This window comes from Eschscholzia californica, unplaced genomic scaffold, assembly GCF_041429995.1.
Source record: "Eschscholzia californica isolate CP2 unplaced genomic scaffold, dmEscCali1.0.p SCAF_6, whole genome shotgun sequence".
In the NCBI taxonomy this organism is placed as follows: Eukaryota; Viridiplantae; Streptophyta; class Magnoliopsida; order Ranunculales; family Papaveraceae; genus Eschscholzia; species Eschscholzia californica.
This window is the reverse complement of record NW_028238483.1, coordinates 16709612-16853790: the sequence shown is the minus strand read 5'-3', so window position 1 is coordinate 16853790 and position 144179 is coordinate 16709612. Positions and strand designations below refer to the sequence as shown.

Below are 144179 nucleotides of genomic sequence, written 5' to 3'. Positions count from 1 at the left end.
TTTTATAGCATCTTCTAAAATTAGAAGCCCCTTAGCAATAAAAAAGAAACATAAAAGTCAATCTTATTTGACTAGTTTTAAGAAAAGTCTTTATTCCCCGGAGAATTTTCTTTATTCCCCAAAGCCGCGGCCTTTATGTATGATCAACTAGGCATCTTGACTAATATTGGCCTTCAGAAAAATCCAGGGTCTCACATAATGTTCTAGATCATTTGTTGAAAACTAGTTGAACAAACTTTGCAACTTCTATCGGCCTCGCTTATGTTGACCTTCTTATCCTTCTCGCAAGTCCTAGGGCGTATCTGGTCGTATTTGAGTCAGGGCATGACTTAAGGCGCATAGGACGATGGTGTCAACTCCCCAGTTCTGGGCTTGAGTTCCAAACCTCCTTCTGATTCAAGCTCCCTGTTGAGTAGACGTTGGTTGACTCACTGGCTTTCAGTCCTTCTTTGACTCATTGACCTTAGTCAACTAATGACCATTTTTTGGATCATAAAATACGAATTATTGTTCCTCTCTTAATAAGTCGAAGATTGATTAAATTGATGGAAATCAATCTTCGATTCTCGAAAAAAAATACAATTAAGAACCATGATAATAAACAAAATTCCTAACCCACTTCACTTAAAATATCATGTGATTTGAATCCAAAGTTGTTATTAGTTTCTTTGGCTAACCGAATTACGATGAATTTAATACATCAAAGCATAATAAAAGAAATAATAAAACAAATGTGATATTAAGATTAAATATTCATGTTAGGGTTTCATCCTTTCCCTCAATAGAAGAGCTGGAAACCCTTCGGAGTTAAATGCATGGTTCAATTACTGATTAACATGTAACAAAAAAGAGAAGAGCGAAACGACAAAATTGGTTGTTTGTGTAAACTCTCTCTTGCTTTTCTCCGTATCTTATCTTCGATGTAGATCTTGAATCTCTCAAACTTGCACTGGAAAGAAGCTAGCTAATTGATCTATATATTGTTCCTTTAAAGTTGATCTCCAAATTAGAATATGGACTCTCCTCTAAGATCTAGAGATCGTTCTCCTTTTATAATGTCCGATTTAAAAGCAACTAAAAGTTGGAAACTATTAGGTTTCGGAAGGCCATGGATTTGGGGCATAAAATATGATCTTCGGGAAACCAGTTCTCTAGGGAATCCATGTTTTTTTGTACATTTTTGGGGCATATTGTTTTAGCCCAAAAATTAACTTCATCAATCATTGCCCCTAATCTTTATCTTCTCTATCACTTTCAACACCACAACTTCCCAACACTACCATTCCGACCACCATTTCCACATCTTCTTTCTCCTCTCTTCTCTCCCCTCTCACTCACTGTTACCCTCTATCTCTCTCTCTTTCTGTCTCTCTCGTTTTTCTCTCTCTATTGTTATTTCTCTCTCTCTCTCTCTCTATCTCTCTCTCTTCTAATCTCTTTTTTCCTTCTTCATCTCCCTCTCTTTCACTGTTTTCCTCTATGTCGCTTTCTCTCTCTCACTCGACATCTCTCTATCTCACAATTTCTCCCTCTGTCACATAGCTCTGGCAAAGGGAAGCGTCCCCTTCGCTGTAACCCCCTTTGAGACGAAAGGGTCTCTCAAGGTTTGATTCTAGCAAAGGGAATACTTCCTTCGCCAGAACTATGTTTGTGTGAGAGAGGGAGTGATATAGAGATCGAGAGAGAAACATTAAGAGATGGAGAAAAAATAATGAAAGATAGAGAGAGAGATTGAGGGAACGGGAGAGAAATTGTGAAAGTGAGAGATAGAGAGAGTAAGAGATAGAGAGAGTAAGAGAACGAGAGAGAAATTGTGAAAGTGAGAGATAGAGAGAGTAAGAGAACGAAAGAGGGAGAGTGAGAGATAGTAAGTAAGAGAGAGGGAAAGAGAGATAGTAAGTAAGAGAGAGGGAGAGAGAGAGGAAAGGGAGGGAGGGAGAGACAGAGCAACATGAGAGGGAAAGAAGGAGATAGAAGATGAAGACTGGGGGCAATGTTTAATCAAGTCAATTTTTAGGAAACCACTCGAGGATGTGCACAGGAAACTACCAACCAATGCACAGGAAAAACGCAACGATGCAATTATCTAATGCCGTGGAGATATTCTTTATTCCCTATAATCGTCGCCTTTGGAAACCACCAGCCGATGCGCACAAGAAAAAAACGGTTCTTCCACAAATACAAACCCGTTTTGCTGAAGGCAGCCTAAAACTTTGCTCTAGGCGCCCCCTCGGTGTGCGAAGAGTGATTTTATTGGTACCTATAGAGTAACAAAAGTTCCTTTCACATGGGCAGCAACGCCAAATTATTTTTTATTTAGCATTTCAATCCATAAGTCTTCGTTAATCATGTTTAGCCCCTAAAAGTGTCTTCTTCCAAAACGCACCAATACAACCTTTAATTGCAACGAGTAAATTTTTATGGATACAAACGTACACATCATTTTTCCATGATCCATTGGCCTCTTCAACTTTTAGGTTATTCCTATAAAACACATTAGCTCATCAGTTTTATCAAATTTATAACCGAAATAATTTTGACAACAAATAATTGAGTTCTCGCGAACGCATCAGAAACACCCGATTTGTGAAAATGTCATCAACAACGAGGAGATACCACAAACGGGGAAGACCATACAAGATCGCAAATGTAGTATTTCCTAAAATAGTTTGTCTAGAAGATACGAGAGGGTATATCTTACCTCACGCGTAGAATGCAAAGCATTTAAGAAAAGCTTCACCAAGAGACCAATAAGACTCTTTTATCTACATCTACCTCTCAAAAACATCCCTGTAAAGTGAGCTATTTACCGAAAAAAAGGATTTCTTAACTTAACATATGATTATATGATGAGTAATTTCTATGAATTATACATTTTTTAATTAATCCCTACCCAATCAGGAGTCAAACAAACTTTATTTGACTTGTTAGAAGTGACTCGAATATGGATTGGTATCGAACCCGGTTTACGACCCGCCAACCCGTTTACAAGGTAATGGTAAAGGAGGGTCGTGAGGCAGAGCTGGACAACCCGTGTTATCCGTGTATAATGTCGGTTGTAGAGAGAGTCAGTTGTAGAGAGTCGGTGAGGCGGTGGGATTAGGGTTTAGTGGCTATATAAACTAAACCTTAAGGAGATATCAGTAAGCACAATCTCACAAATATCTTGTGTAAACTTGTTTGCTTATCATAGTGGAAATCATCGCGCCATTGTCGCCGCGGAGTAGGTCTCACCAACCGAACCACGTAAATCTCTGTATTCTGTTCTTGATTGTTCTTTACTATTCCTATTGCTTGTCTTGGATTACTCGTATTGTTCACATTAACCCCGATTGGGCACAACAAACTGGTATCAGAGCTTTGGTTTTGAGGTTTCTGTGATAGCGAAATACGAGATAAAGAAGTTCAATGGAAGTAACGATTTTAATCTTTGAAAGATTAAGACGCGAGCATCATTAGTTCAACAGGGTCTACTGAAGACGTTGAATGGGAAGGATGCACTCGCCGAATCACTTTCAAAAGCAGAGAAGGAAGATCTCATGGAGAGAGCTCATGGTCAGATTCTACTCTGTTTGAGCAATGAGGTCTTGCGAGAAGTAGCGACGGAAACTACAACCGATGGGCTATGGAGTAAGCTGGAGACAAGGTATATGACGAAATCTCTAACTAATTGTTTGTATCTAAAGAAGAAATTATTTAGTTTACAGATGTTAGAAGGGAAATCGTTGAAAGACCATATGGATGAACTCAACCGAGTATTCTTAGATTTGACAAATATAGATGTCAAATTCGAAGAAGAAGATAATGCAGTACTATTGCTTGCATCCCTGCCACCATCATATGAAAGCTTTGTTGATTCTTTTATGTCTGGTAAAACAACTACAACCTTTGAAGATGTTAAAGCGGCATTGAACTCGAAGGAGTTGAGACGGAGGTCAATGGAAGAAAGCAGCTCAGGTGATGGTTTGGCGGTAGGGGGAAGGTCGCAGCATGTGGTCGATGGGAAGGGCCGTTCATGGTCTAAATCAAGACCTAAGTAGTACAGATGCTTTAACTGTAAGAAGGAGGGGCACTTTAAAAGAAATTGTCCTAAGCTTAGGAAGAAGCCAGCAGAGGCAGCAGTCATCGAAGAAGATGCTGGTAGTGTCTTGGCGATCATTGAAGAATGTGATGAAGCTATGGTTCTGGCGATCAATGCCTGCTTCTCTGAAGATAGGTCGATTTTGGATACTGGTTGTACATTCCATGTATGTCCTCATAAGGAATGGTTTTCCACTTACACAGTCATTAATGGCGGTAGGGTGTTAATGGGAAACGACGCTCCTTGTAAGGTGGTTGGAATTGATACTGTTCTGATCAAGATGCACGATGGTGTTGCGAGGACTATAAAAGACATCAGACATGTTCCGAATTTGAAGAGGAATCTAATCTCTTTGGGAACTCTGGATAATAATGGTTGCAAATATGTTGGTGAAGGTGGTGTTCTTCGGGTTTCTAAAGGGAGTCTTACAGTTATGAAGGGGTTGAAAAAGAATGGTCTATATGTGCTACAGGGTAACACAGTTATCGGATCTGTAGCGGTATCATCATCAGACAAGGAAGTTGAGACTACCAAGCTATGGCATATGCGGGTAGCGCATATGAGTGAAAGGGGGATGGCTATACTGAGCAAGCAGGGTTTACTCTGTGGGCAGAAGGTTGGAAAACTAGAATTTTGTGAACATTGTGTCTTCGGGAAGCAATGTCGGTTAAAGTTCAGTATAGCAGTTCATAATACCTAAGGAACTCTGGATTACATCCATTCAGATCTTTGGGGTCCCTATCGGGTCAGCTCACATAGTAGGGGTAGATACATGTTAACCTTGATAGATGATTTTTCCAGGAAAGTATGGGTCTACATACTGAAACACAAAGATGAGGCATAAGTCAAGTTCAAGCAGTGGCAGACCTTGATCGAGAAGCAGACTGGAAAATCAATCAAACGCTTAAGGACTGACAATGGCATGAAATTTTGCGGAAACGAGTTTAATAGGTTCTGTGTAGACGAAGGGATAGTGAGACACCATACAGTCCGAAAGACCCCACAGCAGAATGGGGTGGCGGAACGTATGAACAGAACTTTATTGGAACGAGCTCGTTGTATGCTTTTGAATGCAGGGCTGCCGGAGGTGTTCTGGGCGGAAGCAGTGAACACGGCAGCATATCTGGTGAATATTTCACCCTGTACATCTATTGAGTGTAAAACTTCTAATGAGGTGTGGTCTGGTTATCCTGCTAAGTATGAGAACTTGAGGATCTTTGGTTGTTCGGCTTATGCATATGTTAAAGAAGGTAAAGTTGATCTGAGGGCTAAGAAATGTGTATTTCTTGGGTATGAGCCTAGAGTTAGGGGTTATCGGTTGTGGAATGCGGATGGAATATCGAAAAACTTTCTAATAAGTTGAGATGTTACCTTTGATGAGTTAGTCATGGTAACTCAAAAGGTAACGCCTGTAGATGCTCGGGAGGGTGTTGGTAAACAGGTAGAGCAGGAAGATAATAGAGAACAGGTGGAGTTTGAGATAGACACTCCGGAAGAGGTTCGGCCTCAGGTAGATGAGCAAGCTGAGAAAGATGAACCAGAGCTGGTTCATTACAGTGTTCCGAGGAACAGGGAAAGGAAAGACATCCGGGCTCTAGAAAGGTATGGAATGGCGGATATGGTTGCATTTGCACTTAGTGTGGGAGAAAGCATAGATGGAGGTGAGCCATGCACCTATGAAGAAGCTATGAGGAGCGATGATTCACGGCAGTGATCTGCTGGGAAACTGTTCTTGTCTCAGAAAACGTACATCGAGAAGGTGTTGGAACGTTTTGGCATGACTGAGGCAAAACCTGTCAGTACTCCATTGGCAGCACACTTCAAGCTTTCGATGGAACTGTCACCAACAACTGATGCCGAGATGGAGTACATGTCTCGGGTGCCTTATGCAAATGCAGTAGGTAGCATTATGTATGCTATGTTGTGCACAAGGCCTGATATTTCACATGTTGTTAGTGTAATAAGCAGATACATGGGCAGACTTGGGAAAGGTCATTGGCAGGCTGTGAAATGGATATTGCGGTATCTGGGAGGAACTGCGGAGCTTGGTCTGGTTTACGACAAAAGGGCTGACACTTCTGGTTCGATAGTTGGATTCGTAGATTCGGATTTTTCGGAGGATCTTGATAGGAAGAGGTCGCTGACGAGCTATGCGTTCACACTCTGCGAGAGTGCCATTAGCTAGAGAGCAGTGCTGCAATCGGTGGTAGCGCTGTCTACGACGGAAGCTGAGTACATGGCAGCAACATAGGCGGTGAAGGCGGCAATATGGCTGAGTGGTTTAGTTTAGGATTTGGGCCTGAAGGAAGAGGTGACAAAGGTCTACTGCGACAACCAGAGTGCTATTCATTTGACCAAAAATCAAATGTATCACGGAAGAACTAAACACATTGACGTCAGGTATCATTTTATCAAGGACGTGATTGAACAAGGGAAGATCACGATGAAGAAGGTTTCTACGGCAGAGAATCCAGCGGATATGCTGACCAAGGCAGTTACAACTTTCAATTTTTAGTATTACTTAGACTTGATTGGGATTTCCAGATGTTAGCCCTACCAGGGCTGGAGCGACGATGGTTGAGAGGCGCTGAGCTATGATGGTGGCAGATCTAAGTCAAGAGGAGCATATTCAAGTCAAGGTGGAGAATTGTTAGAAGTGACTCGAATATGGATTGGTATCGAACCCGGTTAAACCTACCGAAGCTTGGACCCATTAGCGGAGCTGATTACTGAGACAGATGCGAAGCAGTGCTCTGAGACAAAGCTGGACTCCGAGACAGAGCTGGAATGCGAAGCTAGGCTTATGTCGGTGATTAGTGTTATTCGTGTATAATGTCGGTTGTAGAGAGAGAGTCGGTGAGGCGGTAGGATTAGGGTTTAGTGTCTATATAAACTAAACCCTAAGGAGATATCAGTAAGACACAATCTCACGAATCTCTTGTGTAAACTTGTTTGCTTATCATAGTGGAAATCATCGCGCCGTTGTCGCTGTGGAGTAGGTCTCACTAACCGAACCACCTAAATCTCTGTGTTCTGTTCTTGATTGTTCTTTACTATTCCTATTACTTGTCTTGGATTACTCGTATTGTGCACATTAACCCCGATTGGGCATAACATTCCCCAAACAAAACCTAAAAGGCACGCCCGGTTTTGACTTGCCAAAATTTATCTAAATAGATTATCCGATGAAGAAGAAATAACAATTAGTGTTAGCCTTGGAATCTTTCCCGATGGACTACTTGCAATTAGTGTTTGTCTTTTGAATTTCTTCAAATTAAGAATTGGTAAAATCTCTATTCTTGCTCGGTTGACTCTTGATGTAGATATCGAAATAACTGGACATATAGAACCTTAAAAAAAGACGTCGACGAGGAACAAGAGCTTAATAAATGATCAAGATTTTAAAGAAAGAAACTGAAAAACTTTGAACAGGAGAAGAGGAAGGATGGAAAGAACTAAATTCTCCTTTTATAGCCAGAGCGGATATGGAATGCAGAACGACGAGAATGACGAGTCCATGTGGCCTTATTAGCTCAACGAAAAGATGTTTTAACACACAGGGGTAAGTTGACACTTAATCTACAATCAATACATAAATGGGTTATATCAAAAGGCATAGTATGCATATGCCCGCTAGAAATCATTGAGAACTTTCATGATCGAACTTTCTAACCCATCCGCATGGCTCAATCTAAGTGCTAGAAGAACAACAACAGGCAAAGCTGAGCAGACTTGCTTTCTTTATGGCACGCTTCACCTTAAAAGTAGCAATAAAACCTTTAATTCAATATTAGCATATGTAGCTAACCTTGCCAAGTAGATGAGTAAGATTTATTATACTCTTTAGCCCCTCCTCTTTCGCCCAAGGAGTGGGGGGCTTGTGCTAAACCAAATATTGGGTAGCTTTTACCCCGTAAGGTAGTCAGCAGATAGACTGAGGATGCATATAGATAAACCATCATCGAAGCTATCACAGAGGACGATCTGGTGAAACATTGCTACCTGAGCATTGAAATGAGAGGTGGGCATGAGTCTTATAGACACCTTAAACCCTGTACTCGCTATAGAACAACAAAGATGTGAATCCGAGCTAGCTCCAACCAGAACTTTACTTTGGTCTTAAAACAGTAGAGGGAGATTTTCCAAATACAACTCGACCAAAACCTATATAGAGTTAATTCTTATATGGCCCCCTACTTTGTGACCAGCTTCCTTTATGGCCCCCAAATTTCTGTAAATTCAAATATGACCCCCTATTTTCATGAAAATGTCATAACTACCCTTCCCATTAATATATTTTCAAAATAAAATTAAAAACAAAAACCTAAATTCCACCTCACTTCCCTCTCCACCACTCATCTCTCTCCACGTCACCTCTCCAACTCACCTCTCTCTCCAAGTCAGCACTCTCTTCTCCGATGAAGGTCGCCGGCCGGAAAATTTTCCGGCCGCCGACCTTCAAACTTAAATTTTTTTTTCTTTTTTTCACTCATCTCTCTCTCTCTCTAAAAATTCCAGCGAAGGGGGTTTCCCTTCGCCGGAATCTGGTCTGTTCTTCAACAGACCCATTCTTTTCTGGTCTGTCAGATCTGTTCTTCACTGGTCTGTTCTTCAACAGACCCATTCTTTTCTGGTCTGTCAGATCTGTTCTTCAACAGACCGAACTGGTCTGTTGAAGAACAAGCCGATCTGGTCTGTTCTTTAACAGACCCATTCTGGTCTGTTCTTCAACAGACCAGATTCCGGCGAAGGGAAACCCCCTTCGCCGGAACTTTTAGAGAGAGAGAGAGATGAGTGACAAAAAAAAAATTAGTTTGAAGGTCGCTGGCCGGAAAATTTTCCGGCCGGCAACCTTCATCGGAGAAGAGAGTGCTGACTTGGAGAGAGAGAGAGGTGAGTTGGAGAGAGATGAGTGGTGGAGAGGGAAGTGAGGTGGAATTTAGGTTTTTGTTTTTAATTTTATTTTGAAAATATATTAATGGGAAGGGTAGTTATGACATTTCCATGAAAATAGGGGGTCAGATTTGAATTTACAGAAATTTGGGGGCCATAAAGGAAGCTGGTCACAAAATAGGGGGCTATATAGGAATTAACTCTACTATATAAGCATATCAGCTTTACCCTAAATTAGAGAGATCCTTGTCTACACTTAAACTTTTTAAAGTATTTCCTTTAAAATGCAAGAAATACCTCCTGACTTAGGCGACAGACTATCTCCTCCACTTTTCCTGGTCTTTTTTTGTTCAAGGAGACTGTCAAAGACTATGTTGAGATTTCATATGAGCCCATTTCATGGACTTCCCAATTTTTTCTTGGAGAATCTGGTTACCCAACATCTGATAAGTTGCCCAAGCGTTCCTTGGGATGAACGACATTGGTTGGTAGCGATACGATCCCTTATCAGTCTGGAATGTTGTTGGTTCTTGATTCGCAGAGTGCATTGCTATCTGATGATAATCGACAAACATCTACAAACGGTACATGGCAGACCTAGCTATCTTGTCGATCAACTTATCTAATGATGGTAAGGGTCTACTGATGGTAAGGGAAAACCATCCTTCGAACAAGCCTTGCTCAGATAGTATAGTCGACACACAATGTCCATGTGTTTTTCTTTTTGGTGACTAACACCACGTTAACTAACCATTCTAGAAAGGGACCTTCTTTGATTACTACTAGAGTCAATCTCTTTTGTGGTGGGCAAATATCAATTTGTTCGTGCTCCTACAAAAGCACCCAAACTCTGGATCCCTATGTAATCGTAAAATTGAATAGGTTAATTCTGTTTTGGCTCCCAATTAGTGACCAACTCGCCGTTTTAGCCCAGAAGTGTCTGGCAATTCGATTTAGCCCCCAAAGGCTAATAAAAGTTTTAATTTTTTTAGGAATTACCCTTGGTTTCCATAAACCCAAGATCTTGTTTTGAGATTCCGAAAACCTGATTCGGGGTCAAAATGGAATCAACTGAAAACGAATATGTGATGGGAGATATTTTCAATTCCCAGTTTGATACAAATTAGAACATTTTTCCTTGTAACAATTTGGTACGATAAAATGGAGTTTATTCCAGGAGGATTGGCCCAAAGCCCCAGAATCAACTCATTAATGAGAACCCAGTCGTGTCCAGAACAAAAATTCGTTGCAGGTCCACACAACAGTTTTTTGTTAGTTATAAAATGGATGTTGCAAAACTGGGTGTACTTTACACGATATTTACAGATTTGCCGTGAAAGAAAATCTTTTGTTTCTTCTATTTTTCCGGTAAAATTACAAATGTGCCATCCATGAAACAAAATCCCATGTTTATTATGTATTGTACATTTCATTATGTACAATACATAATAAAATTTCCTATACATTTCTCAAGGTCTGTTCGAACAGATGTGGTAAACCAGACCTCCGGCGAAGGAAAAAGAGAGGAGAGAAAAAAAACATTATTTATTTTTAAGTATGAAGGTTGCCGGTCGGTGGCCGAAATTTTGACCGGTCAACGACCCTATCGGGGAAGATGATGATGTGGTGTGATAGATGACTTGGTAGAGAGAGGTGATCGGATGGAGGGGAGAGAGTAACAGACATTCATGGGTAACGAAAAAATGGGATCTTCTGGGTATTTTGATAAAATTCGCAGAAATCTGGTTATAAAGTAGGGGGCTTTTCGGGGAATAACCCTAAAATTTTCTATACATTCCTTAGAAAACATAAATGATGTTAATGAAAATTTATAGGACATTTTATTATATACAATGATGCATAATAAAAATTTTATATATTCCTTCCAAAACTTAAACTATTTTACTGAAAAATTATAAGGAATTTTGTTATGTACAGTACATAATAAAATTCCCTATACATTCCTTCCGAAACTGAAACTATTTTACTGAAATTTATGTATTGTACATTTCGAAATAAGCTAATACTTCAATATGCAGTATCTTATAACCGAAAAATTTAATAGAGATCTGATACAAAACCTTCAGATATTTTCAAGAAAAGAAACCCAAACTTGTTCAGGAAAAAAAATTTAGATTTGTTCAAGAAATACTTCATGTAATTTTGATAATGAATCCTTAGATGTCTACTTAAACTTCTTAATCTTTGCTTCTTTGATTTATAGATAAAAATTTTGTAAAATATCTATCAATTTTAGAGAGAGAAATGTGATGAAGAAATTATAGAGAGAAATAAAGAAAAAGGAAGGTTTAGTTGGCAATGTACAGTGCAAGGGTAGCGTTGGAAGAAAAAATAAAAAAATAAATGTACAGTTAGAAAAGAAAAATGTTCGAAAACAATACACAAACTGACGCTTTGGATTTACGCCTAATTTTTTTGTACACGCGACGGGAATCTCATTAACCCATTACCCTTTTTTTTTTTTTTTTTGAGGAACTAATGACATTTTGGCACTCCAATCAATTTTACCTCTATTCCATCCCCGTTATGAACTCTCTCCTTGCAGAAAACAAGAAAGATAACAGAAAAAAAAGATGAAGAGTTCTCCAGTCCTGGCCCGATAGGAGACAAATTGAGGTCTTTCGCATCCCACGAGCTCTGGCCCCACTCACGTGTACCAACCCACGTGTTTCATCACATCGCCTTGAAACCCACGCAATAAAAGAGATGTGTTTCTTGTCAGACATTAAGTTTTTGGCAAAAAGTTGGAAAATGATTTGAAAAGGTAATAAACATTTGTAATGCAACAAAACACAGACAGGGAAAGAAAGGTAAAAGACAATACAATAAAAACTCAATTACTCAATATACTAACTCACTCTAGAAAACTCAATTAATTCTTGCTCATACAAATAATTTATACTGCATGAGAATAAGAACTATGTATTAGACATAGTTGGATTATCTAGGGTCATACGAAACTTCAAAACTCTCTCAGCTACATCTAGGAGTGGGAAAATGGTCCGGAAACCGAGACTCAGCCCTATCCGCCTAAACCGTTAAGAATCGATGACCGAAGTGAGTTCGAGCCGAGATTACCCGGCCCGTTACCTCGGGTTATAGTGGGCAGGCTTGCTTAAGGCCCCCTATCCGAGTCCAGGCCCAATATGACCGTTCTTTAAGAGGTCCGTTGAATCCCACCTGAAACACGTCTGATCGTTACAACCCAATACCCCGCCCGATCACCCAGTTAAGTTTATATGATCCAGAGTAAAAAAATTGGCTTCTGAAAGCCTTGTTTTGTGAAGCAAGGGAAAAAGTTATATATAACCCCTCCTCTTACTTCTTTATCTTTAACATCATCGGTGTGGGATTGGTATGTTCACAATAAAAACTTTAGTATGTTCTAATTTTAACTAAGAGGAAGCTGTGATCGTACTTCTAGGTTCACAATAAAAAAATTGTTAGAAGTGACTCGAATATGGATTAGTATCGAACTCGATTTACGACCAGCCAACCCGCTTAATTTTGGACATGTTAGCGGAGCTGATTCCTGAGACAGGGCTGGTATGCGAAGCAGTTCTCCGAGGCAGAGCTGGACTCCGAGACATAGCTGGAATGCGAAGCTAGGCTTAAGTCTGTTATTAGTGTTAGCATATCAATGTCTAATGTCGGTTGTAGAGAGAGAGTCGGTGAGGCGGTGGGATCAGGGTTTAATGGCTATATAAACTAAACCCTTACGAGATATCAGTAACACAATCTCACAAAATCTCTTGTGTAACTTGTTCGCTTATCATAGTGGAAATCATCGCGCCGTTGTCGCCGTGGAGTAGGTCTCACCAACCGAACCACGTATATCTCTGTGTTTTGTTCTTGATTGTTCTTTATTTCCTATTGCTTCTGTTTGATTACTCGTATTAATTACATTAAACCACGATAGGCATAACAAACTGGTATCAGAGATAAGGTTTTGAGGTTTCTGTGATGGCGAAATACGAGATAGAGAAGTTCGATGGAATCTTTGAAAGATTAAGATGCTAGCAATATTAGTTCAACAAGGTTTGTTGAAAATGTTGAATGAGAAGCTTGCACTCGCTGATTTGCTATTAGAAGCAGAGAAGGAAGATCTCATGGAAAGATTCTATTGTGTTTGAGCAATGAGGTCTTACGGGAAGTAGCGACAGAAACTACAGCAGATGGGCTATGGAGTAAGATGGAGGCAAGGTATATGACGAAATCTCTAACTAATCATTTATATCTAAAGTAGAAATGATTTCGTTTACAGATGTTAGAAGGGGAATCGGTTAAAGACCATATGGATGAAATCAACCGAGTATTCTTGGATTTGGGAAATATCGATGTCAAATTCGAAAATGAAGATAAGGCAGTACTATTGCTTGTGTCCCTGCCACCATCATATGAAAGCTTTGTTGATTCTTTTATGTTCGGTAAAACAACTACAACCTCGGAGGATGTTAAAGCAACATTGAACTCTAAGGCGTTGAGACGAAGGTCAATAGAAGAAAGCAGCTCAGGAGATGGTTTGGTTGTAAGGAGAAGGTCGCAGCATGTGGTCGATGGGAAGGGTTGTTCACGGTCTAAATCGAAACCTAGGAAGTACAAGTGCTTTAACTGTAAGAAGGAGGGATACTTCAAGAAGAATTGTAGCTTAGGAAGAAGCTAGGGGAGGCAGCAGTCATCGAAGAAGATGATGGTAGTGTCTTAGCAATCATTAAGGAATGTGATGAAGCTATGGTTCTGGTGATAAATGTCTGCTTTGCTAAAGATAGGTGGATTTTGGATACTGGCTGTACATTCCATGTATGTCCTCATAAGGAATGGTTTTCCACTTACACATTCATTAATGGCTGCTGATGTCGAAAATTGGCTCCCGGTTAAATCAGCATAAAAAAAGGAGTTGATGCATGACAACCTCCGTTATGATAAAATATTCTGTTTAGAGAGGTGAGATTCCTCTGCTCAGATCTGCTTCTCTACTCTGCTCTGGTCCTTTGCTCTGCTTCTCTGCTGCTTGCTCCGGCTCCTGACTCCTTGCTCCAGCTCCCGATTCCTTGTTGCAGCCCCTGATTCCTTGCTCCTGTTCGTCTGTTCCCGTGTCAACCAGGATACGCCCTATCCTTCGATTGGCAACCAGCGCTGTTATCACTAGGGGGTCTGCGTGAGGGGTGATTACTCCTCTCAGGTCATCATTAGTAAATATTATCGGAGGTGTGGCCTCGTCTCGTACTGTCATGACCTCTGGGTTTTTCCGTCGTCTTTTGTTGCTTTCGTCCTCTGCATGAGTTGGCCCTCCAGCTATGATGTTGACACTTTCTTCGCCCTCGGATTCGGATTCCGTTTCCACCTCGGTGAATATTTCTGCCAGAGTTTCTGACATTTCGTCGAACCTTTTCGGCAATACTGTCAAGCGCCTGATTGCTATTACTGCTAGGGTCGTGTCTTGAGCTCTCTGGCTATCAGTCTGGCCTTTTTGACTTAGGTTGGCGGCCCTTTCGTCGGAGGGCTTTCCGAATGCGTCAAGGAGAGCTTGAGTGAGATTAGTAAAGTTTCTTGTTTCTGAGAGCGATCCTATTCCCGAGAATGATGGGCCCCTCAGGTCGTCTATCGTTCTGGGATTTTTTCCCAGTAAGGATTTCAACCTCCCTTCTGCTACGTGTAGGTCGCTGTGAAGTTTCGTTATTCTCTCTTCTTGTTTCCTTCTTTCAACCTTAAGCCGCTCGAGAGCTGCTGAGATCATTATGAGGTACAAAGATCCTTCTCGGTCTTCACCGGGTGTTCGTTTTTCTGCTAGCATGTCTGCCTGAAGGTCTTTAAGAAAAGATGATTAGTTCTGAAGAAGTGTTGAGTAGGATTCGAGTTACCGAATGTGGTGATTTGCTGGAGAGATCCCCTCCTTCTAGCGTCAAATGTTGATGTCGAAAATTGGCTCCCGGTTAAATCAACATGAAAAAGGGAGTTGATGCATGACAGTCTCCGTTATGATAGAATATTCTGTTTAGAGAGGTGAGATTCCTCTGTTCAGCTCTGCTTCTCTACTCTGCTCTGCTCCTTTGCTCTGCTTCTCTGCTCCTTGCTCCGACTACTGACTCCTTGCTCCAGCTCCTGATTCCTTGCTCCAGCCTCTGATTCCTTCCTCTTGTTCATCTGTTCCCAAGGAGGAAAACCTGCAAAGGGTTCGAAAACCGCTCCGACGCTCAAGACAGTCAGGGTGCTCTTTGCAGTAAAAGAATGAATATTGATTGATCCTTTGTGGGGGCGAATTATGAGAACTCTGTTTTTAGGGGCGATCCTTCTGGTATCAAGAGATCTTAAGTTTAGAGAGATGGTGTGTTTCTTCTCCAGAGATCGTGTCTTAGAGAAAGAGTCTGTTTTTTTCCTCTGAAGGTCGTGTCCTTTGAAGGACGATGTGGGGGGCCTTTTATAGGCGAAGGTAAGCCGACTGTCCTTAGTGGCGGTGGTGAGGCGGTGGCCGTCAAACCGCAATAGAAGTTACCTCTTTTGCGTATCTAGGGTTTCTCTTCGAGTCTATCCCGGATCTCTGATAAGTGAAAGTTCCTAAGTTCAAGGATACTTGATGCACCCGAAAAGGTTACACACCCAAGCGGAGGTATCAAGTAGTAATCCGGCAAAGCCGGGATCGATCCAAGGATAGGAAGGCAATTTGGATATCGAAGGGTCTTATCCCTCGGTCTAGATATTAAAAGCTAACTTAGACTAAAAGGAGAAAAACAAAGGTAAACGGGGGTTTTGATTGAATAAGCAATAAAGGAAACAATTAAAGCAAGTAAAACTAAACAATAAAGTAAACGGGCGAGAGAGATTCGAGAGAAGAGTCGAAGGAACAAGAGTCGGGAGACGGTAAGACTCAATTCGGGCAACAAATAAGCGAGAGAGGTGTCGAAGTCCGGGAATCCATAATAATAATCCTACGACTACGTATGATCCAATCTAATGTGTCGAAGTATAATCGATGTTCGACTCCTAAAGTAGATGTTTCTAAGTACTACGTATATCCGGAGATCATACCTAGTCAAACAAACGCCTAATTCGGTTAATCCCGAGTCATATCAAATGAACATCAATTCATAATCAAAACATCAAATCATATTAAACATAATCACAAATTCATCACATTTCATCTCATATAATCGACACACTTAATTTAGCTAACATGTTGAATGAATAATAAATGAAAAGAAGATGATGAGAAATCCCCCTTTTTCGATGTGGCTTGAGGCTAGGTTCGTCGAGAAAAATGAGTCTCTAAGTGTAGTCGATCTCCCCGTAGCGATTTTCTGGATTTCCCTTTAATAGTGAACTTTGGGTGTCCCCGAGTAAAAATCAGATTTCCCCATAGCACCTATCATCATCTTCTCCATCTCAAGAACATCCACCATTAAAGCTTCATTAAGCTTTCTCTCTCTAGAGATTTTTCACCCAAAATCAAATCAAATTACATGGGAAGATAGATCAAGACATGGGGAGTAAAAGCCCTAAGGTTTTGAATCAAGAAAGTTGCCGGTACACCACGAAAATCCGATCAAAGAAAGTTAGGTTTCCGGCCAAAATCAAGATTTCCGGCCAAAGGAAGCTTAGATCCGGCCCATAGATGCTTTCCCGAGCCTTGCAGTCGCGTCCCGTGAGAGTGTGCGCGTCCCTAGCAAGCAGCCGCATCCTCCATAGCTGCTGCCGAGCAGCTGCTGCCCGTGCTGGAAGCTTCCATGGCCGTGCACAGCAGCTGCTGTGCGCTACTGCAGGTCGCGCCTGCAGCAGCGTCCCGAGCATGAGGGCTGCTCCTGCCGTGCTTGATGCTGCCGCGACCCGTGCTCTAATGGCTTCCCGAGCAGCCCGAGCTGCTCCATGCAGCCCGAGCTGCTGCCGGCCAAGCTTGGCCGGCCTTGAGCTTGGCCGGCCTTGCTTGGCCGGCACTCCTCCTTCTCCTTCCTCTCTTTTTTCTCTCTCTCAAGCTCCTCTTTTCCTCTCTAAACCCTTGAACTTCCAAACTTGAAACCCTAGATCTCCTCTTTGCCTCCTTTTCTCTCTCTTGCTTGGGGAAGAAGATGAATAGTGACCCTTTGACCCCTTACTCTAACTTGAGTCAAAACCCTAGACTTAGTCAAACTTGACTAAGTCTTTAGACCACAAATGGGTGCCTATAAAATCTCTACCCAATTCTTCTTCTCTTAATATTTCTTGGGCTTGGACTTGGTTTTGGGCTTTGATTTAGAAACCAAGAGAGTGCCTCCATCCTTGTCTCTACATCTTCAAATTCTTACAAAGGACTAGAATACCCTCGGACTTCTTTCTTCCACATCTTCTCCGTCCGAACTCCTAATTGAATACCGTTTTCACCGTCGGACTCGTCATTGACTATACTTGTCATTTGATTTGCTTGAAGTCTTTTTCTCTCATTTTCGGCACATGAAATGATAGTGATAATTCGCTCCTTTTATTCCGAATCACATGTTTAACTCCAAAATAAGTACCTAACATGAAAAACACATAAAATATTATTGATAACACTCAAAAAGGAATGATTCGTCTAAGTTAGGCTCTCCAAATGTAACATTTTAGTGTCACATCAATACTTCGTTGATATCTTGCTGGAGTGATAGACTCTAAAGGAGAAGTTTCCTCCTTTAGATACGTGGAGTCCAACCGGGCTTAAACACTTCAAGATGTGTAACGACTGAGATCTTTCTGGAAATTCCGGGATTAAGTCATTAGGTTGCGCAACACTGATATCTTTCCAGTTCTGGGCGTAAGATATGGGCCGAACCTGTGGAGACCCCCCTTATTCCTTTAGAGATCCTAGGGCCGATCTGTCCATGCCAAAGGCGTTTTGTGCAGAACTGGCTTCTTCTGGCCGACCTCCCGATTGTGGGAATGTGTGGTGGACCATCAGGGGTTTTAGCTATCCTGCTGCCTCAAGCCGAGCTGTTCCGAGAGACTTCTGGTCTGATTTTTGACTCTTCAGACGTTAGTCAACGTATGGACATTATATGCATCATCATGAGCCTCGCCACTCCTTAGTTGAAAGTAGAGAGACTAAGGAGTAGAAGTAACTCGTGTGTTTTACTTTGAAGACCAGAAGTCGAAAGTATTACCTGTCCCAGAGTTGTATCGTAAAGCTCTTTGGGCCTTACCTAGACCGTGGCCGTTTGGTCAAGTTCTGTCTTACTGTCAGTACTCCAGAGCTGATTGTTGTTCATAACTTGGAGATTTTCTTTGACTAAGTGTTATCTTTACCGGAGCTGACCCAGCTGTGCTCTCGTTTTGACGCGTGATTTGCTATTCCGAGACACGTTTCATCTCTTGCTTAAGCAATTAATTCCTTTCTATGCGTGATTTTGTGACGTCATATATTTGATTCTCTGATTGCCTGTTTTCGGCGCTGATCCCTTTGAATTACTATTCAGGGCAGCGTTTTTGGCATGCGTGGATACGTGGTATCTTGTTAGTGGGAGAGCGGGTGCGTTCCCTGAGGTTCTATTAATTCCTAGCACTATCTTCGGGATGATCTGGACCGTCGATTGTCTCTAGTTATTGATTGAAGAGATGTTAGGGTTTTCCCTATTGTGACTGCTATCGTGTGTTTCTTTCTCATTGGCTTGGTGCACGTTAGCTTAAACCCCCGAGCCGAGTCCTTTTAGGCCTTCGGATTTGCTCATATTTCCTTCTTTCACTTTCTTCGTCTAGTCAGTTCTTCATTTCTTGGGTTGTGCTCTCCTTCCTTCTCTGTTCTGTTTCTAGAAAATGGCAACTACTTCTCCCGCTGCTGATTTTGCTGGTCAACATCGCTTCTCGAGCCAGATGACTCAAGGTGATCTTGACACTCTTCGAAGTGATCATGCGATTCTCGCTTCCGTTGAACTTCTTTTGCCTTCTCCTAACGATAAGATCTACCTTTCCGATGATCGTCGTGTTGGCGTATATGAGGTTTTCTTCAATCTAGGGTTGGTGGTTCCTTTCCCTGCTTTTCTTGTTGATTTGGTGAACTTCTATGGATTGCGACTCTTCCAGATGAGTCCCAACACCGTTATGACCATCATGGCATTTTACTTCCTTTGTCTTCATCTTGGTGAGAAGGCGAGCTTGTTTCCTTTTGACAAGACTTTTTCTCTCAAGTCCAGTGACAAATGTTCGCAATATTTTTCCTCTCGCGTCGGTCCATTTTTCTCCGCTCTGAATATTTCGAAGGTTTATAAAGATTGGTTCTTTTTCGTTCGTCATTCCCTTGTGACTGAAAAGTTCGATTTCCGTTTGCCTGATCCTACCTATACTCGTCCAACTCTTGTTCCTGATGAAGGAGACGTTAGGTGTCTAGCGGCTTTAAATGCTTTAGTTAGAGACAAGAAGGGCCTTATTCCCGAGAGCGTTGCTGATCTGCAGGCTCTTTATCAGCAAAATAAGCTCCCTTCTGTGCCTAGTAAGTTTTGGTTGAAGATGTCCCTTTCCCTTCTTTTATTTTTGGTATTCTTCATACGTCTGATTTCCTTGATATCCTTTTTCTTTTTTAGCTTTCTTGGGAAAACGGAGTAGGACTGATGATATGCCGTCTTCTTCTGGTGTGAAAAAGTCTCGTACCAAATCTTCGGGTAAAAGGAGCATGACTGGTGTCGTTATTCGGGAACCTGTTGGTCCGGCTTCACCTCTGGTTGCTACCAGTTCTTCTCCTTCGGTTTCTCTTTTGATCAGCCGTGGTGTTATTGCTTCCAGGACCAGGGCGAGTGTTCATTCCTTGGTCGGCAAAGGGGAGTCCTCGTCCGACCTAGATTTATCGGCGAAGGTGTCTTCTCTGCCGAAGGATGTCCCTCATCGTGTGTCCTCCTTGATCAACAGTCTTTATTTTTATTTTCAGAATGAGGTACTTCCAGCACCATTTTTCTGCCTTCTTTTCTTCCTTATGCTCTTTTTCCCATCTTGAGTATCTTCTTTCTCTTTTTCAGAGTTATCAAGTTAGTCACAACGTCGCATCTAAGTTATCCTCGATCGAGCGCCTAGAATCCCAGCTTGCGAAGGCCGAGAAGGATGCCTTGTCTTACAAAGCTAAAGCCGAGATTTTGGTCAACGACGTGATGATTGTCTCCGCTGAACGAGATTCGTGGAAGCTGGAAGCAGAGCAATCCAGGACCAGTGCTGAACTTCGACCTTCTCAATCTGATGCTCGTGTTGCTAGTCTGGAAGGGTTTTAAGCCTTTTAAGAAAAGGAGGCTACTCTGATTCAGTAGAGGGACAAAGATAAGGCTGCTCTTCAAGCTTCTTACAAGAACATCTTTGAGATGACCGAAGTGAGCCGTCAGAGGGCGATAGCGACTTTCAAAGAAGGGGATGAGTTCTCGGCGATCTTGAGGCGGCAACGTAAATCCGCGTTTCAGGTTGCTTGGGATGCAGCTCATCGTTTCTACGTTCCTAAGGAAACTACTCCCCTGCGTCATCTTGATAAAGAGCGAGTCGCCTTGTCCGTTAATGCCGCCGTCGTTGATCGAGGGCTGGAGGAAGACTTTCCCTTTAGTGAGACGAGTGGGACCAGGAGGTCACCAATTCTTTGGTCCATGTGGGTGACGACTCTGACGAAGGCTCTGCTTCCTCCGTTCCTGGTCCTGATGGTCATTCTGGTCCTATCCTTTCTAGCGAAGAACCGTAGTTCACTACAAAAAATATAGCCACTAGGGACCGACAAAAATCATCCCAAAAACAGAAAAATCGTCCCCAATAAACTATTGGGGACGGATAAAATCCGTCCCAGAAAGCGGCGTCCCAAATATTATTGGCGACAGTTATAGCAACGGATAGCATCTGTCCCCGATACCGTTTTCGGGACGATTTCTGTCTGTCCCTACTAACAGATGTTAGGGACAGTCACTAACTGTCCCCAAAAGTCTGACAAAAATTTTTCTTCTTTCCATTTGGGACAAATTAACATCTGTCCCTAAGTGTTCAGCATGAATTTTCTAATTTTTTGCAGCCTAATTATTTTCAAAAAAAGAATACATCCCTGGCTAAAAAACTATTAATTCACCAAAAAAGATCCAAACAAATTTATCATTTCATTAATTTCCCATAGAATTCATATTGTATTGGTAAGAAATATGCATACATAATACATGCGCACATTATTCAGATGACGGATAACAATGCCAAATTGTTCGACAACAATGACATTCCGAAAAAAGAAAAAAAACTGAATTTCCTCTTATCATCTGACCAACTTGTCTTCAGTTATCCACCTTACAAATACCTCCAATGCGTCATAAGGAAACGAGAGAAGTTCCTGCCTTTTGTTGTCACAACTCACAAGCACTATTGTCTGATGACATATTGTGTCGTTACTAGCAAGCAACCTGTAATAGTCCCACATTGCTCACAAGAGTGTCCAGAGACTGGGCTATATGTGTAAGCTCAAGCTTAGTAAGTACCGAGGCCTTTTGGGTAGGCTTGTGGTGCCTTCGCCAAGGACAAAACCCCGTACCTGTGTGAGGTGGTTAAAGCGGGGACAATATCGGCAACTGCTAAGGCTTGGGCGTTACACAACCTAAAAGAGAAATTTTAGAAACAAGAATTCAAATTAGTGGAAGTCCAATCTTGTATGAAGTAAGATACAAGTATTCATAAAGAGTAAGCAACGAAGAAGTTAAATCGTAGCAGAATAACTAATGTTCTTAACTCTAAATAATTGTATCAACGGTAGTAATAAAACTAGGAGTGAGAGATCTAACCGAGACAGGTATAAGAAAGCAACCCTTAGTGTTACCAATACTTAGTAAAATCATTATATGAACAAGGACGACTTTTAACCAATATAAGTATTCAATTAAAAGCATAAATAAACCACAACTACTTAAGCCCATTTTGAGAACCAATGACTAGTGTTCATCTAAATTAATACGACGAAGGAATGTATAACAAAATCAACTAACAAAATTTAATTATACTTAACTTGCCAATAGTAGACTTAATACGAGTTAGATGTTATGTGTTGATGATACATCCAACAATGAAATACAACAAAAATCCTTTACAAACAATATAAGAACGAGAGTATTTTCTTAATAGTTTCTGTTATTCTTTTTTGGCAAACAAAGATATAACTCTACTCAAGCTAGCAAGATGGGTCTTTAAACAGGTTTGCTCATACTGAATTAGAGCATATGCCATATAAGATTCCCAATTAGACATGTTCAATTAAGCATAAGACGCAACAACATGCTGTTAAATATTAATTATGACTGAAGTGTTCTCCAATGAATTATCCAGATGTGCATACCTCCAAGATCCATTACCTCAACTTGACATTTGGACTGTTGTCCATCAAATTAAGCGTTCCAACAAATTAAGCGCGAAAAACATGACCATACAAGACCAGCTGATATAAGCCTTCATGAGTCCAAGTAGAGAATTATCAAAGTACAAAAACTTAAAGATGAATAAGTTTCCCATTAAGTAAAGAGAACATGCACCACCAACCTTAAAGAAGCATTAACATCACCAAAATAAGTCTGTGACTTGTAGCTTCAGAGAATCATATCCAGCTAATAGTAGTCTTCCTGCAATATCACAAATTTATCAAAAACAAAATGAGGGCATTTAGAAACGACTAAGTTGTGATAAAATATACAATTGTTGGATTATTAATTTACTTGCAACCCTGAAAGGAAACGACCAGAAAAAGTACAATCAAATCACCAGATTGTTGATTGTGGTCATGGCATAACACATCACAAAATACAATCTCCGAATCAAAATATCACAAAATCACATGGCAAAATTATAATAGCATTTTATATTAATAAAAACAAATAGAGGTAGTCTTACTTTAGAGATGAGAGATTCAAAAGTTTGGTCGAGACTCGAGAGAAGCCGAAGAAGAGATTGAGTTTGCTGCAACATATACCAATAAACAAATATAATGAAAAGGATGTCGACAGTGTGTATAAATAAATCAATAATTAGTCTTTGTAGTTAATAATCAGGCACAACATTTACCTAGAGTAGGAAATAGTGAAATTAGAGACTATATAGACATGAACAACAAAGTTGGTTGAAGCAAGGATAGGAGCTGATCAATACCAATATCAACATTAGCAATCAACTATGCAATGCTAACTAGTGAGAAAACCTGAGCCATTTGTTCTTGAGTTATGTGGACTAGAAAAGACTTCAGCGGTGACGTCTGCCGAATTTTTTTATGAGATGTGCATGTGCAGGCCCAATGCATTTTCATGAGTAGTGTGCACCAATAGTGAAACGAGTAGCACTAAAGATAAAGCAGCCAAGATTCAACACTAATCCCTTTGTTGGAGAGCAACCACACCACATCATCATACGTCTTTTCACCATCAAAACCTGAAGTAAATTAATAAGAGAATTCAAGAATAAGGAATAATGAAACCAAAAATATTATTATTATTATTTATTTAACATGACAAGGTTTTCATTTTTCAGGTGGTTAGTAATTAGTTCAGGGGGATCGTTCAATCCTATCATACCAACCCTAATTCCATTTCAGAACCAAAGAATAAATTATAATGATAAAATAAACACTGATGCTGAAAATACTACCATTACATAAATGGTTAGCAAGATTATAATGAAAGTTCTGCATAACAAATTCTAACCAGATTGAGGTGCCTAAATTTCATGAATGGTTCAGTACACCATTGAACTGTGAACAACAAATTCTAACCTCATTGTGAAACAGACCCATAATTAGTATTTGTATCTATCACCAAACTACAAGCAGGTATTTTTCTAATTCATCTCTCCCTCATTTTGCTCCAGACATTTTTAACATCAGCCCATCTATCCACTTCCGTGTAGATTTTCGGCAACAATACATAAGTTCCCCCACTTTGAGGCTCAATTTCGGAAAGCCTACGGCTACCTGAAACAATCTCCCCTAACTCAGTAGTAGAATCTCAGGAACATGCTCCAAGTAAAGCTCCCCAAGCACTAGCATTCGGTCTACAGGCATAGACTTGACGAGTTCATAAGCCCTCATACAACCAAATTTGTACCCAAATGGAATTAGGATTTTATGTCATAAACCATTAAATGCTTAATATTGAAGATTAAGAAGAAGAAGAACAGGAAGAAAACAACAAAACTGGTAACAACCTTGTTATATAAACTCTGAAACTGAAAAGATTTGCTGCAACATCAAATTAGGGTTTCATGCTATAAGCTCTTAATTGACTAATTTGAAGAGGACAAGCAGAAGAACAACCAACCTGGTGGTGCAGCAGATGCAAACGAACTGTTATGCCGCCAGAAAAAACCCTAGAAGAAGAAGACAAACAAATTGCAGAGGAGAGGAAGATCAAAGAAGAGGAAGAGCAGCAAGCCCTAGAACGAGAAGAAGAAGAGGAAATCGAGTCCTAGAACGAGAAGACGAAGAAGAAGAAGACCAAATTGAGCCCTAGAACGAGAAGAAGAAGTTGAATCGTGCCCTATACCGAGAAGGAGAAGGAAATCGTGTGGTGTACAAGAAAAAGAGGGAAAGACAGAAAATGGAAAATGGGGGGAAAAGGAAATGGTATTTGATTTGTGCAAATTTTTGGGCGAAATTTTTTTCCGCCATTTTTTCTTTCCGCCAAATTATTCTTAAAGGTCCTTCAACAAAAAAAAAAGTTATTCTTATAGGCTGTCCCTACAATTAATTTGTTGGTCCCTATTGCACTTTGATTCGTGACAAATGTCACAAAATCGTCCCTATTTCCAATATATTGGGGACATACATAAAAATGTCTGTCCCTATTGACCATTTTTTTTGTAGTGGTTGTTTTTGTTTTTCTTTTGTCTTCTGGATTCTCTTCCTTTTCCCGTCTGAATGGTGACCTTGCTACAATGGTTTTTTTCTGTTTTAACCTTAATGGTTTTGATTTGCTTCCATATCCTGTTGCTGCACATATAAGAACCTCCCAAAGTAGGATATAGATAGTCCATCCTAACTTACTAATGCAATTTCCTAGGCTTACTACGCATGCTCTGAATGATCGCATCTGTAGGAGAAACAATTTCAGACCTAGTCTAGCATGCCCTAAGCTTACTGTTTCCCCCTGCAAAATAGAACCCGAATTAGCCCTGTGTGAAAAGTTTTGAATAGTGTTTAGAGTTCTTAGCTCTGCTTCCGGTTGTCTATCCAAGAGCTGTCTTCGCATAACTAGTTTCACCTAGACTCCTCCTTGGTCCTTTGATCGTGGCTTTCGCTACCAAACCGATATCGCCAGCTTGAGTTCGGCTAGCTTAACTAGGACTTCTCCTTAAACCTCTGGTCGTTGTTTTCGCTACCGGAGCCGGTTTCGCAAGCTTGAGCTTGGCTAGTTTCGCTAGGACTTTTCCTTAAACCTCTGGTCGTTGCTTTCGCTACTAGAGCTGGTTTCGCCAGCTTGAGCTTGGCTAGTTTCGCTAGGACTTCTTTTTAAACCTCTGGTCGTTGCTTTTGCTACCAGAGCTGGTTTCGCCAGCTTGAGCTTGGTTAGTTTAACCAGAACTTCTCCTTAAACCTCTGGTCGTTGCTTTCGCTACTAGAGCTGGTTTCGCCATCTTGAGCTTGGCTAGTTTAACCAAGACTTCTCCTTAAACCTCTGGTCGTTGCTTTCGCTACCAAAGCTGGTTTCGCCAGCTTGAGCTTGGCTAGTTTAACCAGGACTTCTCCTTAGATCTTTAGTCGTAGCTTGGGCTACTAGGGTTGGTTACGTCGATGCGAGCACGACTAGTTTTCGCCGGGACTCCTCCCGTGCCCCCAGTCGTGGCTTAGCTACCAGGGTTGTCTTCCTCATTTAAGCATGAATAGTTTCGCAAAGACTTTTCCTTATACCCCCGGTCACCTTCCTCAGGGCGATAGTTTAACTAGGACTTCTCCTTGGGGATCTACTGGGACCACGTTTCACACGAGTAAAGGGTTGAGTTTAACTAGGACTCCTCCTTGTGAGGCCATGGGTCGTAGTCGTAGCTACCGGAGATACCTCCTTTGCCGGCTTGAGCCGATCAGTGTAACTTGGACTTCTCCTTGGGACCTTGGTGAGGGGTCGGTTTTTACTCGAGCAAAGTTCAGATTACCTAGGACTGCTTCTTAGGGCCCTCGGTTGTCGCCGTAGCTACGGAGGCTATCCTGTCCCTGATCGTGGCTTTCGCTTAGCAGGGCTGTTTAACTTAGGGTTCTTGGTCGCTGCTCTCACCTACCAAGGCTGCCTTTAGGTCCCCTGGTCGTGGCTTTCGCTGTCAGGGGTACCTGCTCGATTCAGAGCAAGATGAGTTTAATAAGGACTCCTCCTTCTAAAATATTTTATTTTGCTAAAATAGGTAGCTAGTTGCTGAAAATGTTTTATTTTATTAATTAAAATATATAGCGAGCAGTGCTACTTTTCTTGCCTAGCGACTATTCCTGCATGTTTACGGTGTGGTCGAAGTTAGTGATTTTTCCAGTGCTTGGAAGAGTGGGAACCACTGCTGGTCGTCGACAGTGTCGAGCTGAATTGGGGTAACATTCTCTGGCCGCCGCTTGATCTCCTTTTACTGTTCCCACCAGGTTCGTTGCCGGAATTGGGAATTTCAGGGTTAGGTGGTTCAAAGAGATCACAGCTCGTGATTCCTTCAAGAAGTTCCTTCCCAGGATAATGTTGTATGCGTGTAGTTCGTCAATGATCACGAACTCCATCATTAGTGCTCGACTGGTCGCTCCCTCTCCGATGAGTATGGGTAAAGTGACCTTTCTACCAGCTCGTAGTCGATCTCCGCCGAAACCTGTCAAGTAATGATCATAAGTCTCGGTTTGATGTGTTCTCACCTGGAGTTTTTAGAGGCATGCCCGACTTATGATCTCTGTGGAGCTTCCCGTGTCAACCAGGATACGCCCTATTCTTCGATTGGCAACCAGCGCTATTATCACTAGGGGGTCTGCGTGAGGGGTGATTACTCCTCTCAGGTCATCATTAGTAAATAATATCGGAGGTGTGGCCTCGTCTCGTACCGTTATGACCTCCGGATTTTTCCGTCGTCGTTTGTTGCTTCCGTCCTCTGCATGAGTTGGCCCTCCAGCTATGACGTTGACATTTTCTTCGCCCTCGGATTCGGATTCCGTTTCCACCTCGGTGAATATTTCCGCCAGAGTTTCTGATATTTCGCCGAACCTTTTCGCCAGTACTGTCAAGCGCCTGATTGCTGTTACTACTAGGGTCGTGTCTTGAGCTCTCTAGCTATCAGTCTGGCCTTTTTTACTTAGGTTGGCGGCCCTTTCGTCGGAGGGCTTTCCGAATGCGTCGAGGAGAGCTTGAGTGATATTAGTAAAGTTTCTTGTTTCTGAGAGCGATCCTATTCCCGAGAATGTTGGGCCCCTCAGGTCGTCTGTCGTTCTGGGATTTTTGCCCAGTAAGGATTTCAACCTAGCTTCTGCTACGTCTAGGTCGCTCTGAAGTTTCGTTATTCTCTCTTCTTTTTTCCTTCTTTCAACCTTAAGACGCTCGAGAGCTGCTGAGATCATTATGAGGTATAAAAATCCTTCTCGGTCTTCACCCGGTGTTCGTTTTTTTGCTGGCATGTCTGCTTGAAGGTCTTTTAGGAAAAGATGATTAGTTCTGAAGAAGTATTGAGTAGGATTCGAGTTACCGAATGTGGTGATTTGCTGGAGAGATCCCCTCCTTCTAGCGTCAAATGTTGATGTCGAAAATTGGCTCCCGGTTTACTCAGCATGAAAAAGGGAGTTGATGCATGACAACCTCCTTTATGATAGAATATTCTGTTTAGAGAGGTGAGATTCTTCTGTTCAGCTCTCATTCTCTACTCTGCTCTGCTCCTTTGCTCTGCTTCTCTGCTCCTTGCTCCTTGCTCCGGCTCCTGACTCCTTGCTCCAGCTCCTGATTCCTTGCTCCAGCCCCTGATTCGTTGTTCTTGTTCATCTGTTCCCAAGGGGGAAAACCTGCAAAGGGCTCGAAAATCGCTCCGACGCTCAAGAAAGTCAGGGTGCTCTTTGCAGTAAAAGAATGAATATTGATTGATCCTTTTGGGGGCGAGTTATGAGAACTCTGATTTTAGGGGCGATCCTTCTGGTATGAAGAGATCTTAAGTTTAGGAGAGATGGTGTGTTTCTTCCCCAGAGATCGTGTCTTAGAGAAAGAGTCTGTTTTTTCCTCTGGAGGTCGTGTCCTTTGAAGGACGATGTGGGGGGCCTTTTATAGGCGAAGGTAAGCCGACTGTCCTTAGTGGCGGTGGTGAGGCGGTGGCCGTCAAACCGCAATAGAAGTTACCTCTTTTGCGTATCTAGGGTTTCTCTTCGAGTCTATCCCGGATCTCTGATAAGTGAAAGTTCCTAAGTTCAAGGATACTTCGTGGATATCTTGCCGGAGTGATAAACTCTAAAGGAGAAGTTTCCTTCTTTAGATACGTGGAGTCCAACCGGGCTTAAACACTTCAAGATGTGTAGCCGACTGAGATCTTTCTGGAAATTCCGGGATTAAGTCATTAGGTTGCGCAACACTGATATCTTTCCAGTTCTGGGCGTAAGATATGGGCCGAACCTGTGGAGACCCCCCTTATTCCTTTAGAGATCCTAGGGCCGATCTGTCCATGCCAAGGGCGTTTTTTGCAGAGCTGGTTTCTTCTGGCCGACCTCCCGGTTGTGGGAATGTGTGGTGGACCATCAGGGGTTTTAGCTATCCTACTGCCTCAAGTCGAGCTGTTCCGAGAGACTTCTGGTTTGATCTTTGACTCTTCAGACGTTAGTCAACGTACGGACATTTTATGCATCATCAATGGCGGTAAGGTATTAATGGGAAAAGACGCTCCTTGTAAGGTGTTTGGAATTGGTACTATTCTGATCAAGATGCACGATGGTGTTGTGAGGACTGTAACAGACATAAGACATGTTCCTGATTTGAAGAGAAGTCTAATCTCTTTGGGAACTATGGATGATAAGGGTTGCAAATATACTGATGAAGGTGGTGTTCTTCGGATTTGTAAGGGGAGTCTTACAGTTATGAAGGGGTTGAAAAATAATGATCTATATGTGCTACAGGGTAACACAGTTACCAGAGATGTAGCGGTATCATCATCAGACAAGAAAGTTGAGACTACCAAGCTATGGCATATGCAATTAAGGCATATGAGTAAAAGGGGGATGGCTATATTGAGCAAGCAAGGTTTACTCTTTGGGCAGAAGGTTGGAAAACTGGAATTTTGTGAACATCGCGTCTTCGGGAATCAGTGTCGGGTAAAGCTCAGTACAACGGTTCATACTACCAAAGAAACTCTAGATTACATCCATTCAGATCTTTGGGGTCCCTCCCGGGTTAGCTCACATGGTGGGGGTAGATACATGTTAACCTTGATAGATGATTTTTCCAGGAAAGTATGAGTCTACATACTGAAACGCAAAGATGAGGCATTCGTCAAGTTCAAGCAGTGGAAGACCTTGATCGAGAAGCAGTCTAAAAAATCGATCAAACGCTTAAGGACTGACAATGGCATGGAATTTTGCGGAAACGAGTTTAATAGGTTCTGTGTAGACCAAGGGATTGTGAGACACCATACGGTCAGAAAGATACCACAGCAGAATGGTGTGGCAGAGCGTATGAACAGAACTCTATTGGAACGAGCTCGTTGTATGCTTTCAAATGCAGGGTCGCCGGAGGTGTTCTGGGCTCAAGTAGTGAACATGGCAGTGTATCTGTTAAATATTTCTCCCTGTACATCTATTGAGTGTAAAACTCTTAATGATGTGTGGTCTGGTTATCCTGCAAAGTATGAGAACTTGAGGATTTTTGGTTGTCTGACTTATGCACATGTTAAAGAAGGTAAGCTGGATCCGAGGGCCTAGAAATGTGTATTTCTTGGTTATGAGCCTGGGGTGAAAGGTTACCGGTTGTGGAATCTGGATGGAAAATCAAAGAAGTTTCTTATCAGTAGAGATGTTACTTTTCATGAGTTAACCATGGTAATTCAAAAGGTAACGCCTGTAGATGCTCGGGAGGGTGTTGGTAAACAGGTAGAGCAGGAAGATCATGGAGAACAGGTGGAGTTTGAGATAGACACTCCGGAAGAGGTTCGGCCTCAGGTAGATGAGCAAGCTGAGGAAGATGAACCAAAGCTGGTTTATTACAGTGTTGCGAGGAACAGAGGAAGGAGAGACATTCGGGCACCGGAAAGGTATGGAATGGCATATATGGTTCCATTTGCACTTAATGCCGGAGAAAGCATTGATGGAGGTAAACCATGCACCTATGAAGAAGCTATGAGGAGTGATGAATCAAAGCAGTAGTCTCTTGCAATGAATGAAGAGATCAAGTCTGGGAAGGGTGGTCGAAGTTACTGACGTTGCGGCGCTATTCCTGCATGTTTACGGTGTGGTCGAAGTTAGTGATTTTTCCAGTGCTTGGAAGGGTAGGAACTACTGCTGGTCATCGACAGTGTCGAGCTGAATTGGCGTAACATTCCCTGGCCGCTGCTTGATCTCCTTTTACTGTTCCCACCAGGTTCGCTGCCGGAATTGGGAATTTCAGGGTTAGGTGGGTCAAAGAGATCACAACTCGTGATTCCTTCAAGAAGTTCCTTCCCAGGATAATGTTGTATGCGTATAGTTCGTCGATGATCACGAACTCCGTCATTAGTGCTCGACTGGTCGCTCCCTCTCCGATGAGTATGGGTAAAGTGACCTTTCCCCCAGCTCGTAGTCGATCTCCGCCGAAACCTGTCAAGTAATGATCATAAGTCTCGGTGTGATGTGTTCTCACCTGGAGTTCTTAGAGGCATGCCCGGCTTATGATCTCTGTGGAGCTTCCCGTGTCAATCAGGATACGCGCTATTCTTCGATTGGCAACCAGCGCTGTTATCACTAGGGGGTCTGCGTGAGGGGTGATTACTCCTCTCAGGTCATCATTAGTAAATATTATCGGAGGTGTGGCTTCGTCTCGTACCGTCATGACCTCCGGACGCAATAGAGATTTTCCTTACGGACCTCAATTCAACAACGATGCAATAGAGACTTTCCTTACGAAATATGGAATCAAACCTGCTTACGTCACCCCCGCTCACCCTGCAGGAAACGTCCAAGTCGAGGTAACTAACAAAACTCTTGTAAAATACATAAAAACTAAGGTCATAATAGTACAATTGGGTGGTAACGTGTTGTGGACTTACCATATCACACCGCGAAGAGCCACGAGGAAAACACCCTTTCGAATGTGTACGACATGGAAGCCGTACTACTAGTCAAAATAGGAAAGCCAAGCTTAAGAATAAAATATTTCGACCCTGAGAAAAACGAGGAACTCATGTAAGAACAGTTAGACTTAATCGAAGTGGTCCAGGATCAGGCTGAGGTCAGACATCTAACCTTCAAGGACATGATGGTCGAGCAACATAAGTCTCACATGAGAGAAAGAAAATTCAGCCTAGGGGATATGGAAACTCCAAGTTCGGCGGCGGCAAAACTCTTCCTGGCCTGGTAGGGACATTACAGAATAATAAAGGTGGTGCGGCCGGGAATTTTCATGGTAAAAACGCATCAGGCCAAGTCTTGCACACGTATGGAACGCGAAACACCATAAACCAGCTTTCAGAAGCAAGGACGGAAATGCCCCAGAAACTTCGCAGTTTTCTTCAAACTAAAAAGGGGGAAGTGGGGGTTTACACGCATAACACCATCGACGGAAGAACCTTTCGAATTTGAGTAAATTCTACGAAATAAGAAATATTTTTAGGGAAAAGTCCTAGTCCAAACTAGTCGTGCTCTAGTCGACAAAATATCCCTGGTAGCCCAAGCTATGACTAGGGGTCCAGAAGAAGTCCTAGTCTAACTAGTCGCGCTCAAGCTGACGAAATAGTCCTGGTAGCCCAAGCTACGACCAGGGGTCAAAGAGAAGTCCAAGTCTAAAGTAGTCGTGCTCAAGCCGACAAAAGAACCCTGGTAGCGTAAGCTACGACCAGGGGTCAAGGAGAAGTCTTAGTCTAAACTAGTCGTGCTCAAGCCGACGAAACAACCCTGGTAGCCCGAGCTACGACCATGGGTTAAGGAGAAGTCTTAGTCTAAACTATTCGTGTTCAAGCCGACGAAATAGCTCTAGTAGCCTAAGCTACGACTAGGGGTAAAGTAGAGGTCCTAGCCTAAACTCATCGTGCTCAAGCCGACGAAACAAACCTAGTAGCCAAAGCTACGACCAATGGTGAAGGAGAAGTTCTATTCTAAACTAGTCGTGTTAAAGCCGACGAAACAACCTAGATAGCCCAAGCTACGACCAGGGGCCAAGGGGGAGCCATGGTCGAAACTCAAATCAAAGGGGAGCCCTAGTCGAAACTCGAAAAAAGGGGGAACCCTAGTCGAACCTCAAAATAAAATCAAAGGGGAGCCCTAGTCGAAACTCAAATTAAGGGGGAGCCCTATAAAACTCCACATACGGCCCTGACCGCACGAATCACAAACTAATAATACAACTCTGACTTACTTTCTGGTATGCAGAATCCGTGTTGAAAGTGTCTTGAATATGGGTCGATATCGAACCCTGTTTACGACCCGCCAACCCGGTTTTTGTTAGCAGAGCTGGTATACGAAGTAGGTCTCCAAGGTAGAGCTAGACTCTGAGACAGAGTTGGAATGCAAAGCAGAGCTATGTCGGTTATTAGTTTTAGCGTATCCATGTGTATTTTGGATTTAGAAAGAGAGTCGGTGAGGCGGGATTATGGTTTTAGTGGCTATGTAAACTAAAAACCTAGGGGATATCGGTATCGAATTCTCACGAATCTCTTGTGGAACTTGTTCACTTATCGTAGTAGAAATCATCGCATCGTTGTCGCCGTGGAGTAGGTCTCTCCAACCGAACCACGTAAATCTCTAGTATTCTGTTTGATTGTTCTTTATTTCCTATTATTTTTCTTGGATTACTTGTTTTCGATCATATTAAACCCCAATTGTCGTAACAAACTCGTATCAGAGCTTTGGTTAAGATGCTAGCAATATTAGTTCAACAAGGTTTGTTGAAAATGTTAAATGGGAAGCTTGCACTCGCTGATTTGCTATCAGAAGCAGAGAAGGAAGATCTCATGGACAGATTCTAATGTGTTTTGAGCAATGAGGTCTTACGGGAAGTAGCGACAGAAACTACAGCATATGGGCTATGGAGTAAGATGGAGGCAAGGTATATGACGAAATCTCTAACTAATCATTTGTATCTAAAGTAGAAATGATTTCGTTTACAGATGTTAGAAGGGAAATCGTTGAAAGACCATATGGATGAAATCAACCGAGTATTCTTGGATTTGGGAAATATCGATGTCAAATTCGAAAATGAAGATAAGGCAGTACTATTGCTTTTGTCCCTGCCACCATCATATGAAAGCTTTGTTGATTATTTTATGTCTGGTAAAACAACTACAACCTCGGAGGATGTTAAAGCAACATTGAACTCTAAGGAGTTGAGATGAAGGTCAGTAAAAGAAAGTAGTTCTAGACATGGTTTGGTTGTAAGGGGAAGGTCGCAGCATCTAGGCGATGGGTAGGGTCGGTCTAGCTTTAAATCGAAACCTAGGAAGTACAAGTGCTTTAATTGTAAGAAGGAGGGACACTTCAAGAAAAATTCTCCTGAGCTTAGAAACAAACCAGGGGAGGCAGTAGTCATCGAAGAAGACAACGACTATGGCACTGTCTTGACAATCAGTGAAGAATGTGATGAAGCTATGATTCTGGCTATCAATGCCTGCTTCGCTGAAGATAGGTGGATTTTGGAAACTGGTTGTACGTACCATGTATGTCCTCAAAGGGAATGGTTTTTCACTTACACGACCATTAATGGCGGTAAGGTGTTAATGGGAAACGACGCTCTCTATAAGGTGGTTGGAATTAGTACTATTCAGGTTAAGATGAACGATGGTGTTGTGAGGACTATAACAAACATCAGACATGTTCCTGATTTGAGGAGAAATCTAATCTCTTTGGGAACTCTGGATGATAATGGTTGTAAGTGCACTGAAGAAGGTGGTGTTCTTCAGATTTCTAACGGAGTCTTATAGTTATGAAAGGGTTCAAGAAGAATGGTCTATATGTGCTACATGGTAACACGGTTACTGGATCTGTGACGGTATCATCATCAGACAAAGATGTTAAGACTACCAAGCTATGGCATATGCGGTTAGGGCACATGAGCGAAAAGGGGATGGCTATACTGAGCAAGCAAGGTTTACTCTGTGGACAGAAGGTTGGAGAATTAGAATTTTGTGAACATTGCGTCTTCGGGAAGCAATGCCGGGTAAAGTTCAGTACAACAGTTCATAATTCGAAAGGAACTCTAGACTACATCCATTCACATCTTTGGGGTCCGTCCTGGGTTAGTTCACATGGCGAGGGTAGATACATGTTAACCTTGATAGATGATTTTTCCAGGAAAGTATGGGTATACATACTGAAATGCAAAGATGAAGCATTTGTTAAGTTCAAGCAGTGAAAGACCTTGATCGAGAAGTAGACAGGAAAGTCGATCAGACGCTTGAGGACTGACAATGGCACAGAATTTTGCGAAAACACATTTAATAGATTATGTGAAGACCAAGGGATTGTGAGACACCATACAGTCAGAAAGACACCATACAGTCAGAAAGACACCACATCAAATGGTGTGGCTGAACTTATGAACAAAGCTCTATAGGAACGAGCTCGGTTTATGCTTTCTCATGCAGGGATGTCGGAGGTGTTTTGGGCTGAAGTAGTGATAACGACAACATATCTGGTAAATATTTCTCGATGTACATCTATTGAGTGTAAAACTCCTAATAAGGTTTTGTCTGGTTATCCAGCAAAGTATGAGAACTTGAGGATTTTCGGTTGCCTGGCTTATGCACATGTTGAAGAAGGTAAGCTAGATCGAAGGGCTAAGAAATGTGTATTTCTTGGTTATGAGCCCGGGTTGAAAGGTTATCGGTTGTGGAATACAGATGGAAAATCAAAGAACTTTCTCATTAGTAGATATGTTACTTTTGATGAGTTAGCCATGGTAACTCAGAAGGTAACCCCGGTAGATACTCGAGTTAGTGTTGGTAAATAGGTGGAGGAAGAAGATCATAGGGAACATGTGGAGTTTGAGATAGGCACTCGGGAAGAGGTCAGACCTCAGATAGATGAGCAAGCTGAGGAAGATGAACAAGAAGAAGTTCATTACAGCGTTGCGAGGAACAGGGGAAGGAGAGACATTCTGGCACCGGAAAGGTATGGAATGGCAAATATGGTTGCATTTGCACTTACTGTGGGAGAAAGCATTGATAGAGTGAGTCATGCACCTTCGAAGAAGCTATGAGGAGTGATGAATCGAGGCAATGGTCATTTTCCATGAATGAAGAGATTGAATCCCTTAATAAGAACCGGGCTCGGGAATCAGCCGAGAAGCCTAAGGGTCAGAAGATTGTTGGTTGTAAATGGGTTTTCAAGAAGAATGAAGGAACCCCAGGGGTGGAGGATGCACAGTACAAAGCATGGTAAATAGTCAAGGGGTTTACACAGCGAGAAGGAATTGACTTCAATGAGGTATTTTCTCCTGTTTTAAACATAGGTCTTTTAGAGTATTACTTGTTATGGTTGTTTTGTATGATATGGAATTGGAGCAACCTGATGTTAAGACTGCGTTCTTACATGGGGTGTTGGAGGAAAAACTCTATATGCGTCAATCAGAGGGGTTTGAGATTCTTGGGAAAGAAGACTAGATCCTGTTTGCTGAAGAAATCTATGTATGGATTTAAACAATCTCCAGTGGTCTACACGTTCTGACACCTTTATGGTCAGAAACGGTTATGATAGAAGCAAATATGATAGTTATGTGTATCACAAGAAACTATCACATGGTTCTTCTGTATATCTACTCCTATATGTGGATGACATGCTGATAGCTTGCAAGGATATGTCAGAAATCCACATGTTAAAGGATCAGTTAAAGGGTGAGTTTGAGATGAAAGACTTAGGTGCCTCAAGGATGATATTGGGTATGGAGATGCGGAGATACAGATCTTCTGGGAAAATGTTTTTGTCTTAGAAAATGTGCAACGAGAAGGTGTTGAAACATTTTGGTATGACTGAGGCAAAACCTGTCGGTATGGAAGCACACTTCAAGCTTTTGGTTGAACTGTCACCAACAACTAATGAAGAGACAGAGTATATGTCTCAGGTCCCTTAAGCAAGTGCAGTAGGTAGCATTATGTATGCTATGGTGTGCATAAGGCCTGATATTTCCCATGTTGTTAGTGTAGTAAGCAAATACATGGGCAGACGTGGGAGAGGTCATTGGTAGGCTGTGAAATGGATACTTCGGTATTCGAGAGGAACTACGGACGTTGGTCTGGTTTACGACAAAAGGGCTGACACTTCTGGTTCGTTAGTTGGATATGTGGATTCGGATTTTGCTGGCGATCTTGATAGGAAGAGATCACAGACGGGCTATACGTTCACACTCTACGGAAATGCCATTAGTTGGAGAGCAGTGCTACAGTCGGTAGTAACCTTGTCTATAATGGAAGCTGAGTACATGGCAGCAACAGAGGCGGTGAAGGAGGCAATATGGCTGAGTGGTTTAGTTGGTGATTTGGGCCTGAAGCAGGATGGTTGCAGATTTAAGTTAAGAGGAACATATTCAAGTCAAGGTGGAGATTTGTTGAAAGTGTCTTGAATATGGGTTGATATGAAACCCGTTTTACGACTCGCTAACCCGCTTACAAAGCTCCGAGGCAGAGCTGGACTACGAGATAGCGCTGGAATGCGGAGCAGAGCTATGTCGGTTATTAGTGTATCCATGTGTATTTCGGATTTAGAAAGAGAGTCGGTGAGGCGGTGGGATTATGGTTTAGTGGCTATATAAACTAAAACCCTAGGAGATATTTGTATCGAATTCTCACGAATCTCTTTTAGAACTTGTTTGCTTATCATAGTGGAAATCATCGCGCCGTTGTCACCCTGGAGTAGGTCTCACCAACCGAACCACGTAAATCTGTTGTGTTCTGTGTGATGGTTCTTTATTTCCTATTGCTTTCCTTCGATTACTTGTTTTCGATCATATTAAATCCCAATTGTCATAACAATCGGCAACCAGGCCGGAAGTTAGTATGTTGGGTCATGCATATTAGTCAAAGTAGGATTGATGTGAATTTTATTTCTCAAGGAAGAACGTTCGCGCCAGACATAGTAAGATAGGAAAAAGCATTAGTAAGTCTAAGATTATACTGATGAACTAACAATCTTTCATGTCGATATTTTGGGTATATTAGCAGAAACAAAACAAAACAGGAGTTTAACTAAGAACAAACGACAATCAGGATTGTTCACCGGCTTAACAAAAGATATTCATTATAAAAAGCATCCAACTACAATCGTCCAACATTTACATATTCGAGGTAGAAGATGAAGAAAGAGGAGAGGTAGGAGGAGGAACCGTCGGAGGGTCAACCACATTTACCGAAGCATAAACAAATATGGCAAGAAGGCGACCACCTCTAGGCCGACGGACAAGAAGACCAACCGCTTCAAAAATAACAGGCCGAGAATCGCTTAGGGTCCTCCTTAATGAATGAACCAGCGGATAAAGAGGAATAGCAGAGAAAATGATCAAAAGATTCCTACGATCAGTAGGTCACGGGGGCGAAAAATCTTGATAAGACCTCCGACTTCTGCGGAGAGATGGTGAATGGTGAAATCAGAATTCTTTAGAATCATATAAAAGGCTATTCTAGTATAGCAATCTAGAAGAGTCTCAGAGACCATTAAGCAATCCATAATGGAATATGAAGTTATCCTCTCCATTCATGTTATATTTATAGAGCGGAACAGTTAAGGAATTGGAACGACTAGGTATCGTCGTCGAAGGGCTTTAATGAAGAAATGAAAAAAAAGAATAAAAAAATGAGCCGCCGCGTGGGTAAACGAAGAGACGTCGATAGACAAAGCAATTAAAACTGTAATTAATGAGTAATTACTACAACTTTTATTCATTATTAAGAAAATCTATTACAGAAGAAATTACAGTCAAGGACACCGAGACGATTGTGAGCGTTCTGGTCTATTACAGAAGAAATTGCAGAAGTGAAGAGAATAGACCAGCAATCACTAACAAAAGAAAAGGAAGAACGGAACAAAAAGGGAAAAATGAAGGAACCTAAACTACAAGGAAATGACTCAAAAACTTTGTCTTGCCCTGAGAAGACAATCCGTCATAAAACTCCGTGAAGAGATCAATCTAAGGAAATAATTCTCTACCACTCGCGTCACCTTCCTTCCGGAAACTAAGCCCCCAGCGGCATCAAGAGCCATCTCCCCCCAGTGAAACGACCTAAAATGGCACCTGGGCTTACCGTCACCATTATAATAAATTCCACCTTTTATTGTCACCATTATAAGAAAAATCCAGTCGAGGAAGTTTCAAGCCTGAACTCGAACAACGGTCTTATCTCGAAGCAGTTGAAGATCGGGAGCTAATAAAGAAAACAATAAAAGAACCACTAAAAAAGTTGTTCTTGAGGAAAACTTAAAGCCAAAGGAGGCTATTTATAGTGGAACAAGAAGATCAAAGGATCTTCTCAACAAAAGGAAGGCATTAAAGAAAAAGAATAAAGTACCTCGGTAACACACCAAGTCATTATGAACGATTGGGGCTCAGTTGCCGAAAGGCAGAAGGAAATTAATGAGACTCGACAAAACTCATTCGACCCTTCAAACCAGGGAGCGCCACGTACCCCACGCCTGGCAGTAGTGGTACCGTGGGCAGTTACCTTAAAGATCAATGCAGAAAACACATGATCAGAAGATTAAATTTGTGACAACCCTGGCAAGTGAAGACTCAAGAGTTCAACCACAAGGAGATCAACTCCCTCGTTGGCAAAACAACCCCGGAACACGGAGCTTAGGAAATTAAATACCCAAAGAACGACCGAGTTTCACGAAACAACTCTGGTCCAGGTATATCTATTACCCTAAGGATTTATTTAAGTTATTTGATGGTTAAAACTTTAGAGTACTTCTACTCCTTAGTTTCTCTACTTTCGACTAAGAAGTGGCGAGACTCATGATGATGCACAAAATGTTCAACCGTTGACTAACGTTAATGAGTCAAGAATAGACCAGAAGCCCAAGGGGTCAACCAAGCTTAAGTCAACAGCATCGCTGGACCCGCAAAGATCTGCCACCTAAGCGCAGAACTGGGAGGTCGGCAAAGATGAGCGAAGGAGCTCCAACCCTGTTTTGCGTAAAACACAACAGGTCTGCCTTGGGATTTTCAAGAAGAGTAAGGGCGTCCACGAAAGCAAGGTCGATCCCTTACGCCCTAAATTGGGAAGGCAGAAGCATGCCACAAGCTTGCCGACGACTTAATTTTGAATCTTCCTGAAAGATCTCAGTCGGCTAGAGATCCTAAGTGTTTAAGCAACTTAAGCTTCAAGAGTCTCAAAGGAGGAAACATCTCCTAGAATATCAACTCGTCGGGATATCTAGGAAGTATCGTTGAACATGGGAAATTCTAATTATCCTAGATGCGAGATAAACCAAAATGGAAACCCTAACTAGGAACAACAGTCTAATTTATAAACGGTGGGTCACAATCACCTCATCTACATTGTTTATCACAGCCGGTCTAAATCAACCTCTAAAATGGCTTCACATCACCTTCTTCAAGGTAAGGTGAGTAAGTCACAAAAACTCAATCGTTCGCCATGGATCACTTAATACTCAATCTTTTAACTGCAAAAAGCAATCTGACTGTCTTGAGCGTTGGAGCGGTTTCCGAACCCTTTGTAGGTTTTCTCCCAAGTTTCTAAGGAGGAAGGAGCAAGGAGCAGGAGCCGGAGGAAGGAATATCAATTATCCAGACGTTTACCGACTTCATCCCAAATCTTCCTAAAAGATCTCAGTCGGCTAAAGATCCTAACTATAAAAGCAACTTGGGCTTCAGGAGTCTCAATGGAGGAAACATCTCTTAGAATATCTATCAACTCGGCAAGATATTTACGTACTATCCTTAAACATAGGAACTTTTGATTATCCTAGATAACAGATGAACCACAAGGGAACCCTAACTACGAAGAATAGTCTAATTCCTAAACAGTGGAACACAACCACCTCATCTACACCATCTATCATAGTCGGTCCAAATCGGCCTATAAAAAGGCATCACATCACCTTCTTTAAGGTAAGTTGAGTAAGTCATAAAACTCAATCGTTCCCTAGGGATCACTCAATACTCAGTCTTTCAACTACAAAGAGCATATGACTGTCTTGAGCGTCGGACTGGTATCCAAACCCTTTGCAGGTTTTCCACCTAGGTGTCTAAGGAGTAAAGAGCAAGGAGCAAGATCCGGAAGGAGTATCAATCACCTAGATGGAATATCCATTCATAATAGACGCTGTCATGTATCAACTCTCGATTCTTTATCTGATAGACGAAAGATCATTTTTCGACATCGGCAAACCCCTCACTTCTAGGATTTGGTGGGTAAACTCTTTTCGATTCACCACCCCGGAGACAATGGTTGACTTGTCGATTTTTGGTCTTTGTTTGATTTATTGACTCGGTCAACTGATGACCAATATTTTGATCATCACGAGTTCAACCACTCCTTAATCGAAAAGAGCAAGACTGTGGAGTATAAAAAATTATTGTGTCTTTATTTATTTAGATGAACATTTATTTTAAATGAATTCCTAGTCTCAAAGACATAACTAAGCTAGGGTTGTAAGCCTAACCCTATTAGATCGTCTTTGTGGAAAGAACGATTTTTCAAAAGCTGCATCAAAATGTACTTTAAAGGTATAAATGTTCGAGTGTTTCAACCTTTATTTTTGGAAATTAATTCTCTTTTTGATTCCATGATCTGTTGATTATCTAACCGTCCGCTTATTGATCAAGCGTTTTGATACGCACTTCATCTTTATTTGTCAAAAGTACTAATCCTTCCTTTTAGATCCCTACTGTCAACATCAAATTAGAGACACTCTTCAATTTACGGGGTGGCATGCATATTTCACCTGTTTTTGAAACGTTAAAAATTTATTTTAAAGTCAGTTTTGAACTCTTTCTCTTGCATTTATGGTATAAGTAAGTTTCTAGATCTCACAATATTTTCATGAGAAACCTTCTTCCGTTCTGAGTTATTTGCTTTTAATTACTCTGGAAGGTTTTTCCCAATGAAGGTCCACTCAAGGAAACCGTGCTAACCTCTGTGTTTGTCCAACTTGTTTCGACGATATTGGTGGTGGAGATGTTAGGATATGTGGCCTCCTAATGATCTAATCAGAATCTCAGACGTCTAGTAAGTCTAACTTTAGATTTCCAGGATCTCATGCATGAACTAATAAAGAACTAGAAAGTTCTAGATATACCTTATATCGCTTCCCTCAGACTAAACTAATCGCCTTTTCCCAAAGATCTCCAATTCACAACTCCTCCACCTGAGACACCTAATCGATCGACTTAATCTCCCACTCCTTGAGTTAGTTAAAACTCCAATAAGTAGTTAACTGAAAAACTAATTCTACTTTCAAACTAGATAGATAACTTGGGATCTTTTTTCTCCCCCTCTCTCTGCTTGATGTGGCAGAGATAGAAATCCTTTTGAGAAGCATCCACACCTGTTTATGTTCTATTAAGGTTCTTATATAGAACTCTTGAAGTCTGAATCCTATTCGGATCATTATTCAATATTGACCACAAACAGGTTTCTAAGTCCAACTTAGATTAGGAATCCCAAATAGAATGTTTGCCCCATCTAGAATGTTATGCCAATTGGGGTTTAATGTGAACAATACAAGCAATCCAAGCAGAAGCAATGGGAAATAAAAAACAATCAAGAACAGAACACCGAGATTTACGTGGTTCGGTTGGTGAGACCTACTTCACGGCGCCAACGGCGCAATGATTTCCACTATGATAAGCCAACAAGTTACACAAGAGATTTCGTGAGATTGTGCTACTGCTATCTCCTTAGGGTTTAGTTTATAGCCACAAAACCCTAATCCAACCGCCTCACCAACTGTCTCTCTACAACCGACATTATACATGGATACGCTAACACTAATAACCGCCACAAGCGCTGCTCCACATTCCAGCTCTATCTTGGATTCCAGCTCTGGCTCACAGCCGTGCTTCTCATACCAGCATGTCTCGGTAATTAGCTCCAATAACGTGTTCAAAATTCGGCGCCGAAACCTAAGCGGGTTGACGGGTCGTAAACCGGGTTCGATATTAACCCACATTCGAGTCACTTCCAACATAGGACAACAATAATTGTGGCATCCAAGTACGTCTTAATGGGATGGGACGGGTCAGGTCGCCCCATTAATATGGTCGGCCCTCCAATAGGCTTGGCCTTATGTCCGACCATTCCTTTTGGTCTGGGCACTTGGCCTGACCTTTGTTATCTTTGTCTTGCATTTAGCCAGATCTCTTTGGTTGTGTTTATGGATCTAATCCATACTTCATAAGCCTTATCCCTCTAGTCTTATTTTCAGATCGAATCGACACTCTTTGGTGTAACCCATTGTAGGATCCGGTCGTAATTAGTTGCGAATCGCTTAAGTAGTCCGCCGATCGTAGTTGGTTTCCAGCTAAACGTTACAATCCCTAAACGACCATACTTGATGTTCTTCATCACCATTTGTCCTATCCGACAACTTACACGCATTGTCATCTTGATCGGAGGACATCTCCTTCAATCTCCCACTTGTCCTAGAACAAGTGCAATGCTCGATTCTCATGTCACTTCGCATCACATTTGATACATCATCGCTTTCGGACTATCAAGATCTCGAGTTAAACTAATATCCAAATGATTAATTCAATTGAGCGTGGCCATCCATTTTCAGCTGATACTCTTCAAGTGTCCCGGGGATACTAATCCTAACTAAATTAGGACGACATAATACATTTTTGTACTACCATCGTAGTTGACTTGAAAACTCTTATTTCTATAACCCCATGAAACAACGCTATGAGTCAAATGAATTAATCATAAGTCATCATTGTTCATTTTGATGACATGGATAAGAGACTGGATAACGAAGTGGTTCCAAGTTCATTCAATAGGGTTTCATCCACCAGATACTTATCTAACAAGCCTATTTGGAATCTCCTGATATCTTGGATTGTCGTTTAAATACTAAGCCAAAATTTTAACAATGAACTAACAATTTTATTTCACATACCAAAATGTAGGTAATCAAGTACATAAACTCTTTTACGTATTTAAAATACATTTTAAAGTCATTCCCTGATGTGCTTTATACTGATGCCCTTGGTATGAGTCTCATGTTTGGGCTGAAGTAGTGGTCAAAATAACAGGTCTGTCAAGTTGTCGTTCTTGTGTACTTTGCAAATAACCACATCATTTCTTTCTATGATTTCCCTAATCACTTGGTATTTCATTTGGATGTTCTTGGATTTCAGATGTGCTCTTGGTTCCTTGACTTGGAGAATCGCTCTATTGTTGTTACAATAAAGGGCTATTCCTTCATCTATGCCAAGCACAACACCAAGATCTTTGATGAACTTCTTGATCCAAACTCCCTCTTTTGCTGCTTCTGAAGCGGCTAAGTATTTTGCTTCTATTGTAAAGTTTGCTATGGTGCTCTATTTAGTCTTTTCCAGCTCACTGCTCCTCTGGTCGGACAAAATAAGTAACCCGTTTGAGATCGAAAATCGTCTCTGTATGTCTAGAAGCTTTCATCCACATGAATCTAATTTTAGTCCTTCTCAGGTACTTCAGGATATTCTTGGTTCCGGTCTAGTGTGTTTCTCCATGCGTGTTTGCTCATCTGTGTCCTTAGGACATTGATTCTTTCTTGCAGCTTCGGATCGAGATTAAGTACTACTCCCGGGCTATCTCCTGGTTTCCCCGAACTGTCCCCACTAGGTTCATTTCCAGTATCGGGAATTTCATCATAGGTGGTTTATGAAGACAATAGCCCCGGATTCTCTTAGGAGGTTTCTTCCCAGGATGACGTTGCAAGCGTGCAATTTTTCAATTATAGTGAAGTTTAGCATCATGACCTTGTTCGCTTCTCTGTATCCGATTGACATGGGCATATGATTCCATCGGTTTTGACTTGGTTGTTGCCGAATCCTGTCAGGGAAGATTTATAAGGATTAAGGTATTGACAACTTACCCCGAGTTTCTAGGAGCATGTTCTGCTCATGACTTCGGCTGAGCTGCCTGTATCGACCAAGATTCGTCCGACATTCTAGTTGGATATGACGGTCGTTATCACCAGTGGGTCTGTATGTGGGGTGATTACCCCTATCAGGTCGTCATCTGTGAATATTATGGGTGGCGCCTCCACAACGGGCTTCCCAAACGGGACTGGCGACACTTTTGCTTCGTTAGCGTATATCCGCTGCTCGCGTTTAGTGTTCCCTGTAAGGGTAGGACCTCCACCTATGGTGATGATATTGCCTATTACCCTCGTGCTTTCCTCGGGTCATTTGTTGATTTTCCTGGCAAAGGTAGAATTGGTGTTTGTATCGAGCCCTGACCCGACTCCCCCTTCGCCGAAGGGTCTCTTGTTTTTGTAATCGTAAAGCTGTTGCTCCCGTTTGATGTATTAATCGAGTTCCCCCTTCCTTACAAGTTCTTCTATTAGATTTTTGATATGTTGACAGTCGTAGACGTGTGGCCATACCCTTGATCAAAGTCGCACCAAGATGTCGTGTCTCTGGGACCGAACTCCTCCCTATGGTCGTTGAGTTTAGGTAACTATACTTTATCCTTCTTGACAAGGATTTGTAAGATCTCTTCCCTTCCCCTTCTTAGAGGGGTGAAAGTATTAAAATCAGGCCTTCCACGCCTGCTCCGATCTCGTTCCCTGGCGTGGCTGACCTCTTCCCATTCTTTCCTCGTGGGAGGCTCGACTTCGTATGGGATGTTAGCCACTTCTTTCATTCTCCGATAGTTTTCTTCTTTCCATATGAATTTTTGGACCTTCGCCACGAATTCTCTGAGGGTATTAGGTTCATTGCTTGAGATTTCTCGCACGAAATCGTCCTGCCTGAGGCATCTTTTCAAGGCGACGAGAGCGATCACTTGCTCGAGGTCAGGAACTTAGACCATAAGGTTCCGGAACCTTTGCCAATAATTTGCTAGGGACTCGTTCTTCCCCAGAACGATGTTGAACAAGTCTTCATTTTTCTTCTGATGGAGTTGTTGCCCTGGAAAGCGTTGCAGAATGCCTGCGGTAATTCATCAAAAGATTTTATCGAGCCAGCCTCCAAGGACTGGTACCATGCCTGAGCTGGTCCTTTAAGTACTGTAGCAAAGACTACAGACCGCACGTTCCGGCCAAGCGTGCAGAGGCTCATTATCGAGACGTAGTTTTTGATAAATACTATTGGATCCTCCACGCCATGGTAGTGCTCGAGATTGGGGCACTTGAATTTTTTGGGTTTCTCAGCTTCCAATATCTCCTTGCTAAGAGGTGGGAGGTTTATTACTGCTTTCGCTAAAGCCCCTCTTTTCTCGCATATCTTGGTTAGTTCCGCTACCTGATGTACGAGTATATCGTTAATGGCGGGTCATTCATGTCTCCTGGGCCAATGTGTGGAGGCGTAGGGACATATGGCCGTTTTGGGTTCAGTACTCCGGCTTCATCCAACTCTTTTTCCAAGAATAATAGGTCAAGAGCGCTTGGGCGACCAACATCCCGCCTTGATGAAAGAGCGCCGACTGGAGTGGAAAAAGGCTTGCGTGCCCGACTTCTTATTTCTTCCACCATTGACTCTTCAGCTTTACGGAGGATTTGTCAGAGCTGCCGCATCTCTTACTCTCTCCGTAATTGATCAGCCTTGAGTTGCTCAATTTCAGCCATGAGTTCTTCCGAAGAAGGATATCTGTCCTGAGATCCTTCGAGAGTTGGTCCTCCGAAGACATGGTTGCAAGAAGGGATGAAAGTGGTTAGTTTTAGATTAAATTAAATATTCGAGTTACCGAATTGATGATATTGCTGGAGTTTTTTCCTCCATTTAGTGCCGATTGCTGACGTCGAAAAATGGATTTCCGTTAATCAGTCAAGAAATATTTGATGCATGACAGCGTCCGTTATGAAAAAATATTCCGTCAGGTTGATTATGATTCCTGGTCCTTGCTTCGGGCTCCTTGCTCCTTAGAAACCTGCGGGGAAACTGCTCCATCGCTCAAGACAGTCAGATTCCTTTTTGCAATAAAAGATTGAATATTGATTGAACCTTTTGGGGGCGAGTTGTGATTACTCAGGGGCAGTGATCATGTCTTGTGGAAGACGATGGGGGGCCCTTTTATAGGCTGAATTAGACGACCATTGTAGACGGTGTAGAGGAGACGGTTATGATCCACCGTTTGGGAAGTTTCCTATTGTTCTTAGTTAGGGTTTCTCTTTTGGTTTATCTCGTATCTAGGATTAATAGAAGTTCCTTTGTTGCATGATATTTCGTAGATATCCTGCTGAGGTGATAAGTCTTCTAGGAGATATTTCCTCTTTTGAGACTCTTGAAGCCCTAACTTACTTAAACACTTAAGATCTCTAACCGTTTGAGATCTTTAAGAAGATCATCAATCGCTTTGTGTGTTGATTCTTGATCGTCAGAGTGATTACCTAAAAACCACTTTTAGACATCATCAATCGCTTACTGTCCAGGTGTTGAGTCAAATTTCTTCCCCTCCTTCTAGTTGTGAGGGCATATTGGTGTACCAATGACGGTGCCCAAATTATTGGGGCACTCTCCCCACCGGCTTACACAAAGGGAAAGGAGAGTTTAGAAGTTTCTAAACTCATTTAATCATATACTCATAGCCTATAAAGCTACCTTTTTTTATCCCAATTGTTCTTGGCTATTTCAATTTTTCTCTTGCAAGACTGATAGTTTCACTTGTACCACGGATTATAACAAAAAATAAATGTTATTTAGTATTTGCTATGGTAATTAAGGATTATTTTAAAATTTGATAAACATTGTGGTCTATATATTCAGTTTATCTTCCTCAAATGAGCACCAAGTCCAAGGACAAATGGACAAATTTTCAATTGGCTAGTGACTTAGTGGGAGTAATAATGTTGTGGTCAGGGGCCTACATGCAAGAGTACTACCAGATTACATGTTTAAATCAAGTGCTATTTTACAAGTATAAATTGAAGGGAGACTACCTTAAGTAAAGCATACAATCTCTAATCACTTGCTCATATAAAGAGAAACAGAAATGGAGGAGATGAAGTTCTTGATGATGAATAACCCATGGGTTCTCATTGCTACGTTTGCAACTCTACTCATTTCCATTTTCTTGTTCGTTACAAGAAAAACGTCGAACACGGAGTGGCCTCATGGCCCGAAAACCTTACCTATCATTGGAAATATGCATCTTCTAGGTGGAACTAAGGCACTTCAAGTTATCTTACATAACCTTGCCAAAGTTTATGGTGGTGTTATGACAATTTGGATTGGGAGTTGGAGACCAGTTATCATTGTTTCCGATATTGAACGAGCTTGGGAAGTTCTTGTTAACAAATCGTCAGACTACTCAGCTCGAGAACTACCAGAAATTATAAAGTATAATGCTGCAAATTTTAGAACAATTGCAACTTGTGATTCTGGTCCTCATTGGAGTAATCTTAGAAAAGGTCTTCAAAATGTAGCTTTATCACCTCACAATCTTGCAGCTCAATTTCAATTCCAAGAAAAAGATATAACGAAAATGATTCAGAATCTTGAAAACGAAGCAAAAAACAACAATGGAATTGTTCAACCACTTGATCATTTGAAGAAAGCTACCATTAGATTAATAAGTCGATTAATTTTTGGTCAAGATTTCGATGAAGATACATACGTAGAAAAACTACATCATACTATTGACGAGTTGATACGAATGAGTGGTTATGCCCAACTCGCAGAAGCTTTCTACTATGCTAGGTATTTACCAAACCATAAAAAAGCTGTTAATCATGCTGCAAAAACAAAACAAATAGTTACACACCTCATGCGTCCATTTCTTTCACTAAATCCTCCTACTAATAGCTACTTACATTTTCTTCAATCGCAAAACTATGACGAAGAACTCATTATTTTTTCAATATTCGAAGTTTATCTTTTGGGTGTGGATAGTACTTCTTCAACTACAGCATGGGCACTTGCATATTTAGTTAGAGAACCCAATGTTCAAGAGACACTTTATCAAGAACTCGATAATTTCGCAAAACAGAACGACCGAAAGATCTTGAAAGTTGAAGATATTAACAAGTTGCAGTACTTACAAGCTGTGACTAAAGAGACAATGAGGATGAAACCAATTGCACCATTAGCAATTCCTCATAAAGCTAGTAGGGACACTACATTGATGGGTAAGAAAGTTGAGAAGGGTACTAAGGTCATGGTTAATCTTCATGCTTTACACCATAACGAGAATGTATTTAATGATCCATACAAATTTATGCCTGAGAGATTCTTGAAAAGTTATCAAGGTGCTAAAGCAAAAGCCATGGAGCAATCATATTTGCCATTCAGTGCAGGTATGAGAATTTGTGGAGGAATGGAGGTGGGAAAACTCCAGTTTGGTTTTGCACTTGCTAATCTTGCCTATGCATTTAAATGGTCTTGTGCTGTTAATGGTGTTCTTCCTGATATGAGTGATGAATTAGGGTTTGTTCTTTTCATGAAGACCCCACTCGAAGCTCGAATTGTTCGCCGTAACTAATTAACTATTAACCCTTCATCCAACCTACTGATGGATAGGTTAATGGTTCTATCGAGTTCGTATTAATAAACTTTGTGTCCACTTTAGTAATGTTGTTGTTGTTAATTGTGTTCCTCGTGTTTTTAAGTTATAAACCTGTCAGTTTGGGTTGGTTATGTTAGTTTGGTAAAAATAAGAGATTTCTCGTTTTCTTTCTCTTAATTACTTCTCCATGCAAATTGTTGTTTTTAAGAGGATTTGAACGTGTTTGTGTTGTATCATTTTCTTTTGGAGATCAACTAAGTTAGATTTTGGGGTGTAATTAGTCATATATCAGTTAAAGGAGGGTATCTTTTTAAGAATATACTCTCTTCTTCGATGGTTAATATTATACCACCCAAAAACCTATCTCCAATAACTGAGATTACATCTTTTCAAACTTAACTTCAACGACTAAGATTATATCTTCTACATTATCTTCAGTGGTTAAGATTACACCTCCCAAAATTGTCCGTTAAAGTTGAGATTAGAATTTTCTGTACACCGAGCACAGGTTATGTCCTTATATACCTATACACCAATATGGTAAACCAAAATAAAAGGAGAAATGTAAATTAGGACCACAAGTACTGTTTTCTTTTGCGGCCTCATGTCTGAAATCATTCTCCTCCTCACAAGTTGCCTTTTTATCAATACATCCTAACCTCTTAGAAACCCCAAGAGTTGGGTTTAGAAAACTGAAACTGTTTGGTTCCGCCCACACCCCTTTATTTCTCTCTCTATTTTGATACTAAAACCATTATTGATTCAAGCTCCACCCAAAGGAAAACCACTCAAAACCAAGATCAAAAAGAAGTTTTTTGTATTAAGCTTTGGTTCTTTGTTTGGCCAACAATCCTTGGTTGGAGTGGTAAGAGGTATAATCTTCTACCTTAGAAGTCAAGAGTTCGAGGCACACGCTAAATAATTCAAAAAAAAAAAAAGTTTTTTTGTTCATTTTGGTTCGCACATATCTTCTTTTTTAGTTTAGTTTTTGGCACCTTGTTTTTGAATCGAGCTTTGGTTCTTTGTCTTTACGTATATGTATGATTTCTTTCAAAAATGGGTTTTGTTCTTCTTCGGTCTTTTTGGGTTTTCTAATCATCTCCAACAATGACTTCGATTCCTGTTTAACTTGTTCTAGATTAGGTTCATTTTTTTATTTTCTACATTTTGATTCAACTAAACCAAATTATTAAAGGTTCAATATCAATATTTTTGTAAAATTAAACCAGATTATCATTTACAAATCTTCTTCTTCAAAGCTCGATAATATCGATTCTTTTAGACAGTAACTCGCCCCCTTCTGATAAACCCACAAGTACACAACGGGTATGAAATTATACCTTCCGCATACGTTGAAGTCTTTAACAACTAGGTTCAAAGTATGCACGCTTAGACCAAGATCAAGAACACTCCGAGAATTAACTAACTGATAATGCCAAAAAATTACCGACTTCGAATTCATCAAAAAATTTGCGTAATGAAATACTCAAGAATACACCTCCACCGTCGCTTATGAAAGTGGAAAATGCAAAAGAGAGATTTAGAGAGAGAATTTATTTGGTGCCTTTTCTGTTGTTTTCATGTGTGGAGGATCAGTGGCGAAGCCAGGATTTTTTCGATGTGGGGGCGCATTTAAGTTAAAAAAAAATAACAATTTCATATGCTATAAGAAAATGACTTTTATTTATTCATAATATTTTACCTATTTACATATTTATAGTTGTCCTCGACGAGTTTTCATCTTCTGAAATCGTTGCATAATAACTTCATTATCAATAGTATCAAATACATCCTTTTCAATGTACGCAAGTAAATTATCATTCATCCATTCGTCTCCCATTCGATTTCGTAATCTGTTTTTCACAATACTCATACCAGAGAACACTCTTTCTACTGTAGCAGTTGCAACTGGAAGTGTTAATGACAATGTCAATAGTAAGTAAACAAGCGGGTACACCTTATCTTTTCTTTTCTCTACCATTTGTTTTGCAAGATCAGCGATCCCTTTCAATTCTATGAACTCATCACTAGACTTCATATCAATTATATAATTCTCAAGTTGGTCTTCAAGCACCATTAAATCTGTATTAGAGAAATCTTGTGGGTAAAATTCAGCAAGGCGGGTCAAATTTTTCTTATCAAATGCTGCAAATGAGTCGACTGGATTCATACTAGCTAGACAAATAAGCAACTCAGTGTTCACCTCATTGAATCGATTATTTAACTCCTGAAGTTGCATATCAACGACTGCATAAAAAAGCTCAACACGGTAATGATGCATATTTGTGGTTTCTTGAGTATTACGTCTCGGACGACCTTCACGTCTGAACACATTATCCATATTAGGAACTTCAATGTTGTGTTTTTCAAAAAAAGAAGTCACGTGAATAAGCAAAGAATCCCAACCACTATCTCGCATCTCTTGTAGTCGTAACTTGCATATTTTTACTAACTTCATAGCATTCACAATCTCCTGATCTTTTCTTTGTAATGCTTGTGACAAATCATTTGTGATTCCCAATATATTTTTTGCTAGATGGAGAGATAAAGCAAAACTGAATGTCTGAGTAGAACTTAATAAAACTTTTGCTGTAAATTTGTGGTCAGATTTGTTGTCAACGGCCACAACCTCAAGTACATCAATTATAGATGAAAACATATTAATCATTCCTGATAAAGTCTTATGATGTGATCCCCAACGTGTATCACCAGCTCGTGTAAGAGTTGTTTCTTGATTCAACCCTTGTCCACTAGAAAGTTCATTGTTACCTAGGGCCTCTAAAATAACATCAGCATGTTTCTCGCGAAGAATATCACGACGTTTTGGTGATCCTCCAACAATATTAACAACATTAGCAACCAAAGTAAATAAATCGTTTGTTTCTGTATGATTCTTCGCCACAGCAACAATAGCTAATTGAAGTTGATGAGCAAAGCAGTGAACGAAATATGCACAGCTATTTTCTTTTAAAATAAGTGCTTTAAGACCATTAAACTCACCTTGCATATTGCTTGCCCCGTCGTATCCTTGTCCTCTCAATCTTGAAATACTTAATCCGTGCTTGGAAAAGAAACTGTCAATAGCTTCCTTAAGCGAGGCAGACGTTGTACTGCTAACATGCTCAATACCAACAAAACGTTCAATTACTTGACCCTTATTCACATAACGCAATACAATAGCCATTTGCTCTTTTGTTGATATATCACGAGATTCATCAACAAGAATGGAAAATCTAGACTCACCAATTTCTCTAACAATTGCATTGATGATTTCAAATGAAATTGCATTCGCAATGTCCTTTTGAATATCAGGTGTCACCAATTTTAGATTTTCTGGAGCATTTTCCATGGTGACAGCTTTTATATCCTCATTTTTATCCCTATACCACTTTAACAATTCGACAAAATTTTCTCGGTTGCTTGAGTGTTCGGACTCATCATGTCCACGAAATGGAAGACCTTGTCTTAAAAGAAAACGAACACAATCAACTGATGCATTCAATCGAACTCTATAATTCTTCCGAACTTCATCCGACTGTTTGTGCAATGATATACCTATGTGTTGTTTCTCTCGTAATAAATCTTCACCACTTCTTACTGCATTATTATGAGCACTATTGGGACCTCCTACATGCACTTTCAATCTTTCTTTTTTCTTCCAATTTGAAAATCCCTCCACGGTAAACAAATCACCACCATCAACAAATAGATAACAATACAAGCAGAATACAGCATCTTTAGATATACTATATTCTAACCAATTAGAATAATCATTAAACCAAGTTGGACTAAACTTTCGCTCCCTTTTTCCAATTTTGTCATAGGAAAATTATGATTTCGAGGTTGACAAGGTCCTTTTAGTAGATATGCTCTTCGAACTTGGTCTCGAACATTAGGATGATAATCTAAAATACGTGTTCGACATCCAGGATCTGCAGGAAGAGTAGTAAGGTCAATTTCTTTATTTGCATCTTTTGAATTATTTTCTTGTTCTATTGGTGGTGATGGCAACAAGATATCATCATGATTTTCTTCAACGTTCTTGTCTTTGTTATTTTCTTGTGAACTATTGCGAGACTTCTTGAATTGTGATGAAGATTCATCCATACCTTTTCGTTTAAAGTATCTCTCCATGACTTATTTTGATGTCACGACAAAGAAAAGATGAGATTGTGATTTTGTAAGGGAACACGACTACTAAAATTTATAACTTCTGTATCTTTGATTCTTATTTAGATTAAAATTAGGATTTTAGTATATAATGGTAGATTGGAAGGTAAAATAGAAATAACAACTATAAAAAGTTTAAGAATATAGGACTTTTCTAAAAAAAATAACTTAGGTATTAAAGAAATATTCTATTTAATGGTTCCCTTGGCAAGTAAACTAAGTGGGTTTCATCGAATAAAAGTGGGAATCCGTCCAACAAACTCACCTATTTATTTGGAGAAATAAGAGGTGAACAGTTGGCTATTTAATAGCTCCATTGATTTAGTCAAAGGAAACTAAATCTTTTTAAATATGTGGTGGGCCATGGAAAACCTTTTAATTAAAGTAAGATAGTTATTTAGTTTTGGGCTGGTCTTTTCATAACAGGTTGGCTGACTAAAAATACCTCTAAAAGCACCTCATTTTTTCTATAAACTAAAGGATCCCACATTTGGGTCCGTGGGGGTCTGCGCACCCACGGGCCCCTATGTGGGCCCGCCCCTGCGGAGGATGATAATCGTTTATAAGAATATAGGAGATGCCATGTGGATGGATAAATCCTATTTGATTGGGATGTGCCCGTTCAATTATGTGGCTACGGCGCTACGACATGTGCATCGCTTGGTCAAAGGGTCATGTCCGTTAACTTATGAAAATCTCCAACATCATCAGGGTTCAATTTGGTATGAAGCACCAACTTAGAACCACATTCACATAGGCAAAACGAAGAACCAAAGTCATGCTACGGTAGAAAGCATAACCAGAAGCGTATATATATTTACATCACGTATAGGAATAACGAGACGGAGCTTGTTTTCAACAAAAAAAAAGACGGAGCTTGTTTAAGTTGAGAGGACTGCTAAGACGGAGCAGTCTCATTATAGAGATTCCCAAGATCTCGAAAGCCTCAAGGGATACACTGTAGATAACCACTTATGGAACGTGAGGACACCGAGCTAGTTGGCAATGAACCGGTATCTGAACCTTACAGAACCATACGAAGAGAACCTGCATGGAAAGGTAAGATAGGAGTGATGAGTCGTTGGACTCGGTGGGGTAGCCATGGGAGTAGCAGGTCCCTCCTTAACGGGAGACAGTGAAGTCCACCACCCTTTGGTGTAACGGATGGACACCCCTCTTAAGACCATTAGGTCGTGGGATCGAGTCTCGGTGGAAGCAGTTGCCATCAAGATTTATCTTATGTAATTTAGGCTATGAATAATGTAATAATTTGTCGGGCTTTAGGCCTCTTCGTTGTCGGGCTTTAGGCCTATTTCATTCTCAGTTTAAAGTAGGCGGTTATCGTGCTCAATACATCTCCATTATGCATCAATGCCTTGTAACGACTAACGTAGACCGTAGTCGAATTCTCAAAAAAAAAAAAAAAAAAAAAAAAAAAAAACGTGAGACAGTGAAGTAGAGGAATCTATGATGGAGGTGATGGTTAAACCAAGAAGGCGGCTACAAAAGACATACGTGGCAGAATAGAAGCCACCGAATGAGAAGAACTCAATTAAGGTATGATTCCACCACGGTTAGAGGAAAATAAGTGTTGGGTGGTCTTGGGCCTCTCTCACCCCAAAAGCTAGCTCAACAGGTAAGGCTTCTCGTACACTTATTAACACACCCCCTGCCCCTTCCACAACCAATGTGGGATTAACCTAACAATAAGAAGTCGATATGGGTTGAGTATGAGGCGAAAACAAGTCAACAAAACCAATGCAATTGAGTCGCTTATCATAAGGATTATAACCTAAAAGCACACATGACAAACTATATTAAGGAGAGATTTATTAGGAACCTAAGGACACTAATAATGATAACATAAATAAATTAAAAAAAGGTTGTAAGATAAAATAAGAAGGATACTTACCAGATAGACAAGAGAACGAGGAGGAATCCTAAATATTTAGAGATAAAAATAACCTTATAAAAACATATCTTAGGTTTTATCGGAGTTTAGAAAATGTTGGAAGAGCTATCAAACTGTATACAAAATCGAAGAAATGCTACAAGAAACTCGAGGATCGTACATTTATTGCTGACTACTAAACAAATTAACTTGCTGACTGAATTTTGTATAACAGCAAATTATTCCCTACAGTGACTTTCCAAATGTTGTTGGATCTTCAAAAAGCTCTAGGAAAGCGAAGTCAATTTACACCAAAACAGTAATTTTGAGAAAAGAGATTCCTTTTTCTATGAAACCTAATCTGGGTAAATCAGAAAATTACAAAACGTAAATATGTTGTTATACATGAAAATGCTAGGAGAACATACAAAATTTTTACATAAATATATTACCTTTCTCGGAGAAAACCAAATTCTTGAGAGAAAAACGGTTGAATAAGATCTGCAAATGATTTTATTTTATTTTTCAAAGAATAAGGTTTGGGTGAATCAAAGATAAACCTTACTCAGAATAAGTAAACATGATTCAAAGCCATTTTTTATATCATAACAAAACCCCAAAGAAGAAGATGAAGCACATAAAAGGTTGGGTTAGGTTACCTTATGGGAAACGGAAAGAGGGGAATCAATATCTATTTTAACATTAATAGACGCATGATATAGGAGTAAGGAAAACATACAAAAAGAGGACGCTATATGATTAGAGGCACCACCTTAATCGTACCAAAAAAGATATCTAAAGACATATACATTCAAAAGAGTCAGTCGGACGGCTAGAGCATCAGTTGATGGTTCAGAGGTAGTGAGAGCATCATGCTTAAAAGACTTTTTTGACAACTTCCTCAAAGATCAAATGGCACCACTTGAAAGCATTGATCGGCAGTATCACCATGGTGACCACATCAATGGCAAACATGTTTAAAATATGTAATTTGTAATTGCTAAGTGTATTAGAAAAATCTAGATGAAAGTTAATTAGTTGTAGTAATCTTCAAGGTAGATAAGTCTAGAGAAGTATGACTAGAGATAAGCTTATACTATGTATTGATTGGCTTGTAAGTTCCAATTTCGAAGTCTCTAGGCTTTGCTAGTTGGGCTAAATCTTCTACTATAAATAGAGGTGTTTTGTAATGTGTTTGAATCAAAAAATAAGAAGTTAGAAAATCAGTACAAAATTAAGTTATCCAGCAATTAAAAGAGCATTCTCAAATTATATAAATCCATAATCCTCCTTGAACCCAACAAGTTTGGTATCTAGAGCCAATTATCCCCTTTATCCTTTTCAATCTCATAAAGACATGGCAACATCTTCTTCAAATTCCACCTTCAATCTTTCACCTAATTCGGTACCAATTTTTGATGGAGAACACTATGACTATTGGAGCATCAAATATGGATAATTTACATATCACAAGATTTATGGGAATTAGTTGATGAAGGTTATGAAGAAGAAGACAAATTAAACAATAGCTCTATTGAAAGATTCAATTAAAAAGGATGCAAAAGCATTGCGACACATCCAACAAGGGGTTCGTAAATCAATTTCAAGGTTCTGAAAAAGTGTCAAGCTTCAATAATTGTGGAAAGAATTTGAAAATTTAGCAATGGAGTGAAATTCTTTTAACAATTTCCATATCGTGTTATGGAACTCATTAACAAACTTAAAAGTCTTTGAGAAATTATGAAAGACAAAACATCGTTCAAAAAATTCTTCGAAGTCTACCGCAAAATTTTGATCATATTGTAGCAGCAATTGAAGAACCCAAAGATTAATTATCTTCTCTCTGTTTTTATGAACTAATAAGTTCTCCTGAAGCTCATGAAAGCAGAATCAGTAGATATCAAAGTAATCCAGTGGAACAAACATTTCAGTCGAATTTAAATATTTCAGAAAAAATAGTGTCCAAACAAGAAGAAAAAGAAGTAAATTTTTCAAAGAAGAAGTTCTTTTGAAAACCATCAAGAAGGACAAGGTTTTTTCAATCTTAAGGAAAAGAACACAATCGAGGGAAGGTTTTCAACACAAAAATTCTCAAGGTAATTCCGCTACTTATTGTTTTTATTGCAAGAAAATTGGTCATGAATCTAAGGAGTGTCGATTTAAATGCACCAAATGCAAAATTCCTAATTATTCTCAAAGAGATTGTTGGTTTCAAAAAGGAAAAAGTGAAGCTAATTATTCTAAAGAAAAACAAGAAGCACAATTATTTTTTTGCACGAATGTTGAAACACCCTCATCGGATATTTGGTATTTGGATAGCGGATGCAGGCATCAGATGACAAAAAATAGGGATTTATTTGTAGAAGAAAAAAAAAATTCTACTCAAGTAAAGCGTGGTGGGAAAATTAAAACCTGCTGGAGCAAAAGGAGTGATTGCGGTAGCTACAAACAAAGGTAATAAATTTTTTTCATGATGTTTTTTATGTACCTGGTATAACACAAAACCCCTTAAGTGTTGGGCAACCAATGAGAAAAAACTACTCTCTCCATTTTGACAACAAAGAATGTGAGATTGTTGATAAAAGAAAAAATCTTATTGTGGCTACTGTCTGAATGACCTCAAATGATGTTTTCTATCTTATCATGCCAAAATGTGAGAATGTTTCATTCAAAAGGGAAGTTGATATGGCTCATATTTGGCATTTGAGATATGATCAATTGAATTATAGAGGTCTAAAATTATGAAATTTGTGAAGGGTGTACTTACGATAAAATACATCACATATTAAGGATTATTAAAATATATTATCTTATCCTTTGTAATCCTATAAATACCTCCAAGAGGTTTGTAATGAAATATACATTCTTCATCACATTTTAAGTTGGTATCAGAATATTTTATTACTATTGTTTTCCTTTTTTCTTTTCTCTTTTTTCATTTCTCTATGTTCTTGAAAAAAAATAGAAATAAAGGGTTTCGATTTATTATTTGTTACTTTGACTAATTGTTAGTAAAGTACTGCAAGTTGTATCTTTATCATTTTTTTTAAACTTGAGTGACTCATCTAGAACCTCAAATTTTGCACTTGAACCAATGATCATTCCTTATGTAGTGAAACTTAATGGTACAAATTACTCTCTTTGGTCCCAAGTTGTTGAAACTTTTGTTGCAGGTCGAGAAAAATTGGGATATCTAACAAGAAAATAGAAGAACCCTTTTATTGATGATGCTTCGTACGAGAAATGGTGTATAGAGAATGCTATTGTGAAAGGTTCGGTTGTGGGTGCCATGGAACCCGATGTGATTTTATTTGTTCGACTTCCCACTGCAAAAAAAAATTAAGATACTTAATCTCAAACCTATTGCGAAGGAGCAGATAGTTCAGTAATATATGATCTCTCTTATCAGGCTATGCGTATGAAACAAGACGGTAAATTTGTGTCTACATATTTTGTTGATTTACGCAAAATATGACAAGAACTAGATTATCGCAAGCCAATCACCTTCACGCAACCTGATGTTATACTTGCTCGTCAAAAAGAAATTGAAGAAGAACGTGTTTATATTTTCTTGGTCGGTGTTGATGATATCTATGACCGAGTGCAAATTGAAGAAGAATCCGTATTTGCTATGGTTCGTAATGAAGCACAACGAAGAAATACCATGTTAAATAATAATGTAGAATCTAATATGGCCACGACATCTAAAGCTATTATTAATCAGAATCGAAATAATCACTTAAAAAATCAAAATGTTAGTGAAAATGAGTGTACTCATTGCGGCAATTCTAAGCATGCTGTAGAAAATTGTATTAAGTTACACGGTAACCCAGATTGGTGGGATGGTTTTAATGAAAAGAAGTCTCGTGAGCGACGTAGTCGAAAAGAGGGTGACAAGACAGACGAGAAAGCTGCATTTCTAGTATAATCTAGTACCTGTGATCCACCATCAATGTTGTAGTTTTTTTATCATTTTCAAATGATATATTGAGTCATTCAACATGTAATATTGGATATATTTTTATAAACACTAACTCTGCCAAAGACACCGGATGGGTCATTGATTCAGGAGCTACTGATCACATGACCTTTGGTCGGTCACTTTTACAAAGTTCGAATACATCGCGTCGGACACATGTATCAAACGCCAAAGGAGTATCACCCCCTGTCACCAGTGCGGGGGCAGTGGTTCTAATACCTTCATTATCTCTAGAGTATACATTATATGTTCCCTCACTACCTAATAATCTTCTATCCGTGTCTCGAGTAACTGAACAATTAAATAGTCTAGTGTTAATGTATCCTTGATTTTGTCTTTTTCAGGACCTCAACAGTAAGGAGATTATTGGGTGTGGTACTAATAGAGAGGGGCTTTATTATGTTGATCATGTATCTCCTGAAATTGTCTTGATGAATCAACGTTCTTCGTTTGTTAAATAAAGTAAAATTTGGATGTCGCATCGAAGACCTTATTTTCAGATTGCAATCTTTCTGATTTTCATTGTGATGTCTGCGAATTAGCTAAAAGTCATCGTATTAATTATCTTTTAAGACCAGTAAGATGACATAACCAAATGCTTTTATTCATTCAGATGTGTGGGGTCCTCATCCGGTTCCTACTTTATCTGGTTTTCGTTGGTTTGTGATTTTGATTGATGATTGTAGTCGAATGACTTGGATTTATCTAGTGAAGAATAAAAGTGATGTTTCAGAATGCTTCCGCTTATTTCATAAGATGATGCAAACATAATTTTTCACTACAATGAATGTTCTTAGGCCTGATAATGGTGGTGAATTTATTAATCAAGTCTTGAAGTCTTATTTCCAAAATCATGGGATAATTCATGAAACAACCTGTTCCTTTACACCACAACAAAATGGCGTGGTGGAAAGGAATAATTGTCCTATTCTAGAATTCACAAGTGCATGCTTGATTTGTGCTAATATGCAACCTTTTTCTTGGGAGATGTTTTTACCTACGTTGTTTATCTTATCAATCGTGTACCTAATAGTGTCCTAGACTTCAAGACTCCTTTAGAGAAACTTTCTAGCTCTTGCGGAATCCCATCACATTTAAATCTAGAACCTCAAACATTTGGATGCATAGTATTTATTCATATCCCTAAACATCAACGTACTAAACTTGATCCATGTCCATTAAAGTGTGTATTTATTGGGTATTCTCCTCACAAAAAGGGGTATAAGTGCTATCACCCTCCTACCAAGAAGTTATACATTACTATGGATGTTACTTTTTCTGAGGCAGATTTGTATTTTTCTCCAACGTGTCCTTCTACTCTTTAGGGGGAGAATACGAGTGAAGAAAAAGAGTAGACCAGTTCACTACCTGACAATAATGAAGTGGCACGTATTCTAACTGACTTAGCCTCAACAGATAATAGTGATCCGACATTCTCAATACAGGATATGGTAATAGTTGATGAAGGACATAACATAGATCGTACTCCTAATCAAGTGATGCAACAAAATTGAAGAACCCCTTCTTCGACAATACCCACCAATAATACTTTTTCTGATGTGGTTCCTGAGGTATGGCTTATTTCGAGGATAACATTAATATTAGTAATTTATTTAATGATGATCTTCGAGTGTTGCCTAGTAATGATGACAGGTATCAATTACCTTCTCGGAGTAATCGAGAAAAGTTATCAGAGAGATAGATATTCACCTAACAACTCAAAGGTCATTAGGTATCCAATTTTTCATTACGTTTCTAGTAAACATTTACCTGACATTATTCAAGGATTTGTTAACAAAATGAAAAATGTAATAACTCCTACGAGAGCAGAAGAAGCGTTAAATCATCCTAAGTAGGCGAAATCCATGGCTAAGGAGATGCAGGCTCTGGTTGTCGAGCTTATCACACCTTTGATGTATCAATGTCAAATGTAATGACTATCATTGATTGTAGTCAATTTCCAAAAAAAAGGAGATCCAGGCTCTAGAAAGAAATTAGGGTTATTTCACAAATAGCCCCAACCTTTGTGACAGGCTTCCTGCTTATCCCCCTACTTTATCAAAAATACCCAGGTGGCCCCCTTTTTCAGTTACCGTTATAACATCGTTAACTAGTCATCACCTTTCTCTCATCCAACTCATCGCCTCTCTCTGCCACCTCATCATCTTCACCGGCGAAGGTTGCCGGTCGTTCAATTCTCCGGCCGACGACCTTCAAACATAAAAAGAAAAAATTGTTTTTCTCTCCTCTTTCTCTCTAAATTGTTTTTTAAATCTCTCCTCTCTCTCTCTCTCTCTCTAAAAACTCTGGCGAAGGAAAACCCCTTCGCCGGAGGGTCTGTTCACGAACAAATATATTCGTGAACAAGCAGGAGGTCTGTTCAACGAACAGACCCACCTCAGGCGAAGGGGTGTCCCTTCGCCTGAGTTTTTAGAGAGAAAGAGAGAAGAGAGATTTTTTTTTTAGAAAAAAATTATTATTTTTTTTTTATGTTTGAAGGTCGCCGGCCAAAAAATTGGCCGGCCGGCGACCTTCGCCGGTGAGACGATGAGGTGGCAAAGGCGATGAGTTAGATGTGAGAGAGGTGATGACTAGTTAACGGTGTTATAACGGCAAGAAAAAGAGGGTCATCTGGATATTTTTGATAAAGTAGGGGGTTAAGCAGGAAGCCCGTCACAAAGTTGGGGGCTATTTGGAAAATAACCCAAGAAACAAAACTTGGGATATCGTAACTTTACCAGAAGGCAAAAAACCAGTTGGATGTAAATGGGTATTTTATAAAACATAAGTCAAATGGTTCGATTGATCGGTACAAAACAAGGTTAGTTGCTTGTGGCTTCACACAAACATATGTCGTGACTATCAAGAGACTTTTGCGCCTGTTGCAAAGTTAAATACTTTTCAAGGTCTATTGTCTATTATTGCTAACTTTAAATAGCCATTACAACAATATGATGTAAAAATACATTTTTATATGGAGATTTATCACAATAATTTATATGACTCTACCTCCTGGTTACCGTACTTCTAATAATGCAAATTCAGTGTGCAGGTTAAAAAAGACGTTATATGGTTTAATACGATCCCCCAGGACATGGTTTGGAAGATTCTGACTAGCAATAAATAAATACGACTATAGTCAAAGCAATACAGATCACACCTTATTTTTGAAGAGACAAATAACTGCACTTATCATCTATGTAGATTGAAGATGATATAATTGTTACAGGTGATGATATTGATGAAATGACTAAGTTGAAGACTTGTTTATCAGCTGAAAGATCTTGGAGGATTAAAGTATTTTTTTTGGGCATTGAAGTTATCGAGTTCAAGCAAGAAGTTTTTTTATCACAATGCAAATATATTCTAGATCTGTTGAAGGAGACTGGTATGTTAAGTTGTCAACCTATCAATACACCAATTGAGCAAAATCATGGGTTGGAGGAACTTTCTGATCAAGTGCTGACAAAGGAAGATATCAAAAGTTGTTGGTCACTTAATTTACTTATCTTACGCAACTAGATATCTCATATGCAATTAGTGTGGTAAGGCGATTTATGCATAATCCAAGTGAGACTCATACGAACGCCGATTGAGCAAAATCATATGTTGGAGGAACTTCCTGATCAAGTTCCCACTAATAAAGGAAGATATCAAAGATTTGTTGGTCGCTTAATTTACTTATCACATACACGACCAGATGTCGCAGATGTAGTTAGTGTGGTAAGTCAATTTATACATAATCCAAATGAGGCTCATAGGAAATATTTAAGTCCACACCAGAAAAATGTATCATGTTCTCTAAACACCGGAATTATAGTGAGATGAGAGAGAGAGAGAGAGAAATTAGAGAGAGAGTAGTTAGAGAGATTAAAGAGAAAGAAATTAGAGAGATAAAAAAAATTTGAAGGTCGCCGAAAAATTTGGCCGGCCGACGACCTTCACCGGAGAAGATGATGAGGTGGCGAGATACATGATGTGGAGGAGAGAGGCGATGAGATGAAGGAGAGAGAGGGAGAGATGAGGTGTTTTTAAAATTTCTTTATATGTACCCCCTAGTTTTTTCTAAAGTGTCTATAAGTTTTTGGAAATTGACCCAAATTTGAAAGGGGGTCAATTTTGAAATCATTCTTATAAGAAGGGTAATTATGGAAACAAAAAGATTAACCATAAAAGTTGACTGACGGTGTTAAGAAAAGGGGGTTATATTTGAATGTACGAAAAAAAGGGGGTCATAAAGGAAGCTGGTCAAAGTAGGGGGCCATATAGGAATTAACTCTATTATAAATACCTCTAAGAAGTTTGTAATGAAATATACTTTCTTCATCACATTTCAAGTTTAATGAGATCTATAAATCAAGTGGATTTGTTTTCTCCACTCTTTTTGATGAGATTGTTTTCTCCACTTATGAACCACAAAGTTTTAAAGAAGCGGAAAAAGAAGAAGTATGGAGAAATGCCATGAATGAACAATTGCAACTATTGAAAAAAAAATCAAACTTGGGAACTTTGTAGATCCTTCAAAACAAAAATATGTTGTTGGATTAAAATGGATCTACAAGACCAAATTTGATGAAGATGACTCAATTAAAAAACATAAGCCTCGCCGAGGCAAAGGATTATTCTCAACAACCCAGTGTTGACTTTAATGAAACTTTTGCACCAGTAGTAAGGATGAAGGCAATTAGAATTGTTCTGCCATTAGTTGCTCAAATGAAATTACAAGTTTTTCAACTTGATGTTAAACAACATTTTTAAATGGAGAATCGGAAGAAATTTATGTTGAGCAACCTTTAGGATACAAAATAAAAGGAGAAGAAAATAAAGTATATAGACTAAAAAAAGCCTTATATGGCTTCAAACAAGCCCCCCGACCATGAAATAGTAAAATTAACGGATATTTTCAGCAAAATAATTTTCAGAAAAGCAAAATTGAACCATCTTTATATGTGGAGAAAGAAGAAATAATTTTTTAATTGTATGTTTATATGTAGATGATCTAATTTTCACAAGCACAAATCTAAATATTGTTGAAAAACTCAAGAAATCCATGATGAAGGAATATGAAATGACAGATTTGGGTCTCATAAAATATTCTTTCGAAATTCAAGTTCGTGATTAATCTAAAGGAGAAATTTTTATTTCGCAAGAGAAATATGCTGAAGACTTATTGAAAAGATTCAAATGTCAAATTGCAATTAAATGACAGAGCACCTAAGGTCAACGCTAAAATTTATCGAGGTCGAGTTGGTACGCTTATTTATCTAACCAATACAAGGCCATATATTGTTTATCTCGTCTCATCTAAAGATTTATGAGTGAGCCAAGTAAACTTCACTTCTTTTTTTTGTTGAAAAAGTAAAATTCACTTTGCTGCTGCTAAGCGTATTTTACGTTACATTCAAGGAACAAAAAACCATGGAATAAATATATTTCTCAAGATAAAAACAAATTAGTTGGTTTTACTGACAATGATTGAGTTGTGGTTCTCTTCATGATAGGAAAAGTATATCAAGATATATTTTTAAGTTGGAATCAAGTTATTGTTTGGGCATGAAAAAAACAAAAGACTGTTGCTTTATCATCAGCGGAGGATGAGTATAGTGCTGCTACCGATGCATCATGTAAAGTCCTAAGAATTTTAGAAGATTTGTTTCAAAAGGAACAAGGTCCAACAACTATCTATTGTGATAATATGTCTGCAATAGCAATGACGAAAAATCCAGTTTTTCACAACCGCATAAAGCATATTGAACTTCGTCATCATCTCATTCGCAACTTGGTACAGCAAGAAGGAATTCAACTTCAATTTGTCAATACTAATGAACAATTGAGCAACATCTTCACAAAAGCTACTATAACAGAAAAAATATCAAATTTAAGAACTGCATGCAAATTACAAATTAAGAAGGGGTGTTAAAAATATGTAGTTTTTAATTGCTAATTGTATTAGAAAAATCTAGATGAAGGTTAATCATTGTAGTAGTCTTCAAGGTAGATAAGTCTAAATAAGTTTAGACTATAAGATAAGCTTGGACTATGTATTGATTCGCTTGTAAGTGCCAATGTGGAAGTCTATGCTTTGCTAGTTGGGTTAAATCTTCTACTATAAAAAGAGGTGATTTGTAATGTACTTGAATCAAGCAAAAAGAAGTTTAAAAAATCATTAAAAAAAATTAAATTATCTTGCAATTAAAAGAGCATTCTCAAGTTATACAAATCTATAATCCTCCTCACACCCAACAAAACATAGGTGGGTTTGTTGGAACCATTTTTTTAGTCCCAACAAGACCTATATGTTATGTTTTGTGTACAACATGCATTTTTTAGTCCCAACAAGACCAATCTCGGTTGGATGACTGAAAGTCCCTTGGTGGTGAGCGGGTTGACCGAGAGGTATAATATGCTCCATTAGTTATTTGTGGAGGAACACAAAATTTGTTTTTACTACTAAATTTTCAAAACATGGTATATGTGGTTTGGATAAGATGGCACCATTCAAAGAGGGACGGTCAAGTCCTAAACATTTTAAGAACCACAAAAGTTTTTCAGCTACAAGAATGGACTAACAAATAGTAGTTACTTCTTTGCATGAACTTGATAAATCGTAGCATGATGGAAAAAAGAGTTAACCCCTCTTTGCGAAGTCCAACAGGATTCTGTTATAACCGAAGAGGGAGTACTGCTAAGATTGGCACAAGTCTGAGTAGGGCAATTCCAATATTTGAGGCTTTAGTCAAGCCAATCATCTCATTCGTAGCCTCTTTAGATATAGATCTATTGAAAAAACTCAAACCAAGTTCTATGAGAACAAAACTTATCCATGTCAAGTCAGCAGTCGTAGCAGCAACAACTAGATATTCAGCTTCAGAGCTTGAGAGAAAGGTTGTGGGCTTGTTCTTCGCACTCCAAGCAAATAAATTTGAACCCAAAAAAATATAAAAACCTGTAGTAAAGCGACAAGTGTCAGGGCACCCAGCCCAATCGACATCAGAGTACGCCAAAAGAGAAGTACTGAAAGAATCCGTATAAATTTGTAAACCGAGATAAATAGTGCCCTTGAGATAGCGAAGAATTCGTTTCACCGCCTGAAAGTGGTCCCGACTCGAGGCATGCATAAACTGACATGCCTTGTTAACGGAGAATGCGAGATATGGTCTGGTTAACGAGATATGCTGAAGAGAACCAACAATCTTATGACATAACGTGGGATCACTGAAGGGAGTCCCACTTGCAGTAAGATATCAGCCAGAAGATAGAGGAATCAGTGGTGGTTTGACCCCATCCATACTGAGAAACTTAAGAATATCCAGCACATACTTAGACTGTGTAAGTAAAAGATCCTTCTCATTCAAAGTTGCCTCAATACTCGAAAAATAATGCAGAGAACCCAAATTCTACATATTAAATTCTAATATTAAAGAAGATATAACATTGGAGATGACAAAAGAATTCCCACCTATAAGTATAACGTCATCGACGTACAGAATTAAACAAATCCAGCAATAGTTGATAGAATAATCAGAGATTTATCGGACTTGCTCGTCTTAAAACACAAACGAGTGAGACAAGTGCTGAAACGATCATACCAAGCATGAGGTGCTTGCTTGAGGCCATACAGAGCCTTCTTAAGGCGACAAACGTGATCCGGGCAAAATGGGACAGTAAAACTTGGTGGTTGAGCCAAATAGACCTCCTGTAATTTCCCGTGAAGAACCGCATTCTTCAGATCTTATTGGAACATAGGCCAACTGTTTAAAACTACTAGTGAAAGAATGCTACGAATGGTAGTGGGCTTGAGAACAGGGCTAAAAGTTTCATAAAGTCAAGTCCCAATTTTTGGATGAAACCCTGAGCCACCAAACGAGCCTTATATCGATCAATAGTACCATCGGATTTCAGTTTCGTCCGATAAATCCATTTACATCTGACCACATTCATAAAGGGGTGCGAGGCACAAGTGTCCACGTGCCTTGTCTACTAGGAGTTGCCATCTCCTCTTCCATGGGCAATTGACAATGAGGAAAGGAAGAAGCCGAACAATAACCTTGTTTTAATAGCCGAAAGTGCAACAAAGAAACAACTAGCAACATCACCAAAAATAGTTGAATGTCGAGGAGGAATGGGGTAAAGACATAATACTTGTCAAGCAAGATAAGACTTATCCACTATAAGAGACGTTTCGTCCAGCAGCTGTTACACATCACAATATCCTCATGGGCCATGAGGTGATGAGGACAGGGCCTGCGAAGATGAGTCAACTGTGGGTTGCACAAAAAAAGGCACCGTGACTGAGCCAGACCCAGTAGACGAGGCAGTCATTCGAACAATATTCAGACTGAACTAGGGCAGATATAGACAGTGGGAACAACAGACCCGGTGTCCAAGGAGAGGGCGGGTCAGGTCCACACCCATGCAGAATGTATTCTGGTTGAAGAGTTTCAATAGAATTAGCAAATTGATTTTCAACTAACAATTTGAAGATAGCAAAGACAGAAAAAAAAATTAAAACGAAGAAGGTAAAACCAACAAAATCTACTAAAGTCATCAACAAAAATAATGTAATATTTCAAAGGTGGGTGATTTGGGGAAATACGAAAAGTATCCGGGGTGCAAAATTTTAAATGGTAAAAAACAAAAAAAATCTAGCCAAACACACCCTCCCATGCTGCCGGCAGAGAATGGTCGGTTGGCGAAACCTTCCCATGTTGCCGGTAGAGAATCGTCGGTCGTCTCTTCGTCGATCGACGACAAGTCTCTCTCCCTCTTCTTTCTTTCTTTCTCTCTTCTTTCTCTCTCCCTCTTCTTTCTTTCTTTCTCTCTTCTTTCTCTCTCCCTCCTCTTTCTCTCTCTCTCTCTCTCTCTCTCTCTCTCTCCATCTCTGTCCTTGCTTCTATTTCTTTCTCTCTCTAAGTTCCGGCGACTCGAAAAACCCCTTCGCCTGAACCTTTCGTATGAAAACAAGACGAAGGTCGTCTCGATCTACAAGAACTAGATCCAGACGACTTTCTGACAAAAGGGAGAGCCCCTTCGCCAGACCTCACAGAACCCGAAATAAAAAAAGGTATAGAGAGAGAGAGAGAAGAGGAAATGAAGAAGGGAGAAAAAAAGGAAAAGAGAGAAAGAGGGGAGATGAGGAAGAGACAAACTTGTGCTGGAAATCGTCGACGTTAATGGTGAATGTCGACGGACTATAGGGGGTCGCCGGAATTCTTGATTGAGGAAGAAGAAGATCAAAGGCTGAAGACTTGAAGTGTTTAGAGGAAACAAAATGTTCCAAAACATTTTTGTTTCCACCCAAAACTTTGTACTCGGATAATTTCCTTATTTCACCCACCAATTTCAAACCATGAGAAGAGAGAACTGATGCGGGTCCCGATACATCAATATTAATAAGTTCTAGAGGTGAATCCAGACGTTTTTCATTTAAATTAAACTGCAGATGATGACTTGCTCATTCGACAAGGAGTACAAGTCACCTAACTAGACATAGACGAAAATTGAATTAAACGTTGTTTTTCTAAAAGTTCTAAAATGCGAGAAGAAAATATGCTATAAACGTGAATGCCAAACTTCTGGAGGATGAACTCAATGAGGAGGAGTGGTGTGACGAGTCTAATACACAAAGATTGTTGCATCTACCGCTGGTTCCCAGTGTCCTTCCATTCGACTGAAATAACACAAACCCAGACTTCGAATATAGAATGAAACAGTCTAAATAATTAGTTAACGACTAATGGACAACAAATTTTTATTGAGCGACGGAACCATCACCAATTTTGACATGACTCTGACTTGACAAGGAGTAATACGAGTGAAAATACCAGAAGAAGAAGACATGTGGTTAGAAGCACCACTATCCGCATACCAACCTGGGTCTCGAGGATCGATGACTTGAAGTGTAGTTAGGGATAAGGTAACATTTTCAGAGGCCGCCTGCTCATCCACATTGGCTTACTAGAAGACGGACGACATGCAACAGTAGCATGGCTAGAGGAATTTCGTTGTGGGCGGCCAATCAAATCATAACATCGGTCGGCAGTATGACCATTACGTCCACACCATTGGCAAAGATACGAAGGACCTGCGGGTTTGGCGGTACTAGAGTCCCTCCTATCGACAGTGGGAGGGGATTAAAACTATGGTTGTTGTCGTCGATCACAATTTGGGGACCGAGCTCGGTATGTAGACTGTTGTCTCGGATTTTGAGAACGGTTAGAAGTCTGAGATGTTCGAGAGTAATACAGACCTTCAGTGACTGGTTGAGAAGATCGAAACGATGCCCAGAGTGCTTCCTCTGACTGATGCATATGGAAAAGTTCCTTGAAAGTCGAAAGACGACTCTTAGATAATATAGATTCGACAAGAGAGGCATAGTCGGGTCCCAACCCTTTGAGAAAATAAAAGACCTTCTTCGGATCTGATAAAGGTTCCATGATAGCTGCAACGGATCAAGATGTGTATGAAAGTTGTAGAGAACGAGTAACACTGGGATTAACATAAGTCTAAGCCAAGTAAGACCAGACCTCTATATTTGTAATGGCCATGATTTCAGTTATAGCTTCTAGAGGTAAAGGGCTATAAAGAATGGAGTACACAAGTCTGTTGATGTCAAAAAAATGGTCCTTTGTTATCTGTAAGGAAATAGAGACCCTCATGTTGGATCTTCTGCTTGATACAGATTCCGCCAGAATGAACGATACTGCTTCTCCTAATTCTCGTTCCTCTCTCCTAGAAACTTAAGGAGAAAACCTATAAAGAGTTCAGAAATCTCTCTGACGCTCAACACAGTCAGATCGTCCTTTCTAGTTAAAGAATTGAGTATTGATTGATCCTTGGGGAACGTAATGAGCTTACCTTGGTGAAGGTGATCTGACGCCCTTTTGTAAGTCGTTTTGGACCGACTGTGATAGACGGTGTGGATGAAACGGTTTTGATCTGTCGTTCGGGATTAAGACTATTCTTCGATAATTAGGAGATTTAGGGTTTCCTCTTTGAGTTTATCTCATATCATGGATATTTAAAAGTTCCTATGTTTGAAGGATACTTCGTAAATATCCTGCCTAGTTGATAAATCTTTTGGGAGATGTTTCCTCCTTTGAGACTCTTGAAGCCCAAGTTAGCTAAACACTCATGATCGTAGTCGACTGAGATCTTTGGAAAGATTCGAGATTAAGTCAATAAGCGTGCAACGCGCTTCTACCTTCCCATGCTCAGGGTGTAAGGCATCGACCTTGCTTACGTGGACCCCCTATACTTCTTCAGAATCCCAGGGCAGACCTCGTTGTGTTTGAGGCAGGGCAGGCTAGAGTACCTTAGATTATCTGGCCGACCTCCTTATTCTGAGCTTAGGTGGCAGATCTCTTTGGGCCCAGCTGTCCTGTTGCCTTGAGACGGGTCGATCTTTTGGGCTTCTGGTCGTTTCTTAACTTCTTGACATTAATCAACGGTTGAACATTTTATGTATCATCCCAGTCCCGCCACTCGTTATTCAAAAGTAGAGAAACTAAGGAGTAGAAGTACTCTAGAGTATTCGTTCCATAATTAAGTAACTTAAGTAAAGAAATCTTCAGGGTTATAGATTTACTTAGACCAAGGTTGTGTGTGAAGCCTGATCGTTCCTTCTCTTGTCACGATTAGTCGTAAACATTGATATAGTATTGACAAAGAGTATTCATTTAAGATGGGTTTTTTCTTAAGCGAAACAGTGCTCAAGGTGTTAACGGGTTGGTATAATAATGCATGACCTAAGCTTACTAAGATGTATGTCCTAGCCAACTAAGGTGTAGAGAGGTCCCACCTTCGTGTTCCTACAAAAACAAAAGGTTATTAGATTTCTTGCTTTTATCAACCTGTGAATTTCCTATAATATTTCGTAGTAGCGCCTGCCGAAGCAAGGCTTGATTTTCATTCATATAACTTGGTCATAGCTTGGGCTACCAAGGTATATTATTTGTTTGGGGGCCTGCAAAGCAGGGCTTTGTTGGTGCTCGGCTAGCGAGCCTTTTTGTTTTTGCAAGGCGTGTTGCCTTAGGGTCCCTAATGAGCAGAGCTTGCTTTTGTATTTGTTAAGTTTAAAATAGGACTTCTCCTTTATTTTGATTTGAGTTTTGCCTAGGAGTCCTCCTTGATTTGCTTTTGAGGTTCGAATATGACTCTTCCTCAATTTGGTTTAGAGTTTCGAATAGGACTCCTCCTTGACCCATGGTCGTAGCTTGGGTTATCAGGGTTTATGTTTGCTTGAGCAAGGCTTATTTAAGTTTCGACTAGGATTTATCCTTAACCCCAAGACGTTGCTTTTGCTAACAGGGCTGGTTGCTCGCTTGAGCGAGACTTGTTTAAGTTTCGACTAGGACGTCTCCTATACCCCTGGTCGTTGCTTGGGCTAGCAGGGCAGGTTGCTCGCTTGAACGGGGCTTATTAAGTTTCGAACCGGACTTCTTTTTTACCCTGGTCGTTGCTTTCGCTAGCAATCCTGGTTGCTCGCTTGAGCGACGCTTGTTTAAGTTTTGCCTAGGACTTCTCCATGACCCTTGGTCGTCGCTTTCGCTAGCACGGCTGCTTGCTTGCTTGAGCGAGGCTTAGTTAAAGTTTTGATTAAGATTTTTCCTTAACCTAGTCGTTGCTTGGGCTAGTAGGGTTGGTTGTTTGCTTGAGCAAGGTTGGTTTTAACTAGGACTAATCCTTAACCCCTGGTTGTCGCTTTCGCTAGCAGGGCATGTTGATCGCTTGAGCAAGACAAGTTTTAACTCGAGCTCCCCCCTTAACCCCTGGTCGTTGCTTTCGCTATCAGGCTGGTTGCTCGCTTGAGCAAGACAAGTTTTGACTAGAGCTCCCCCTTGACCCCTGGTCGTTGCTTTCGCTATCAGGGTTGGTTGCTCGCTTGATCGAGACAAGTTTTGATTATGGCTCCCCCTTGACCCCTGGTCGTTGCTTTCGCTATCATATCAGGGTTGGTTGCTCGCTTGAGCGAGACTTAGTTTAAGTTTTGACTAGGACTTTCCTTTAACCTTTGGTCATCGCTTTCACTAGCAGGGTTGGTTGCTTGCTTGAGCGAGGCTTAGTTTAAGTTTTGACTAGGACTTCTCCATAACCCCTAGTCGTTACTTGGGTTAGCAGGGCTGGTTGCTTAGGTCAACAGGGCTGGTTGCTTGCTTGAGTAAGGATAGTTTTGACTAGGACTTCTACTTAACCTCTAGTCATCGCTTACGCTAGAATCGTTCGCTTGAGCCAGGCTTAGTTGAGATTTCGAATAGGGTTCCCCCTTAGGCCTGCGTTGGCAGGGCTTATAGTTTGGGTGTCTCATTGGTTGAGAACCGTCAGGGCTTGTGCGTTGGGGGCCTGCTTTCGCAAGGCTTAAATCGTTAAATCTTATTGGGGTGTCTGCAAAGCAGGGCTTGAGATGAGGGTTGTGCCTGACTAGCAGGACTTGTCGGTGACCTTGTCGAAGCAAGGTCGCGTCTGTGCCTAACAGTGTAAGATTTGACTTATGATGAGAATTTGTTATTAAATTCACAAAGCGAGTTTGACAAGTATGTGTACCTTTAGAGGCCTTCTTTGGGTCCTTTTGCCAAGGCTTTCTTTAAGCATTCTGCATTCCCCGATTGAGGTAAGGTGTGTCCTCGAACTAGGACTTCTAGTTTCTTTGAGTTTGCCAGCTTGAACTGTTTTGTCCTTCGAACCTGCCATAGACTACTTTATATGATATATAGACACTCAATCGTTCAGAGTGAATCTGATTTATTCCAAGTCTATTCCAGACTAGGAGCGTGTACGTTCATGTGGTATCAACAAATTTTTGTATAATCTGTTTTGTGTACAAGTACTCTTCTAAGCTTTATAGCAGGCATTATACTAACGATATAACATGTAGCATTTATAGTAGCAGTCAGTTATCTATGCATGCTTATGGTTTATAACAATTCAAGTTTTCTTTTAAGGATTCCGTTGATGCGTCCTTGTGCATATTCTTCATTCCTACTTATCAATGTTTTCAGTGCAACAGCATATATATAAATGCATATGCCCCTTAATTTGATTTTTAGTGAGAGTAATGAACTAATTATCAAAATAGAGAAGTATAACCAATATGAGTAAGAGTTACTCCCGATTTCTTATGCCTTCGCTTCGTTGTTTTGACATAAGATCTTTATCCGAAGACTTTCATTATGACTGAAGAGTTCAACCTTTACTTTTCTTGGAGTTACTCACCTTTTTCCGTTAGGGTATCCTGCATAACACCATTCTCAAGCGCAATATTAAAAGTTAGTGAAGTAAATATAAAGGCATTATATATTTAGATCTAAAGAGATCTTGATCACGAGCTCCTTTCACCAAGGGGAGATCGACGAGACCCTTCCCTAGTTTCATCCTCCCTTTCTTTCTTCATTCATGTAATTTTTGAAGCTAAGTCGTCTTTGAAAGATAATGTTGACCTCCAGATTTCAGTAGCTGTATGCTCGACGCTGCCGAAACCCTAGTATTTCAAGTTGCCACAGGCTTTCAAAACAAAAACAGTTAGATTCAATTTTTGTGGAACTGAACTCATGGATCTGTTCTCCAGATTCTCTTTTCACGTGCGATTAGTCCCTAATCATACTTCCAAGAGTGAACTTTGCTGGCCTCAAATTAATATTTCCGTTTCAAACAGTTCAAATGTTTGAACATAACAGCAGAGGCGCATGAATCCAATTGTCACGGAGCTATACTGTGATTTCAGGTGAGTTCGAGCTAAAAGCTGAAACACCAGGTATAAGGGGTCGAATGACCATCGGGCTAAGGTTCACTATTGGCGTGGATACAGTATACGGGTAAAGCCATGAAGCACAAATGTGATTCCACTCATCAAATAATTGTTTGTTGAGGTCAAAGGGCAACATTTCATCAAACAGGTAGCAATATTCATACAAATTGGAGTGCTATGAAGTATGAACACATCAAGAATAAGTGTCTAGAGAACTTTATCCTATCAAGAATTCCATTTATAATGGAGGACACATAAATAGATCTGCCTAACTAAGTATTATGAAATGCCAATGCGCAGCGGCTTAAAGCACTGGCAAGTGTTACCCGTTTAGTTTTGACTCTCTTGATCAAATAACCATTTTGGATATAACCTAGACTTCATTGAGGTCCATACACCTGAATCTCTCTTTTAGGAATTTCGTCGAATTCCTATAGTTGCAACACTTTTCCACGAAAAGGGCAGCAAAAATGTCGCGGAGATATGAATGGGCGTTTTTGTGAATTGGAGGTTCATTGAAATGGTGAATTCTTGGGTTGGTATTGAAGAAGATGCACACTGCACTTTCGAGTATTGTCGACCCTAATGGCGTTAAAAGTGAGAGAACCATGAATTTGGGCTATGACCACTCTAGGTAACCAAGTTTATTTCCGAACTTTCATTAAACAAGAATGGACACCCCCCCGAATCACAGACCAAAGATCAAATGATGATGATCTTACAGAGACAAGCATCATTAACAGGATTTACTCCAGAGTTAGACATGATGAGGTCTGAGTATGAATTTAAGATGAGTATGCAACATGCTGATTAAAGATGGAAGTGAGCTAAACTCTATCATAGGCCTGCTAGAGGTGTGTGTGAGGGTATTGGGAGACCTGTGGGATGATTGATTGGGTATGAATTCACCAAATAATTTCTTTTCATGAAAATCAAGACTAAACCCTATTAAACTAGCAAATCTTGGGTCTGAATTTTTCAAAGGAAGACAAATATATCAACCCCATCATGTTCATCTACCTGTTCCTATCTCCAGATTTCTTAAGTTGAGTTCATAACTTCTATTGCTTCTCCAAGGTGACCAATTATCACATAGGTAATGAATCAGAAACTGAAATAGGACTTCTAAGTTTTGAAACCAAATTTAATGGGAGTTTTAGTCATTACTCAGAAATGGAAAGGTAAAGACAAGCAAGTTTAGAGAGTACCCAAATTTTACCAGCCATGATTACTTTCCTGATATGGGTTGATTTATATCTGATAACTCCACGCTGCTTGGTTTAACATGCAATCTATCTTCTTCCTAACTAAGGGGTTTTGTTGTGAACTTGTTCCAGCTGGCCATCAACGTTGATCTCTAGGTTTTGAGTTCCCCCTAATCCCCTATGTTCTCTCTATCCTCTGACTTTCCTTCTCCCTGGAGTAAATCCGTCGATTCTTCTGGAAGATAAGAAAGTTTAGGAAAGATTTTATGGAAATGAATTTTTTAGGAATGATTTTGTTGCAAAGATCTTTCGAAAAGAAATTTTGATTCAATGTTTCATAAATCTATCGAAATTTAGAAAGAGTTAATTCCTATTTTGCCCCTACTTTGTGACCAGCTTCCTTTATGGCCCCTAAATTTCTATAAATTCAAATATAGCCTCCTATTTTCATGTAAATGTCATAACTACCCCTCCCATAAATATATTTTCAAAATAAAATAAAAAATATTAATTCCACCTCATTTTCCTCTCCACCACACATCTCTCTCCACGTCACCTCTCTCTCTCCACCTCAACTCCCTTCCCAACTCACCTCTCTCTCTCTCCAACTCACCCCTCTCTCTCTCCAACTCACCCCTCTCTCTCTCCAACTCAACTACCTTCTCCGACGAAATTTACCAGCCGGAAAGTTTTCCGACCGGCGAGCTTAAATTTTTTTTTTCTCTTTCTCTCACCACTCTGGCGAAGGGGTTTAGGAAAGTAATTTGAAACTGGTAGGTGATGAAAGCAATAATAAACATACTAGTAGCTGAAAGAGTTAAGTGGGTAACCCTAAAAAGGTTTCTTTTTGTTCCAAAGCTTAAAGAACAAGAAAAAAGCTACTAGCTTTCTCAGAATCTATATTCTTTCTCTCTGGAGCTTCTGGAGAAGCTAGTGTTTCTTCATCAAGTTCTTTAATGGCGCCATCACCACCATCTTCAACAACAGCAACAGCAACCAAGAAGAGGAATCTACCTGGAATGCCAGGTTTTGATCTTAATTTCATAAACCCAAACCTAAAAATCCAATCTTTTATTGCTTGTTCATGAAAAAATTGATTTTGATTTGTTTTGTTTCAGATCCAGGTGCTGAAGTGACTGTTTTATCTCCAAAAACTTTAATGGCGACAAATGGATTTGTTTGTGAGATTTGTAATAAAGGGTGTCAACGTCATCAAAATCTTCGACTTCATCGTAGAGGTCATAATCTTCCATGGAAACTTAGACAAAGAAGTAGTAAAGAGATACGAAAAAGGGTTTATGTTTGTCCTGAACCTTCTTGTGTTCATCATGATCCCTCTAGGGCTTTAGGGGATCTTACTACAATTAAAAAACATTTTAGTAGAAAACATGGAGAAAAGAAATGGAAATGTGAGAAATGTTCAAACAAATATGTTGTTCAAACTGATTGGAAAGCTCATATGAAAACTTGTGGACTAAAGAGTATAAATGTGATTGTGGTACTCTCTTAAGAACAGGCCGACTCCGCCGAAGGGAACCCCCCTCCGCCAGAGTTTTTAGAGAGAGAGATGAGAGAAAAAAAGTTTGAAGGTCGCCGGCGGGAAAATTTTCCGGTCGGTGACCTTCGTCGGAGAAGATAATGGTGAGTTAGAGAGAGAGGGGTGAGTTGGAGAGAGAGAGGTGAGTTGAAAAGAGAGGTGAGGTGGAGGGAGGGAGAGGGGTGACGTGGAGAGAGATGTGTGGTGGACAGGGAAATGAGGTGGAATTAAGGTTTTATTTTTAATTTTATTTTGAAAAAATATTTAAAGGAAGGGTAGTTAGGACATTTACGTCAAAAAAGGGGGGCATATTTGAATTTACAGAAATTTGGGGGCCATAAAGGAAGCTGGTCACAAAGTAGGGGACAAATAGGAATTAACTCATTTAGAAAATAAGGAAGGAAAAAAATGGTCTTTTGACAGGTTTTTGACGGGTCGGGCCTGACCTGTCGGGCCCAAAACATAGGCCAGGCCGGGACCTGGAAGGAACTTCGGTCAACTTGGCCCATTTTTCCTAGGGGTTAGGTAAGACCGGGTCGGCCCGGCCTTTTAAACAACATTAATCTTCTCCCGACTGGCTTACAATGCCAACTGGAGTCTGATCAGGATTTCATACATTACTTTCATTTGATATGAAAACTTCTTTTGCTAGAGTATGAGCCGAACAATTAAGATTTCTTGAGCAGTAAGTAAATTCTATATCATGTAGTTTATTAAGTTTGGATAGTATATCAGTCATTATTGGCCGAATTCTCAATGGCATACTCTTCTCGGTCGATAGACAACTATTAATCACCACCATCGCATCACCTTCAACAATAGCTAGAAATTGGTTCACTTGTTTCACTAAATTCAAGGTCAATTGTTTCGCTTTTGCTTCAACCTCTATCAGACAAGATGCCTCAATCTCACTAGTTTCAGCTGATACTAAATTTCCATTAAAGACCCTACACACCACTGCTGTTGTTGCCTTTCCATGAATGAAGGCAGCATCAAAATTGAATTTCACTCCTCCTACTTTCAGTGCTTGCTTTACCGTTGGTGTTTGATGTGGCGTGAAAATGCCACATTTAGGTCACTTAACTTTGATTAGTTAGTTCTTTTCGAGTTTTATTTCTAATTATTTATGTGTTTTTATTGCTAGGTAGTTTATTTGGAGTTTGGCGTGTAATTCGGAATAAAGAGTGCGAATTATCACATTTTCATCTTATGCGGCAAAAGGGAAGAAAATAGCTCCAGAGGTATTTTGGTCAAAATCAGAAGTCAAACAACAAGTGAAGTCAATGACGAGTCCGACGGTGAAAACGGAAGCCGATTCAGAGTTCGGACGGAGAAGTTGTGAATGAAAGAAGCCGAGGTTCGGTCTTGAAACAAGGATTCTATGAAGGCACCCCCCTTGGTTCTAAATGTAGAGACAAGATGAAGGCACTCCCTTGCTTTAGAAAGAAGCCCAACCCAAGAGCCCAAAGAGGAAGAGAATAATAGTGATTCTATGGGCACCTTTTTGGTCCAAGTCAAAATGGCCTAAGACTTAGTCAAGTTTGACTAAGTCTAGGGTTGTGTATACGCAAGTGAGAAAAAGGAATCAAGGGAGGACACTATTCATCATCTTCTAGCTTGGAAAAGAAGGCAAGAGAGTTCTCCAGAGTTAGGGTTCCTCATCAAGAGGGTTTGAAGGAGAAAAAGAGAGAAGGAAGAAAGAGGAGGGTCGGCCAAGCATAGGCCGGCCAGCACACTAGGCCGACCTAGCGTGGCCGGCCGAGCTGCAATACGAGCAGCAGCTCGGGACTGCTGCAACACGGGACGGACAGCATGGGAGGCTACAACAGCGACCGACTCCTCAGCACCAGCTCGAGATGCGCACGGTACCATAGCAAGAACGGCCGGAACAGCTGCTATCCGGGTAGCAGCAGCTGTTCGGTTTCACGGATGGCAGCTACACGGACAGCTTGAGAATGCATTTGCTGTCCACGGGAGACGCGACCTGCAGCTCGGACATGTATGGGACAGCGCACGGGGCTCGGAGCAAGCTTCCTTTGGCCGGAACCTCCATGTTCTTAGCCGGATTTCTTGTTTCTTTGGCCGGAATTATCTAGGGTTTCCGGCCACTTTCTTGGCCGGGAACCTTAAGGCTTTTCTTCCCCATCATCTTGGCTAGCTTCTCATGTGGTTTGATTTGATTTTGGGTTAGAAATTGGTAGAGAGAGAAAACTAGGGTTTAGCTTTAATGGAGGTTTGTGATAAATGGAGAAGATGATGGTGGTCGCTATTGGGAACCCAGAATTTGCTAAGGGGAGAGCGGCTGCACCTTAAAGACTCATATTTTCCGATCTTAGCCTCGAACTACATCGAAAAAGGGAAATTCTCTCATCATCTTCTTTCCATTTCTTATTTAATCACCATGTTTAGCTAACTTTAGTGTGTCGATTATATGAGATGAAATGTGATGAATTCGTGATTATGTTTAATATGATTTGATGTTTTGATTACAAATTGATGTTCATTTATTTCGATTATCGTTTTGATCGTATTTTCATGTGTCTTGTCAAGCACTTCGCATAGTTAATAGACGAAACGAAGTATTCGATATCGATCGTAGTCTAAGTCATAATTTCATGTGTCTTGTCATGCACTTCACATAGTTAGGCGACTAGACAACACTTTCGTTGACTCGGGATTAACCGATTTAGACGTTTGTTTGACTAGGTATGATCTCCGGATATACATAGTACTCAGAGACATCTAATTTAGGAGTCGAATATCGATTGTACCTTGACACATCAAATCGGACTACACATAGTCGTAGGTTTATCATTATGGATTCCCGGACTTCGACACCTCCTTCACTTATTTGTTTCCCGAATCGAGTCTTACCGTCTCCCGACTCTTGTTCCTTCGATTCTTCTCTAGAATCTCTCTCGCCCGTTTATTTTTATTGTTTAGTTTAGTTTATTTTACGTGTTTGCTTTATTCTCTTATCACCTTATTCGATCAAACCCCCATTTATCTTTGTTTTCTTTCCTTTTTAGTCTAAGTTAGCTTGAAATATCTAGACCGGTGGATAAGACCCTTCGATATCCAAACTACCTTCCTATCCTTGGATCGATCCCGGCTTTGCCGGATTACTACTTGATACCTCCGCTTGGGTGTGCAACCTTTTCGGGTGCATCAGTGTTTCGTCAGTCTTCTCCCTTCTAGTTTGTTTGTTGGGGATCATTGTCTATCTTTTTAAAATCACTATGCATTAGTTTTGTTGCATGAATAGTACCTCCTGGAGGCGGCTTTATTCCTTCAAGCACCTATTTGTTCCTTTCATCAACAGATCTCGAATCATCGACAATCTGTATGTATAAGGAATAAGAAGCCCATATTTCCTTCGCCCTGTTGCACCGTTTAAATATATGATCCACATCCTCATCTTATTTTCGACTTTTGTTGGAATTTAATGTCGGTTATCTCGTGGGAATATTTTAGGTTGAAGAACGAGTCTCTCAAACTATTTGAAGAAACGTCAACCGCCATTGTCAAAGAGAGTTTTTTACCTCTTCATTTACTTCCTTAATTTCTAAAGTCAAAACTTCTTCGGTAACCATAATCGATTTAATATAACTTGAATAGGATTTTGTGAAAAATCTATCAAGGGTTTTGGGTTCGAGATATCGAACTTTGAGATTTGCTGGAGTCAGGCCTCTCCTTCTAGCGACAATTGTTGATGTCAAAAAATGGCTATCTCTATTATCAATCAAGAAATAGAGACCTTGATGTTGGATCTTCTATTTGATTGTGATTCCGCCTTATTAATCGATACTGCTTCCTCTAATTCCCGCTCCTCGCTCCTAAAAACTTGAGGGAAAACTTACAAAGAGTTCAGAAACTTCTTTGACGCTCAAGACAGTCAGATTGCCCTTTGCAGTTAACGAATTGAGTATTGATTGATTATTGGGGAACGTAATGAACTTACCTTGGTGAAGGTGATGTCATGTTCTTTTATAGGGTCATTTTGGATCGACTGTGATACACGGTGTGCATGAAGCGGGTTTCATCCACCGTTCAGGGTTAAGACTACTCTTCGCTAGTTAGGCAATTTAGGGTTTAATTCCTCTTTGAGTTCATCTCGTATCTTGGATATTTAGAGGTTCCCACGTTCAAGGATAGTTCGTAAGTGTCCTGCCTAGTTAATAGATCTTCTCGGAGATGTTTCCTCTTTTGAGACTCTTGAAGCCCAAGTTAGTTAAACATTCATGATCGTAGTCGACTGAGATCTTTGGGAAGATTCGGGATCAAGTCGGTAAGTGTGCGGCTCACTTCTGCCTTACCATGTTGAGGGTGTAATATCGGCCTTGCTTACGTGGACCCCCCTATACTTCTTGAGAATCCCAGTGCAGACCTGGTTGTGTTTGAGGCAGGGCTGGAGCTCCTTAGATGATCTGACCGACCTCTAGATTCTGGGCTTAGGTTGCGGATCTCTTTGGGCCTAGCAGTCATGTTGCCTTGAGACGGGTCGACCCGTGGGCTTCTGCTATTTTCTTGACTTCTTGACGGTAGACAACGGTTGACCATTTTATGTATCATCAAAGTCGATCCGTCTTTCTTCAAGATTCATAGATAGGGTTTAGGGGGGGAATCGAGCGAGTTCGGTCGGGCTCGGACTCTTGCTTCGCGGGCATGGGCTGATCGGGCTCAAGAGTGAAATGTCCGATCGGGTTATCGGGCAATTCAGTCGGACAAATATGAGTATATTTGTGCCCGCGGCCCGGTTCTGCCCGAGAGCCCGCTCGGCACTAACGGGCTCGGGCTGGCGGCTCGTGGGCATTTTCAATTAAAAAAATAAAAAATACTAAAACTTAATTAAAGAAACAAAACATCTAAAAACCCTAGAAATTTCATTAATTCCCAAGTAATCTTTAACAAAAGTTACTTACATCATAATACAAAAACAAACATCTAAAAATCCTAGAAATTTTCTACAATCATGCATCTATTTACAAATCAACAAACCCACTTAGTCAAACATATTCTTCTGCAACTTTTCTAACAAGAGAAAAATACCCAATAACAACACAAAAAATAGCTACAATATTACCCTCTTTGAATAAAATCTTTATCACAAAATCTCTCTAATCTTTCTAAAACATATATACAAACTAAATATAACTAAAAATTTACGTCATCAGAAAGTTACATGATCTAAAATAAAGATAACTAAAGTCTCTAAAACATATCTACAATCTATATTTTATAAACATCATCAACAAAAAAAAATACATCACATTTGTTTCACCATCTGTTGATTTCTTACCATCTGTTGGTGAGAAAGAGAACAAAAAGTGAGAGAGAGATAGAGAGAGGGAGTGAGAACAGGTATGTTGATGTCTTACCATCTGTTGGTTAATATTATCTATTAACATGTCTTTGACAGAAAAATATATAGAGAGATTAAAAATCTCAGATAAAAAAAACACTTTGGATCATCTTAGGGTATAGGCTTTAGAACTTCTTCATCTTAGGGTTTAGGCTTTAGAACTTCTTCATGTTGAATCATCTTAGGGTTTCGGTTGGTTTAGAACTTTAGGTTTCGGTTAGTTTAGAACTCTAGGCTCTTGATTGAAGAAGAGAAGGGGAGATCAGAGACGGAGAGAGATCAGAGAGAGAGAATAGGCGTAAAAGAGAGCTCTGTTAGAAACTTGGGGTATTTATAGGCATTAAGGGGCGTCCTAGAGTTTTTAACCTGACGCCCCTTCTGATCCAACGGTTGAGGTCTCTCCCGATTCCTCAGTCGTTGGATCTATCAAATAATTTCGGGTTACGGTCGGGCAGACTCTATCGGGCGAGTTTACTGTTTCGGGTAACGGGCGGGCGAAAGTCAAACAGGCGGGCATATTGGGTCGGGACTCGGATAGAGGGTCTTGTCCGAATCCCGCCCACTATAACCCGAAATAATGGGTCGGGTATGCCCGGCTCGGGTTCTATTCGATCTTCGGGTACCAACGGTCCAAGCGGATTGGGTCGGGTCTCGATTTCCAGGATCGTTTTCCCAGCCCTAGATAGGGTTAATAGCAAGAACCTGTCAGTTGTCTGAATAATTGGCGAAGGGGGATAACAAGCTGCCAATATGGGGCAGCAATTGTTCTTTCTTATAGGGATATTAGTTGTGGTTTTAATAGGCGATAGTTGTTGGATGATAATTTAAGATTGCTCATGGAGTTGATTTTCGGGAAGGATCCCATAGTGGGTTTAGGACATGAGGGGGAACCAGTCAACATAGTCGATTCAACATGATTAGTCATACCAAGAAATAGTAGGCAAGTGATATGAACACCCATTAAAACAATACCAAACAATAAGTACAAGATGAGTACTTGAAACGAGACAAACAACCGATATTAGTGATCGGAGAAGACAACTGATATTAGAGATCGGAAAACAAAACTATAATACTTTATGTAAAATTACTTACGACTCTTATACTATGAAAGAACTCAATAGATACAGTAAATTAGGATGGTTGTATATCAATTTCTTATATTACATTTATACTAGTAGGGTTTACAACTAAACGAAAACTCTACATAATAAGAAATAAACACAAAGGAAAGACTTGATATACAAGAAATGCAAGAATATCTCAAAGGATATTCCCGAGATTCTTACTTGGGTGGGGCTCTAACCGAGTCCCACAGGTTCACTAGATTATCCATAGATAAGTTAAAAACTAACTTATCAGGTTGCAGCCAAGAAGCATAAGATAAAATCAAAGAATATAAATAATCATTAGTTTGACGAGTTGAATGAGGAGGCTGAGAAAAGATCTAGCAATAATACTTAATAAATTCTGACATACAAGTAAGGAGACAATTTGATGCAGGCGCATAACATGTGATTTGAGGTTTTTATAGTACATAGTTGTCAAATGAGAGCTTTAAGCTTACCATCATTGTTGAATACAAATAACCACAAGTAACCATAAAAGAATTCGAAGCATCCATATCACTCTATCAGGTTAAACAACCGAGAGGAAAAACACAAAAACATGATAACTTGGTTTTGTCGATAAGAGCAAACAACTAAAAGAGATAACGGTCGAGTAGGAAAAAGGGTCAGAACCAAAAGGATTCTAACTTCTTGCAACAACGAAAAATGACGATAGTAAGACCACGACAGTAGGGGAAGAAACTCGACTCGGGTTGAGTTAAAAAAAAAACTTTAGTGCTCTAATACCATAAAATATAATGAGATTCAAATAATACTATGGTGATCAAGGTGGCCATTCGTCAACTTTGTATATTTATAATGAATGTACAATAGTAAATTACATGGTATTAGGAAACTTATACAAAAAAGGAAAGCTAATAAAATAAGAAAGATGATACTGCAAAATAGAGAGAAAGAATATCAGAAGATAACTCATGACTTCGATTTTTTCTTTTAGGCTCAATAAGATGTTTCAGACTCCAAGTTCTAGAATCAACAAAATGCTATTGATTCTAGATTCTAGGTATATTGGAGGATTCTTGATCTGTATTGCAGACATACTAGAATGCTTTTGATTTCATATACTTGATTCTATCTTTTTAATTTCTTATATTCTAGACATATTGAATTCATAATTTATTCAACAGAGAAGGAGAGACTCAACGGAGTCGTTCTGATATTCCCACTAAAGTGTTATTCTAGATACACTAGATTCCTCCTGACTTTCTCCCCGCTCTAACTTTAGAGGGAGTATTAATGGATATACCACGACACATTAGTGTTGCCTATTGAAGTATATTGAAGGAAATGCTTTTGGATATCTCTAGAAGACACTATGAAATATTAAATATAACAATTGTAAAATCTTGTTTCCTATATGTAATTATTTCCCTATTTACAAGTTCTCTACAAACCCTATTGTAAACCCTATATATATGTATGCATTCAATTAATATAATTTACAATTGATTAATATAAGTACTATGTCTTCTTCAATTTAACATGGTATTAGCGTACAATTAATATTTCTGGGATTATTTACAATTGATTAATATAAGGATTCTCATTAATTTTAAATTTCGATCATCCCATCAACAAAGGTCAGTGCTTGATTGCTCATTCACTTTTTTATTAATTTTTTTTTAGTATTTTTCTTGTTGTTTTTAGCCTCTTGAGAGTCTGAATTTGTCTTCTAGAACTAAAATTTCTAGATCTGTTTTTTTTTGTCAGAACAAGACCAGCAGAAACGATTTTTTTTTTGTTAGAATACCAAAACGCCTAAAACCAGGGTTTTCTTAAACCATACACCCATACTTACCGTAGTCCATGAAGTTTGACTGCATCTTTTTTTTGAAAAAAAAAAGTTGACTCAGTCAGCGATTTTTTACTCGATCTTCTAGAGCCCACAATAGTTGTCTCTAGCCACCGTTTGGGCCCAATACGTCTTTTCGAGCCCGCATTAGCTGTTTGTAGGTACTCCATCAATTTTCCACACGAGGGTTGCACACTCGGTTTGACCCAACGACTCTGAACCCGAGACTTGACCCGTGACTCGGCCCGCTAGTCTTCCCACAGACTTCTCTCTGTTCGAACCCCTAGTCGCCCGTTTTCTTGCCCGACATACCTTCTCGCCGACCACAATTCTTGGTTGTTCGACCTTCTAGTTGGTTGCTATACTCGGCCGGCGACGAGCTCTGAAGTGTCTCCATTTACCACAAGCCTTTTCTCTCTCTGGTCGATCCGACAACACCCTCTCTCTCTAGAGCTCTTTTTTTCTCTATTTCTAGAGCCCTTTCTCTCTCTCTCTCTCTCTAGAGCACTTTCTCTCTCTCTCTCTTTAAAGCACTTCCTCTCTCTTCAAATCCAAAAACAAACGACTAATTTTTTTGACCTACCAGATCGATCGGTTTTTGGGCTCCATCGATCAGATGTTCCACTTTCCATTGCTCGAATATAGTTTCCCAGAACCCAACTAAGTTTCACATAAATCATACACCCCTAAATCGAGTGAATTTCCCAGAGATTTTCTTTGCCGCCGACCTTTTATTTTGTGACAACTGATTCTTATTTACCATAACTTCTTACACTTCACCAACAAAGTTGCATCTCTACACCTGAACAAAACAGTTTAGTCGAACGCAATCATCGTCATTTACTCGACGCTGCCCGCGCCTTGCTTTTCCAGGCACACCTCCCTTTAAAATTTGAAGGAGAATGTATCAAACGACAACCTATTTAATCAATATAATGCTGACCCCAATACTTTCTTACAAATCACCCCCATGAAATGTTGTGTGATTCCTTAACTCTCTGAGTTTTTGGTTGCCTATGTTTTGCAACAAACACCAACATCCTAACGTGAACTTTGTTCGATACCCACCTGAGAAGAAGGATATACGGATTACGACTTAGAGGAACACAGTCTCTATGATTCTCGAAACGTGAACTTTTTTAGGGAAATTTTCCTTTTGCTTCAGCTGAACGTCAATCAACGTCCCCTGAACCAACCTCATACACCTCGTTTACCTCAGACGACTATTCCTTCAGTCCAATCGACGATGCTTAGTTGCCATGTCATGACTTGTATACCCTCCCGTATATGGTGGATGAACATTCCCACTCTCCCAATACCATGACGGACCCTCCCCTACTGTGCGAGAACTTACGTCTTCCACTGCTATCCCAATAGAGGAATCCAATGTGACCCCTTCTGATTTTATGATTCATTCGCTGGAAATTTCTCCTTCGCAGGATATTCAACTTTCGCAATCTGACCCCAACCCATTGTTGGTCGCTTCTTTAGAAGAATCGTCACCCTCTTCCCGATCAGTTCGTACAACCAACCTGCCCACCTGCTTGCATATCTATGCTCTTGTACTACTTCGCCTACAACGTCCACACGTTATCCCTTAACTGACTATATGAGTTTTTACAACTTTAGTCCCTCTCATCAGGCATTTCTTACTTCTGTTGTCGACTCGGAAGAACCTACATCCTATTCCGCCGCCAAAGCTTTTCCAGAATGGCCTATTGTAATGGATAAGGAAATTCAGACTCTTCAACCAATCGACCTGGTTATTAACTCCCTTACCTCTTGGTAAGAAACCAATTGGATGTAAATGAGATTATAAGATCATAAACGGCTCTGACGAATCAATAGAACGTCATATAACGCGACTCATCGCTAAGGGTTATACCCAAGTTAAAGGCATCGACCATCATGATACTTTCGCTCCAATCGCCAAATTGGTCACTGTTCGTGTACTTTTTTCCAATATTGTCATTAAAGATTGGCCCCTCCATCAGTTGGATATGATTAATGCTTTTCCCCAAGGTGACTTGGACGAAGAAGTCTACATGACCATCCGCCTGATTTTTCTAGAACTGGTGCCCACAAAATATGTCGTTTGCACAAATCCCTTTATGGATTAATACAAGCGTCTCGACTGTGGTTTGCTAAATTTTTTACTGGCTTACAGACCGAAGGTTTTAAGCAGTCATCTTCCGGCAATTCCTTGTTTTATTTTTTCGATGGCCCGATTGCTATCTTCGTCTTATTCTATGTGGATGACATCATCATCACCGACAATAATGCCTTGGAAATCTCTTCTCTTTCGACAACACCTTGAGAAACATTTTTCTCTTAAAAACCTTGGTAGACCTTTAATACTTCCTTGGAATCGAAGTATCTCGTTCCCCAAAAGGTATCTTTCTTTGTCAAAGCAAATACGCCTTGGACATTCTTCGTAACTTGGGAATCCTCGTAGCTAAACCAAGCTTTTTCCCTATGGAACAACATTTAAAGTTATTACCTACTGATGGTTCACCATTAGACGACCCGACTTCGTTTCGACGTCTTATTGGTCGCCTTCTCAATGTGACGGTGACACGTCTTTGGTGATGTCAAAAAATGATTTCCCGTTAGATCAGCATGAAATAGGGAGTTGATGCATGACAGCCTCCGTTATGAATGAATCCTCCGTTATGTTGGGGATCGATTAGCTCTGTGTACCTGCTTCCTGCTCTGGTTCTCTTTGTTCCAGCTCTTGGCTCCTTACTTCTGCTCCTTGCTCCAGCTCCTTGGTCCTAATCGTCTGTTTCCAAGGGGGGAAAACCTGCAAAGGGTACGAAAACCGCTCCGACGCTCAAGTTAGTTAGGGTGCTCTTTGCAGTAAAAGAATGAATATTGAATGATCCTTTTGGGGGGCGATTTGTAAGAACTCTGAGTTTCTGGTGATCTTTTTTTGGGTAAGGAGATCGTGTCCTGTGAAGGATGATGTAGGGGGCCTTTTATAGGCGATGTTAGGCCGACTGTGATTAGTGGCGGTGGTGAGGCGGTTGCCGTTAATCCGAAGGGAAAGTTTCCTCCCTTGAGTATCTAGGGTTTCTCTCAGAGTCTATCCCGGATCTTTGATATGTGAAAGTTCCTAAGTTCAAGGATTCTCCGTAGATATCTTGCAGGTGTGATAGACTTTAAAGGAGAAGTTTCCTCCTTTAGATACGTGGAGTCCAAGCTAGCTTAAACACTTCGAGATATATGGCCGACTGAGATCTTTCTACAAGTTTCGGGATTAAGTCGGTAGGTCGCTTGGCGCTGCTGCCTCCCCAGTTCTGGGCGTAAGACACTGGCCGAACCTGTGTGGACCGTAAGACACTGGCCGAACCTGTGTGGACCCCCCTCACTCCTTTGAAGACCCTAGGGCTGATCTGTCCATGCCAAGGGCGTCTTACAGGGCTGGTTTCTTCTGGCCGACCTCCCAGTTAGGGGAACATTCGGTGGACCATTAGGAGCTCAGCGTTCCTTCTGCCTTAAGCCGGCCTGACGTTGTTAACTTCGGGTCTGATCTTGACTCTTCAGACGTTAGTCAACGTCTGGACATTTTATGCATCATCAGTCCTGACATTTCATTTTTCTTGAATTACTCTAGTCAATTCATGCAGAATCCCCACTCGAACAATATGGATGAGGCGACTCGAGTTTTTCGTCATTTGAAAGGCACCATGAATCATGGCCTCCTCCTTTCTTCATCCAGCATTCTGATCATTTTCTGCTTCACGGATTCTGGCTGGACCAGTTGCCCTGTCACTCGTTGTTCAACCACCGGCTACATCACTATGCTTGGTTCGATCTCGTTGTCTTGGAAGTCCAAGAAACAACCGACTGTTTCTCGGTCTTAGGCTGAGGCAGAATATCGGACTCTCGCTACACTCACTGCAGAACTGCAGTGGTTGAAATATTTGTTTCAAGACCTCTGTGCCCCGATTCCAGAACCCTTTCAAGTCTACAGTGACAATATGGCGGCAATGCTTATTGCCGCCAATCACGTCTTCCACGAATGAACCAAACACATCGAAATCGATTGTCCTTTCGTTCGTGAGAAATTCGAAAACGACTCACATTTGGTCTACTAATCAAGTAGCCGACATCTTTACAAAATCATTTGGTTCCGATCCATTTCACAGGTTACTCTCGAAGTTGGGCTTGATTCAGGTTTCTTCCCGTGCTTCAACTTGTGGGGGGGTTTTGAAGTATGTAGATGAAAAGGAAGATATCTAGAAGATACTAGGAAATATTAAATATATATAGCAATTATAAATTCTTGTGTCCTATTTGTGATTATTTCTCTATTTACCGGTTCTCTACCAATCCTATTGTAAATCCTATATATATATATATATATATATATATATATATATATTCATTTAATCAACACAATCTACCTTTGATTAATACAAGTGTTGTCCAATATAACATTGGCACCTAGAAGCCTAGGGATCCAACCACCCCGCAAAATCGGCGAACACCCAAGCATCTCTCAACATATTTGGACAGATCAACTACAGATGAGGACTACCAAGATTGCATTTATCCTTATGTTATTTTCCCTTTTTTTTGTTGAAAGGTTATTATCCCTTCTAAATACTGTATCCTATTATGTACAAATAACCAAGTTAATAAAATATCAATTCATCTCCATCTTTCTCTCTCTCAGCTACTTTTTGTGACTTCCAGTCTTCCATTATATTTATTATCAAAAACTTCACAATTTTATTAGCCATTTCTTGCTTCCTCTCTCTCCTTTGTTAACTTGATCCTCTTCAGCGTCACCACAGCTAACAACAACTATAACATACTGATGCAGGGAGATTTTTGGAAAATGACTCGAGAATTTTAGATATCTAATAATCTAGTTATTTTAGTAATTTCACATTTTTATTAGTAGAAAATTAATATTTTTAGCAGTTTTATATTTTTACAATTTCTACTATTCTAGTATTTTATTTTTTAGGAGTTGCTATTTGAGTTGGACTAAGATTAGGAAACCCTAGGCCTATATAAAGAGGGTCTAGAAGTTGTTTCAGTCATTGAAGTTGATCAATAAAATTTAGTATTTTAGTTTAATCTTATTAGTTTTGGTTCTACAAGTCTTAAGACGGAGATCTAAAGGCTTGTTCTAGGTTTTAAAAGTTTTAGACGGAGTTCTAATTTTTTTCGGAATTTCCTCAGCGTCAGTTCGCATCAAGAGCGAGGTTTCTCCTGCCTTAATGGCAGAAGGCAAGGCTAGAAACACAACCTTCGACGGTGATCGGAGCAACAAGGCTGCATGGTTAGCATTAGACAGAAAACAACATCAATTAGACCAACTCATGGAGAGGCTTAACACCTATGTGAATGTCAATGCAAATCTTAAGCAGTCAACCATTAACAGAGAACGTGTTAAGAGATTCGCCCTCAACCAAGCTGTTAATGGATACGATAACAGAGAACGTGTTGAGGGATTTGCCCACAACCAACCTGTTAATAAATACAAAGAAATCACAAGTAGTCTTACAACAAATACTGAAGTAATATATGATTCTGAGATGTCTTTTGTTGTGGATGAAATTAGTGATACTAATCTAGACACAGAAATACCTGTGGATTGTGCTATGAAGCAAGTTGATGAAGAAATAAAAACTGACATTATGAAGAGTCTAATATTATCAGCTCTCAAGATGAAGAGTTTGTTATTTCAGAAAAAGTTGATAATAAAGTTGTTTTGAAGGAAGATGTGAAACTTAGTGAGTCAGTTATCGGACCGATGAATATTCCTTCATATGCAGATCCTTTTCTAGTATTATGTGAATCTAAAATGGTTTCCAATGGATTGGTTAGTAGTTTTATTGGGCAGTCTTCACATAAGCTTGTGATTCTCAATCACTTTATTCATGATCCTCACATACTTATTTTTGGGGTGAAGAAGAAGATTCAACTAGATCACAAGTATTTTGATTATATGATAACTCAACCTTCGTTCAAATCTGAATATTTGGTTATTCCTATACATAACTCGCAGAAAAGTTGCATTAAGGGAGTAGCAATCACCATGACAGCTAAAGTCGATTAGTAAAGACGAGACGAGTTTCTTTGAAGTGGAGGAGACTGATGCAGAGAGATTTTCGGAAGATAACTCGAGAATTTTAGATATCCAATAATCTAGTTATTTTAGTAATTTCGTATTTTTATTAGTAGAGAATTAATATTTTTTAGCAGTTTTATATTTTTAGGATTTCTATTACTCTAGTATTTTATTTTTTAGGAGTTGCTATTTGAGTTGGACTAAGATTAGGAAACCCTAGGCCTACATAAAGAAGGTCTAGAAGTTGTTTAGGTCATTGAAGTTGATCAATAAAATTCAGTATTTTAGTTTAATCTTATTAGTTTTGGTTCTACCAGTCTTAAGACGGAGATCTAAAGGCTTTTTCTCGGTTTTAAAAGTTTTAGACGGAGTTCTAATTCTTAAGACTTGTAGAATCAAAACTAATAAGATTAAACTAAAATACTGAATTTTATTGATCAACTTCAATGACTGAAACAACTTCTAGACCATCTTTATGTAGGCCTAGGGTTTCCTAATCTTAGTCCAACTCAAATAGCAACTCCTAAAAAATAAAGAGAGATGCTAGAATCACAAAAGATTTTGACCAAAAAAAGTTCCCAGCTGATGTGGATGTTGTGATTTTCATCTCTCAACGCCTAGATTTGGTCAAATTTTGAAACTACACCCGCCACATCAGCTGGGAACCTTTTTTTGTCAAAATCTTTTGTAACTTTATCATTTCCCAAAAATAAAATACTAGTAGAATAGTAGAAATCCTAAAAATATAAAACTGCTAAAAATATTAATTGTCTACTAATAAAAATACGAAATTACTAAAATAACGAGATTATTAAATATCTAAAATTCTCGATTTATTTTCCGAAAATCCCCCTACATCACCTACAAGTGCCAATGGTTTTAGACGTGACCTTTACTTTGGTGGTGTTATTTTACTTTCTAAAATCCATACCAATTATTACTGAAAGTGTGTTTCGATTGTGATTTGTCAAAAAATAATTGACATGTTTATTTTTCCTTTTCTAAAAATGGGGTGGTGGTCCTGTATTTTATGGACTGGAATGGCTGTTGGGAAGAAAATGCAACGACCGGTCGCATGCATAAAGGGACGAAATACCAAATTATTAGGGTAGAATGACGGGTGGTACGTTGAAGTTAAGTAATATACTTGAACAGAGAGAATAAGAGCAATTTACCCATGTGCGGAATTAGAAATCCACAGGGACTGAGTGGAAATCTAAATCTTTTCTTTTGTTGCAAAAGAAATCTGAATCAATAAAAGAGAAATTCATATGATTTCTTTGACAGTGATAATGGTAGCCATCACATTCCAATTGATAAATAATGAGATGTAATAAGCACCTTAACTATCAAATTTCTACTCTTACAACAAGGAGCCTAAAGTCCTGCTAAACGACGTGTCTATAGTCCAACTAAACTATTCATTTACACTTTTAATAACTCAAGTTCGATAAATCGCAGATATCAGTATTCTACTTCTGTGAGTCAAACCTGGAACTCCTAAAATTTTCGAGTTCTTTTTTTTTTTTTGTAGAAAAGAGTTTTGGAATTGACCAATACTGTCGACCACTTGGACAACCAATTGTTGACAGACAAATTTATATTTCGAACACTAAACTTCTTTTTATCTGAATCCCATATTCAATATATAGAAATTTTAGTTAAATATATGTAAATCATGCCAAAAAGTAATAATTTTGCTAATTGAACAATGCGTACATAATAGGACATCATAGATTTTTTTTTCATTACAGCACATCATAGTTTGGTTATTGGATTTCTCAATCTTTACCGAACCTTATCTTTGTTACACTAAAGACTTTAGCTGATAGTTTTGTTAGAGTCTTATGGGCACCTCCTTCGTGTTATCTATAGGCACTACATTTATGTCTTACGTTTACAATTTAGTAACACCACCCTCTCTCTTCTCTCAAATGCCCCCTCAAGCAGGGGTGAAACAAGACTATGAGCTTGTCACAAAGGGGAGAAACACAGCCAGACAACCTTAGTGAGAAGATCAGTTGGTCTTGAAGGAAATGAATATGACGAATTTGAGCGAGCACCAACTGGATCATGAAGGAAGTGATAGTACACTTCAGTGTGTTGCAGGGGGCGGAAGCATGTGAAGACTAACATAGGCTACAGCCTGGATTAAGTCTTAGTTTCGAACCAAATCTTTAGCAACTGACAGAGATAGCCTGATTGGTTTAAACTTGAACTTTGCGCTTAACAGGCTTTAGGACCGAGTTCACCTAAACGAATTTCAATTCTTTCTACTTTTAGACAATGAATAATTTAATTTTTGGCCCCAAATTTACAATGAAGTCCCGATTTTACCCTTAATTCGTAAGCAACAGCCACTTTGACACTCAATTGTGTCTAGAATTCCCTTTTGCCCCCCATTTCTTTTTGCACTTCGTAATTTAAATTTTTGTTATTCTTACACTTCATCTTTCTATATTTTTCTTCATCTTTCTCCACTTTCCGTTAATTTTGTGCGCTCATCAGTTATAATTTTTTGTTAATTTTTGCGAAATATTTAAGTTTTTCGTTTAGAAAATATACATAAATGTGAGATGGTCGTTAAGTATATACTGTTATGACTTGAAATCACTTTTAAATAACACTTTTACATGTATAATAGTTAGAAACTTACTTATAGTGACTTTTTGTTAAAATTTTAGGCTATTGTGAAGTTAAAGCTTAGCCTTGTATAAGTTAAAATCCTGGCTCCGCTCCTCCTGATGTGTTTCTTGGGAAGGGAAAAGAATGAAATTTCTAATACATGAGTAGGAAATAAAAGGATAAAACACAGAGAACTGAACTCTCGAAGTTGTCGTTTAAACACAAGTATAACATTATCTAGTTTCTGTCTGGTATAACCTTATTAGTTTGTGTTTATTTGTGAAACGTGTAACCTTATTTAGTTTGTGTCGGTTTTTTTTTTGTTCAAAAATTTGTGTCGGGTTAGTATAAAAGAATTAGTTACTGCGATAATTTTCTATTTAATGAGAAAACAAAAGAAAATTGATGAAAAATTTAAATTGAAGTTTTTGTTGTTACACTAGGGTGGTTTGAAGAATAGGAAATAATAACAAAGTTATGATTACCAAAAGCATCTTTAGAAGCGTACAAAACTAAAAATTGAATTTCAGCTATTTGAGTCAAAATAATATTTAAAATAAGTAAAAAAGCTGAACACACTATATAATTATTATGTAAAGAAATATATAAAGACTAAAATACCTTTTTTATCACATTGTGTAAGTAATTCTTTTACTTTTTTTTTTATAAAATTTTAAATCTATATAACTTTTTTGTTAGATGTCGGATCTTGATGAAATTTATATTTTTGAATACGAGTTTTTTCATTATCTTTCTAACAAGATCCACCTTAAATACTTTTTCAACAAAAATTCCAAAACTAAAATAACGATTTCTTTTACCTTTTTTCTTTTGAAAACTGAGTTTGCGTTTTGATATGCAAACATAGTCGGGATTTGCTATTTTTCAAACTCCGTCTGAATTTACGATTTTGCATACTCAGTTTTCATAGGTTTACATCTGGAAACTCGGTTGGTACCTGCAATATATGCATGCAAACTTCTTCAGACGGTGTTGGAACCTCCTCATATCATGGTAACAAGTTCCCTGATGGTTATAGATCTGAATCGGAATATCGATACCTTGATTAATAGTAGTAACAAAACTATCTTCATCCTCGATCCATCAGTGATGAAGATATTATTTCTCCAAAACCCCTTTTAAATGCTTGAGTAGTTTATCTTACCCTTTTGAAGCTATAGTCAACCTATAATTCAAAACACCCTCGTTATCCAACTGGCGATTTTCATCGTCTGGTCCATGAATGATGGTAGGAATTTGAAGAGAGAAGGAGTATGAGAACCGTCTTCAGTATCGGGGGAATAGATTGTCAACAAGATCTCTCACGTCGAGAGATGGGTAGATTGAAGGAGATGATGGTTTAGAGTCCTTGACTAGATTGGGAGAATCGACACACGGGTGAAGCGAAGAAGAAGTGGTTTTAGGATTTGATAGTGTGAGAGAGAGAGTAAAAGTGATCAACAGAATTAACGGTCTCTCTCTCTAGAGTTGCGGGTCAGTATAAGAATGAGTTACCTAAAGGCACTCATCTGTTCGTTTGAATAACATGTGTGAGAGAGTGTTAGTTAAGTAAGTAATTAGTCGTTAAGATTTATGTTAGAGTCTAACTAACTGTCTCACTCTCTAAACTCCCGATTGTGTAATACTCTATAAGTAGTGGATTAATTATAATAAAGAACTTACTTTGCTTTTCATGGTATCAGAGCCCTAAAGAGTTTCGATCAAATCAGAAAACCTAATTGGGACAAGAAATCAAGAGAGTTGGATCGTTTGCTATCAAAGAATCAACCATTCAATCTCCCATCAAATTCGACTACAATCAAATCGTCTGTCACCAAGAAATCAGCGATTCGATCATCAAATTTGCAAGAAGTGAAGAAATTGAATCTCCAAAGTCTTCTGTATCACCAAGTCTCTGATAAAATGGAAATCAATCTCCACATGTTTTGTTCTTGCGTGAAGGACAGGATTTGATGAATTATGTTTCCCATTTGCTGAAAACAGTACCATTTTGTCAACTTCCTCTCCAACATCTGCTTCACATTACCTGCCCTTACCATTGCCATCTTTAAGTTCTGCCCCCTACACTAAATGTTCCCACCTATCACACTGAATACTCCCTCCATGACCAGAAACCCTTTACCGGTCCACCCTATCAACCAACTACCTCATCCTAAGCTGATAGCTTTCCACCTCCCAGCAGCTCACATCCAAATCCTATACTCCCAACACCACCCCTCTCTCCTCTGCCACGACCTGTTTTAACTTCTTCAAGTAATGTTCATCCAATGCAAACACGACTCAGAAGTGGGATTTTCAAACCCAAAAGCGTTCCTGACCATGTTGCTCATTTTACCACACCAGACGCTCTTTCATGCACCTTTATAGCTTTCATTGCCTCTATACCTAAACCTAAGACCTATAAAGAGGCAGCCAAGAATGAACATCGGGTTCAAGCTATGCAATCAGAATACCAGACTCTTATTCAGAATGAGACATGGTCTCTCACTCCCAAAACCCCATCTATGAATGTTCTTGGCTGTAAATGGGTATACAAAGTCAAGTACAAGTATGATGGATCTCTTGAGAGATACAAGGCTTCGTTGGTAGCACTGGGTTATGACCAACAAGAGCGAATAGACTATCGAGAGACTTTCAGTCCAATGGTAAAGATTCAAACTGTCAGAATCACTCTCACCATTGTTGTCACTAATCAATGGTTAATTCAGCAACTGGATGTCTCAAATGCTTTCCTTCATGGGGAGCTCAATGAGGATGTCTATATCAGACAACATACTGGTTTTCTTGACTCTCAGCACCTAGATTGGGCTTGTCATTTATTCTATGGGCTTAAACAAGCTCCTACAGCATGGTTTACTAGGATATCATCATATCTTATCCAGTGGGGGTTTTCTAAGAGCTCCTCAGATACATCTATGTTTGTGTATTATTCAGATAATCACACATTGATCTTTCTTTTTTATGTTGATGACATCATTCTCACTGGCTCCAACACTCAACTGATGTCTCAATTGGTTTAAGATCTTGATAGAGAGTTTGCTATGAAGCAGTTGGGATCACTGCTCCTCATCATTACGACTTACGCAGTCTAAGTATATTGCTGAGTTACTCAAAAAAGCTGAGCTTCTAGATTGTAAGCCTAGTGCCACACTTGTGTCCCATGGAAAGAGGGTCTCAAAACTGGATGGAGAACCTATTGAGAATCCACTTTTTTATAGGAGCTTAGTTGGGGGCTTCAATATGCTACAATGACCAGACCAGATGTCTCCTATGCTGTCAATTACTTGGCTTAATTTATGCATGATCCCAAAACCACACATCTTGTGTTGTTAAAGAAAGTGCTTCGGTACTTAAAAGGAACACTTGGACCAGGGATTACCATCACAGCTGGAGATATATCCTCTCTGTCTGGCTATTCGTTTTCTGATTGGCGTAGTTGTCCAGACTCTAGAAGGTCCACTAGTGGGTACTGTGTGTTTCTTGGCTCCTCATTGGTCTGCTGGTCTTCTAAGAAACAGAGTGTGGTGTCTCGATCATCTACTGAGGCTTATAGAGCATTATCTTTAGCTACATCTGAGTTGTTATGGACTTCGTACCTGTTGAAGGAACTTCATGTTTCACTCCAGTTTCCCATTGTGCTGCACTGTGATAACATGGGAGCTAAGTATCTGGCATCAAATCCTGTCCTTCACGCAAGAACAAAACATGTGGAGATTGATTTCCATTTTATCAGGGACTTGGTGATACAGAAGACTTTGGAGATTCAATTTGTGACATCTTAAGCCAATCTTGCAGATATATTTACCAAAGGAGATTTGGCTTCAACTTTGGATTACATCAGGAGCAAACTCATGTTTCTCCCTACCTCCGAATATGTGTTTGAGGGGGGCTGTGAGAGAGAGTAAAGGTGATCAACAGAATTAACGGTCTCTCTCTCTAGAGTTGTGGGTCAGTATAAGAATGAGTTAGCTAGAAGCACTCATCTGTTCGTGTGAATAACATGTGTGAGAGAGTGTTACTTAAATGTTAGTTAAGTAAGTAACTATTCGTTAAGATTTCTGTTAGAGTCTAACTAACTAACTCTCTCTCTTTCTCTCTCTCTAAACCCCCGATTGTGTAATACTCTATAAGTAGTGGATTAATCATAATAAAGAACTTACTTTGCCTTTCAGATAGGAAGAGGAAGCTATTACCAGGGTTAGATTGAAGAACTTGCGGTAAAAAGAAGAGATTTCTTCGTGGGTAGTTGAGATTCCATGGATGTATCCGTTTGTTTCATTGCAGTTGCAGGAAGACTTTAATGGAGTCGGAAGATTTTGAAAAGTAGAGAAAGTGTATTCATCGGTGTTTTTGGAATAAAAGAGTTACAAAATGACCTTAATTACACAACATTTCAAATATGCGGAACAACTAAACATATAATAGCTACATTTTTTTGTTATTTGAAAAATTGAAGTGTTTTTTTAGTTATTATGCAAAATAATTTGACTCAAACAATCATTTTATAATTAGAAATTGCAATAAGATGGATTCCAACCCTTCGCCTCCCCTTGGTGAGTGTGTATTTTATCGCTTCACACCAATATTTAAGTTTCATTTTCGATTAAAATGTAGTGAGAAGACGGTGCTCTAGCCTGGACTAGCCCACCTTTGATTTTGCCTGTAAAGAAAAAGGAAATTATCTTTGTTAAAGAAATTTGGTCAAAACTTCCTATAATTTTTTGATTGGGTGAAAAAGGATCAGTCAATTATTTTTAGTCTGTAGCTCCCTGAGTACTTTTTTAATTTGCAACGTCATGCGATAGCTTTGCAACGCTTTACGACAACTTTGCAACGCCTTGCAATAGGTTTTCAATGCCTTGCAGCAATTTTGCAACGCCTTCCAACAACTTTACAACCGCTTTGCAACAACTTTACAAAAATATGAAGTTTTTAACCACACAAAATACAAATATTTGAGTTTTTAACAAAAAAAAAGAAATTTGGGTTTTAAAAAAAATATATATATAACTTGTCTTTTTAACTACAAAAATATAAACTTGGGCCCAATTTCTAACCACAATTTTGTCAAGACTACTCAACCGTATCTTGACCAGGATAAGTTGGTTTGCTTGTTTTGGTGTCCTGGAAAGTTTTTTTAACTCCTATTTCTGTCTTGAAAATTTTAAATTTACTCTGTGAACAGTGAGAGCAAAAATGTGGTGGTCCAGGAAACGCCTGCAACCAAGAGTACTGCCTCTTCCAGATATTCTTCGTTTAAAACATGTGCTGTTTTTCAAGTATAAATTGAACTGATACCAACATAAATGATTCAAACAATCTCTTATCAATCATAGAGAGAAAGGGAAACAAAAATGGAGGAGATGAAGATCTTGATGATGAATAACCCATGGGTTGTAACTGCTACATCTGCAACTCTACTCATTTCCATGTTCTTGTTTTTCACAAGAAAATCATCGAAAATGGTTTGGCCTAAAGGACCAAAAACCTTACCCATCATTGGGAATATGCATCTTCTAGGTGGAAGTAAGGCACTTCAAGTTATCTTACATAACCTTTCCAAAGTTCATGGCAGTGTTATGACAATTTGGATTGGAAGGTGGAGGCCTGTTATAGTTGTTTCTAACCTTGAACGAGTTTGGGAAGTTCTCGTTAACAAATCATCGGACTACTCGGGTCGATATGTGCCTGATGTTATAAAGTTTGTCAGTGCAGATTTCAGAACAATCTCAACTTCTGATTCTGGTCCTCATTGGACTAATTTAAGAAAAGGTCTTCAAAATGTAGCTCTATCACCCAACAGTCTTGCAGCTCAATTTCAATTCCAAGAGAAGGATATAATCAAAATGACTGACATTCTTGAACGAGAAGCAAGAAATAACAATGGAATTGTTAAACCACTTGATCATTTGAAGAAAGCTACCGTTAGATTAATAAGTCGATTAGTTTTCGGTCCAAATTTTAATGATGATCAGTACGTAGAAGATATGCATAATACTATCGACGAATTGATACAAATGAGTAGTTATGCTCAACTTGCAGAAGCTTTCTACTATGCTAAGTATTTACCAAGTCACAGAAAAGCTGTTCGACATTTCGAACAAACAAAACAAATAGTTAAAAAATTGATACGCCCATATATTTCAGTGAGTCCTCCTCCTAATACTTACTTACATTTCCTTCAATCGCAAAACTACGACGAAGAAGTTGTTATTTTTGCCATCTTCGAAGCTTATCTTTTGGGTGTGGATAGTACTTCTTCAACTACAACATGGGCACTGGCATTTTTAATAAGAGAACCAAATGTTCAAGAAAAACTTTACCAAGAACTTAAGAATTTCGCAGAACAAAACGACCGAGAGATCATGAAAGTTGAAGATATTAACAAATTGCAGTACTTACAAGCTGTGACTAAAGAGACAATGAGGATGAAACCAATAGCACCATTAGCAATTCCTCATAAAGCTTGTAGGGAGACTTCATTGATGGGGATGCCAATCGATAAAGGTACTAAGGTTATGGTTAATATTCACTCTTTACACCATAACGAAAATGTTTTCAGTGATCCTTTCACGTTCATGCCGGAGAGATTCCTGAAAGTTGATAATCAAAATGTTAAAGCAATGGAGCAATCATATTTGCCATTTAGTGCAGGTATGAGAATTTGTGCAGGAATCGAGTTAGGTAAACTTCACTTTGGTTTTGCACTTGCTAATCTTGTTTATGCATTTAAATGGTCTTGTGTTGCTGATGGGGTTCTTCCCGATATGAGTGAAGAATTAGGGACAATTCTCTTTATGAAGACCCCACTCGAAGCTCGAATAGTTCGCCGTAACTAATTATCTATGGTTTTATGGTGGATTGGCCTTCATCTGACACTATGCCAGATGAATTAGTGGTTTTATTAAGTTTTTATGAATAAACTTATGTGTGTTTGGGTGTTCTTTAGTTGTAATATCTGCCGTTTTGGGTGTGTTAGTTTGGTACAACAATAAGAGTTTGATTTGTTACTCGCTCTAAATGTCTTCTCCAAATTGTGAGAGGGAATTTGAGTGTGTGTATGTGTTGTTTCACTTTTTTTTTTTCTGGAGATCTTCAAGATTCTTGGAAGTAAGAAAGAGTGAAACACAACTTGGTAATCAAATAAATGGACGTTTTAATAAATTAAATATTGTATTGTATAATCTTTTTTTATAGCGCGTGTGCTTTTTCTAAACCGCGATCGTAGATAGTCAGCCGCCTAATAAGATAACAAGAGTAAATAATCTTATTCTATGGACTTTAATGTTGATCCACTCTTAAAATGTTGATCAAATGTAAATTTTGTCTACTAATAAAAAAACTAGTATTATTTAAAAATATTTCATTTGAAATTGTCTGGTTCTTTTTGTTTTTCAAAATTTTAAATCAAATTGATTTAAAAATATAATTCAGAACATAATGAAATACATATATATATATATATATATACATATATATATATATAAAACTATTGTACAGTATTGCTCAAATAAGGCTAAAAAAATATGTTAGTTCGAAGAAATTTCGTCCAAAATTTCTGTTTTCCAAATATGTAAAACTATTGTACATGACCAAATTTGTTTCTATTGAGCCGGTCTGGAAGCCACTCAGTACAGTTAATGGCAACACGATGAATAGGTAGATATTTTTTCATTTATTTGTGATATATTGGTTTTTATAATTAAAAAGTGATCCTAAATAAAAAAAATTCTAGCCTCGCCACTCGCTCTAACCGAACAAGAGAGAGTTTTAGGAAAGTAGCACCTTTACACTTCCTCGTAGTTAGTAATCAGTCTACAAGTACTACAAGTACAATTCTCCTTTGTGTTTTCGAAATGAAATTTGGCTAGTAATTTCATAACTTTATTTGAACAAAATCAATTTGTCTTAAACTGAAAGTAGTAAACCTTTCCAAGAAACACGGTAAGAGTTGTTTTTTGTAGTTATTATTTTAGGTATCAAATTAGTATAAATTTCGAAAGGATTTCCGCTATTACAGGTAACACCAAAAACAGAGATAATTAGTGTCAAGCAGTTTGACCAGAAAATACATTGTTGTCGTGTTAATAGTATTGTTGAGCAAAAACACCATTCCCTTTAGCAATGTTATATTCTCTTTATGTTACATAAGGAGAGAATTACTAAAAACCCCTGGGTTTTAATAAACTGATTACTAAAACCTTTACATTCGATTAGTAATTACTAAAACTCCGACCTTTCGTTAGATTTAGTTTTGATATTTTCAATATTACTTTCTTGTCCCTTTACGTTTTACACCACCTTTACTAATTGATTTACATTTTACACCACTTTTACTAACAGACTTACGTTTTACACTACTTTTACTAACAGACTTACGTTTTACACCAGGAATTCGAAATGAAGGGACAAGATCAAAATAAAGGGTCAAGATGATACCAAATTATGGCTGTTTTTTACCGTTTTTTGTTCTTTTTTGCGCCTTATTTTTTCAATTTAAACCTATGAAACCACCATAAAGACTTCACCCTACTATTAATACGTTTTAACTTTTTTTTAGAAGAGAAGAATTTCTACTCGGCATGATATCAAAAAGTTAGTAATTATGACTAGAAATATTTCTTTAAACTCATGTTTGGTTGTATATAAATATATTATAAAATACACAACTAAAATTCTTAATAGAAAAAAAAACTACGACGTGAATATTTATATCTGTTTTCAAATAGTGTCAAATTTTCTCTTCTTAACCGAAAGAATTTTCCTAGTAACTGTCATAACATGTTAATGCGTTAATTCTTTCTAATTCTCGAAAAAGAGTCACGGACTAGAATAATTAGCGGTATCTCAACTTTTCGATAAGGATAAAACTTAATTTACTTGTTAAAATTAGAAATTTGTATAAATCACTAGTAATTATTAGTGTGACTACAAGGACCATTACCACCCCCTTTTTCTTCATTCTCACTCAAAGCTATTCTCTCTCTTTACCAACTTTGCTTCCTTAACACTTTCTCTCTCTCAAATATTTCTTTTTACAAAATGAGAATGGGTGGTACATTTGAAGCACTTTCAACTTCATCATCCAGCATCAGCAGTAACACACTCACCATGGCATTCTCCAATACATATTTATTTGGAGGATTAGCAGCTATGTTGGGTCTTATAGCTTTTTCTCTGTTAATTCTTGCTTGTTTTTATTGGAAAATTTCAGGGTTTTTAAATAATAATAATAATAATAATAATAATAATAATAATAATAATAATAATGAAGAAGAAGAAACAGAAAGAGACCTTGAAAAATGGCGATGCTGAGAAATCAACTAGTGAAGAATCCATTAAAGTACCTTCAATTTATGAACAGAAAATTATTGTGATTATGGCGGGTGAGAAAAACCCAACTTTCATTTCAATCGACTGGGTAGACAGGTAGTGGGTAGAGAAGAGGGATGGTAATATAAGCTCCCTTCATTTCAATGGAAGGCGCCCTATTTTTAAATCCAGGAATTGGGCAGGAGGCCCAATTTCATGTTTTTTTTGTCAAAAAGACAATTTATCTTCTTGTCCTTTTAGGCCCCATATATAGTTTGGAAATAGTCTTGAAGGACAATTCTAAAAGCACTCCCATTTCTAATGCCGAAATTGCCCTTAGAATCTTAGCTTGCTAAGCTTTGGAAACTGGTTTGCACTGCTTTGCAATCTGTTTTACAGAACTTTGCAAACTGGTTTGCACTGCTTTGCAACCTGGTTTACAGAGCTTTGCAAACTGGTTTGCACTACTTTGCAATCTGGTTTGCAGAGCTTTGCAATCTGGTTTGCCTTGCAATGACTTTGCACACACTTCGCAATCTGGTTTGCAGAGCTTTGCAAACTAGTTTGCACTACTTTGCAATTTAATTTGTCTTGCAAAGTTTTGCAATCTGGTTTGTAGAGCTTTGCAAACTGGTTTGCACTCTCGTTTGCAATAAGGTCAATTTCGTCTTTTCCCTATATTAGATTATTTACAAAAATGCCATAGGGAGCTGAAGCCTATAAAAAGTTGATAAATCATTTTTAACCAAAACTCAAATTTTTTAGGGAGTTTTGGCCAAATTTCCCAATACAGGAACCAATGATGCACCCGAAAGATTGCACACCCAAGCAGAGGTATCAAGTAGTAACCCGACAAAGTCGGGGTCGATCCAAGGATGGGAATGTAATTCAAATATCAAGGGGTCTAATTCACCGGTCTAGGTGTCATTGGCTAACTTGGACTAAGACAGAAAAGAACAAAGATAAACAAGAGTTTTTGTATGAAAAGATAACTAAGGAAATAACCGAAAAATGAACCAACAAAATAATAAACTAAACTATCTAAGATGCAAAGAAGGTTGAAGAATTCGAGGGTTTTCAAGAGTGAGAAGGGTTGAGGATTTCGGGAATCCATTTTGAAGTGATCATGTGTATACTTATATTGGTCCGAATTTGAATTCGAGTTATGCATGACATACAACATGAAATGGGTTTAGACATTTAATCGAAAATGAGATGTGCATTAAATTCAAGAATCATATCAAAATAAATACACACAATAACGTATCAAAACTTCATCCCTAGACCTCAACAAATTGATTAGCTACTCATGTTCAAGCAAATATTGAGATTCAAAGTTAAAGAAGCAAACCACACTCATGATTTTATAATTTTGGAACACTAAAAATCTCAATTAAGTTGATAAGAGTAACTTAACAAGAACTAATATGCTCCTGGAGTAATTGAATAATATGAAAAACAAGTAAAAATGGAAGAACAAGAGTGAAAGTGGAAGAAAATGGGGTTTTAAAAGCTGGAACCTTGTTTTCCTTGCTTGCAGCCAAACGGACCCTTGAGAAAGAAGAATTTTCCAGCTCAAAGAAACCAAACCAAACAAGCCCTTCTTCTTTAAATAACCAGTTAAAACCACCTCTTCTCACCAAAACCGCCCTTAATTCATTTCCCACCCATTTGAAGGTTTTTATGTTTCTTGTTTTGAACAACGGTTTTGTTTTCTCTTCTTCTTTCGATGTTGATTTGCAGGTTGTTAGAGATTTATGGAGTCAAACATTTTCCCAATACTTAATTACTCCGATCTAATGGGTGAAGGTGGTTTTCCGATGATGAAGGCGGTTTTCCGACGATAAAGGCGGTTTTCCGACGACAAAAGCGGTTTTCCGACAACAAAGGTGGTTTTCCGGCGAATGTGACGGGAATGTAAATTAGCTTTCTTCTATGGTATTATCTGTTATTTTGGTGACCTTTAGGGTCTTTTCATCCGTGATCTTTAGGATCTTTTCATCTTTTTTCTATCTTTTTTCGTCAGTGTCTAGTCCCATTTCTGTCTTATTCATGAGGTACTTTGCATTTAAAGGTATGCAACTCTCATGAAGTTGGAAGAGAGAAATAACAATTATATCCATGTAAACATTGTGATTTTATCACTTATGAATGGAAATCGATTCCCGTGGCTTCAAAAAAAAAAAACAAAAAAAAAAAAAAAAAAAAAAGAAAATTCATTTCCCACCAAATAATTGTTCACAAACCGCCTATTAAAACCAATTCACAAACCACCTATTAAAACCAAAACCAATCCACCAAATACTTTTCAAATCCCAAAAACTTTAAAAACCACCCCCACAAAATCGCCTCCTGGTTTCTTCCACTCCCGAGCCGACCTAGTCACCTAGATGTGCCTCCTAGCTTGGCCGGTCCTTATATGATGGCCGGCCAAAGCTTGGTCGGGATCCTTCACCCTCTCTCTCTCCCTACAAAAGTCCCAAGAACAAACCCTAGTACTAATCTAATGGAGAAGACCCACTTGTCTGATTTTTTCTCCCTTTTAATCTTTCTCTATTAGGATCCGTTTGATACGTGTGAAAATGTGAGTACGAAAATCGTTTTCTCAAAAAAATCAGTTTTTCGCTGTTTGGTTGGTCACTTTGGGTAAGAAAATCGAATTCCTAAAAAAAAAAGTGTGCAAATGCTCTAACTCTTTTTCCCACCTTTTAGATGAGAAAGTTGGTTTCTCACTCTCTCCCTCCTCCCATAACTCTCTCCTCCCGTAACTTTCTCTCTCTATTTCTCTCCTACCGTAACTCTCTCTGTTCATCTCTGTCCAATTAATAAATAAGCTGAAATCCTAAAGGCACCCCCTTAAATTATAACATTTATATATTAGTTAAAGGCTCAATTAATAAATAAAACCTAATTATAAACATTTGTCTAAAGGCACCCCCTTAAATTCTAAAGGCATTCCTTAAATGCCTAACATTTATATATTGGTTAAAGGCCCAATTAGTAAATAAAACATAATTAATAAACATTTGTCAAAAGGCACTTTTTTTCTCACCTTCTTTTCTCACTATCTTATCAAACACCTAAAATTTGACTTTGAGGTAAGAAATCCCTTTTCTTTCTAATGGGAAAGAAAGTTGTTTTCTTACTCATATGTTTTCTCGCGTATCAGACGGACCCTTAAGTCTAAATAGAAGCCCTTGACTTGACTTCCTTTAACTTGGCCACTTTCATTAGACTTTGACTAGAACTTTTGAGGTGCTCATAAAATGTCTCTTTGGTCTTCTTCCTGGGACTCTTGGGTGTTTGGGATTGAGCTTGGTTTTCATTTAAAACCCAAGGGGTGCCTTCATCATTTGTGTCTACATTAAACTTTCTTGAAATGACAATGTCCGAACACTGAATCGATTTCTGCTTTCACCGTCGGAATCGTTCTTGACCCAATTTCCATTTAACCTCTGCTTTTCACCGAAATGACCAAAATACCCTTTGTGTTGCTTTTTTCCGATTTCGTTCACATGAGATAAAAATGTGATGAAATTCTTCGTTTTATTCCAACGTCAAAGTCCAAATAACCTACCTAACAAGAAAAACACATACTCCCTCAGTCCCAAAATGAATGACCTATTTTGAGAACCCAACTTTTTAAGAGAACATCATTAATTAGAGTTTGACTTTCAAAAATAACATTGTTTTTCCAATTGTATCCTCATTAACTTTTTTAACTTACAATGAAAAAGTTGAATTTACTTTTAAATAAAGTTGTCATTGAATTTATAGCAATGGGTATTATTGGAAGGAGCGAAAAGTTATTTTCTTTATTTTTTAAAATAGGACACTAAAATGGGACAACCCAAAATAGAAACTAGGTCATTCAATTTGGGACGGAGGGAGTAAATAATTAAAAATAAAAGCTGACTAACCCTAATTACCGATCTGAATCTCCTTTCCTTTCTCTATCTCCATTCCCCACCATCAATTTCAGATTCATCTCTCACCGAACCTTCAATTTCATCGAGTTTTTAGTAGATGGCTTCTTGACCAGACAAGAACCAGTGAAATCTCTGCTAGAAGTCCTGGAGATGTTCCGTTTTGGGGGTTGTGTTCTATAAAATCTTAAGTTTTATTTGGGTGTTCAAATTAGAAGAACCCTACTAATCAGAAGGATCTAAAAATGCATTCCAAGAACCCTACAAAATTTTGCTCAAATCATATTTATAGTGGGTTAATTGTTAACTCAAATCATGAGGTTATTTCCAAGTTCTATTAGTTCATTAATGGCAGGAAATTGGAATCCTTGTTTACTTTCATTACCTCAATTGGGGTTCGGAGGAAATAGTGGGATTTTGGGTAGTAGCCGTTTGAAGGATTCATATTTCTTCAATGAATCCTGTTTTCCATGGGTTGTAAACTTATATTATCAAAATTCACAACTTCAGCGGCTGAAGGCATCTTCTTCAAGGATTCATGGAGTTATTGATATATTTGATTTCATAGTTACTTGGTTCTTATTTTGAATTGATATTGTACCTTTTATTTAATTATTTTGTTGATTTCTTCCTCTATTTTCTCTTGAATTCAAGCAAGTAACTCTTAGTGGTAAACCAAGTTTTTATTTTGAAAATTATCTTATCTTGATTTTACATGTGTGTTAATGGAGGAAGAAGATGACTTAAATAGAAGAAGAAGAGTCCAAACTAGTTGAGTTAAATAAATTAGGGAGTCCAAACTACAATATCGTTATGTAAGGGTAAAGTTGGATTTTTTTTAAGTATAACTTTAGAAACGGAATATTCTCAGATGATTCCGTCAAAAGGGAGTCCAAAATGCAACTCTGGAAAAAGGGAGTCCAAACAGCAAGTCAATTATACGAAAGGGAGCAAATCTCCCTATCTTTTCACTTTCATATATTAAATCAAATTTTTTTAGAAAAAACTTAATCCAAAATATCTCATGTGTTATCTTATTTAATTAGAAAATTAACAAAAAAGTGAGAATCACGGTAAAAAGGCTATTATATCATTTCAAAGGTAAAAAGTCAAAAAAAAATTGTTTGTTTTGGTCCATAAATTTCATTGTAAGTAACATAACTTGTTCTATGTAACATATTTCTTTTCTTCAATTGTATGATGTTGAATGCATTCAACATTACACATTTTAGAAGGTAAACGCGAGAGACGTGAACTTGTTTACGCCTGACATTATTCATATGCGCTTGACATAAACTCACGCACCTGACGTAACCCATCTTGACATAAACCCATGTGCACCCGACATACCACTGAGATGTGACATTATCACTCGAAACCTAACTTTAACCACATTATCGGACAAATAAGCTCAAATTTGGTTTTTTGGATTGATTTAAAGAACAGAAAAGTCAAGGGTGTTCTCGTTGGACTGATGGCCCATTTTGTTGTATCCAATATTAGCATTTTGTGCATTTTGTTTGTCGGTGTATTTGATTACTTTTTTGTAATTTTGACATATAATTTTACCCCACGATGAACAAATCTGGGATTAGTCTTTGGGTACATTTAACAAGAAAAGTTATTTATATGTTGTGAGTTGCCTCTTTTGATATTGGTAAGCCATTATGTTTATAAATTCGTTAAATATTAGATCTATTATGATCAAGTCCTTTTTTCCTCGAGATTTCACCCACAGTTATAGCTAGGAGTTTAAGAGGCCGATCAAGATGAATTGCCTTTTTTTGGCAGGCAGGCAGGCAAAAAAAAAAAAAGTGTTGACATAAACTCTAGAAATCCCTGGAGGTCCCAGGTTCGAATCCCAGAGAAGGTGGAATCTTTGGTATTTGAATGGAGATTATTAGGGTATAAATAATGTAGTGTAGTTGGGCTTTAGGCCTTTATTTAGTTGGGCTGTAGGCCTTAAGAGTTTGAGTGGGCTATAGGCCACGTCACGTTAGAGTTTGAGTGGGCGGGTAGTAAGCTTATCACATCTTTGTGTTGGGTTTTGTGTATCCTATACACTACCTAGTGTTGTAAGCGGAATCTCAAACATCTCATGTTTAACACTAGATTGCCCAGGATCGATTATGCATAAACTAATCAATGAACTAGAGAGGGATAAATACCTTAACGCGTTTTTCCCTCGAACCATTCCAATCGCATGCAAAGATCGAGAGCTCCAACTGTAGCTCCTCTACTTGAGACACCGAGTGAATAGACATGATCTCCCTTCCTTTCAGACTGCTAGGACTTACTAGAAGGTTGAGAAGAACTCTTCTTCTTGACTAGATTGATAGAATGGGAACTTTCTCTCTATATTCCTCTCTCTCCAATAGATGTATATTCAGAGAGAGAGAGAGCTGTATAATTTTTCCTTAGAGAAAAATCCACACCTTTTCTGTTCTCTACTGACCCAATATATAGACAAACCCTAATTAGAATCTCATTCAGATTAGGTTTTCTATTTTCTGGGTCACAGAAAAGATAATTACCAAAATACCCTTTTTGGGGTATTTTGATAATCCCCTTAAGTGTGGCCGGCCAGGGCAGCCCACTATGGGCCTTATATGGCCGGCCCACTTACTCTGGTCGGCCATCTCATGGCCGGCCCAAAGAGCCTCCTTTCTATCTTGTCCCGAATCTCCATTCGGACCCTTTCGGCCTTTCCAGTTGAATCCCATCCAACTTTAGCCAGTTCCCGTCTAGTCAAATCTCTCCGATCAAGTTACCACTCTTATGTGTAACCCGTTGTAGGATCCGGTCTATGTTAGCCTCGAATCAACTCCTTGATCCGATGATCGTAGTTGGCTTCTAGCAAAGCATTACGACCCCTAATTGGACCGGACTGGATGATCTTTACGTGTGGTCATCGTTATCCTAACTGACAAATTGATCGCATTGCCACCTTGGTCGAAGGACACTCCTTCGGAAGGACATCTCCTTCAGACCGAACGGATAAATCCTTCACTTTGATGTATTCAATGCCAATTGTACGACAATGTACTCGGTTTCCAAAAAAAAAAAAAAGATGAATTGCCTTGCTTATGCATTTGTCAAACATTTTATCAAAAACCCCAGGCAGATAAGTGATTATACATTTTTCTTCCGCAAACCGAAATAAAATAGTATTAAATAATGATAAACATGGTTTAAGGTTGTGGCTGACAATCTACGGGTTTAATGCTAGATTTCAATCGAGACCCTTTCGTACTAAAAATACACGCGAAGTAATTAAACACAGATTCGAAATAATTTATGTACAGTATATTAAATCATTTATGAACCTAAACTTAATGAATCGAGTTTTCTTATGATTGTCCTAACATTATCTCAAATAAAACGTTCCTTAGTTGTATTGGTTTTTATTCAAAATTACGATTTCAAGTTTATTTTCTCACACGATCCAAAATTAAAATCTAGAGAAGTAGATTTGACAGGGAGACGAAGATTGGATAGAGACATTTGCAAGAGAAGAGAGGAGTCTTCGAGAAAGAGAGAATGTAGAAAGGGAGCGAGAGATTCTTTTTTGGGAAAGATAGAGTTCGCATAAAAAAAATGAAATTTGGAAATAAAGAAGATACACCATTTACGAGGTCTTAATGTACTATTTGTTATGCAAATTATAGTAAAATAACCAAAAAAATATATAGGTAGAGTAGAGATTCAAATTACTTGGGTAGATGTTTAACAAAAAAAATATAACATGCATGGAGAGTCGAGATATTACAAAATAAAAAAAGATATATACGCTGAACCTTGATCCGTGTTGGTTATATACAAAATGTTTGCGATCCAACTTCCAGGCTTACCAACATTGTTATTTAACTTTCAAGTGTTTTTTATTAATTAGGTGTAGCAGACCTAAAATTTTAACAAAATAAAGTATGGTAGCTCATTGCAAACGACCCCCACCATAATTACATGGGCCTTTCTCAACAAAAAAACACATGGGCCTGCCTGTTTTTGTCTATATATTTTCCTGTATATTCATTAAAGACAAATTTAAGCCTTTCCAATTTATATACCTACCCTAGTGAAGAGACGATGGTAGGCTAGAGATGGGGTCTTATCCTCTTATTAAAATATATTTGCTGTCTTTAATTGAATCAACATGGAATCAAAACTAAAAAATACAATGATTTTTTTAGTGCAAATAACTTATTAAATTAGGGCATCATTTGAAGGCTGAAGCACTAATACATAGTGGATTGAGTTGGTTAGCTACAAACTTCCACAGACATAGGCTGAAGCACTAAGAAGTCTACTTTTATTATTATGGCCAGTGTGATTTGATGAAAACTGATACAGTGAAAAACTCAAAGAAAGTTTTAGGATGTTTGCTAAAACTCAAAAACTGATAAACCCTCGAGGATTGTATCGATTAAGTCGTAGAAGAACCCCTTTATATAGAATTAGAAGCTTTCTAAATAAAACAATTTCTAATTGAATTGATCATAATCAGCCTTACAAACGAAAATTCAGAATCTTAAAAGAAATGAAACTATTGAGAAATAATTATATTCATAAAACTGTTGTGGTTATGGCCAAGTATGGATCTTTGTTAGAAGTCCATTGTACATTACTGGACTAAGTTCTACCCTATTCTTAACATTAGCAAATTTTTTTCTTCAATCTCGTGAATTTGCCATTTTTCTTTGCTGCATCAATTTAGCGGCACATAATTTTATTGTCCTTATATTTAATAACACGTTGTTATAATTGAATCTGATCATTCGAACATGATCGATCCTGTATCAGAATCTGGTCTCAACAATTATTGATATCTGTTAGTTGTCATCTAGGTCTAAGCCCAACAAGTATGTAGTTTTGCTTCTAATTTTTTCTGCCGCGTCATCCAAAATCATGAAACTTACCAAACTTATGCTTGCGCTAATTGCCAACTCCAATGGATTTTGAACCATTATATGCGTATTCTTACACACGAATAAAATCTTGCCTCTGATGTCATTTAAGGCGACTGGCACCGTACCTCCTCTGTCACCACCCAGTTCGAGAAGTATATAGGATTTTGTTTGTGGAGATAGCTTGGGACGGGTACCTCCTTCCCAATTCCCAACTCCGCCTTGTTAGTAAGCGGGTTAAACCATACCCGTCCCAATAAGCAGGGCCGGCCCAAGCATTTTTGAGGCCTAAAGCCAAAACAAGAATAGGGGCCCTCTGTGTATCAGCAAAAAATAATGAAGATAAAATAAAAAATGTTGCTTTACGGAGAGATCTAACCTTTGACCTTCACCTCATAAACAAAGTTCCAAACCACCGAGCTACAAACCGAATCTTGTCAATGTCTTCATTTTTTTGTTTATCTAATAGTCCAATGCCCTATAAGAATTTATAAAGGAGGCTCTGAAATAGGTGGGGGCCCAAAGCAGCTGTTTTAGCTGCTTTGGGCCTAGGTCGCCCCTGCCAATAAGTAATTACAATGGATATCAATAACTTATTAGAGTGGATATTTAATTACCATATAGTCACGAAGATTAGAAGTAGTTTAACTTTTATCGCCTTGCCCCTCACATTCAATATGAATGGATTGAGTCGGTAGGGTCCAGTCGGTTTTAAACAAATATTTATTATGCTTATTTCAAGAAAGTTATTCTAGTTAAAAATAATATTTTATTATTAACAAAATTTTATAATAGTTTGAATTTATCAATCATAAACACTACAACTACTACCACAATGTAAACTAGTTAAACTAATAATATAAGATAAAAAATTGTAAAGAACTGTAAATAAGTTATATATAATATGTGTCATGTATATATAAGTTATATATAATATAACATATTTAAGTGGGTCGGAAAGGTTTAACTATCTAATCACAAACCCGGCCCAAACTAGATAGTTTTTATCATTGCATTCTTGATCCGTTCAATAAACTGATTGATAAAATTCGTCTCATTAGAGACGAGTTTGGACGAAAACTCGCTGGATCGGATCAAATTACCACCCATAAGTTTAGTATTTTAGTTTATTTTTTTAGTCATTAGGTTGTACCATACAAGTTTAAATATTAGAAAGGAGAGAAAGAGAGAGAGGAGAATGTTGGTGATGTAGTCGCAGCGGAATTAAAAGGAAGATAATAAACTAGAACGAAGAACGATAAAATAACTGTAAAGAACAGTAAATAACTGAATTAACTATAAACTTTGATTAACTTCAATGGGGGTTTTCTCTTCAACATGAATATCAAAATAGACTAGACCTCCTTTTATAGGATAATAGACTTTCCTAGATAGACTCAAACTAGGATTCCTAAATATTGAAGATACTTAAAACATAGAAACTCCTAAATAATAGAAATACCAACATAAGGTAATTTCCTAATCCGTTGAAGACAAACATGGACCAATTCACCAACTATAATCCATAAACCATGATGAGAAGGATCTATAAAGATCAATTGTAGTAAACAAACTGCCAACAAGTTTCTACATCTTCCGTCATCTTGTAAAGTGATGAAGAAGAGTGCAAATACTATGTTTTCCTCTATGAAAAATTTAACCTTCATCTTCCAATCCAACAAGATTCCTGCCTTTCTTCTTTTAATAAGAACTGGAATACTCGGAACGACGTTTTGACCGTCATACGAAGAATCAAAGTGTAGAGAAAGAAAAACAGACGAATCCCCAGGTTTCCAAATAAAAGTATGAGAACTTTTAGAAATTGCAACCATCTGAGTGTTGTTTTGAGTATCCTCTTGTAATATTGTAAATTACACAACTAAGGTTTGTATAACATTAAAGAGGACGTCATCAGTGGGACCCTCACGAGAAGAGCCAATAAAGATTGCAAACCATCGTAAAATTTTTCGCAGACGAACGATCACACTTCCTGTGAAAAGTTGCAAGGCCTCATCTTTCATTATGGCCTGATTAGCTGCTTTATGTTGAACCTTTTGATTTAGGTTAGAAAAGTATTCATGTCCTTCGACAATACTTTCTTGATCTTTGATTGTAGGTCCGATGGTAAAGACTGCAAGTAAGATGAAAGCGAGTATTTCAGAACTCATAGCTCGAACGCCAAAAGTGTAGTTGATAGGAGAAATAACAAACACTTTATAGGATTGGCCAGGGAGAATCAATGATTTCTTAGAGAATTTGTGGTCTTCCATAAGCAAAGGAATGCCTTCATAAGTAGATATTCCTGTTGTTGTCTTCCTCCACAAGCGAGTATTAACATCACAACGGTAAAGATCTCCAAAAGCTTTCTCACCATCATAACCTCCAAACATAAATAACTGAGATCCATGTGAAACCATTGAATGGGAATGACGAGCCGATGGTTATTCCCCTTAGATACTAACCTCACGCCACTGTAATTTCTCCACATCAAGAACACGCATGGATGAAGAGGTAATTTCATTGTTAAGCCCACTGAATGCATATATCTTGGAACCCACAACTGCTGCAGCATGCCATTGTCGAGGGCGGAACAAACTTCTAGTGCACTCTTGTAATTTCCATTCACTCCAAGCTGGAATGAAGACCCAAACATCATTAAGAATATTAGTAGGATCGTCCCTCCCTCTAACAACAAACACACTTTCTCCAACAACTAAAGTTGTGTGACCTAAGGGTGGAGCCGGTTGCATAGCAATATTAATTGCTTCTAATTTACCAGATTGGGGATCAAGAAGAAGAGTATGCTCTGCTTCTTCTTTAATATCCAAAATTGAACAAATATTGTGATGTTCATCGTGAGCGTCTTTTCTAATAATACCAAAAGTAGATTAATCAATATCATCGAACTCCTCCTTTTCTATTTCACCGTTGTCTCTTTTTCTATAACACCAGAAGTGGTTGATATTGTCACCCTTGTCGTTCAGAGTCACAGAAGCAAAGAGATCAGCATGGGAGTAGTTCACTCCAGCCACGAGTTCGGTGAGGTTGCCAGACTTTTTATCCGAATCGACATCGGTAGTGATGTTTTTGTTTTTCAACAGAGTGTTAAATTCAGCCAAAAAGAATTCACCTTTCTTAGTTCGTGATGACCTAATTGCGTCAATACCTTCAGCGTCAACTTCTTCGTACGCTTCTTTTTCTTCTTGTTCTTCTTCTTCAACTTTAACTTCGTCGTGAGCATCTTCTTCAACTTCTTCATACTCTTCTTTTTCTTTTTCCTGATGGAACCATATAATAGGCAATGAAGATGGTTTAAGAGGTGTTGAATACGATGGTGAATACAGTGGTGGTGTATAATAAGAAGCTGGAGGTGATGGTGAATATGGAGAATTTTGCATTGAATATGGTGTAGAAAAAATTTTATATTTCGAAACAACTAATTCTTCTCCCAGGATTATATACGGAGCAAATAATTTGTCCGAGCTTGTGTTATTCGATTGAATTCCTTCCTCTTTATTCATCTTTTCTTTCTCCGTCATTGAAAAACTAGTATTTATTTTATCAAGAAGATCTCCTTCAACAGTATCAACCATGGTAGTCGAAGAAATTTCGGATAATAATTTGTTCGATTGGATTTGAGCTTCTATATAAGATACGTATTCAATCAAAGGAAGAAAAACATACCTGAAAATACTTTTCAATGTATCCCAATCATCAATGAACGATTTTCCTTGATCAATAAGTCTCCATTGCATCTCGTTGAAGTTTCCATAGACACTTGTAGACAAGTGTTGTTCAAGAATAAAAACCTTATCTTCATCACGAAACTCTTGGTTTCTGAACCAATCTTCCATGTGTTGGATCTAGAAATTTATATGAAATTGACCTTCGAAGAGTGGAATTTTAGAAACTTGATGAATTTTTCTTTCATCTTCTCGATCAATATAAAATTGAGTTGTATCTCGAATAGGATCCCAACATAAACGTGGAAAATTTTCCCAACATTCAAGAGGAGATGTATCCATAGATATTTTATTTATATTATTTTTTTTGAGAAAAAAAATCAAGAAATTTTGTTGGCTCTGAATACCACTTGATGTAGTCGCAGCGGAATTAAAAGGAAGATAATAAACTAGAACGAAGAACGATAAAATAACTATAAAGAATTGTAAATAACTGAAATAACTATAAACTTCGATTAACTTTAATGGGGGTTTTCTCTTCAATACGAATATCAAAATAGACTAGACCTCCTTTTATAGGATAATAGAGTTTCCTAGATAGACTCAAACTAGGATTCCTAAATATTAAAGATACTTAAAACATAGAAACTCTTAAATAATAGAAATACTAACATATGGTAATTTCCTAATACTAAACTAACTGGGACCACTAACGTGGCCGACTAGGGCAAGGGCACGTGGGTTTGCGGCCTTGACCCGTATGCGCCTGCATCAGTTGGTGTTCTTACTACCCCTTCTTAGATTTTATCTTACTACCCCTTCTTAGATTTTATCTTATTCTCCATTACTCGTATTCAAATACTTAATTGATTTTAACCGCTTTAGATTCCGGAGTTTTTTCTTCTTTTGTAACATTATGCAATTCATTTCTTTAAACGTTTATATTCTTCAAGTCTTCTCAAAACCTTTTCCCAAATTACTTGACTTTCTTATAACTCAACCCCGAACCTTCCCAGTTAAAAAAAACATAATGATGACTCAAACTTCTTAGAAATGGGTTTCAGAGCAATTTGATATCGACTAGGAGAAAGAAATCACACTTTTTCCTCACTAGAGATTTCATACGATTTTAATTTTAATTAGAAGTTGGCAATTTTAATCTATTTGTTTCCTCCGTAAGTCCCACAAGTGGAGCAAGCTAAATGGAGAAAATACGTAAAAGATAAATAAAAAGTAGTTTTTCGGTAGATGATATTTTGAAAAATTACCTATCAAAAAGAAAATCCTAGTTAGATTTGAAAGAGAATCCCAAATCAACGGTTGGAGTCTTCCTTTGATTTGTGTCCTAAATCAAAAGAAATTTTCAACTGTTCTGGAATTCTCTCTCAATCTACTTAGAAACTCATTTGCTGATTCACTACGGACTCATTCTTAAACATATTCTCTTATTTATTTTTGTTAACTAACTTGGTTAGATGTTGTTGTCCAAGTTCTATTAAGATGCTCCAACCAAGACATGTGTTCTAATAGTAGCACCATAAAAATATTGCTAATAAAAAAAAATAAAAAAAAAAGTAGATGCTACTTAAGTAATATTTAAAACATGTTTGGGCTGCCAAATATGTTTATGGATTATATTATTTTAGCACTATAGTCCGGCAGGCGCCCACAAGAGCCCGAGTGTATTTCAATATTTTTAATATGGCAAGGAGAAGAAAGAACTTAAATAATATATCTCAAAATAATGGAGGGTGATTTTAAAAGAACTTTATTTTTTTGTTGAACTAATTTTGAATGAACTTACGAGCAAAAAATTGAGGGCCTTGTGTGAAATCTGATACTGGACCTTTCGTATATAAAAAAACATAACGAACAAAAAATTGAACAAAAGGCAAGATGGTGTATCACTAAATAATGAAAACCATAGATGAATCTAAATGTATTTTTAAAAAGTAGTAGTAGGAAAAGTTTTCCATCTTAAAATTTCATATATAGTATAAGAATCCACAACTATCTGTCGTTGATGTCAAAAAATGACAATCTAGTTATCAGTCTGAAAATAGAAACTTGATGTTGGATCACATCTGGATGAATCTGAATGAGTGATGCTGCTTCTTTGATTCCCACTCCTACTCTCAAAAATGTTAGAGGAAAACCAATATGCAAAATATCTACCAACTAAGCTTCCAAACATTGTTATTTACTTTCAAGTTTTTTCTATTTAGTACGTGTAGCAGACCTAAAGTTTAACAAAATAAAGTATGGGAGCTCATTGCAAACACACTATCCCCACCATAACTACATGGCCCTGCCTGTTTTTGTCTATTTATTTTCCTGTATATTAATTGAAGAATGTGAACATTACCTAGTTTCACAATTTGACATAAAAAGTTGGATGCATAGTGATGTTATCTGTCCCTATTCATTGGAGACAAATTTAGGCCCTTCCCCACCGTAGTGAAGAGACAATGGTAGGCTGGAGATAGGGTCTTATCCTCTTATTAAATTATATTTTGTTGTCTTCCTTTTTTTTTGTTGAAAAATATATTTGTTGGCTTTAATTGCATCAACATGGAACCAAGTTACTATGATTTTTTTAGTATAAACTAACAAAGAAGTTATTAAATTAGGGCATCATTTCATATTAAAACTTTTGCATTAAGATTCATAATCCCACGAGCTTGGACCCACTACACATGTACCAACCCACGTGTTTTATCACATAAACTCATCTCCTAATTTTGCCAAGAACAAAAAGTCTTTTCTTTAATGGCTTCAATTGTTGGATTACTTTGAAAAAGTTCTCCTATAATTTCAACATTTTGTAAAGATTGCCACTTTATAAGTCAACATTAGTTTGGGTCAAAGAATCCATACTGTGATTGTCATGAGTGAACTTTGTTCCAAACCTGTTAACATTTTTACTTTTTCTTTTTGTTTCATTTAGTTTTTGTCACAACCAAATCCAAAATAATAGGAGAAACTCAAAAATAAAATGTAGACAGAACTTTTGATTCTAATAAATAAACAATAATTTTAATAAATAGAAAAACTGAGATCTAATTTATATTACAAAATGGATAATTAGTTTTGACTTGGTGAGAAATACACCATTAGGCAAAATTGTTGGAGAAAAAATATTTATAATTGTCGAGATCCACAATTGACTTTTTGTTTATCAAAATATCCTTCTATTATAAAATCTCGTTAATTCTCATACAGAAAAGAGGGGTTGGGCAAAAGACCCAAAATGGGCCTATTAATAGGAACCCAGTCCGCGTCAGAAAAGGAATATGAGGCAGGTCCATGGCATCAGGTCTCTTAGTTAAAAGACGAGAATCAGCTCGTTATTTTGGTATTTACTAATATACCACTCAGATCTAAAAGACCCATTAAGGAAAGAGACCGTTCATCTCCTTCTTTCATTTACTAAGAAATTTCATACTCTCTCTCTACAAATTATTTGAAACCGGATCTTCCCACTCATCTTCCTCATTTCGGCTCCAACAAAATTCCATCGGAAAGCTTTAAATCTCTTCAACAAAGTCATTTACAACAAACAATCTGATTTGAAACAGTAAGTTTTCCACTCTCAAGTTCAACAAAAAAAAAAAAAAGTTTTCCACTCTCTCACCATTATTACACAAAAAACCCTAAATCTGTACATCTTTCATCTTTGTCTCTCCAAAAACGTTTCTTCTTCTCACATTTCTTCTTAACTTTCTCGTTTGATTTGAGAATCTTTCTCGGTTGATTTTTATTTCAAAACCCTAAATCAAAGCAATTTTTGTTTGATTATTGTACAGGAACCCTAAAAATTTCCAGTTTGATTTTTTAACAGCCCTAAAGCTGGAAAATTTATCCTCTTTCATTTTATTTAGGAACCTTAATTCTTAGAAACTTTCCAGTTTGGTTATTTAGTAAGAAACCCTAAGGTAGATTTACTCTCTCTATCTTAAACATAACCTAAATCACCATAACTTTCTGTTTTTGAAAATCTCTAAAAATGGTAAAATAACTTTTGTTATTGAAAAACCCTAATGTTCCTAGTATTTTTTTTCTTAAAAAACCCTAAATTGTTGAGGTATGTAACTTAATATTTCTCAGTCTAAATTCCTGGTTAAATAACTTTTGTTATTGAAAACCCCTAAGGTAGGTTTCTTCTCTCTCTATTCTCAAGGACCCTAAGCCCAAGAAAGAAGAATGTATGCAACTTAATATTATTTTTTTCGAAGTAAATGTTTTTAGAATGGTACATAATCTTCTGTCCAGTAAATTGCTTGATTCCTGGTAAAAAATCGAATGTAAGAACCCTAAAGGGGTTTATACTGATTTCTCTACTTCCTATAAAGTTAGTTTCCTGTACATTTTTTTATTCCCAATACATGAAGTTATGCACTAGAACAAAGATTGATTTGTGGTAAAACATTTCGTGTATTGTAAACAGGTTTATTCCCAATTAATAACACACTGTAACTATCCCCATGTAATGAAAAAAATGTATGTCCATGAAATAACATTGAACTTTTAGTGTTAGTTATAATGTGTTTGTTATAATGGCTAACACAAATTTGTTCCTGGTTTATTTTGTTTACAGACTCCAGCTACGGAAACTACTGAAGTACCCGATCGATCTATACCGAAGAAACAATAGGAGAGAGTAATAAAAAGAAAGGAAAGTCCTTTCGACCTGAAGTAGGAGGAGCAAGTGAGATGAAAAACAGACCTTCTGACCTTGCGGCAAAATTGTCGAAAGGTTATAAGTATTTACAATACCTAGCAGCAGTTGAAGATAGTTTATTCCGAGTAAATAGATATTATAATGCACATTATATGTTATGTACAAGAAATTAATTTGTGTACATGAAATAATTTTATCCATGATAAATGTTCAAGAAATTGATTTGTGTACAGAAAATAAATTTGTGTACAAGAAACATATTTGTGCACAAGGAAGAAAGTTGTGTACATTGAAGAAAGTTGGGTACATGGAAGAATGTAGGTTTTGGAGGAGAATCCTCTAGTACAACCAGAAATGCACTTTCAAATAATACATATACCAAATATATCATTTGAGGAACAAGATATTATTTACTAACAAAGACAAACTTACATTCTTCTCGACTTGAATAATATGTATACCAAATGTACATTTTTTAAATTTGCAATACATAAGAAATTTCTAGGAAATATATTTGTATATAGGATATTTGATACTACAATCATTTATGTGTAATATACTTGTATTTCATTCTAACTGCTCTTACTACAATCAGAAATGTTCAGGAAATTGTTTTATGTACAGGAAATAAATTTGTGTACAAGAAACATATTTGTGTACAGGGAAGAAAGTTGTGTACATTGAAGAAAGTTGGGTATATGGAAGAATGTCGGGTTTAGAGGAGAATCCTCTAGTACAACCATAAATGCACTTTCAAATAATACATATACCAAATGTTCCATTTGGAGAACAAGATATTATATCTGGGAAAATGGAACAAGATATTACGTCTAAGAAAGACAAAGTTACATTCTTCTTGACTTTTTTTTTTTTTTGTTGACAAACATTCTTCTTGACTTGGATAATATGTATACCAAATGTTCGATTTTTTAATTTTCAATACATAATAAATTTCTAAGAAATAGCTATTTAGTTGTATACTAGACACTTTTGTACTGGGAATTTTCTTGTTTACTGGGAATTGTTTTATGTACTGACCATTTGGTTATGTATTAGACACTTTTTGTACTGGAAATTTTCTTGTGTACCTGGAATTGATTTATGTACTAACTATTTGGTTATGTACCAGACACTTTTGTACAGGGAATTTTCTTGTGTACCGGGAATTTTTTTATTTACCGGAATTATTTTATGTATCTGATTTAAAAATACATGATTTTCTAAATATTCTCTTTCCAGATTTTTCTTAACAAACTTGTCATTTATTTCACATTCAAATTTCAACAAATTTCATTCTCTATTCATTTTTTTCTCCAGATTTTCTACTCTTTAAATTTATACTTTCCTCATTTTTAGTAGTTTTTCATTTATTTGTTTCCATATATTTTTTTGGTAGTTTCCCATTGATTTGATTCTCTCCGTATTTTTTCAGTTTTTCTTCTTTTTAAACATATTTTCTCTCTCCAAACTTAACTTATTTCCTTCTCTCAAACATTCTCTCCTTATATGATGGACAATTATAGGATATTCTTTCCAAAACGTAAATTTTTTTCAAAGAAAATTTGTAAGACATTTTACTTTGGATTGTACATTTTTTTGTGTACTTGACACTTTTGTACTGAGAATTTTCTTGTGTACCAGGAATGGTTTTATATATTAGCCATTTGGTTATGTACTAGACACATTTGTACTGGGAATTGTCTTGTGTACAAGGAATTGTTTTATGTACTAGCCATTTGGTTACGTACTACTATACACTTTTGTACTTGAAATTTTCTTGTGTACCGGAAATTGTTTTATGTACTAGCCATTTAGGTATGTACTAGAGACTTTTGTAGTGGAAATTTTCTTGTGTACCGGGAATTATTTTATGTACTAGACACTTTTGTATTGGGAATTTTCTTATGTACCGGGAATTATTTTATGTACTAGCCTGGGAATTTTCTCTTTCCATATTTCCTATTTTTATTCTTTTTGTGTACCACGAATTGTTTTATGTACTAGCCTTCCCAGTATCATAATCAAGTCGATCTGAAAATTTTTATATACATAAATGAAACAGTTTTGATTACAATGATCCAATATAATTTCAATCTTACAAATCACTTAATAATAAAAAAGAAAACAACAAAATTAAGAGAATTTAGGAGAATAAGTATAGAGATCGAACACCCCAAAAATCATATTGTTCTTAAAATTTGTTCTAAACCCAACACCCAAATTAAATTTTCAATCTTGAATTCAGATTAACCCTCTCGGATCTTCACCCTAGAGAATAATTTTGATACAAAACTGTTGTTGATTTTAAACTTGTTGTACTGCTAGAGAGATACAAAAAAAAAAAACAGATCTAAACTTGGCGATGAATCTCTCTCTAAAACTAATGAATCCCTTTCCAAAATCATAACCTAAACTAGTTAGTGATCAATTCCTATAAAAAGAACGAATCTAAATCTAAGCAAGTCTAGGTCTTGAAGAAATTTTTGATTTGTGTTCATGAAGAAACCCAATCTTCCAAAAATCTAGATACAAAAGTAGTCTTGTTGAATCTGAAAAGTTAAGGTAAAGAGAGGAAATGAAGAAAATTGAGGAGAGATAATGGTGTAGAGAGAGAAACAGAAAATTAATGGCGTGGAGAGAGAAACTGAAAGTTGATGGCGTAGAGAGAGATAATGGAGCAGAGAGATGATGGCGTAGAGAGAGAAACTGAAAAGTTAAAAGAGAGAGAAATAAGTGTATAAAAAGCTTGGAGGGTGTTTAGGGCATTACAAAAAATCAAGTTGTCCTTTTTTTCTTGGGCCTACAAATTTCTGACCATTTGGACCTAAACCCTATTTTTTTTCTGACTTGGACTGCTGGTCCATTAGGAGTGAAATTTATGGATCTTTCACTCATTTATCCTACAGAAAATGCTATAAGTACATAGAATTTTTATTTAATTTTTGACATGGTGACTTACTTTCACAAAAAATTTTTTTTTTTTTTCAAAACTTGATTACGATCTAGGCTGTTCTTTTACCTAAATGAGTCAGTATGTCAAGATTAAGTAAAAATTCTATGTAGTTGTAGTATTTTTATTTCCAAAACTCGTTATGATTGTCCAAATGTTTTATGAACGATCTTAATGTATTATGACATAATCTTATTTTGTTCTTCAACTCGAATACAAATTGTTTGTCTTCCTAATAAATTCATTTTTTGTTTCTCGTCATAATGCGTTATGAACAAAAATACAATATGTTATAGAACAATTGTAATGCTATATGGAAATTTTATTTTATAGTGCATTATGAGCATAAAATAAATTTGGACTACTGAATCAAGACAAATTCATCTTTTTTTTCCTTTCATTTTGATAAGCTCAACGCTTTGATTATTCATTGAAGGAAGAGTTTTATCATTAGTTCATCATTAATGTTATTTTCTATAGGAGGGAAATTGAATCGAGAAAGAAACGATTATATCATTATCTGATAACGCTTGATTTACAGTTTCTCTCTCTAAGACAATAACTTTGTTTGATGTATAAAAACCAATTCTATTATTCATTTAACGAATTTGTTTGTCTATGTACAGTATTATATAGGTAAACTTTGTTTGATGTAAAGTTCCACAAAATTAGTCTTCTTCTTGATTGAAATAATCGTATTCTTTTTTTTTCATTTTACTTTCTCTCTCCGGAAATTCCTTATTTTCCATGATACATTATGAATCATCATACTACCTAAATGTTCATTCAGAATACATTATTTTCCAGCACATTGTTTTTCCTTGTATCATGTAGAAAAGACGGAGAGATAAAAACGTTATTTTGTCAATTTGACGTATGGTCTATTTATTCTACGAGGCAAGTTCTCATGTTCATTTCCTGATCATGACGTGGATTTTGTAACCCAAACCCTTAAATGATGTTTTGCAAACAAAATAATGGTGTCTTTGGATGACGGAATCATGAATCCGCGGATCATGAGTCCTTCGGATTCATGAATCCAAGTAATATTTTTTGGTTTGTTTGACAACTAATAAGAATCCTATGATTTATTAAAATTTGAGTATTTTTAAACGCTTTTTAAAAAAAAATATTGATGAAACTTTGTTCTCGAAACTAGTTTTTTCAAATATCGTTTCATTCGAGAACCCTCTGTTTTCTTCATAATTTTTTCTTTCGAGATCTGTTTTTCAATTTTTCGTAATTTATCCCTGAAAGCCGTTTTTTCCTCGAAAATAATTTTTTTTCGTTGACCAAGATTTCATGAAACCTTTTTTTTCACGACAATCGTTTTTTTTTTTCCGAAACCGATTTTTTTTCGATAACCGAATCAATTCGGGAAAAACGGTCTTCATGAAGTAAAAAAGTTTTCAAAAGAAATTTCAATTATCTAAAAACGGTTTTCGAGAAAAGAAAACAATGTTTCGGTAAAAAAAAAGTGTTTGGAGGAAAAAAACAATTGAAGGAAAAATATGTTTTTGGAAAAAAATCAGATTTCAAGAAAAAAAGAAAGTTATTTGGAGAAGAATCGGTTTTCAGGGAGAAGAAACAGTTTTCGGAAAAATCGGGTTTCGGGAAAAAACGCTTTTCAAGAAAAAAAACTATTTTTTGAAGAAAAAAATGATTTTCAGGAACTACATTTTTCGAAAAAAAAAAACGATCTTTGAAATTTTTTATTGTTCTGTAGCAGAAAATATTAGGATATTACAGATTGATTTGGTCAGTACTTTCATAATATATAAAATACATTAATTTATCTTTATGAGAACGCAAACTCACAAAGAAACTGCTACTAAAACTATAGAATAAACGAATATATCTTTGTAAAACTTAAAGTCACAACTTTCAAAAAAAAAACTCACGAGAAACCCCATCTAAAACTAAGAACAAACTAATTTATCTTCGTAATCACCCTAACTCACAAGAAACTAGATCATTTACAGGGTAAGGTTGGCGGGACATATAACTTGGTCCTATTGTTCACAGTTTCAATTAGGTGTAGTGGTTGGACACCTATTCAACAATACGAAGATATTAGGTTCGATCATTGGAGATGCAAATCAAGCATTTGGTGAACTTAGTCACTTGGATATAAACAAAGTAGATCTAGATTAGATGGTCTTTAATCCCCTTATGATGACTCTTTAAGAGCAGATGTATATGATCTTTATAAATCAAATCAGACAGTTATAGTGCTTATTCACAGGGCCGACCCAAATATTTGGGAGGCCCCAAGCGAAGTTAAAATTTGGGGCCCTAATATAGTGAAAAATCAAAAAATAAATAATTTTTTCAATGATGATTATAAGAGGGATTGAACCAATGACCTCTTACATAAAACACATGCTCTTATCCACTGAGCTATAACTTATATCATGTTTCAAATCTATTTGAAGTATAATTATCATTAAAAAATCGAAATTTGAAGCCCTTAACTACATTGGGGCCCAAAGCGACCGCTTTGGTGGCTTTGGGCCCGAGCCGCCCCTGCTTATTCAATTGGTGAATCTTAATGTATCTTTTTATGATATTTTTGTGATGTATCAATGTCTTTTCACGCTGACTTTTGTAGTCATTTCTTAAAAAAATTTGATTCTCTCGAATCTTAATGTACATTTTTATAAACTTTTGGTGATGACTTTTGTAGTTATTTCCAACACAAAAAAAATTATTTGATTCTCTTGAATCCAAAAGGTAAGGCCACCTAATTCCTTTGTTCACATTTGGATAATGACCCACTTGCAGGAAGAACCTTCGGGTTTTTCTTAGAATATCGTTTTCATGTTTTGTTTACAAGTATAAATAGAAGAGATCTGACCTTAGATACTTCAAAGAAAACAAATCTATCACTTTTCCCAAAAGAAACCAGAAATGGAAGAGATGAAGATTTTGATGATGAATAACCCATGGATTCTTACTGCTACAGCTACAACTCTACTCATTTCCATCTTCTTGTTTTTCACAAGAAAATCATCAAAAATGGTTTGGCCGGCCGGCCCTAAAACCTTACCCATCATTGGAAATATGCATCTTCTTGGTGGAACTGCACTTCAAGTTGTCTTACATAACCTTGCCAAAGTTCATGGCAGTGTTATGACAATTTGGATTGGAAGTTGGAGACCTGTTATCGTTGTTTCCGACATCGAGCGGGCTTGGGAAGTCCTCGTTAACAAATCATCGGACTACTCGGCCCGTGACATGCCTGATATTACCAAGATTATTTCTGCAGATTGGAAAACAATTTCAACTTCTGATTCTGGTCCTCACTGGACTAATTTAAGAAAAGGTCTTCAAAATGTAGCTTTATCACCTCACAATCTTGCAGCTCAATTTCAATTCCAAGAGAAAGATATGACTAAAATGATTCAAACTCTTGAAGAAGAAGCAAGAAACAACAATGGGATTGTTAAACCACTTGATCTTATGAAGAAAGCTACCCTTAGATTAATAAGTAGATTAGTTTTCGGTCAAGATTTTAATAACGATAAGTACGTAGACGATATGCATCTTGCTATCGAAGAATTGATCCGGGTAAGTGGTTATGCTCGTCTAGCGGAAGCTTTTTACTATGCGAAGTACTTACCTAGTCATAAAAAAGCCGTTCGAGAAGTAGAAGAAGCTCAGCGAAGAGTTCAAAACTTGGTAAGTCCATTTCTTTCGTTAAATCCTCCTACTAATACTTACTTACATTTTCTTCGATCCCAAAAATACGACGATGAAGTCATTATTTTCGCTATATTCGAAGCTTATCTTTTGGGTGTGGATAGTACTTCTTTAACCACAGCATGGGCACTTGCATTTTTAATACGAGAACCAAATGTTCAAGAAAAACTTTACCAAGAACTTGAGAGTTTCGCATCCAAAAATGATAGAAAGATCTTGAAAGTTGAAGATATAAACAAGTTACAATATTTACAAGCTGTGATTAAAGAGACAATGAGGATGAAACCTATTGCTCCACTAGCAATTCCTCATAAAGCTTGTAGAGATACTTCATTAATGGGGAAGAAAATTGATAAAGGAACTAGGGTTATGGTTAATATATATGCTTTACACCATAACAAGAATGTTTTTAATGATCCATTCAAGTTTATGCCTGAGAGATTCATGAAAGTTGATAGTCAAGATGCTAATGGGAAAGCAATGGAGCAATCACTTTTGCCATTTAGTGCAGGTATGAGAATTTGTGCAGGAATGGAGTTAGGAAAACTTCAATTTAGTTTTGCACTTGCTAATCTTGCCTATGCATTTAAATGGTCTTGTGTTGCTGATGGTGTTCTTCCTGACATGAGTGATCAATTAGGGTTTGTTCTTTTGATGAAGACCCCACTCGAAGCTCGAATTAATCGTCGTAATTAATCACTTAACCGTGCTCGTGCGTAACAGGGCCTTTGGTTTTAATCAACATTTGTGTTAATAAGTCTAGTAGTACTTTTAAATTATGTTCTTCTTGTCTTTAAATATAGTCTTGGTGTTGTTTACTTTTGTAATATTTCCTAGTTTGGGTATGTTACTTGGTAAAAGGATAAGATTTGCTCTGTTTCTTTCTCTGAATTTCTTCTTAGACTTGTTACTTTTGGAGAATTTTAATGGGTGGTTTCATTATTTTAACTCAAGGGCTAGAAAACAGAACAAAATTCTATCAGCCCTACATGGGTTCCACCCCTTTTTGAGTTTAGAAGATGAGTTCCTAATACACAGTGGGTTGTGCAAGAAATTTAGCACCTTGTTGTCATTCTAATAGAACAAGAATAAAATTTAAAGGACTAATACATAGTGGATTGAGTTGGCTAGTACCAAACTTCCATAGACATTGCAAAAAAAACTAAGAAGTCTTCTTTTATTATTATGGCCAGTGTGATTTGAAGAAAACTGATACAGTGAAAAACTGAAGAAAGTTTTAGAATGTTTGCTAAAACTCAGAAAATGATAAACTCTCTGAGTATTGAATTGATTAAATCGTAGAAGAACCCCTTCAAGTAGAATTAGAAGTTCTCTAAATAAAACAATTTCTAGTTGAATTGATCATCAATCGCCATATAAACGAAAATTCAGAATCTTAAAGAAATGAAACTATTGAGAAATAGTTATATTCATAAATTGGTTGTGTTTATGGCCAAGTATGGATCTTGATTAGAAGTCCGTTGTACATTACCGGACTAAGTTTTGCCCTATTCTTTTTCTTGTTGCAACGCTAGCATATATTAATAAATAAAAGAGTTATTACAGTACTTATGTCTAATTACATCCGGAACTACCGTCCAAATAACATTACTAGTATGTTCTTTAGCCCATTTTGCCAGAATATCTGCTAGTTCGTTGCCCTTGTGAGGAATGTGCGAGAATCGAATCCCATGAAAGTGCGGGAGAAGTTTCCTGATCGTTGTTCCATGAACTTTGGACTGCCAGTGAATCATTATGCCAGCGTCATTGGGGTGATTGATGATTCTTGATTATCACGTTCAACATGAAGGAAATTGATATTGAGATTAGTGATCCATCTGATTCCCATGAAAATAGCTATACTTTCACTTTCTTCTGCGTTCCTGACTTGGATGGTAGAAGCCTTAGCTGTTATAAATTGAGCTCTGTGGATATGGATGATACAACTAATTCCCGCCTGTTTATTAATATTGATAAACGAAACACTTGTATTAATTTTTAACATAAGGATTAATAGGTGGTGACCACCTAATTACTTTCGCAGTAGTACATGTAGGAACACCATAGTTGGTGACTCCCGCGAAGGCCTCCTCCAAATTCTGAAAAACTTGTTTCAGAACGGAGAGATTTGCACTGCTCCGAGGCAAGCCGGCCTCACGGATAAGGTATGCGCTCAGCTTGCACAAGAATGAAGGGTTCATAATTTCCGAATCGCTATTCGGAAATTCCGCGAGAATTTCTCTTTGATACTCCATTATTTGATTTATTATCTGAGATGGTGCAAGTATTTGTTGTTGAAAACATCTATCACATCTAGCTCTAAATGAACCTTAGAATGGTAGCATAATACTTATCAAGATTAGAGTTTGCATAATTGTGAGGTTCATTCCACGATAAAATCCAATCCTTTACTGATATTATGTTTGAACACAGAATATTAAAATTAAACCAAATACTCCTAGCAAAATTACAATGAAGTAATGCATGATCCTGAGTTTCAGATTCCTGACGGTATGGGCACGACACTAAATTACCAATATATTTACCAATTCGATGTTTTACAGGCAGACTACCTGTGCAACACCTTCCAAAGGAAGAGTAAAATACGTAGAATGGTCTTAATTTTCCAAATAAACTTTCAATTGATATCATTCAGGCTGTCTCTTTGGTTTTCGTTTGATAACTAGTAATACATTGAGCCAACCTCATAATTACCTGATTTAGTAAGAGTCCATCTTAAAATATCTTGCCCTTCTTCTCGAATTAGGATAGTTTAATGATTTTGCCATGTTAGTGTCAAAGATATTACGAATTAAGTTCTGATCCCAATTCTTGTTTCGGATTAACTGTGACTGATTCTTAAACAAATTCTTTTATATATTTTTGTGAACTAACTTGTTTAGATCTTATAGTCTATGTTCGATTTGAGATGCTCCAACCAAGTAAAAGACATGTGTCCTAATGGTAGCACCACAAAAATAAGCAAATAGAAACAAAATAAAAAGTAGATGTTACTTTAGTATTATTTAAAAATGATATGTGTAGGCTGCAAAAATGTTTTTGGATTATACAGTTTTTGCACTTTGGGCCGCCAGGCGCCCACGAGAGCCAGACTGTATTTCATTATTTTTAGTATGGCAAGGAGAAGATGGAACTTAAATAATATATCTAAAAATAATGGAGGGTGATTTTGAATGAACTTACGACAAAAAAAATTGAGGGCCTTGTGCGAAATCTGATTTTGGACCTTTCGTACATAAAAAAAAATTACGAGCGAAAATTGAGCAAAATGCAAGATGATTTATCACTAGATAATGAAAACCATAGATGAATCCAAATGTATTTTAAAAATTAGCCGTAGGAAAAGTATTCCATGTTAAAATTTCATTTTTAAGGAAATATAATCTAAGAATCCACAATTACTTGTTGTTGATGTCAAAAAATGACAATCTGGATATCAGTCTGAAGACTTGATGTTGGGTCACATCTGGATGAATCTGAATGAGTGATACTGCTTCTTTGATTGCCGCTCCTGCTATGGAAAACCTGGGGGGAAATCCTACAAAGAGTTTGGAATTCTCTCCGACGTTGAAGACAGACAGATTGCCCTTTGCAGTTTAATGATTGAGTATTGAATGAACCTTGGGGAACATATTCAACTTACCCTGTTGAAGGTGATGTGATGTCTTTTCATAGGTTGCTTTGGATCGACCGTGATAAACGGTGAGATTGAGGCGGTTGAGATCCACCGTGTTGGACTTGAACTACTATTTCGTAGTTGAGGTTTTCTTTTGGTGTTTATCTCGTATCTTGGATATTTAGAAGTTCCTATGTTCTAAGATCCTTCGTAGATATCCTGCCGAGATGACAGATTTTCGAGGATGTTTCCTCATTTGAGACTCTTGGAACTCATGTTAATTAAATATTTAAGATCGTACCCTGACTGTTTCTGCCTTCCCATGTTCATGGTATAAGACATCAACCTGGCTTACGCCGACCCCTAACTCTCCTTACGAATCCCAAGGAAGTTTTGCTTATGTTTGAGGCAAGGCAGGACTGGAGCTCCTTAGATGATCTTGCCGACCTCCCTATTCTGGGCTTAGGTGGCAGACCTTTTCGGTCTTAGTGGTCCTGTTGGCTTGAGACAGGTTGACCCGTTGGGCTTCTGTTATTTTCTTGACTTATAGACGTAGTCAACGAGTGACCATTGATCACATGTGAGCAAAATGTTTTGTTTATTCAGTCTTAGATTATAACTTTATAACTACAAATAAGATAATAAAGTTTCAAATTTTCATGGAATAGTCGGATCTTTATATAAAATCATAAAATATTGAGCTTGCAACTTATCAAAATCAAGGGTCGAACAAAGACTTTTATTGAGTATGACTAGCTTAAAATGATAAAAAAGAAATAATTTCGTTGTACAACGTATAGTTTAGGATCTAAACAATTTTTTTAAGATGAAATCTTTTATATCATGATTTTCACATGTATATTTATGTATTATTGAAATTCTTTGGAAAAACACTTAGATTTCCATTTCTAAAAAACAGTTCAAAAGCTAAAAAAATCCTTAAAATGACAAAATAGTTAAAAAAAGGAAGTTCAACGGGGCAGGAATAAACATTTATGGTAAATTCTATTTTGACCCCCTAAAGATGACTAATTCACCAAAATAGCCCTCCAAAGATGACCGACTTCTAATATAGCCCCCTAAACCATATTTTTCTCTACTTTTCTGATGACATGTAATTCCAATACCAATTTTACCCTCTTCAACATTTTGTCAGATTTTGGGGGAGAAATATTAAAGAGAGAATCAAAGACTTGCCATTGAATTTTCACTTGAGCTCGCCAAAATGCACATTGGTCATTTACCGTCATTGCCATCTTCATTTGTATCACCATCTCTTTGTCTCCACCAACATTTTTCTTCATCTCTCTCATTTTGTTTTTATTTCTTAAATTATGATTTAGGTTTCTCCTCATACTTGACTAATCACGAGTTCAATGGTTCTCGTGAATGGCAAGACAAACCCTAAAATTTCTCTCTTAGCTTCCGGGTGAACCCAAGCTTCTGAAATTTCAAACCAACAAAGCTCATCAGCTTTAGATCCATAAGGTGAGAATGAAAACTTGCATCCAACAAATTCGTATTCACTCAGACAAGGCGAAGTGATTTTCATTATCAACTGAACACATAAAATTAAAATCCATTTGCAGCTACAATAGAACTTCAGATTTAATTTCAAAATAAACACCAAATTGGTTTTAGGGGGTTTCTCTCCATATGATCTAGGGTTTTTGAAAAGCAGTCTAGATTGCCTAGCGTTCATGCCCTAATTTACAAGTTGTGGAGATCCGTTCATTTGGTCTATTTTGGTTCAACTAATCGAACTTCCTTGATATGACCTAATTTAGTACTGATCTTATATGGTACTATCATTCTTCATTCACTAATGTGCAAGCTAGGGCGATTCTCAATTTGGTCTATTTGGGTTCAGTTAATGGTCTTCCGGAATAAGATCTGTGACCTAGTTGAGTTTGATCCTATATGTTTCATGTTTTGACTCTTTTTATTGGATCCATTTGTGAGGTTAGGAAGTGGTTGTGTCAATTACATTAATGGTGGCGGACATAAAGAAATATATCGTGGTGCATATAAAGATGATAATGACGACGACGATGATGATGATGGTGATGTGACAATGATGATAATGACGATGACAACGACAATGGAGTCGATGATGATCCAAATGATGACGATGATGAAGAGAAGACGACTATCTCGTCGGAGGAAGTCAGAGGAGTATCTGGTCGATCATTTCTTTTCACTCTCTATTATTTCTCTCTTAAAATCAGACACAAAAATTAAAGAGGGTATAATTGGTATTAGAATTACACATCATCAAAAAAATTGACAAAAGGAGAGTTTAGATGGCTATATTGGAAGCTGGTCATCTTTAGGGGGTTATTTTGGTGGGTTGGTCATATTTAGGTGGCCAAAATAGAATTAACCCAACATTTATTAGTTATATAAAAGTTACGTATCTCCTTATAGGAAATGAGCCCTTTTGTGGTGCGGACCCAAGGGGACGCCAAACCCCCCCCCCCCCCCCCCCCCCCCCCCAATCAGACACGACCCTAGTCATCTGAAAAGGAAAACAAAAGTGTTAAGCTAAAAAAATATCACATGTGGGAGGGCGTGTGGAAATAGTCCTACATGGGAGAGAGGGACACTCTAGTAACTAAAAATACAATGTCTAAGTCAGGGGTGCGCATGGGTTCGATAACCAATTTTTTTAGGCCAATCCAAAGTCCAAACGGAAGGGTCAGGTTGAAAATCCCAATCCAAACAAATTCGTTCATGGTTTGGTTTGGTTGCCGATCCGAATTGTGCATGAACTGCTTGGTTCAGTTGCATAACCGAACCACCTATTACATTTTACCTAAACCTTTAAAAAGCATTGTTAAAAACTTGGAAATTTTGCATCAAGAAGAAGAAATTTTCATCTACTATCTAAACCCTTCAAAATTAGGGGTTGTGGTAAATGAAACTATTGTCTTATCTATACTCCTAGGTGAGATAACAGTTCAAAAACCTAATAAAGTTTTTACTGTATGCAGTAAAACATTCATCACCATACAATGAGAGAGATGTATAGAGAAAATAATAAAACAAAAACTTAGCATGAATACTTGAATGTGGATGCCTCTGACTACTGTCAAGTTGCTAAGGAGCTTCCAAAGTAGAGTGAGAGAGAGACGAAGCAAATGATGAATCTGATTTGAGGAGATTCAAGCAAAAGTTTGATGCTTGGAGCAGAAGCCGTGAGCCCTAGATCGAGTGAAAATGTGAAATCTGAAATGGGAGGGAGAAGATTTAAGCATTTACGGATTGTTTGCTTTCTAACTTTTGTTTTTGAATTTCTGACCTTTTTTTATTATGTGAATACTGTGACGTGATTGATATAACCATTGAATCTTCACCATCCATCATTTCCATCATACATAGTTATCTATAATATATAAAAGATAATAATAAATATGGTTTAGTTTGGTTTTTACGGTTATCTATCGAGCAAATTTATACCGAACCAATTCACTCTGTTTTCAGCTTTTAGTATTTGTACCAATACGGATAACCACAGTCTTGTGGTGGGTGATGCAGGTCAGGCGTCCACACAGGCCCCCACCACAAGAGGCCTACTCTTCTAAATATCTACGAAGCTCTAACAATATATGTTGAAAAAGGTTGATAACATTTAATGTTGACCCTCCAGCTTGGTCGGTTGAGTATATAACTCTTGGGTTGAAGCTACATAGCTTGGACTTTCCTTTATTAATTTTGTAGGGCCCAAATTCTTCATGCAGCTGCAATAGTTTGAGTCTTTCCCATCCACCTCTTATTTTTGTAGCGTAATAATTCAATTTCTATCGTGGAAACTAAGCAAGACGTAAAGGCTCATATCTCGTCACTTATTTTTCCTTCTTGAAGCAGAAGCCTTGAGTCCTAAATCGAGTGAAAATATGAAATGTGAAATCTGAAATGGGAGGGAGAAGATTTAAGCATTTACGGATTGTTTGTTTTCTAACTTTTGGTTTTGAATTTCTGACCTTCTTTTATTATGTAAATACTGTGATGTGATTAATATAACCATTGAATCTTCACCATCCATCATTTCCATCATATATACTTATATATAATAGTATATAAAAGATAATAATAAATATGGTTTAGTTTGATTTTTACGGTTATCGATCAAGCAAATCTATACACCGAATTCAATTCACTCTGTTTTCAGCTTTTAGTATTTGTACCAATACGGGTAACCACGGTCGTGTGGTGGGTGATGCGGGTAGGGCGTCCGCACTGGCCCCCATCACAAGAGGCCAACTCTTCTAAATATCTATGAAGCTCTAACAATATATGTTGAAAAAGGTTGATAATATTTAATGTAGACCCTCCAGTTCGGTTCGTAGAGTATATAAGTCTTGGGTTGAAGCTACATAGCTTGGACTTTCCTTTATTACTTTTGTAGGGCCCAAATTCTTCATGCAGCTTCAATTGTTTGAGTCTTTTCCAACCACCTCTTATTTTGTCTTTTTTTGTAGCGTAATAAATCAATTTCTATCGTGGAAACTAAGCAAGATGTTAAGGCTCATATCTCCTCACTTATTTTTCCTTCTTGGAGCAGAAGTCGTGAGCCCTAAATCGAATGAAAATGTGAAATCTGAAATGAGAGGGAGAAGATTTAAGCATTTACGGATTGTTTGCTTTCTAACTTTTTTTTTTTTTAGAATTTCTGACCTTATTTTATTATGTGAATAGTGTGATGTGATTGATATAACCATTGAATCTTCACCATACATCATTTCCATCATATATACTTATATATAATATATAAAAGATAATAATAAATATGGTTTGGTTTGATATTTACGGTTATCCATCAAGCAAATTTATACACCGAATCAATTCACTCTGTTTTCAACTTTTAGTATTTTTACCAATAGGGATAACCACGGTCGCGTGGTGGGTGATTCGGGTCGGGCGTCCACACATGCCCCCACCACAAGAGGCCTACTCTTCTAAATATCTACGAAGCTCTAACAATATATGTTGAAAAAAGTTGATAACATTTAATGTTGACCCTCCAGCTTGGTTGGTTGAGTATATAACTCTTGGGTTGAAGCTACATAGATTGGACTTTCCTTTATTACTTTTGTAGGTCCAAATTCTTCATGCAGCGGCAATAGTTTGAGTCTTTCCCATCCACCTCTTATTTTGTCGTTTTTTTGTAGCGTAATAATTCAATTTCTATCGTGGAAACTAAGCAAGATGTAAAGGCGTATCTCGTCACTTATTTTTCCTTCTCCTAATTAATATCAGAATTGGATCAAATCGTATCATTTCTAGAAATAATGTGTGAGAAGAAAGTCATAACACCATTTTTATTTCAAATTTATATTTATATTTTAGAGTGTGAAATTTTAGTTTTTATGTTTTCTCTTTCAAATGGGCCTTCATTAAAGTTCCCATTGAGCTCATAAATTGTTAACCATGGCTTTGCGGATAACAATTGGATCGACCACCAAACCACCCAAATCAGTTTAGATCAGATTGGTTTGATTGGTTTGATTAGTTCGTATACTAAATGTACTTTCCTAGTCTAAGTCCTCTCTATTTATTGCCAATTGATTTTGAGTGATTAACGACAAACTTAACTAAAAATAATCAAGAAAAAAAAATCAAAAGATGACCCTGATAACATTATGACATTACAAGGTAAGACGAAGGTGCAAAACCGCATTATAGAAAGATAAAGTTACATGTGCTAATTAAGACAACGTTAAGAAGTGGAGTTTTAATAAACATAGATTAAGATGGAAATGTGGGGACAAAAGCTCCTTGTTTTATTATATTTAATATAAGTAAACCATAAACAAAGGGTCATTAAATCCATTATTATGATTAGGCGTGAAAACAAGCAGCCCGCCCACTCCCACGAGAATAATTACTTCAACCCACGAGCTAGGAGTGTCCGCTAACCTTCCCACGTGCTGTAATTCCAAATCCTTTGACCATTTCAAACTCATGTCAACTCTTCTCTCTGAGTTCTCAACATTGAATTAAAAAGTCAAAAATCTACAACTTACTACTTTTAATAATACAATAAAACAAGACCCAGGTCATCATGCAAATCCAAAAAAATGATGTCCTGTCATTTCCTTTTTAGAATATTAAGGTTTTGAATCTACTGGTTGTCAGAGTGCCAATTATCAATAAAAACTAAGCAAACCAACAAAAATTCATTTATTTCTCTAAATAAGAAAACTTTCATTTTCGTAGTGTAACTTTCACATTATCTCATCTCATCGAAAAAAGAACTTTCATTATCTCGAAAAAAACTTTCACGTGACGAAATGTTATTTATCCAAGTTACTTGGTCATTTTCCGAAATGACATGTGGGGGATTTAATGTTTTGAATTTATAATTGTCGAAGTAGCCAACTTCATTAGATCACGCAATGACATGTGACAGTTTAAATAAATTATAATCTTTTTTTTTTTTAATGAACAATACTTCTCATTATTGAATCAGAGTACTGTTACAATATAAGTGAACTAAAATATAAGGGACGGTAGTCCATGACTTAGATCTATCCTTCTTTCGAGTCAGTTTAACTAATTTGTTAACTTGCCCATTGAGGGTTCTATTAGTGTGGCTAAACAATACTTATCATTTGTATCACTGTAATATTACGTGAAGTATTATCCTTCTTGACTCTTGGTGGTACATGGGTGATTTGTGAATGCATAACAAAAGAGTGGAACCCACTAACACGACTTTGGGACCCACTTCCCGAGAAGGTGTTATATAAGGAGGTCCAAGGAGAAAGTATAGACCATCTCACTCAACACCTAGAGAGAGAAGAAAATCCTTAGAAATCAACAAGGTAGAAAGAAAGAGACAAGTGAGATATTATAGGAACCTTAAAAATGGAGAAAAGCCTTTGGGTAGTCACAGCTACAGTTGTAGTAGTATTTGCAATAGCAAAACTATTGAAGAAATCATCTTCTATCTCAACAATGGAATGGCCAAAAGGTCCAAAAAAACTACCCATAATTGGAAACCTTCACCAACTAGGTGGAGAAGCATTTCATGTTGTTTTGGCTAATCTAGCAAAAATTCATGGAACTGTCATGACAATTTGGGTAGGGGCTTGGAGACCGATGATCGTCATAAGTGACATTGATAAAGCTTGGGAAGTTCTTGTTAACAAATCATCAGATTATGCAGGAAGAGATTTTCCTGAAATTACAAAGATCATTTCAGCAAATTGGAAAAATATCTCATGTTCTGATTCTGGTCCATTTTGGCAAAACCTAAGAAAAGGACTTCAAGGTGGTGCATTAGCTCCATTAAATGTTATATCTCAATATCAATTACAAGAGAGAGACATGAAAAATTTAATCACATCCATGCAAGAAAAAGCATCAAAAAACAATGGTATTTTGAAGCCTCTTGATTATCTTAAAGAAGAGACAATTCGGTTACTTAGCCGTCTCATTTTCGGTCAAAGTTTTAACGACGAAAACTTTGTTAAAGGTGTGCATCTTGCTCTTGACGATTTGGTACGTATAAGTGGATATGCTAGTCTTGCGGACGCGTTCAAATTTTGTGAAAATTTACCAAGTCACAAGAAATCAATTAGAGAAGTTCATGAAGTGAATGAAAGAGTTGTTAACTTGGTAAAACCCTATCTTGTTAAAAACCCTCCTACAAATACTTACTTATATTTCTTGAACTCTCAAAAGTTTAGTGATGAAGTTATAATTTCTGCGGTTCTAGAAGTTTATGATCTTGGTGTTGATAGTACTGCATCAACCGCAGTATGGGCATTAACATTTTTAGTACGTGAACCTCGTGTTCAAGAGAAACTGTATAAAGAAATCATAGACTTAACAGGTGGAGAAAGATCGGTGAAAGTGGAGGATGTGAGCAAGTTGCCGTATTTACAGGCCGTGATGAAGGAGACAATGAGGATGAAACCCATTGCTCCAATGGCGATTCCCCATAAGACTTCAAGAGATACCTCATTGATGGGGAAGAAAGTTAATAAGGGTACAAGTATAATGGTGAATCTTTATGCTATTCATCATAACCCTAAAGTTTTTCCTGAACCATATAAGTTTATACCAGAGAGATTCTTACAAGGACAAGAGAGTAAGTATGGAGATATTAAGGAAATGGAGCAATCACTTTTGCCATTTAGTGCTGGAATGAGAATTTGTGCAGGAATGGAATTGGGGAAACTTCAATATGGATTTAGTTTGGCAAGTCTAGTGGAAGCATTTAAGTGGACTTGTGCTGTTGATGGAAAATTGCCTGATCTTAGTGAGGATCATTGCTTTATTTTGTTAATGAAGAACCCACTTGAAGCAAGAATTACTCCTCGCACCCAATTGTAGGTGAAGAATTAAGTGAAATGGCATGTGGTGCTAGCATCTATTAATCATCCTGGTGTTTTTCAATGTAACCTTTATTTTTCTTTTTTAAGCTTTTGGGTCTTTTTTTTCTTGTCTTTGGTACTAGTTGTCTACCAACTTTATTCTATTTTAATGAATGTAAGAAATGTTGTGTGTTAATGTATAACCAATATTGTGTAATGGGATGATCAAAGAAGGGGACCAGCCTTCTGGGCTGATAGTGGTACTGTCCGTTTTGGTACTGCTGGGCCTCATGGTTTTAAGAAGTTTCACTGTGAAAGGATGCTTAACCTCTTAAGTGGAGCACCACACTCCGTCTCACTGCCGATGTGAGATTGTTTTACAACACACCCTCCAAAGAGACCAAGATCACATCATAGTAGAGCGAATCCTAATAATGTGGTATGAATACCTCAAATTGGTGTAGCTTATACTCTATTCACTAAACTCGAGTTTCTCACACACATATAAGTATATTGTTCTCAATGAATAAGACTAAAGAAATATGAAGAAATGGAATATGAAAGATGACGTCATATTCGTTAATTTTTCTGTTTTACAAGCTCTTTATACAGGTTTCATAATACAGAGGGTCGAGGGTTCTTGCATACAGGGACGTTTCCATGTTAGGGTCAGGAGTGGCCATGGCCCCCCTGGCCCTTTATAATTGTCACTTATTGCTTTACTCAACTTTTGAGTATTCTTACCTTAAAACTAAGTGGGCCCCTCCTTAACCAACCAAACTCAATCTAAGCATACCATACCCAGTCAATACCCAGGCCAGACAGGATCTAAACAACCTAATGCATGAATTAGCTGACCTTGTCACTGTCCATAATTATTCAAGTTTCCAAACTATTGCTAAATTCTTAACAAAAGAAGAATTATATCTAAATCCTTCACCCCCTAAATTTCAAATCAATCTATATAACTAAATTATTTTAATGTTTTAATAATTAATTGATTGAATCTCTCTATCTCTCTCCCTCTCCTCTCTATGTTTCTTTCTCTTTTGTAAATTTCAAATTACTGAATAATTATATATGTTTTTGTAGGTAGGTATTAATCTATTGTCAAAAAAAATCTCTTAAGTAGGTATAATGAATTAAATGGCTAGTGGAAGTAATCAAATTACTAATGACGATATAAAAGTGGCTTCGAAAAAAGTTAGCCTTATATTGTTAATCTACTTATTGTTCTTACTTTTTACTATTATGTGTAGCGTTCTTGTGATATTTTGTTAATTTACAACCTAAAAAAAATCTTACGGTCGATCACTTTCTTTTAAAGAAAAAATACGATCGATCCATTTTTCTCTCAGATTCTTTGATTTTGTACATTAAAAAAGATATTGTTCAGAAGTTTAGCATATAATCCGTCATAGATGATTTTAGAGATTTGAAGGAGCGACGGATTCCATTTTGATACATTAAAGAAAAAAACTATTAGGCGTAGTAGTCCCATGTTATTTTTTTATTTCTGTTTAATCTTTATGACTTGATTGTTATTTTTATGTGTAATTTTGAATAAAAGTGTTATATAAAATTTTCACACTAGTTTCTGACTAGAATGGTTCGGGCCGTTCGGCCCCTTCCTAACAAAAGTTCTGGTTCCGTCCCTGCTTGCATATATACCGTTTAATACACTTTATTATGATATCCAATAAAGAATAAAGTGCACGCATCTTTAGTTGGACGATGTTTAAAGAGCATTTATTTAACTCATGTGTTGTGAATTAATCTGCATTGATATTGGGTGGACATTCATTTAAATCTCTAGTTATTACAACACTTACCCTTGGATGTCCACCGTCCAAAGATAATTGTCGCATTGCCCCAAAAATCCAAAGAAGAAAACCTGGTTGAAGGGAAAAAAAGTGCAATTATTGTGGATTTAGAGTAGAGTTACACACGCATAAGCTGCCTCATAAAAATCTTATAAAGTAAAACCCGGAGGAGAAACCTGAAGGAATGAGAAAAAAAATCCAACACGTAGAAGTCTAGTAACATTTAATCTTTTTAGACAAAATTTCCCCTGATTATATTTAATCAAAAATTTTGAGGTCAGAAACTAGACTGAATTTTTTGAAGGAGATGTCCTTCGACCAAGGATGCAATGCGATCAGTTTGTCGGATAGGACAATTGATGGGAAGATCATCAAGTCCGGTTGATTTAGGGGTCGTGGTGTTTAGCTAGAAACCAACTACGATCGTCGAATTACGAAGTAATTCGCGGCTAACTTCGACCTGATCCTACAACGGGTTACACAAAGAGTGTCAATTTGATCGGAGGATATGACTAGAGGTATGAGATATATAATCATGGGAGAGCCCCATAAATATGTCTCATAGGCCTAAAAGAAGTTTAGGCAAAGATAGTACAAAAAGCCCAAAAGAGGGGTTTTGGGCTTAGAGCCAAAAAGGGATTTTTTGGGCTCGGATTGGGCTGAAAATTGGAGGGTCGGTTCCCCTAATAGGGAAGATCAAAACTGCCAATTTTGGCTGGGTTTGGACTTCACCTACTTAAGGAATTGAGAAAATATCAACTAGTTGCTATTTTCGACTATTTCCTTAATCTTATTCAAAAGGGTCTTTTAGGAACCCAAATTGGAGGTGGTCTCTTATTAGGGTTCTATATAATGACCCTTAGGGCCGTGAATAAAGTGTGAAATTTCTCTTATAGCTTTCTTACTCTACCAAATCAAGTAGAGAAGGGAAAGTGAGCTAATTCTCAACTATCTATCTAGTCAAAGAAGAAGTAGTTCTTCATCCAACCACTATTAGTGTTCTAGCTAGCAACAAGGTGGGAGATCAAGTTGATTGCTCAGTGTCCCAAGTAGAGGAGCTAAAATTGAAGCTCTTGGTCTTCTCAAAAGTGATTGGAAAGGTTCGAGGGAAAACTAGCGATTAAGGTAATCATCAAACTAGTTTTACTTAGTTATCATTATTGGCTTATGCATGTGATCCTGGGGATACTAATGTTAGACATATGATGTCTGAGATTCCGTTTAGAACATTAGTAGACGACATAACCCGACAGTGGCTTCAGAGCTTCTTGCACATAGCTAATTTTGTCTAAGTTTCGGACCAATCTATGCTTGTTTAGATAAATAGTTATGTTTAAAAGTGTTTTAAACATAATAATTTGATTGATTTTGAATAAGATTCAAAGATTTTTGAAATTGATTTCAAAATTTTTCTATGAAAAGTTTCAAAAACCTAGATTTTGATCCAAAATTGGTTTGATTGAGAGTTGTTTTTGAGTTTTAGAAAACTTTGAAAAACAAAATTTGACAATTTAGAAGTGTTCTAAAAGTTGGAAGTAGCAACTATGAGTTGCAAAAAAAAAAAAAGAAGCTTAAGTTTTTGGAAGTTTCCAAAAATCTGGCTAGGATGCATCCGACTAGTTGGAGACGCGTCTGGAACGCATCTGGCCAGCTGGAGACGCGTCTAGGATGCACCGTCCCAGACGCGGAAGCTGTAGACGCGTCTCTGAGACGCGACCAACAGCTACCTCCAGTAGCTTCCTGGACGCGATGGTCGCGTCCAGGGCACCTGAGTCATTGTTGTGACTCGGACTCGACCAGACGCGTCTTGGAGACGCGTCTGGATGTCCTGGGGCCGGGACTTGGCTTGGACTTTTGTCAAGACTTGTCTCGGGCCTTTTTCGAGCTATAAAAGGTACCATCATTCGAGTAAGAGTTTCATCCAATTTTCTCCCGATTCCAACCAAATATTTCTGAAATTGACCCGGGCCATTCATGGGCCCCAACGAAATTTCTCTTTAAAGTTGATTTTAAAAATCATAAGAATCAAAACTAAAACGCACCATTAGTCTAATTTTTCGAATATATACTTAAGGTTCGTACATGACATGTAGATGTCGACAAGAGTATCTCTCAGATATACATGCATATATAATTGTTAGCCTTGAAATATTATATGATTGCATGTGTTGTGAATGCGGAAACTAGTATGGCCATAGAAAGTGTTTCTTTATTCTTGTTTACGCACAGATGGGTGCAAATTTGTAATAATTTTAATTTCAAGTTTATACGATCTGCGAATCGTTTGAGTCTTGTAATTAGAGTTTAGGATCTATGAGTCCATTGAAGAAGCTCAAGATGGAATCCAAAGTTGAGTGGGAGAAATCAATGGAGGTTCAAAGATGGAGATCTAGACGAACCAAAAGGCAAATCAAGGAGATTACTTCTTCTAGGTTAGGGGCCATACTAGGATCTTTATATGCTTGATTTACTTTCTCGCGTGCATTTACTTATTTTCGTTTTATGTCGTAGATGGTTAGGCTAAATAGTTCACTATAACGCATGCTAAGACAAATCGTAAAGTCCCTAAAAGTAATTTTGAGTGTAGTGCTTATCCAAATTAAGACACTCGTTTCGCCCTTGTTCGTGATGGTGGGTCGGCCTTCGCAGAGTACCATCTCTACCTCGGGACAATGCGGGTAGGCCTATGGCAGAGGCCTACACGTCTAAATGGTTCCACTCAATGAGATCAGCAAAAGAGTTTTGGCTACTCGAGGCAAAAGGATGGATTTAACATAAAACATGTAATCCATCAACCGAGAGTCATAGGGCATGACCAGTGAAGTAGTTCACTCACCTAAATCGTTGGGAATTAAGGGCAGGGCCCTAGTCCGCTTAATCCTTGAGAAAAGGGATCTCAGAATTGCATTATTCAACTAGGGACGTTTTTCTTGGATAATGTGGCAAAAACCAAAGTCTTTTTGCGAAAAAATATCGAATGTAACAATATCCTTTTTCTGTTTCATGTAGTTTTACAAATGGCAAAAACCAGTCTTTTCAACCTATGTTCAATCCTCAATGAGGATAAATTGAACATGGATAACTTCCACGATTGGGAGAAAAGATTGAAAAGTGTTCTGAGATCTACAAACAAAGAAAGCATACTAGATACCCCAATTCCAAAGATTGAGGAACAAAATTAGGCCAAAAACATCCGGATGAAATCGTTTTCAGTAACATGCCTTATGTTGGCCTCCATGGAGCCTAATCTTCAAAAGAGAATCAGGAAAATGGATGCGCACACAATCATCTGACGGTTGAGGGACATCTCCCGAAATAAGTCCGGTTGAGGAAGTACGGGACTTCCAAGGCAATCCAGATGGGCATTGGAATGTCTGAATCGAAGAAAGAACTTCAACTGATTCAGAATAAAAAGGGAAGGAGGAAGGAATTTACGATTCCAACCAAGGTATCTATGTTATCGAAGTTAACTTAGCAAATATAGCTGATTTCCCCTCATGGGTATTTGATACCGGATGTGGTGCTCATATCATTTCTGATATGCAGGAGCTTAAGGAAGTCAAATATTTATCTAAAAGGGAGTTGGTCTTACGAGTAGCTAATAGAGCAACGGTTGCTGCGAAAGCTGTAGGAACCTATAGTCTACATTTAGAAACTAGTCTAGTTTTAGAACTTCATAATTGCTATTATGTACCTTCTATTTCTAAAAATATTATCTCTGTCTCAGTGTTAGACAAAGAGGGATATCACCTATTAATAAAAAACCGGCGCTGTTCTTTATATAAAGGTGAAATGTTTTATACCAGTTTCTATATGACAAATATTGAGAACGAAATCTTTAACATGGAAACTGAAAGGCTACGATCAGATGATTCAAATCCAAGTTACCTTTGGCATTGTTGTTTAGGTCACATTAATATGACACGCATGAAGAAGCTTCATAAGCATGGACTTGTAGGATTATATGACTTAGCATCATGCGACACATGCGAATCATGTTTAAAGGGTAAAATACAAGGTC

General features: G+C 37.9%; 3 protein-coding genes, 1 long non-coding RNA gene and 3 pseudogenes across 6 annotated transcripts; 5 read left to right on the top strand and 2 right to left on the bottom strand.

Annotated features, from left to right (window-relative positions):
- Positions 1-47093: 47093 nt before the first annotated feature.
- Positions 47094-48950, top strand: LOC147532053 (trifunctional (S)-stylopine synthase 2/(S)-nandinine synthase/(S)-canadine synthase pseudogene; annotated as a pseudogene). The gene has a single exon (XR_015227361.1). The product of XR_015227361.1 is annotated as a trifunctional (S)-stylopine synthase 2/(S)-nandinine synthase/(S)-canadine synthase pseudogene (transcript).
- Positions 48951-50387: 1437 nt separating this feature from the next.
- On the bottom strand, positions 50388-52807 carry LOC147532052 (uncharacterized; annotated as a pseudogene).
- Positions 52808-68026: 15219 nt separating this feature from the next.
- Positions 68027-74950, bottom strand: LOC147532051 (uncharacterized). The gene is made up of 4 exons (XR_015228080.1): positions 74569-74950; positions 72818-74409; positions 72143-72395; positions 68027-68383 (listed from the first exon to the last, which is right to left on the bottom strand). It is a non-coding gene; the product is annotated as an uncharacterized LOC147532051 (long non-coding RNA).
- Positions 74951-75617: 667 nt separating this feature from the next.
- Positions 75618-76171, top strand: LOC147532050 (zinc finger protein GAI-ASSOCIATED FACTOR 1-like). Its single transcript, XM_086649891.1, has 2 exons — positions 75618-75687; positions 75780-76171. Exons 1-2 carry the CDS (start codon positions 75618-75620, stop codon positions 76169-76171), a joined length of 462 nt encoding a protein of 153 aa, XP_086506017.1.
- A 22339-nt stretch (positions 76172-98510) lies between these two features.
- On the top strand, positions 98511-100380 carry LOC147532049 ((S)-stylopine synthase 1 pseudogene; annotated as a pseudogene). Its single transcript, XR_015227360.1, has one exon. The product of XR_015227360.1 is annotated as a (S)-stylopine synthase 1 pseudogene (transcript).
- A 25147-nt stretch (positions 100381-125527) lies between these two features.
- On the top strand, positions 125528-127265 carry LOC147532048 ((S)-stylopine synthase 1). Its single transcript, XM_086649139.1, has one exon. It carries the CDS (start codon positions 125583-125585, stop codon positions 127068-127070), a length of 1488 nt encoding a protein of 495 aa, XP_086505265.1. The 5' UTR covers positions 125528-125582; the 3' UTR covers positions 127071-127265.
- A 9376-nt stretch (positions 127266-136641) lies between these two features.
- LOC147532047 (cheilanthifoline synthase) lies at positions 136642-138588 on the top strand. The gene has a single exon (XM_086649011.1). The coding sequence runs from the start codon at positions 136882-136884 to the stop codon at positions 138352-138354; it is 1473 nt and encodes a 490-aa protein (XP_086505137.1). The 5' UTR covers positions 136642-136881; the 3' UTR covers positions 138355-138588.
- The last annotated feature ends 5591 nt before the right edge of the window (positions 138589-144179 follow it).

Coding starts and splice junctions, on each gene's coding strand:
- LOC147532050 (XM_086649891.1), top strand. CDS start 75,618: ATGGCGCCATCACCACCATCTTCAACAACAGCAACAGCAACCAAGAAG. Junction 75,688..75,779: donor GAATCTACCTGGAATGCCAG/GTTTTGATCTTA, acceptor GTTTTGTTTCAG/ATCCAGGTGCTGAAGTGACT.
- LOC147532048 (XM_086649139.1), top strand. CDS start 125,583: ATGGAAGAGATGAAGATTTTGATGATGAATAACCCATGGATTCTTACT.
- LOC147532047 (XM_086649011.1), top strand. CDS start 136,882: ATGGAGAAAAGCCTTTGGGTAGTCACAGCTACAGTTGTAGTAGTATTT.